At 42.0% G+C, this 144,179-nt stretch overlaps 4 protein-coding genes, 1 long non-coding RNA gene and 2 pseudogenes across 10 annotated transcripts in view; 4 read left to right on the forward strand and 3 right to left on the reverse strand.

The window, feature by feature from the left end:
- Nucleotides 1–36,182: 36,182 nt before the first annotated feature.
- On the forward strand, nt 36,183–45,821 carry LOC106579572 (ankyrin repeat and SAM domain-containing protein 6-like; annotated as a pseudogene).
- A 1,080-nt stretch (nt 45,822–46,901) lies between these two features.
- prkdc (protein kinase, DNA-activated, catalytic subunit) lies at nt 46,902–97,129 on the forward strand. The gene is made up of 86 exons (XM_014159583.2): nt 46,902–47,315; nt 48,272–48,348; nt 48,468–48,572; nt 48,693–48,767; nt 48,873–48,981; nt 49,246–49,358; nt 50,930–51,029; nt 51,201–51,256; nt 51,382–51,412; nt 51,548–51,705; nt 52,724–52,870; nt 53,072–53,236; nt 53,441–53,609; nt 54,003–54,052; nt 56,384–56,527; nt 57,077–57,226; nt 57,403–57,521; nt 57,770–57,929; nt 58,317–58,382; nt 58,487–58,606; nt 58,770–58,929; nt 59,097–59,203; nt 59,293–59,383; nt 59,826–59,989; nt 60,249–60,401; nt 63,957–64,064; nt 64,290–64,516; nt 64,650–64,744; nt 64,958–65,060; nt 65,186–65,319; nt 66,826–67,056; nt 67,231–67,457; nt 67,805–68,013; nt 68,237–68,369; nt 68,565–68,723; nt 69,045–69,248; nt 69,444–69,632; nt 69,782–69,886; nt 70,243–70,410; nt 71,004–71,131; nt 71,225–71,432; nt 71,814–71,995; nt 72,191–72,359; nt 72,997–73,062; nt 73,159–73,222; nt 73,350–73,498; nt 73,816–73,956; nt 74,261–74,380; nt 74,549–74,692; nt 77,386–77,537; nt 77,664–77,798; nt 78,365–78,476; nt 78,575–78,702; nt 80,424–80,573; nt 80,757–80,930; nt 81,122–81,220; nt 81,304–81,514; nt 81,834–82,017; nt 82,210–82,404; nt 84,072–84,187; nt 84,889–85,020; nt 85,219–85,401; nt 87,285–87,496; nt 87,680–87,818; nt 88,198–88,389; nt 88,722–88,946; nt 89,127–89,235; nt 89,422–89,524; nt 89,629–89,794; nt 89,909–90,083; nt 90,305–90,498; nt 90,593–90,773; nt 91,064–91,224; nt 91,324–91,535; nt 91,875–91,962; nt 92,092–92,235; nt 92,764–92,974; nt 93,100–93,167; nt 93,373–93,593; nt 93,819–93,911; nt 94,015–94,107; nt 94,381–94,452; nt 94,877–95,078; nt 95,447–95,635; nt 95,732–95,871; nt 96,349–97,129. The coding sequence occupies exons 1-86, from the start codon at nt 47,147–47,149 to the stop codon at nt 96,551–96,553; spliced, it is 12,387 nt and encodes a 4,128-aa protein (XP_014015058.2). The 5' UTR covers nt 46,902–47,146; the 3' UTR covers nt 96,554–97,129.
- A 970-nt stretch (nt 97,130–98,099) lies between these two features.
- On the reverse strand, nt 98,100–107,615 carry garem (GRB2 associated, regulator of MAPK1). Of its 4 annotated transcripts, XM_045702703.1 has the most exons (7): nt 107,239–107,615; nt 106,037–106,177; nt 105,039–105,169; nt 103,656–104,849; nt 103,198–103,358; nt 102,007–102,854; nt 98,100–98,154 (listed from the first exon to the last, which is right to left on the reverse strand). In XM_045702703.1, exons 1-7 carry the CDS (start codon nt 107,357–107,359, stop codon nt 98,141–98,143), a joined length of 2,610 nt encoding a protein of 869 aa, XP_045558659.1. In that variant the 5' UTR covers nt 107,360–107,615; the 3' UTR covers nt 98,100–98,140. The 4 variants fall into 4 exon arrangements, with proteins under 4 accessions (XP_045558659.1, XP_014015061.1, XP_014015059.1 ...); XM_014159586.2 differs by lacking the exon at nt 98,100–98,154 and having other exon boundaries at nt 101,218–102,851; XM_014159584.2 differs by lacking the exon at nt 98,100–98,154 and having other exon boundaries at nt 101,219–102,854.
- Nucleotides 107,616–107,723: 108 nt separating this feature from the next.
- On the forward strand, nt 107,724–110,605 carry LOC106579560 (uncharacterized). Its single transcript, XR_001322678.2, has 3 exons — nt 107,724–108,824; nt 109,330–109,452; nt 109,769–110,605. It is a non-coding gene; the product is annotated as an uncharacterized lncRNA (long non-coding RNA).
- Nucleotides 110,606–127,384: 16,779 nt separating this feature from the next.
- On the forward strand, nt 127,385–134,512 carry ncf2 (neutrophil cytosolic factor 2). 2 transcript variants are annotated; one of them, XM_014159589.2, is made up of 15 exons: nt 127,385–127,647; nt 127,886–127,968; nt 128,350–128,458; nt 128,701–128,835; nt 129,081–129,188; nt 129,427–129,486; nt 129,635–129,678; nt 130,159–130,300; nt 130,456–130,521; nt 130,713–130,785; nt 130,899–130,945; nt 131,091–131,242; nt 131,334–131,445; nt 131,604–131,721; nt 132,394–134,512. In XM_014159589.2, the coding sequence occupies exons 1-15, from the start codon at nt 127,474–127,476 to the stop codon at nt 132,483–132,485; spliced, it is 1,515 nt and encodes a 504-aa protein (XP_014015064.1). In that variant the 5' UTR covers nt 127,385–127,473; the 3' UTR covers nt 132,486–134,512. The 2 variants fall into 2 exon arrangements, with proteins under 2 accessions (XP_014015064.1, XP_014015065.1); XM_014159590.2 differs by having other exon boundaries at nt 130,902–130,945; nt 132,394–133,002.
- Nucleotides 134,513–135,993: 1,481 nt separating this feature from the next.
- On the reverse strand, nt 135,994–137,788 carry LOC106579573 (2-(3-amino-3-carboxypropyl)histidine synthase subunit 2-like; annotated as a pseudogene).
- A 3,805-nt stretch (nt 137,789–141,593) lies between these two features.
- Nucleotides 141,594–144,179, reverse strand: part of mcur1 (mitochondrial calcium uniporter regulator 1) — a 6,917-nt gene continuing 4,331 nt past the window's right edge. For both annotated transcript variants that reach the window (XM_014159592.1, XM_014159591.2), the window contains exons 5-9: nt 143,810–143,851; nt 143,344–143,415; nt 143,119–143,172; nt 142,818–142,932; nt 141,594–142,365 (exon numbers count right to left, since the gene is read on the reverse strand). In XM_014159592.1, coding sequence (XP_014015067.1) covers nt 142,310–142,365; nt 142,818–142,932; nt 143,119–143,172; nt 143,344–143,415; nt 143,810–143,851 — 339 coding nt within the window. In that variant the 3' untranslated portion in view covers nt 141,594–142,309. The remainder of the gene's footprint in view (nt 142,366–142,817; nt 142,933–143,118; nt 143,173–143,343; nt 143,416–143,809; nt 143,852–144,179) is intronic.

Raw genomic sequence — 144,179 nt, forward strand, 5'->3', positions numbered from 1 at the left:
CAAGTGCACAGAGAGAAGGGCTGTCAACAGTTTAATGAAAAATGTTGTGAAATATCGTTGTGAAAGTATGTTACTATCCATATTCCCCAACAGATTTAACTTGGTTTCCCAAATGAAGCACTGGGTAGCTGCAGGAACAGGGTTGGAGAGCCCATAGCATACAGAGTTTGGGCGGAATATCAGCTATCGCGCAGTGAGGCTGCATGCTCCTCAAACAGTGGTTGATTCCAGAAGAGCCTACCCAACATGAGTGAAACAAATCATTCGCTATTCAAGTGCATACGAAAGCCATTTAAAAAAACATATTATCTTGCCCATTTGATAGTGGGCCATTCTAAATTAAATTGAGAATGTAAGGTCTACACCTGTCGTATTTGGCGCATGTGACAAATGCAATTTGATTTGAATAGTCTGATGGGTGAAAATCTGATCACTTGATGAGAGAACAGTGTGTGCAGCCTGAGGCAAGGAACAGAGCACAAGCTTTTTCCCCCGACTTTCTCAAATCATCAACAGCCTATAGGCACATCACGCAGCCCATCTATCTTTTTCTAAGGAATTCTATGGGTTGTATCATTCACAACTCAAGTTGCCAAATAACTCTAAATCTAGCATATAGGACCTGTTCAAATGATAATGATTTATGCTCAACATAGCCACTTCATATGCGCACTCTCGCTCCAGAATGGGAAAAATATCCTTTCTATTATATTCAATATTATTCTTACTATAAAATCATATAATATAAAATAATGGCAGGGACTTATAAGCAAATATTGTCTGCTAAATGAACAAACCTACAGCCTATGGCATGGAGCATAGCCAGATAACATACAGTAGGCCAACTCATATTCTGTTCTTCTGAAATACATTTTCTTCATCATGTTTCTTTAGACCTGCCAAAAATAAATAATGGATTTATTGTGATGGTGTATATTCAATTGATTTATTAGACTTTTTTAAGTGTACATGTTCTTAAAGAGCGCATCAGAGGCTTGTATGTGTGGATGCCTGGAGATGCTAAATGTGTTTGTTAATTAACAGTTAATTACCATAAGACTGGCAATATTTTGCATGACAATAACCGGCTGACAGAATTTCATGACCGCCACAGCCTTAGGTTTGGCTTTGGCTTTTTCATTGGCTTTGATAGTCCGATTGATTTGAGATTATCCAATCGCTGATTAATTTGTTTTGGACAATGCCCCTCATTTTGACGTCAGTAAAAAAATACTTATAGGATGGCAGTTTCAGACAATGTTTAGCGCGATCGATAGAGCAGCGGAATTCAATTCAGGATCAGTCATCTAGCAAGCACACCTCCCCATAATAATAATTACATTTCATGTATGCATATTAACTACGGCAAATATTGAAGCTGACATTTGAGGTAAACAATTAGTAGCTAACTAAACTTTAAAATAAGTCTGACGCTGCATGTATGCACAAATATCCAACTTTGGATTGAAATCCTAATTATTGGTGGACAGCATACACATGAGTAGTGAGACTAATATTAGCAGGCTAAACCCTACTTAACCTTTTCTGCAACGCACATTCATATTGGTTGGCCTATTGACCAATTGTAATGACACATGGTATTTTATTTCTACATGGCATAAGACAAATACAGCAATAACGTATAGCCTAATACTTTTACTGCAGTGGGATAAATCCGGGTCACACGGAGGGTTTCTTGGTAGTCTTAAACTAATCTACTTTGAAACAAAAGTACAGTCGGGTCCCAAAAGTTTTGAGAATGACACAAATATTAATTTTCACAAAGTCTGCTGCCTCAGTTTGTATGATGGCAATTTGCATATACTCCAGAATGTTATGAAGAGTGATCAGATGAATTGCAATTAATTGCAGTCCCTCTTTGCCATAAAAATTAACTGAATCCCCAAAAACATTTCCACTGCATTTCAGCCCTGCCACAAAAGGACCAGCTGACATCATGTCAGTGATTTGCTCGTTAACACAGGTGTGAGTGTTGACGAGGACAAGGCTGGAGATCACTCTGTCATGCTGATTGAGTTCGAATAACAGACTGGAAGCTTCAAAAGGAGGGTGGTGCTTGGAATCATTGTTCTTCCTCCATCAACCATGGTTTCCTGCAAGTTAACACGTGCCGTCATCATTGCTTTGCACAAAAAGGGCTTCACAGGCAAGGATATTACTGCCAGTAAGATTGCACCTAAATCAACCATTTATTGGATCATCAAGAACTTCAAGGAGAGCGGTTCAATTGTTGTGAAGAAGGCTTCAGGGCGCCCAAGAAAGTCCAGCAAGCGCCAGGACCGTCTCCTAAAGTTGATTCAGCTGCGGAATCGGAGCACCACCAGTACAGAGCTTGCTCAGAAATGGCAGCAGGCAGGTGTGAGTGGATCTGCACGCACAGTGAGGCAAAGACTTTGAGGATGGCCTAGTGTCAAGAAAGGCAGCAAAGAAGCTACTTCTCTCCAGGAACAACATCAGGGACAGACTGATATTCTGCAAAATGTACAGGGATTGGACTGCTGAGGACTGGGGTAAAGTCATTTTCTCTGATGAATCCCCTTTCCGATTGTTTGGGCATCAAGAAAAAAGCATGTCCGGAGAAGACAAGGTGAGCGCTACCATCAGTCCTGTGTCATGCCAACAGTAAAGCATCCTGAGACCATTCATGTGTGGGGTTGCTTCTCAGCCAAGGGAGTGGGCTCTCTCACAATTTTGCCTAAGAACACAGCCATGAATAAAGAATGGTACCAACACATCCTCCGAGAGCAACTTCTCCCAACCATCCAGGAACAGTTTGGTGACAAACAATGCCTTTTCCAGCATGATGGAGCACCTTGCCATAAGGCAAAAGTGATAACTAAGTGGCTCGGGGAACAAAACATTGATATTTTGGGTCCATGGCTAGGAAACTCCCCAGACCTTAATCCCATTGAGAACTTGTGGTCAATCCTCAAGAGGCGGGTGGAAAAACAAAAACCCACACATTCTGACAAACTCCAAGCATTGATTATGCAAGAATGGGCTGCTGTCACGACTCCCGCCGAAGTCGGCCCCTCTCCTTGCTCGTTCGGCGGTCGACGTCACCGGCTTACTAGTTGCCACCGATCGATGTTTCACTGTTCGTTTGGTTTTGTCTTTATTGTGTACACCTGTTTTTGATTTCCCTAATTATGTTCATTATTTAACCCTCTGCATTACCTGTTTGTCTTGTCGGTGATTGTTTCCTGTTTCGTGTTGTTGGAGGGGTTGCTGGAGGGGTTGTTCCCCAATCCTGTATTTTTGGATTTTGGAAGAAGTTTTATTATGAATTTTAGTAAACACGTATTTGTTTACACTCATTCCATGTGTCCTGCGCCTGACTCCGACACTTCTTCTAACTAGTGCATTACAGCTGCCATCAGTCAGGATGTGGCCCAGAAGTTAATTGACAGCATGCCAGGGCGGATTGCAGAGGTCTTGAAGGGTCAACACTGCAAATATTGACTCTTTGCATCAACTTCATGTAATTGTCAACAAAAGCCTTTGACACTTATGAAATGCTTGTAATTATAGGTCAGTATTCCATAGTAACATCTGACAAAAATATCTAAAGACACTGAAGCAGCAGACTTTGTGAAAATTAATATTTGTGTCATTCTCAAAACTTTTGGCCATGACTGTATACACCTCACACACATGGTTATGGGCTTAAAAAGAAGAAGACACCTGTACTGTCAGATATATAGTTGAAATGTATTACATTTATAGTTTGCATTACACTTTATAGACACATCACAGAAGACTGAAATATAACAAAACAGTTTGACATAGAAACATCGGATTTAATGTGTTTAAAAAAATTATGGAATGGAATGTTTAACTTTCATAAATTTGCAACAAATTCTAAAAACCTGTTTTAGCTTTGTCATTATGGGGTATTGTGTGTAGATTGATGAGAAAACATTTTTTTTATTTAATTTTAGAATAAGGGTATCGTATCAACATGGAACGTATAAAACGCATCAAAATGTGAAAAAAGCCAAGCGGTCTGAATACTTTCCGAATGCACTGTAATGTTTTGTTTTATCAAAACATTTAATTTTGTGAGAAAAGTGGTGGAAAATATGACACAAAATTAGGTACGATGAAAACTACAGACTGCCCTTCACCGTCACACTCAGCTCTGAAGCATCCTGGGGTGTTGTTTCCATGTTTTGTAGAGTAAATGATCGTACATTTATATAGACAGGGAACATTCTTACCATGAACTTTAAAACCCCTAGTTTTTAATGCAATGGTGTGTCGTTATTACCCAGTCTATTTCTCATTTAATAATTTTGTTGAATTAGGTCTATGTATAAATATGTAATTAAAGAAATTGCTGCAAGCAAAGGGTGCACTTCAGATGCTGGTAAATTGGCTTCTAAAAATCAAGTTATTTATTTTATTTCCATGACATAACATCTGGCAGATTTTTTACAAGTCTGCCACCTCTCTGTGACACCCTAGTCCCTCCTGCTGAAGTTTCTGTGACAAGGAGCTCTGCAATTCTGTAACATCTGTCATGTAGACATAATTAAAGCTGCCAAGTTTCCCCAACAAGCTGCACAGCACACACGTCTGAACAGAATGACAGACACTGGAGACACTTGAAATATCAACATGTATTATTATCTGCTGGCCAGCCAGAGCAACAAGAGACAGAGGAGTTTTCAGTGTTGCTCTATTGACAGTAGACCTCTGACACAATCATTTAGCATACTTACTTCAACTCAATCACTGACAATTATGTAAGTCTTAGTAACATTTATATTTGTCTGTGGGGAAACTAAATCAAATGACTGAGAGACTGGAGAAAATGGTTCAGTTTTGTAATTAATGGCGCTTGTCCAGGGGAGTAGCCTAAATGTTTGCAACTGACAATGGAACAGATTGTGGCAGACTGAGCTTCATATTGTGTTTTGTGCTTCTTGTCACTTCCTTTCCAACTTTTGAATCTTGTCAGTTTCTTGAAAGCTGGCAATGTAAACACAATGAAGGCAGTTGGCAAAAAATCACAGATTCCCTCAAGAGCTAAGTACAAATCTCCTCCCTTTTGTTTTTGCCGTCTTCGTGAGGTGAAATTAGATGGAAAGCGTCATGGGACAGTAGTGAGAGAACAACTGAGAACATTGGTCAAAGGGTGAATTATGTTTGAATTACAGATTCAGACTGACTGTCTTGCCACCCAACAGTTTTCTGTTCCTGTGACTTGCTGAGCTGAACATGAAGGGAGATATTATTTTCTATTGACTTTAGAGATGAGGTTTAAAGGCTTCAAGGACCAGAAACACCTAGCCTACTAAAAATGTGCCTGATCGTTGTTTACTATTCCTGTTCCACTTCACGTATCAGTCTGGCGTTCCTATTCATTCAAACCACTTGAGCATACTTCTGTAATGAAGTGCATTATTCAATATTGATTTGTCAGCAATTGGATCACCTTCAACCAATCAGAGGATGGCCTAATTCAAAGCATCGTGTGTTTGGCTATAATATTTAGATATTATTATTGTTAGCTAGTTACTCACTATGACTGATGTAGCCAGCTATTAACCCAATGATTCAACTGTTTGACACCATGTTTGTCCATTGAAGCCAACTCTGGATGAGAGATGTTTGTATGAGTTCAACACAACTTCCAACTTCTATGTGATGCTGACCTAAAATGGACACTGTTCTCATACGGAGCCATGTCGATACTTTATGCCAGTGTTGGATGAAAAGTACAGCAGGACATAATTATGCTGCACCCAATGTCAGAATGAGCTGCAGGAGCCAACATATTGACAGTGTCGTGTCTTTGGGCACCATTAAACTGAAGACATGTTTATCAAAATAACTCCCTGCAATTATTATTACGCGATTAAACTGATTAATCATTTAACTGTAATTAACTAGGAGATCGGGGCACCAAGGAAAATATTCAGATTACAAAGTTATAATTTTCCTAATATAACTTTCCTATATTATAACATTATATATTATATTATATTATAGTATAGGCCGATTATCTTCTGGTTTAAATGGTGTATTTTACCTCGTGTCAGTCTCATTCCAAACGTCGTAAAAATTGTATCTGCACGAATCCAGTCTTTACTAAGTCATCCATACATCAACTGTCTTAAAATCATTTATTTACTAAACAAAGTAATTCACAGAAAATATACAAACAGTAATTATCGTCACAAAGAATTGGTAGAGTAATGTGCCCTAGTGGGCTAAACCGGCATGGCGGCTTGTTAAACAAACAAGGGGGGGGGGGGTCAGCTGAGAAGACCCTACAGAGTTGATAAATATTAACAATTGATATGCTAATCCTTTGCACATGAACGTTCACTCATTCGGGAACAATTGCAATCAATATATATTTACGCTCAGTGTGTCGTCGGGATCCTTGTTGGAGAGTTTTTGTCCTGTTGGAGAGTTTTTTTCCGCGTTCTCTCTCTCTCGGTTAGAATGGATCTTTCAAAGCGACATTCATTAATGTCGTTATAGAATGGATGTTTCGTCGGTCCTCGCGTTCGATGATATCACATTTCTAGCTGCAGACTATTAATTAATATCAAAGACTTGTTTTTATTCTCTCGGTATTGATAGTCTAAAGGTTTAACCACGTGGTATGGTCAAAGTTCAGTAGAGGAATGCATGGTCAAACCTTGGCTCTCTCTTCTGAGGTAAGCTGGTCTGCTCTCTCTTCTGAGGTAAGCTGGTCTGTAGAAAGTAACCCTGGGTGGGCTTATATACTGAACGTAGAAAAACTGTCACGTGACGCCTTGTCCTGTCTGTGTCCCTGGGGGCGTGCCGACGACTGAGTTAAGCTTTGAACAGAAATACAATTCTATCACATTAACATCAGTACATAGCCTCTCAACATATTCCAAATAGCTTTAATCTTATTAAATCATTGTATACAACCATTTAGATGCAAGTCCCATTGCTGAGGCTATTATATAAACCTTAGTATGGTAATATGGCACTATTGTCTCTAATGAGTATAACAAAATTGTACCAAGCGAACCAGTTCGTAGCTGGATTCTTCACCGATCTTTTATACCTTCTCCAGAACATAAATATTGTTCGGTTCCCCAATTCTGTGAGTTGGAAGAATTCCTTTGTCTCTCTATGAAACCCCTCTCTGTCTCAAAACTGGGCCATGCGGCAGGACATTCTCCTTTAGAATTTTACGACCCCTCTCACCACAGCAGTGTCAGAAGTATAGAGGTCGGGGGATGGTGCATAGAAAAGGCCTGGTGCAGAGGGAGGGGGTTCAACTGTGTTCTCTGTACCCAGAGAGAGGGCAACGTCATGACAACAGTAATCCTGCGTCCGTATCCTGGGCACGGTGTCTCCTGAATGTTGTGACGGGACATGGGGGAGGAATGGAAAGAGGGGGAGGAAATGACAGAACGTGTCATCGAAGTTGCAGATGCTGGAGGTTAATGACATATCAGTGATGATTGCTGTGTGTGATAATACTTTCCACTTTTTCTCATGAACCCCAATCAACTCAACACAAACCTTGGGAGAATCTCTGTCCCTCAGTGAAAAAGCCATGATCACAAAGGCAAGGGAATTTCCCCAATAATACATTTGAAAGCTCCTGCACCTGTTCCTGACTATCACATTGCGGGCAAAAAAACAGCGAGCCTCAGTGGGCTTTTAGGATCCAGACCCCGATTCCCCCAGGCTTCACGTCGCCGTTCTACTCTAAATCCTCAGCAAAGGTTCAATTTAGGACACAGAATTCTTGGCAGTGTTGAAGACTACTGTCAAAAACTATCTGCTGTGCACCATCTGTTAAAATACATTAGGTCCAATGACTACTTATAGAAAAACAAAAGTCCTTTTTATATTGTTTTTCCTCCTACTCAAACTCATTTATCTAAGACAACATGCTGATAATAAATGTTCTATTTAGCAAACAAAATGCATCAAATACATTCAATCTGTCACAATGCCAGTGAAAATAGAACAGTTAATTTGTCCAAAATTGCTTGCGCTGTGCATTGTTCATTTCAGTGAGTTTATTTTTGTTTTGATGAGCCAGAGTGCTAGAAGTTGAAACGCACATCGTAAAGTGCTGCTAGTGTGTTCTCTTGTTGATTTTGTCTATTCGCAGAATCTATCAGAGGAAGGAGACGCATTCAACATGTGCTTCTATTTCCACCTTCAGAGTCTCCTCTACCAAAGGAAAGGAATTAGCTTTGTGTGACAATCAAATAACTGCATATAAAAAAACACATGAACAAATGTATGTTGGATTCTCCCTCAAATGTAAGTTGGATTCTCCCTCAAATGTATGTTGGATTCTCCCTTAAACGTGAGTTGGATTCTCCCTTAAACGTGAGTTGGATTCTCCCTCAAAGGTGCGTTGGATTCGCCCTCAAAGGTGAGTTGGATTCGCACTCAAAGGTGCGTTGGATTCGCACTCAAAGGTGCGTTGGATTCGCCCTCAAAGGTGAGTTGGATTCGCCCTCAAAGGTGAGTTGGATTCGCCCTCAAAGGTGAGTTGGATTCACCCTCAAAGGTGAGTTGGATTCTCCCTCAAATGTAAGTTGGATTCTCACTCAAATGTGTGTTGGCTCATCCCCAAAATAATATTAAAGATTACCACCGCAAATCTGGAAATAATATGGTGCTCTTTTCCAATTATGGCATATAGCCGGAGCAACAGAATAGATGGCCCGGGATGTTGACTTTCGTTTGTGATGTCGCTTTAAGACATCAGAACTTCTGTCTGTGACATTCAGGACACCTTGCCTCAGAGTTCAGGAGAAAGTAGGGCACAGACTGGCAAAGAAGAAAGAAAAAAGATATCAAATCCTATTGGTCACATACACAGTCTAGCATATGTCATAGCGGGTGCAGCTTATTTTACTAGCTCCTAACAATGCAGTAAAATATCAAACAAGCACACAAATATTCACACAAAAAAGAACAAAACAAAAAAATTTCAGAACGAATCCAAATAACAACCCAAATAGCACTGTAACAGTAATCCAAATGCAAAAATATGTATATACACCAGATGAATAAATGAAAGAGACAGAGAGAAAGTGAGAGATGGACACAGCAGCAAATGGTTGAAAATGAAGCACTAAATTCTACTCATTGCGACAGTTTCATTACCAGAAACCTTTTTCCCAGGAACGAGTGATCACACCATTCCCAGCAACACCACCACCCACCCCGCCATGACTTTCAGATGCCTGAAAAGTTTGAGCAGAGATAGTGCGAGAGCACGGGAGCACCTCTATTAGCGTGAGGTATGTTTATTGTGCTAGGTATTGATTAAGGCCTAACTCTTTTTCCTTGAGCTTGTGAACTCGTTTGAATCAGTCTTTCTTTTGGCCTTTGTGCCTACCGAAAAGAAAATCGAACTGCTAGAGGTGAGATTGAGAAGACTACTGCACTGTTGTATCAAATCTGCCATTATGATATATAGCCCGCTGAGGCTGTGCTTCTGGTGTTCTGGAGGTTGCAATGTGACCCAAAGAACATAGAGCAGTAAGAGAACAGTACAGAAAACGAATTAACCAAGTGCAGAGAGTTGGCCAATTAGACATCTCGGACTTTAACATAAGAGAGATTGAAAGTAAGATATCTACATGCAATTTTAGCTGCCATTACTCAGCGTGAGCTCTCACTGTTTGAAAGCTTTATCGCAGCCTTTGTAAAGTCGGCGGCAGGTGGCCTAGTGGTTATAGCGTTGGGCCAGTAACCGAAAGGTTCCTAGATTGAATCCCTGAGCTGACAACGTAAAAATCTGTCATTCTGCCCCTGAACAAGGCAGTTAACCCACTGTTCCTAGGTCGTTATTGTAAATAAGAGTGGGTCCTTAACTGACTTGCCTAGTTAAACATTTTTAAAGTTGTGTCTCAGGAGGGGAAGTAATATTGTTCAGCCTGGGTTTTATGCATGCTAATGAAAGCGTACAGAGCACAGACATTATCAAAACATGAGACACAACTTCATTGTGCCTCTGGTTTGGCCTGTCATGTTGCAGGAGCATTTCATTTCATGCAGTCTTTTGTGTCATATAGAATAGTCCAATTCTGTAAGGTAACAAAGTGAATCATTACTGTGGGTCTAATAGCAAAGTTGCTTTGTTCTGCTATCACTCAAACTTGATCAACCTATAATTACCAAAAATAGATTTTGTCTGTTACATAAATGAATAGCAAACGAATAGTTTTTCTGTCAGCAAGGTTTTTTCCCACTGAAACATAATAAGTGAAAAATAGCATTTCCACTGACCATTGAGGGCCAGCATATTCAACCATATTTATCCCAAGATAAGATTCATATCACTGCAGATGAGAGGAGTGGACCAGGGACACTTTAGGATGTTGAGATGCACACTAATGCCATTTCTCCATTAGAAGAACCAAGAGGAGGAACTAGGATGAAAGAGAATTAAAAAGAACTAGAAACAATGGTTCCTCGACTTGTCTCCACTACCAATGGAATCAGAACAAAAGCTTAGGAGAACTTCGCTAGCTAGCTGCATAGAAATCAAAGGGATGCCGTATGGAAAGTACAAAAAGCATGAAGATTCTTCTTACCAGCATAGACGTCTTCTTCATTCCTGTCATACTGATTAGAGTGGGTGTCCCCAGAGAGGCAGTGGCTAGAGTGCAACATGATGACAGAATGCTGGGGGTCTAGGATTCTTGGCCTCAGAGACTGGTGATATTGCTGGGGTCTAGGATTCTTGGCCTCAGAGACTGGTGATATTGCTGGGGTCTAGGAGCCTTGGCCTCAGAGACCGGTGATATTGCTGGGGTCTAGGATTCTTGGCCTCAGATACTGGTGATATTGCTGGGGCCTAGGATTCTTGGCCTCAGATACTGGTGATACTGCTGGGGTCTAGGATTCTTGTCCTCAGAGACTGGTGATATTGCTGGGGTCTAGGAGCCTTGGCCTCAGATACTGGTGATACTGCTGGGGTCTAGGATTCTTGTCCTCAGAGACTGGTGATATTTCTGGGGTCTAGGAGCCTTGGCCTCAGAGACTGGTGATACTGCTGGGGTCTAGGAGCCTTGGCCTCAGAGACTGGTGATATTGCTGGGGTCTAGGAGCCTTGGCCTCAGAGACTGGTGATATTGTATAAACCGTATGAGGCAACTCCTTTCTAACTGCTCTTCCTGGAACTTTAATATGTTGTTCATTGTTGAACACCCTAAAGTGTCCTCAAATGTACACAGTACTTCAGAGCAGGTGGTCACTAAGGGGCCAGGGTTCTAGTCTAGAAGCACGTTTTCGACTACTCCTACTGTTTTGCGAAAATATTGCAGTGTAACTGACGCCCGGCCCAGAAAAACAATTTCCATAGATGGCCACAGAGAAGTCCTAAAATTCCTTTAGTCATCACCTTTGTGCACAAGACATGGATTTTCTTTCCCCCCATCACTCACAGCCGAAGATATTAACATTTTATATTGATCCAACGCCTGCCATGTGTTTGGATGATGTGATGACGTTGTTGCTACCCTGTGCGCACTGAATGCTAGTGTGCATGTGATGTTGGTCCGTATAAACCGGATGCAACCCGGATATAGACGTCAATGAATCAGCATATGCGAACGTGAGTAGATTACCTTGAAAACAATGGTTGGACATCTTGGACGCAGTCTCCAGTTCTTCTTATACCCCAGTGGTGCTTACTAGCCTCTCTGGTGGCCCTCATCTCCAAGGTGAAACCTCACCTTTTTTTTGGACAAAATGTTATGTTATTTGTTGGGGGTTACAGGTACATTATTAATTTCAAATTATACGTTTATAAAACATGTACCCGTAGGCTGCCACTCAAAAATAAATAAAGAAGAAATACAGAGTAAGTGATAATAAATGCAATATAAAGAGTGGGCCTCCACCCCCAACCTTCCATCCCATTCCCCCCAACCATCATGTCTCAATCTAACAATCTTAATGTCAAGTAATCCAACACTCTACTCTGTCTCTGTTTTGATCGCTATTCAATGAATTCTAATCACATTCAGGAGGTGTTACATCTTCTTGTCCATTGATCTTCTCTGTATGCTCTGCTAGAAAGTCACCTCAATATAGTCCCACAGTGTTATCTCCTAACTCATTTTCATTTTCATTTTAGTCATTTAGCAGACGCTCTTATCCAGAGCGACTTACAGTAGTGAATGCATACATTTCATACATTTTTTTTTCTGTGCTGGCCCCCCCGTGGGAATCGAACCCACAACCCTGGTGTTGCAAACACCATGCTCTACCAACTGAGCTACAGGGAAGGGCATCACATCTCTGATGGTAGAGTTGATAAAGACAGAGGCTTGGTTGGGCCTAAGTGTTTAAATCAGATGAAATGTAGGCCCGGCTGAATGCCCTGGCTACACAGACACTTTCCTGAGGGCTATAAACAAAACTCATACATTGGAAAACATATCCTGACACAGTATCCCAACAAAGGCAAGCTAACCAACGAGAAAGATTATGGTTATGGCGTGTATATTGAATATGTTATCCTTAATTGAAGATACAAGCAACAGCCATTATATCTCATGATTTAGCCCCTTGCATCCAATGACTACCATTTTCGATCCATTGTGATACCATTATAATTTAATTGAAGTGAAGTAGCACTTCGTATTCTCTTCTACAAGCTAAAGATTGCACTGCTCAGGATTTACTAGACATGACTGAGTAAAATGGAAAGCAATCATACTTACTCATGATCAAGCTGAACATCAGACAATGTATTGTTTAATGGGATAACCTGTCAAAACAACAAACATGTATATTAACATCTCCTTTAATTGAACTTAGAAGTAACATTTAGCATCAACTGTGTATTTTTCGCTTCATAATCAGTCACATAACAGAAACGGTGTTGTTGTGACTTTACAGTTCTGTAGGATGGTGAATGATTTCATTCCGAGGGTTCTTAAAATTCAGAGCTGATCTTGAAGAATGTCTCAGGACCGAAGTTAATTAAAGATGAATGAGCCTCCGAACTTCAAAGGGGCAATCTGCAGTTCGAACAATTACGCGGTCAACCCCGCCTCTGTTTTGGTAAAAAGCTGAGGGATGGGCCTGGAGAAATGTAACCATTCTCAAGTTCATAGAAAGAGCTATGGATGTAAGGACTGATTATCCATGAATTTAAAAAAAAATTAACCATGTTTTGAGGCTATAGAGTGTTTGTTTACATTTACTTTGTTTACAAACAATAGAGTAAAATAAGCCTTATATTTTGGTTTCTGATGGGGTACGACAGTTAAACAAATCTCCTGATATATTTACAAGTTATACTGTATATCTTTAAGAATCAATAGGTATATATAACTAATTTAAAAGTCCAAAAATGAATGTAGTAATCACAGATTGCCTCTAGTTGTGTACTAAAATAATATTTTAAACAAGCTCTGATTATAAAGGAGGTTTCTTGACAATCACTGTTAGACTGTATGGAGATTAGTAAGAAATAGCTTTACAATATGGTTTCCAATCATTTTAATGTGATAGTCATTAAATACCTTTGCCTCAAATTATACGGAAGGTGAAATTACAGAGTAGGTTAGTGCATGCATGCTTCCAAAGCCTGTGTGCCTTCACTGATAAAACATGCCTTCTTATAGTCAAAGATGAGGGGTAGTTTAGATTAAAATGGCACCGGAGAAGAAGGCAGACGTTTTACGTGTCAACCAACTGATTGGGGTTTTTTTCGTTTATTTGCGTTGTTTGTAACTTATTTTTTACTTATTTTGTACATAATGTTAGCGCCACCGTCTCAAATCAAATCAAAGTTTATTTGTCATGTGCGCTGAATACAACAGGTGTAAACCTTACAGTGAAATGCTTACTTACAGGCTCTAACCAATAGTGCAAAAAAGGTATTAGGTGAACAATAGGTAAGTAAAGAAAAAAAAAACAGTAAAAAGACAGGCTATATACAGTAGTGAGGCTATAAAAGTAGCGAGGCTACATAGAGACACCGGTTAGTCAGGCTGATTGAGGTAGTCTGTACATGTAGATATGGTTAAAGTGACTATGCATATATGATAAACAGTGAGTAGCAGTAGCGTAAAAGACGGGTTGGCGGGTGATGGGTGGCGGGACTCAATGCATATAGCCCGGTTAGCCAATATGCGGGAGCATTGGTTGGTCAGCCCAACTGTATAGTTAACATGACTATGCATATATGATAAACAGAGAGTAGCAGCATCGTAAAAGAGGGGTTTGGAGGGGGGGGGGGTCACACAATGCAAATAGTCCGGGTAGCCATTTGATAACCTGTTCAGGAGTCTTATGGCTTGGGGGGAAAAAATGTTGAGAAGCCTTTTTGTCCTAGACTTGGCACTCCGGTACCGCTTGCTATGCGGTAGTAGAGAGAACTACGGGAAGAACTAAAGCGAGAACAATTTGAGAAAAGGGTAAAAGATAAGTCACAAGGACTAGACAGGGAATTACCGGACACCAGGTCCGCAGGAATTAACACCCATAGCAAGGACGTTAAAGTTCAAATTTCTCCCGCTCTCATTCAATGCAAATAGTCCGGGTAGCCATTTGATAACCTGTTCAGGAGTCTTATGGCTTGGGGGGAAAAAATTTTGAGAAGCCTTTTTCTCCTAGACTTGGCACTCCGGTACCGCTTGCTATGCGGTAGTAGAGAGAACTACGGGAAGAACTAAAACGAGAACAATTTGAGAAAAGGGTAAAAGATAAGTCACAAGGACTAGACGGGGAATTACCGGACACCAGGTCTGCAGGAATTAACACCCATAGCAAGGACGTTAAAGTTCAAATTTCTCCGGCTCTCATTCAAGACCCTATCCAGGGCCCGCTTGATCAAGAAACAAGCCCACAGGCTTTGTCTATAGACTCTGATACAAAGGGTGCGAAGAAAAAGGTCAAACGCTTCATTAAAGCCAAGCCCACTCAAAATCAGAAAAGTCAATCTGCTTCCACCTTGAACAGAAATGGCACATCACGTCGTTGCGAACGATCACTCCACTTTGTAGGGAATATGTCCACTAACCACGAATCTAAACGGCCATACCTGGAAACAGTCCTGGAGGACTGCTTAACTTGTCATGCGCTAATGGATTTGGGTGCGACAATATCACTCATCTCTCAAACATTGTTTGATGATCTCAAAAGGGCTTTGAAGCCAACTAAACGTTGGTTAAAAGTGGAACGATGCGACACTACACTTCGAGGGGTCACACAGACTACCTCACCTCTCACATTGAGAGCCATGCTGAAACTACACTTCCAGGACATATCGCTCGTTCACCCCGTGTATGTTACCAGCATCGAAGCTGTACCCCTGCTACTTGGAGCAGACTTGATGGATCGATTACTCCCATTGATGGATTGGAAAACCAACCAGGTATGGTCACAGGCCACAGTGCCTTCTCCACTGACCACACTGTCTTCCCCTAACGCTAGCTGCAACGCAGTCAGTCACGAGGGGTATCTGTCGAAAGCACCCCTTGGAAAAAAGACGTTTAGAAACCTATTGGTACAGAATCCGATCCAAGGAGATATTACGTTATCTCGACACATCCCATCAGCCAACCTGATTGACCATTCTTTTCATGATTTCGAGCCAGCTGTCTCTGGGAATAAGCAAATTCCCTCCTCCTTGCAGTCATGCAATATGATAGTTGAGATGAACTTCTCTTGCCCTTCGGACACTTCCGCAAGCACTGCGGCCGTCTCAGCAAGAAAAACATCGATGCGCAGAGTATACTCTGTTTCCGATGATACACCTTCCGCTTTGTTGGGGACTGTCACCCCTTACAATGACACTAATGGCGTCAGTCCAGCAACTGACCCGATGACTCCCACTGGTGAAACACTTTGCGATATCACAGACCGATATCCTCGTCTCAGTTCGCAGGTACTGAAGAGGTTGCCACATGCGGACTCGGTGGTGACTGACATACCTCGACAGCCACTGAGCGTTTTGAAGCGCAAACACCAGGAGATTTGGCTGAAAGGTTACAGCCATTCTCATAAAAACACGGCCGCTGACAACTCGTACATAGGGTCCGACCTTTTCGTTTGCGCATCGGACACCAACACCACCCGCTGGTGGGGGGGTCCCGAGACACAAAGGGGGAATAGTAGCCCAGACCCATGATGGTGGGGGTGTCGAGACTACGGACAACACCGTACGAGGCCGCCAGAGCATAAATCAAATCTAGTTGTAAACTCCCCTATGAGAACAGTGAGGAGCAGACAGGCCCCTAGATGGGGTTTATCTTAGAACACATCTAAGATAGTACTGAGGTGTACCACACTGGTCGTATTGGAAGTCCAGTGGACTTGTCCACCTCCAAAACAAATGGCAACAATAATCATTCCTTGCCATATGTGTAGGTTCAACTACAATACAACTAGTAAAATGCTCCAATCATGTGTTCCGGTAGATAATATTTCAGAATAAATCGGTAGGATAACTGGTCCCCTTGAGTACCAGTACCAATACTAGCAACAGTCAGTCCAGCTACAATCAGTAAGAAGGTTAGAGACCTAACCAATCAAATTACCATTGACAACAGTGACATAGGAGTCACTCAGAGTGCAACACGTGGAGGGGAATCTCCAGTGCACTCTTCCAATGGTTAACACACATGTCACTAATAAATAGGACCCTCCATTCAGGAGGAAAATTATTAGAAGTCATGAACCATGATCACACCACATACGACTGGTCCAATACTTAAAGAGTACTTCCGTCGTGAGGTTAGCTCCTCCGTGGATAACATAGCTATGAAATAGACTTCATACCTATCGCCACTACAATAGTGGAAGACACAGTGACTTGTAGAAAAACTACTACAGACTCCCTTGACACCAATTCTGACTGACCTCCAGGCATTGACCTGAAAATTACCTGACTACATCAGACTCATTCTGAACAAGTTGTAATCTGCCAGGATACTTGGTTTTCTTCCCTTGACATGCGCGATTGTGTAAGCATAAACGCACATGCACAACGGAACATCCAATTAGGATTTATGCTAGGACCACTTAAGGGCCCAAGCAATATACCAGCCTTAGTAAAGTTGAACATTTACTTCTAGGCCTTTGACTCTACAGCACTCACCAGTTTTCTTCCCAGAAGTCCATAGGTCATCCCTGTAGACTGCCCAAAACTAGTGCATTACGGCTGTAGACTTATCATATCGTTTTCAACTTAGGATAGTGCCTAAGCAACAGACCAAGTAGGAAAACCCTAGATATGGCATTAGAGACAATGCCATGATAATCATTTTGTCAGAACATTGGACATATATAGAATACATCCAATTAGATGATTTTTGGGTGAGAACTATATTTTGTATATCTTTTGTTTATGCTTTCATTCCTTTTCGGTTCAGTTCCTTTGACACTTAGGAAGTGATAGAGCCATAAACAAAGTCCCCATACAACCATCACTTAGTGCCACAACGCCGCTCATTGGGGAATGAATGTAATTATATATATTTCATGAGTGTGTGTGCGTTGTTAACATCTGCCTAAGTTACTGCCCAGATCTTCCAGTCTGGACGATGGGTGGCGGCATGCCCGCTGTCAGAGAGCCTACCAAGGTAAATCGCAACGGCGATCACCGACCAGGACATTCCCTGGCCCTTCCTGGGGTACTTTGCAGCTTCCAGGGAACCTACCAAGGTACACCACTAGAGGGGACCGCAACAGCAACCACCAACCGGACATCACTGCCCATCCTTGTGGTGGACTGCTCCGCTTTCAGAGAGCATACCAAGTTCAACCACCAGAGGGGACTGCAACGATGATCTACAAATGGGACATCACGTGGTCATGATTTTATGTTGATTTGTAACTTGCAGGATAAACAAGATCCAAACCACCGGGGGGGTATGTCATGACGTTGCCCTCTGGGTTTTCTATGCACCATCCCCCGACCTCTATACTTCTGACACAAGGCTGTGTGAAGGCGGTCGTAAATTCCAAAGGGAATGTCCTGCCTAACAGGCCACAGTTTTGAGACAGAGTGGGTTTTGTATAGAGAACAAAGGATTCTTCCACCTCACAGAATTGGAGAACTGAACGACATGTATGTTCTGGAGAAGGTATAAAAGATCGGTAAAGAATCCAGCTACGAACTGGTCCGCTTGGTACAATTTCATGGAACTCATGAGAGACAATATGGCCATATTACCGTACTAAGGTTTATATACTAGCCTCAGCGATGAGACTTACATCTAATGGTTGTATAAAATGATTTAACCTGTTAGGGCTAGGGGGCAGCATTGACACGGCTGGATAAAAAACATACCCGATTTAATCTGGTTACCACTCCTACCCAGTAACTAGAATATGCATATACTTATTACATATGGATAGAAAACACCCTAAATTTTCTAAAACTGTTTGAATGGTGTCTGTGAGTATAACAGAACTCAAATGGCAGGTCAAAACCTGAGAGATTCCTTTACAGGAAGTGGCCTGTCTGACCATTTCTTGAACTTCTTTTCCATCTCTATCATTTACTAAGGATCTCTGCTCTAACGTGACACTTCCCACATCGTCCATAGGCGCTCAGAGCCCGGGAAAAAACTGAATGTCGTCATTCCAGCCCCAGGCTGAAACACATTATCGCCTTTCTCAAGTGGCCGATCAAGAGACACTAGCTTATGCGCGTGACCCCGACCGCCCCCGCCTTTGGGATTTTTTCCTCTGTTTGCCGAAAAGGAGATTCCCTGTCGGAATATTATCGCTTTTCTACGAGAAAAATTTCGTAAAAATTGATTTTAAACAGCGGTTGACATGCTTCGAAGTACGGTAATGGAATACTTAGAATTTTATTGTCACGAATTGCGCCATGCGCGTGACACTTCTTTACTATTTCGGATAGTGTCTGGACGCATTCGAACAAAACGCCGCTATTCGGATATAACGATGGATTATTTTGGACCAAACCAACATTTGTTATTGAAGTAGCAGTCCTGGGTGTGTATTCTGACGAAGACAACAAAAGGTAATGAAACTTTTATAATAGTAAATATGATTATGGTGAGTGCTAAACTTGCCGGGTGTCTAAATAGCGAGCCCGTGATGCCTGGGCTATGTACTTAGAATATTGCAAAATGTGCTTTCACCAAAAAGCTATTTTAAAATCGGACATATCGAGTGCATAGAGGAGGTCTGTATCTATAATTCTTAAAATAATTGTTATGCTTTTTGTGAACGTTTATCGTGAGTAATTTAGTAAAATGTTAGCGAATTCCCCGGAAGTTTGCGGGGGTATGCTAGTTCTGAACGTCACATGCTAATGTAAAAAGCTGGTTTTTGATATAAATATGAACTTGATTGAATGTATGTTGATGCATGTATTGTATAACATAATGTCCTAGGGTTGTCATCTGATGAAGATCATCAAAGGTGAGTGCTGCATTTAGCTGTCTTCTGGGTTTTGGTGACATTATATGCTGGCTTGAAAAATGGGTGTCTGATTATTTCTGGCTTGGTACTCTGCTGACATAATCTAATGTTTTGCTTTCGTTGTAAAGCCTTTTTGAAATCGGACAGTGTGGTTAGATTAACGAGAGTCTTGTCTTTAAATGGCTGTAAAATAGTCATATGTTTGAGAAATTGAAGTAATAGGATTTTTAAGGTTTTGAAAATCGCGCCACAGGATAGCAGTGGCTGTTACGTAGGTGGGACGAATTCGTCCCGCCTAGCCTAGAGAGGTTAATAAGATTAAAGCTATTTGGAATATGTTGAGATGCTATGTACTGATGTTAATGTGAGAGAATTGTATTTCTGTACAAAGCTTAACTCAGTCATCGGCACTCCCCCAGGGACACAGACAGGACAAGGCGTCATGTGACAGCCTTTTCTACGTTCAGTATATAAGCCCCCACCCAGAATTACTTCCTTTAGACCAGCTTACCTCAAAAGAGAGAGCAAAGGTTTGACCATGCATTCCTCTACTGAACTTTAACCATACCACGTGGTTAAACTTTTAGACTATCTATACCGACAGAATAATAACAAGTCTTTGATATTAATTACTAGTCTGCAGCTAGAAATTCGGTGTCATTGAACGTGAAGACCGACGAAACATCCATTCTATAACGACATTAATAAATGTCGCTTTGAAAGATCCATTCTAACCGAGAGAGAGAGAGAGAGAGAGGGAGAGAGAGAGAGGGAACTCTCCAACAGGACAAACCTTTCCAACAAAGATCACGACGACACACTGAGCATAAATATATATATTGATTGCTATTGTTTCCGAATGAGTGAGCGTTCATGTGCAAAGGATTAGCATATCAATTGTTAATATTTATCAACTCTGTAGGGTCTTCTCAGCTGACCCCCTACTACTCTTTTGTTTAACAAGCCGCCATGCCGGTTTAGCCCACTAGGGCACATTCCGCTACCATTGCTTTGTAACGATACCTACTGTTTTGTACGCTTTCTGTGAATTACTTAGTTTAGTAAATAAATGATTTTAAGACAATTGATGTATGGATGACTTCGTGAAGACTGGGTTCGTGCAGATAACAACAATTTACGACGTTTGGAATGAGACTGGACGCGAGGTAATAATACGTCATTATTCAGAAGATAATCGGTCAGATATTATAATATAATATACACTGCTCAAAAAAATAAACACTAAAATAACACATCCTAGATCTGAATGAATGAAATAATCTTATTAAATACTTTTTTCTTTACATAGTTGAATGTGCTGACAACAAAATCACACAAAAATAATCAATGGAAATCCAATTTATCAACCCATGGAGGTCTGGATTTGGAGTCACACTCAAAATGAAAGTGGAAAACCACACTACAGGCTGAACCAACTTTGATGTAATGTCCTTAAAACAAGTCAAAATGAGGCTCAGTAGTGTGTGTGGCCTCCACGTGCCTGTATGACCTCCCTACAATGCCTGGGCATGCTCCTGATGAGGTGGCGGATGGTCTCCTGAGGGATCTCCTCCCAGACCTAGATTAAAACATCCGCCAACTCCTGGACAGTCTGTGGTGCAACGTGGCGTTGGTGGATGGAGCGAGACATGATGTCCCAGATGTGCTCAATTGGATTCAGGTCTGGGGAATGTCTCAATGCTAGACATGAGGTCTAGCATTGTCTTGCATTAGGAGGAACCCAGGGCCAACCGCACCAGCATATGGTCTCACAAGGGGTCTGAGGATCTCATCTCGGTACCTAATGGCAGTCAGGCTACCTCTGGCGAGCACATGGAGGGCTGTGCGGCCCCTCAAAGAAATGCCACCCCACACCATGACTGACCCACCGCCAAACCGGTCATGCTGGAGGATGTTGCAGGCAGCAGAACGTTCTCCACGGCGTCTCCAGACTCTGTCACGTCTGTCACATGTGCTCAGTGTGAACCTGCTTTCATCTGTGAAGAGCACAGTGCGCCAGTGGCGAATTTGCCAATCTTGGTGTTCTCTGGCAAATGCCAAACGTCCTGCACGGTGTTGGGCTGTAAGCACAACCCCCACCTGTGAACGTCGGGCCCTCATACCACCCTCATGGAGTCTGTTTCTGACCGATTGAGCAGACACATGCACATTTGTGGCCTGCTGGAGGTCATTTTGCAGGGCTCTGGCAGTGCTCCTCCTGCTCCTCCTTGCACAAAGGCGGAGGTAGCGGTCCTGCTGCTGGGTTGTTGCCCTCCTACGGCCTTCTCCACGTCTCCTGATGTACTGGCCTGTCTCCTGGTAGCGCCTCCATGCTCTGGACACTACGCTGACAGACACAGCAAACCTTCTTGCCACAACTCGCATTGATGTGCCATCCTGGATGAGCTGCACTACCTGAGCCACTTGTGTGGGTTGTAGACTCCGTCTCATGCTACCACTAGAGTGAAAGCACCGCCAGCATTCAAAAGTGACCAAAACATCAGCCAGGAAGCATAGGAACTGAGAAGTGGTCTGTGGTCACCACCTGCAGAACCACTCCTTTATTGGGGTGTCTTGCTAATTGCCTATAATTTCCACCTGTTGTCTATTCCATTTGCACAACAGCATGTGAAATTTATTGTCAATCAGTGTTGCTTCCTAAGTGGACAGTTTGATTTCACAGAAGTGTGATTGACTTGGAGTTACATTGTGTTGTTTAAGTGTTCCCTTTATTTTTTTGAGCAGTGTATAATGTTATAATATCTGACAGTTATATTAGGAAAGTTATAACTGTGTAATCTGAATATTTTCCTTGGTGCCCCGACCTCCTAGTTAATTACAGTTACACGATTAATCAGTTAATCGCGTAATAATAATTACAGAGAGTTATTTGATCAAATTAAGTCTTCGGTTTTAATGATGCCCAAAGACACGACAAGAGGGTAGTGCGAACGGCCCAGTACATCACTGGGGCCAAGCTTCCTGCCATCCAGGACCTCTATACCAGGCGGTGTCAGAGGAAGGCCCTAAAAATTGTCAAAGACCCCAGCCAGCCTAGTCATAGACTGTTCTCTCTGCTACCGCACAGCAAGCGGTACCGGAGCGCCAAGTCTAGGTCCAAGAGGCTTCTAAACAGCTTCTACCCCCAAGCCATAAGCCTCCTGAACACCTAATCAAATGGCTACCCAGACTATTTGCATTGTCCCCCCCTCTTTTACACAGCTGCTACTCTCTGTTGTTATCATCTATGCATAGTCACTTTAATAACTCTACCTACATGTACATATTACCTCAACTAACCGGTGCCCCAGCACATTGACTCTGTACCGGTACCCGCCTGTATATAGTCTCGCTATTGTTATTTTACTGCTGCTCTTTAATTACTTGTTACTTTTATTTCTTATTCTTATCCATATTTTTTTAAACTGCATTGTTGGTAAGGGGCTCGTATGTAAGCATTTCACTGTAAGGTCTACACCTGTTGTATTCGGTGCACATGACTAATAAAATTTGATTGGATTTGGATTTGATAATCTGTCATTCCTGAGTCTTGGACATCAGTGACTACCCATGGATTTACAGAGCCTACGCTGCTGTGAAAATGTCAGTACTATACTGCCCTCTGCTGTTCTTTGTGTGAATTTACCATTTGCCTTTTTGTAGCGAGAGGCTACATTCACACAAAACAGTGGAAATCTCGTTGTAACATTTAAAAGCAAATTGTTTTGTATTTGGAGAGATCAGAAGTTTTGAAAAGCATTGCTGGAGAAGCCTCACTTGTGTTATAGTGTATAACTTTAAAAGCAACAATTTCATAGCATTCTTCATATTAAATAAAGGTAAAATAAATGTCAGCAATGTCTAGAAACTTCCTGTTGTCCACATCTAGCTAAATGTTATCCTGATGGTAAGTGAGTGAAATACCCAGAGATATAACTTCCTGTGTCAATGACAATATCTGTAATGATAAGAAAATCTGACACTAAGCAAAAGATGTTCACTAATGTTCTCACAGCCGTAGCCAAATCCCTTACTTACTGAAGCGAGCCATTTATCCCTAAATGTATATGGAAATGCATACCGACTAAGATGAAACTGTGATCAGGGATGAGGAACATTCTCTAGTGCCACGGAGTATGAAATTACCTAGATCTTGTAGATAAAGCTTTATTTTGTTTTTCCTACTGTGCAAAACCAAGTCTTTACAATCCCATAAATAATCTTGGGGCTTTGCCTGCAGCAGTGACAGATGTGGCGGGGCTGCTACAGCAAGGTGGCAGCACAGAAGCCGGCGCACCAGTGATTGATACGCCCTTTTAGCTTAGCATTGAGGAAAATGGTAATATATGCACAGTTGACATATATTGTCTAACTCAGAATGTGACTGAGGCTTAGAGACATTTCAACACCAGTTCTATATCTCCCACAAACAAATACTAGTTTAGAGGAGCGATGGTAAACAACATATTAAATTGTGAAGCATGGATGGAAAGCACCTCTTTCCTTTCTCTTAAAACCAATACTTTAGATAAGGGATTCTCAAGGACACTTGTCCATGATTGATTTGTCATCACCGCCTGTTGCCAGATCCAAGTCTTTTGATTTACAGTCAACAAAAGGCTGAATCAACTTCAGGGCTAAAGCCACTCTCTGTAAGATGGCCACACTATCAAATATTGTTGTCAAAGTCGTATTCCCATGACTGTCAAATTAAGAGTTTTGATTTGTTTTTGTTTTTGTTTTTGTTTTTCAAATTAGTTTAATTTAGTTTGCAAATAATACTCATTATAACCTTATAATAACATTATAACCAACATGCATGGCTGTGCTTTGCCATACTCCCAGGAAGAAAATAATCAACATGTTGTGAAATTAATCTAATGAGGGAACGCTAATTTCACCCTCTCCAAAATGAACTGCGCAGTGATATGCCACTCTGCACTTTATCATATTCAGTCATTTAAATCAGAGCCAGCTAAAGTGTGAAGTGGGAAACAGACTTTGATAACAGCCTTCCCTGTTTTCAGAGAGGGAGAGAGCGAGGTAGAGGTAGAGAGAGAGAGAGAGAGAGAGAGAGAGAGAGAGAGAGAGAGAAAGGTTCTCTCTCTCTGTCTCTCTCTCTGTGTCTCTCTCTCTCTCTCTTTCTCACAGTGTATGAACTGATCCCCCTCACAGAGCTTTAGATGGGCTTTGAATACTCAAGAGAATGACAGGGCAGTGAGAACAAAAGTACATTGATTTTGAGAGTGTCTTTTTAGTGACATTTCTTAAAGGGAAATTATGTTCAACCTTTGCAACTGAATATTTCAGTTCTAGTGAATAATTTGGGGACATCTGTATGTTTTTGCCCTAAGGTCCCTGCACAGTAAAAGCTTACGCAGATTTTTCATGTTTGGGACTATTTCAGTGTATGAGGTAGTGGCCTCACAACGTTGTTTCCTTCAGTTCCCAGATTCCATTAAAACAGCTTATGACTCAGACAGTCTAATATCCCATGCGGTTAAAGGTATGGGAATAGGGGTGAAATTAATAGACTGACCTTTCAGTTTTGGAACATATCCTCTGGATACATTCCAATTATGCATCTCTTCTGGACATGTGCATTAGCAGTCTACAGGAAGTTTAATTTCCGTTATAATTAATATGAACCAGAGGAATTAAACCAGTTTTACTGAAATAGCCCTTCATGATTTATTCGAAGTGACTGTGGTGTGTTTAGATTTACATAATGAGCTATAACAGCTCTAGTCAGCAATTTAGCTACATATACTATTTATATACCTGCCTTCTGGCACAAACAAACACTTAAAGGAAAACTCCACCCAAAAACAATATTTTAGTATTTGTTTCATTAGTCCATGGTTGACATAGTCCCAAAATGTTTTGCTTGTCAGCAATCAAGTTAAGATAAGTAATTTTCAAAATACAGAAATTCATCCCCGTATGATGGATTTTGCATCATATGATGCTGCGTTTGCGTCATACAGTTACATATCTTGAAAACTTGATTGCTGACAAGCAAAACACTTTGAGACTATATCAACAATGGACTAATGGACTAATCAAATACCAAAATATCGTTTTTGGTTGGAATTTTCCTTTAACTCTTGCATATAGCAATAAGGCAATACTTTACGAAGAATGTTGATAACGCCTTCTTTAAAGCCTGCTGTATAATGCATTATGACTTGTCATGAGCATGTATGACCCCCTTATAGAGTCTTATTCTCTTCATCTCAAATCTTGGCAAAATGGCAGCCATTTTCGATCATCTGAAATGTTGATACATAGAGAGACATAACACATAATACGCCTTACTACAAGACATTAAAAAGCCTCATACATGCATGCTTTAAGTGTTGCCCAATTGTTCATCTAAATGTATTTGAAGTGCATGAATTACACTGTTGAATATTTTCCAAACGGCGTCAACACCACAACACCACAGCCACTGCTAGCTAGACAACTTTACCAACTAGCAGCACTGTAGAAACTAAATACATTACAACGGAACGATTTGATTAGTGTTATGTTAGCCAGCTACATAGTTGTCCTTGTATCAAAGATAAAGGTAAACGCATCCACTGCTAGCTAGCCAACTCTACCAGCTAGCAGTACTGTATCATTTTTAGTCAATAAGATTTTTGCAACGTAAGCTTAACTCTCTGAACATTCGAGTTGTGTAGTCCACTTGTGTAGCTAGCAGGACAGACTTTGTGTTAGCTAGCCAATGTTTAATTACTTCTGCGTTATGAAAGGAACTAGACACGGACAAGAATGATCCATTGGTAGTTTGTTGTAACCAAGTATTGGTGCTAACCATGTGCTATTGGATGCTAGTTAGCTACGGCGTCATAGGATACGGTGCACTGGGTGGGTTTCACGGAAGAATACTGTACCAAGTTATCTAGCTGAATAAACTAAGTTTGAGCCTATTCCTGGAAAAATTTAACCACTGTAGTTTACATCAATTATAATTTGTAAAGTGGAAGTTGGAAAAGTTATATTTGAGTGTTTCAGTGAATGGTTAGTGAGGGAGGCCCTGCTCTCTCGCTTCCCCAGTTGTTTAGTTAATTTTCATTCCAATCTCCTTTGCATTAGCGTAGCCTCTCCTGTAGCCTGTCAACTATGTGTCTGTCTATCCCTGTTCTCTCCTCTCTGCACAGGCCACACAAACGCTTCACACCGCATGGCCGCTGCCACTCTAACCTGGTGGTCCCAGCGCGCACGACCCATGTGGAGTTCCAGGTCTCCGGCAGCCTCTGGAACTGCCGGTCTGCAGCCAACAAGGCAGAGTTCATTTCAGCCTATGCTACCCTCCAGTTCCTCGACTTCTTGGCGCTGACGGAAACATTGATTACCACAGAAAACACTGCTACTCCTACTGCTCTCTCCTCGTCTGACCACGTGTTCTCGCATACCCCGAGAGCATCTGGTCAGCGGGGTGGTGGCACTGGAATCCTCATCTCTCCCAAGTGGACATTCTCTCTTTCTCCCCTGACCCATCTGTCTATCTCCTCCTTTGAATTCCATGCTGTCACAGTCACTAGCCCATTCAAGCTTAACATCCTTATCATTTATCGCCCTCCAGGTTCCCTTGGAGAGTTCATCAATGAGCTTGACGCCTTGATAAGTTCCTTTCCTGAGGATGGCTCACCCCTCACAATTCTGGGTGACTTTAACCTCCCTACATCTACCTTTGACTCATTTCTCTCTGCCTCCTTCTTTCCACTCCTCTCCTCTTTTGTCCTCCCCCTCTCACCCCCCCCCCACTCACAAGGCAGGCAATACGCTTGACCTCATCTTTACTAGATGCTGTTCTTCTACTAATCTCACTGCAACTCCCCTCCAAGTCTCCGACCACTACCTTGTATCCTTCTCCCTCTCGCTCTCCTCCAACACTACTCACTCTGCCCCTACTCAGATGGTATTGCGCCATCGCAACCTTCGCTCTCTCTCTCCTGCTACGCTCTCCTCTTCCATCCTATCATCTCTTCCCTCTGCTCAAACCTTCTCCAACCAATCTCCTGATTCTGCCTCCTCAACCCTCCTCTCCTCCCTTTCTGCATCCTTTGACTCTCTATGTCCCCTATCATCCCGGCCGGCTCGGTCCTCCCCTCCTGCTCCGTGGCTTGACGACTGATTGCGAACTCACAGAACAGGGCTCCAGGCAGCCGAGCGGAAATGGAGGAAAACTAGCCTCCCTGCGGACCTGGCATCTTTTCACTCCCTCCTTTCTACATTTTCTTCCTCTGTTTCTGCTGCTAAAGCCACTTTCTACCATTCTAAATTCCAAGCATCTGCCTCTAACCCTAGGAAGCTCTTTGCCACCTTCTCCTCCCTCCTGAATCCTCCTCCCTCCCCTCCTCCCTGTCTGCGGATGACTTCGTCAACCATTTTGAAAAGAAGGTTGACGACATCCGATCCTCGTTTGTTAAGTCAAACAACACCGCTGGTCCTGCTCACATTGCCCTACCCTATGCTTTGACCTCTTTCTCCCCTCTCTCTCCAGATGAAATCTTGCGACTTTTGACGGCCGGCCGCCCAACAACCTGCCCGCTTGACCCTATCCCCTCCTCTCTTCTCCAGACCATATCCGGAGACCTTCTCCCTTACCTCACCTCGCTCATCAACTCATCCTTGACCGCTGGCTACGTCCCTTCCGTCTTCATAAGAGCGAGAGTTGTACCCCTTCTCAAAAAACCTACACTCGATCCCTCCGATGTCAACAACTACAGACCAGTATCCCTTCTTTCTTTTCTCTCCAAAACTCTTAAGCGTGCCGTCCTTGGCCAGCTCTCTTGCTATCTCTCTCAGAATGACCTTCTTGATCCAAATCAGTCAGGTTTCAAGACTGGTCATTCAACTGAGACTGCTCTTCTCTGTGTCACGGAGGCTCTCCGCACTGCTAAAGCTAACTCTCTCTCCTCTGCTCTCATCCTTCTAGACCTATCTGCTGCCTTTGATACTGTGAACCATCAGATCCTCCTCTCAACCCTCTCCGAGTTGGGCATCTCCGGCACGGCTCACTCTTGGATTGCGTCCTACCTGACAGGTCGCTCCTACTAGGTGGCGTGGCGAGAATCTGTCTCCGCACCACGTGCTCTCACCACTGGTGTCCCCCAGGGCTCTGTTCTAGGCCCTCTCCTATTCTCGCTATACACCAAGTCACTTAGCTCTGTCATATCCTCACATGGTCTCTCCTATCATTGCTACGCAGACGACACACAATTAATCTTCTCCTTTCCCCCTTCTGATAACGAGGTGGCGAATCGCATCTCTGCATGTCTGGCAGACATATCAGTGTGGATGACGGATCACCACCTCAAGCTGAACCTCGCAAGACGGAGCTGCTCTTCCTCCCGGGGAAGGACTGCCCATTCCATGATCTCGCCATCACGGTTGACAACTCCATTGTGTCCTCCTCCCAGAGTGCTAAGAGCCTTGGCGTGCCGCTTTTGATACCATTGATCACCACATTCTTTTGGAGAGATTGGAAACCCAAATTGGTCTACATGGACAAGTTCTGGCCTGGTTTAGATCTTATCTGTCGGAAAGATATCAGTTTGTCTCTGTGAATGGTTTGTCCTCTGACAAATCAATTGTAAATTTCGGTGTTCCTCAAGGTTCCGTTTTAGGACCACTATTGTTTTCACTATATATTTTACCTCTTGGGGATGTCATTCGAAAACATAATGTTAAATTTCACTGCTATGCGGACGACACACAGCTGTACATTTCAATGAAACATGGTGAAGCCCCAAAATTGCCCTCGCTAGAAACCTGTGTTTCAGACATAAAGAAGTGGATGGCTGCAAACTTTCTACTTTTAAACTCGGACAAAACAGAGATGCTTGTTCTAGGTCCCAAGAAACAAAGAGATCTTCTGTTGAATCTGACAATTAATCTGGATGGTTGTACAGTCGTCTCAAATAAAACTGTGAAGGACCTCGGCGTTACTCTGGACCCTGATCTCTCTTTTGAAGAACATATCAAGACTGTTTCAAGGACAGCTTTTTTCCATCTACGTAACATTGCAAAAATCAGAAACGTTCTGTCCAAAAATGATGCAGAAAAATTTATCCATGCTTTTGTTACTTCTAGGCTGGACTACTGCAATGCTCTACTTTCCGGCTACCCGGATAAAGCACTAAACAAACTTCAGTTAGTGCTAAATACGGCTGCTAGAATCCTGACTAGAACCAAAAAATTTGATCATATTACTCCAGTGCTAGCCTCCCTACACTGGCTTCCTGTTAAGGCAAGGGCTGATTTCAAGGTTTTACTGCTAACCTACAAAGCATTACATGGGCTTGCTCCTACCTATCTTTCCGATTTGGTCCTGCCGTACATACCTACACGTACGCTACGGTCACAAGACGCAGGCCTCCTAATTGTCCCTAGAATTTCTAAGCAAACGGCTGGAGGTAGGGCTTTCTCCTATAGAGCTCCATTTTTATGGAATGGTCTGCCTACCAATGTGAGAGACGCAGACTCAGTCTCAATCTTTAAGTCTTTACTGAAGACTTATCTCTTCAGTAGGTCCTATGATTAAGTATAGTCTGGCCCAGGAGTGTGAAGGTGAACGGAAAGGCTGGAGCAACGAACCGCCCTTGCTGTCTCTGCCTTGCCGGTTCCCCTCTTTCCACTGGGATTCTCTGCCTCTAACCCTTTTACAGGGGCTGAGTCACTGGCTTACTGGTGTTCTTCCATGCCGTCCATGGGAGGGGTGCGTCACTTGAGTGGGTTGAGTCACTGACGTGGTCTTCCTGTCTGGGTTGGCGCCCCCCCTTGGGTTGTGCCATGGCGGAGATCGTTGTGGGCTATACTCGGCCTTGTCTTAGGACGGTAAGTTGGTGGTTGGAGACATCCCTCTAGTGGTGTCGAGGCTGTGCTTTGGCAAAGTGGGTGGGGTTATATCCTGCCTGTTTGGCCCTGTTCGGGGGTATCATCGGATGGGGCCACAGTGTCTTCTGATCCCTCCTGTCTCAGCCTCCAGTATTTATGCTGCAGTAGTTGATGTGTCGGGGGGCTAGGGTCAGTCTGTTACATCTGGAGTATTTCTCTTGTCTTATCCGGTGTCCTGTGTGAATTTAAATATGCTCTCTCTAATTCTCTCTTTCTGTCTTTCTCTCGGAGGACCTGAGCCCTAGGACCATGCCTCAGGACTACCTGGTATGATGACTCCTTGCTGTCCCCAGTCCACCTGGCCGTGCTGCTGCTCCAGCTTCAACTGTTCTGCCTGCGGCTATGGAACCCTGACCTGTTCACCGGACGTGCTTGTTGCACCCTCGACAACTACTATGATTATTATTATTTGACCATGCTGGTCATTTATGAACATTTTAACATCTTGACCATGTTCTGTTATAATATCCACCCTGCACAGCCAGAAGAGGACTGGCCACCCCTCATAGCCTGGTTCCTCTCTAGGTTTCTTCCTAGGTTTTTGGCCTTTCTAGGGAGTTTTTCCTAGGGAGTTTTTCCTAGCCACCGTGCTTCTTTCACATGCTTTGCTTGTTGTTTGGGGTTTTAGGCTGGGTTTCTGTACAGCACTTTGAGATATCAGCTGATGTACGAAGGGCTATATAAATAAATTTGATTTGATTTGACCCTGGACAACACCCTGTCGTTCTCCGCTAACATCAAGGCGGTGACCCGATCATGTAGGTTCATGCTATACAACATTCGCAGAGTACAACCCTGCCTTACACAGGAAGCGGCGCAGGTCCTAATCCAGGCACTTGTCATCTCCCGTCTGGATTACTGCAACTCGCTGTTGGCGGGGCTCCCTGCCTGTGCCATTAAACTCCTACAACTCATCCAGAACGCCGCAGCCCGTCTGGTGTTCAACCTTCCCAAGTTCTCTCACGTCACCCCGCTCCTCCGCACACTCCACTGGCTTCCAGTTGAAGCTCGCATCTGCTACAAGACCATGGTGCTTGCCTACGGAGCTGTGAGGAGAACGGCACCTCCGTACCTTCAGGCTCTGATCAGTCCCTACACCCAAAGAAGGTCACTGCGTTCATCCACCTCTGACCTGCTCACCTTCCTACCTCTGCGGAAGCACAGTTCCCGCTCAGCTCAGTCAAAACTGTTCGCTGCTCTGGCACCCCAATGGTGGAACAAGCTCCCTCACGACGCCAGGACAGCGGAGTCAATCACCACCTTCCGGAGACACCTGAAACCCCACCTCTTTAAGGAATAACTGGGATAGGATAAAGTAATCCTTCTAACCCCCCCCCAAAAAAAAAAAAATATATAGATGTACTATTGTAAAGTGGTTGTTCCACTGGATATCATAAGGTGAAGGCACCAATTTGTAAGTCGCTCTGGATAAGAGCGTCTGCTAAATGACGTAAATGTAAATATCCAAACCATAATATCCAAAAGCATTGTGGAACCTGGCTGCAACCATGTTGAAGGGCCAATATGACGGCACTGAGTTGATGATTGACGATCCCATTTCCCAGAAGAGTGCTGATGCCTAGGGATCAGTGAGCTGTGATATTATTTTACAGTAACAAACAGGAACTAAGGAGAAAAAAGGGAAAAAGCTTAGTGTTTTACACGTCCTACTGGCCAATGTAGACCTATTAGCAGTAAGGACAGACAAAGTGACTCCTACTTTAAGACTTGTCAAATCCTTTTATTTATAGCCGTGTTTCTATAAAAAAAAGTGTCCCTGTATTTTTGGGGGGAGCGCACCTCCAGCTCTTTAGTTCGTTGCTGATGACATTGTGCTCTATATCAATGTTTGACAGGGTGATTGGAAATGGTTGATGTACAGGCCATAGTTGTTGTGCTTGGCCGGTTGCCACAGGTTGAAAAGAACATTACTCATTCAGGATCCTTACATTTAGGCTCATAAACTGTGTGTGGAGTGGAGTTATGAGAGGAGAATGTGACCCTCAAATGAATTGGTAGTCGACTACACACAATGCAGTTGACAGGAGAATGACTCCATCTGCTGTTGGTGGGTAGTGCTACAGTGCATTCAGAAAGTATTCAGACCCTTGACTTATTCCAAATTTTGTTACGTTACAGCCTTATTCTAAAATGTATTCAATTGTTACTTTTCCTCATCAATCTACACACAATACCCCATAATGACATGGAAATATGACATTTGCATAAGTATTCAGACCCTTTACTCAGTACTTTGTTGAAGCACTTTTGGCAGCAATTACAGCCTCGTCTTCTTGGGTATTACGCTACGTCACCTCCCTGACCAAGGCCCTTCTCCCCCGATTTGGCTCAGCCGGGCGGCCAGCTCTAGGAAGAGTGTTGGTGGTTGGAAACTTCTTCCATTTAAGAATGATGGAGGCCATTGTGTTCTTGGGGACCTTCAATGCTGCAGAAATGTTTTGGTACCCTTCCCCAGATCTGTGCCTCAACACGATCCTGTCTTGGAGCTCTACAGACAATTCCTTCGACCTTATGGCTTGGTTTTTTCTCTGACATGCACTGTCAACTGTGGGACCTTATATAGACAGGTGTGTGCTTTTCCAAATCATGTCAAATCAATTGAATTTACCACAGGTGGACTCCAATCAAGTTGTCGAAACATCTCAAGGATATTCAATGGAAACAGGAGCTCAATTTAAATTCATAGCAAGGGGTTTGAATACTTCCATAAATAAGGGATTTTGAGGGATTTTCTCTAAAATGTCTAAAAACTTGTTTTCACTTTGTCATTATTGGGTATTGTGTGTAGATTGATGAGGAAATTGTTTTATTTAATCAATTTTAGAATAAGGCTGTAACGTAACAAAATGTGGAAAAAGTGAAGGGGTCTGAATAGTTTCCGAATACACTGCTATACAGAGGTTGCAGCACAACAGAATCAATGAAGTATGGAATCCTGATCAAAGTATTAGGGTCCTAAATTCATCTCCCCAAAGTGTAACTATTTCATTCCACTCCATACCCCCCATAGATTTAAAAGGAATGGATTGGTGTTAGATAAATATGGTGGAGACTACCTGTAACCCATGCTTGGGGTGTCTAACCCATACAGTGGTTTTAATTGAACGAGTACACACTAGGGGAGAAGGGTAGAGAATCTGACTGCAGCCAGTATGTGTGCATTTCACAGGAGGTTGGTGGCACCTTAATTGGGGAGAACGGGCTCGTGGTAATGACTGGAGGGCTATAGGTGGGATTGTATCAAATACAGTGGGGGGGAAAAGTATTTGATCCCCTGCTGATTTTGTATGTTTGCCCACTGATAAAGAAAGGATCAGTCTATAATTTTAATGGTAGGTTTATTTGAACAGTGAGAGACAGAATAACAACAAAAATATCCAGAAAAACACATGTCAAAAATGTTATAAATTGATTTGCATTTTAATGAGGGAAATAAGTATTTGACCCCCTCTCAATCAGAAAGATTTCTGGCTCCCTGGTGTCTTTTATACAGGTAACGAGCTGAGATTAGGAGCACACTCTTAAAGGTGCGATTGGTGCGATTATTCGCAAATGGAAGAAACACAAAAGAACTGTTAATATCCCTCGGCCTGGGGCTCCATGCAAGATCTCACCTCGTGGGGTTGCAATGATCATGAGAACGGTGAGGAATCAGCCCAGAACTACACGGGAGGATCTTGTCAATGATCTCAAGGCAGCTGGGACCATAGTCACCAAGAAAACAATTGGTAACACACTACGCCGTGAAGGACTGAAATCCTGCAGCGCCCGCAAGGTCCCCCTGCTCAAGAATACATATACATGCCCGTCTGAAGTTTGCCAATGAACATCTGAATGATTCAGAGGACAACTGGTGAAAGTGTTGTGGTCAGATGAGACCAAAATGGAGCTCTTAGGCATCAACTCAACTCGCCGTGTTTGGAGGAGGAGGAATGCTGCCTATGACCCCAAGAACACCATCTCCACCGTCAAACATGGAGGTGGAAACATTATGCGTTGGGGGTGTTTTTCTGCTAAGGGGACAGGACAACTTCACCGCATCATTTGACGGGGCCAATGTACTGTCAAATCTTGGGTGAGAACCTCCTTCCCTCAGCCAGGGCATTGAAAATGGGTCGTGGATGGGTATTCCAGCATGACAATGACCCAAAACACACGGCCAACGCAACAAAGGAGTGGCTCAAGAAGAAGCACATTAAGGTCCTGGAGTGGCCTAGCCAGTCTCCAGACCTTAATCCCATAGACAATCTGTGGAGGGAGCTGAAGGTTCGAGTTGCCAAACGTCAGCCTCAAAACCTTAATGACTTGGAGAAGATCTGCAAAGAGGAGTGGGACAAAATCCCTCCTGAGATGTGTGCAAACCTGGTGGCCAACTACAAGAAACGTCTCACCTCTGTGATTGCCAACAAGGGTTTTGCCACCAAGTACTAAGTCATGTTTTGCAGAGGGGCCAAATACTTTTTTCCCATTTTATAACATTTTTGACATGCGTTTTTCTGGATTTTTTTGTTGCTATTCTGTCTCTCACTGTTTATATTAAAATACCATTAAAATTATAGACTGATCATTTCTTTGTAAGTGGGCAAATGTACAAAACCAGCAGGGGATCAAATACTTTTTTCCCCCACTGTACTTCACAGTTGAATCCTCCGGTTGGAATATGTAACCCATATGTCCATCATTCATATCCAGCACGCCTTTAAAACGTTCAGGGGCCTCACACAGAATGTCCTCGATGTTTTTGTCATTGTGTTCTTGACACGAGGCACAAAGTACACCTGCAATTGGCCTAGGAGACATGTTTAATTTGTTGTTTAGTGTTCTGGGTTTATTTTAATTTCTTGTTTAGTGTTCTGGGGTTTATTTATAATACGTCTGCCCCCCAAGAACCCCGGACATTCCTGTTTCATAGACAACAGCCCTAAGGTCACTACAACAGGGTGGGGGCCATACTCTTTGAAATGTTCAAACACATCCCCCAGTTCAACGAGGTCCCTACACATCAATCATCATGACAGCTTCAAAGGAACAGATGCACTATCTGGTTAAATAAACACCCTCCCCCTATCGTGAGAACGGAAAGCAGGATGTCCTGCAGGATGCCCATATATGGGCATACACACATGACCCATCAAGTAGGGTCATAAATCCCACGTTTGACGTGTGCCGTCTACTGTATTCTCTCTGCCGTCCTCCCCTTAGCAGCCTCCACTGGACTGCATTTATAAAAGACAATTGTCAATTCCATTAACAACTACAAGTCCAATTCATAAAAAGCAATATAAAAGAATAGTGGCGTAAAGAAGCGTTAATATGTTTCACATTTCCTACAACAACAAAATTGTCCAGTGATCTCTAATTTAGAAGCTTAGAGAACAGTAGGCCTATATCCAAAATCCAATGTCATGCCTAATGAATATTAAAGTTGACCATTAAAATATGAATATTAAGTTGCTATACTACAAATGAATGTGATGAATGATTTTAATTACTGCACTGTTGGTTAGAGCTTGTGAGTTAAGCATTTCATTGTACTTGTGCTGGGCTGTGTGGTCCGAAAAGACCGCTAGTATGTTTTATTCATTTTGCGCAGGCGCAGAATGTCAACAGGGAGCAATGATTTCCAGAGGTTGAGACGGGATGGTAACACCGGTTGCTATATGATTTACAGTAGAAAATAAAAAAGCGTTTTATTTTTATGATAGTACAAACCAAACCTGCGTATTACTCGAGGAGTGAACTTTACACTTGTTAGTGTGTCATGCTTTTCAAAGATGGGCCACCGATAGACATTGGAGAAAAGTTTTAGAACATCACAACTGGAACTCAAACTAACATTAGAAATGAATGTAGGTGTTCTGGGAAACGCACGGTTGTCGTTTTGTGCTTGTGATTAAGGCGACTATGAAACTGCTCGAGGGATTCTTGAGATAGTGGACATGAGAATCTGGTCTGATTTCTACTGCGAAAGGGGGCTTCGATGGACAGCCGTAACAACTATGGCTGGACGCCTCTCATGTGGTCGCTACCAATTTATGTGCTCATTGGTCAATAATTTATACAGATGTTAAATGGGTGTCACCGATTAAAACGTTATAATTATAATATTATAATATGCACAACAAAATAAAACAATCCTTACTAGCAGGGGTGCGTTTCACAAAAACATAAAGGTAATCTTTAACGGTAAGAACCATTATGCTCTCCTGGAAAAAGCTATATGGACACTACTGACCTGCAAACCGATATTTAATTTCATTATTGGTTAAAATAAGGTATCCTTATAGCTTCTCTGCTCTCACATGTGCTAACACTTCCAGGTCACCTGTGTACTATGTGACCAATGACACAATGTGAGAGTTCCCCTGCTCTACAAAACATGAAGCATTAAGATCATTGTTCGTCCATTCCCTACATCTTAGTACAGTATGTTTTTGGAAATCTCTTGACAGTTCCATTCTAATATATGCCATTTAGCAGACACTTTTATCCAAAGTGACTTAGTCATGCATGCTGTCGTGTCTTTGGGCATCATTAAAACCAAAGACTTATTTTTATCAAATAACTCTCTGTAATTATTATTAGATTACAAAGTTATAATTTTCCTAATATAACTTTCCAGATATCATAATATCTGACCTATGAGTCTTCTGACTTATTTTTACCTCGCGTCAGTCTCATTCCAAACGTCGTAAATTGTTGTTATCTGCACGAACCCAGTCTTCACTAAGTCATCCATACATCAATTGTCGTAAAATCATTTATTTACTAAACTAAGTAATTCACAGAAAGCATACAAAACAGTAGGTATCGTTACAAAGCAATGGTAGAGGAATGTGCCCTAGTGGGCTAAACCGGCATGGCGGCTTGTTAAACAAACAAGGGGGGTGGGGGCAGCGGAGAAGACACTATAGAGTTGATAAATATTAACAATTGATATGCTAATCCTTTGCACATGAACGCTCACTCATTCGGAAACAATTGCAATCAATATATATATTTACGCTCAGTGTGTCGTCGTGATCTTTGTTGGAGAGTTTCGTCCTCTCTCTCTCTTGGTTTGAATGAATCTTTCAAAGTGACATTCATTACTGTCGCTATACGATGGATGTTTCGTCGGTCTTCGCGTTCAATGATACCAAATTTCTAGCTGCAGACTAGTAATTAATATCAAAGACTTGTTATTATTCTGTCGGTATCGATAGTCTGAAAGTTTATTATATAAACATTATTATGGTAATATGGCAATATTGTCTCTCATGAGTTTCATAAAATTGTACCAAACGGACCAGTTCGTAGCTGGATTCTTCACCGATCTTTTATACCTTCTCCAGAACATAAATGTCGTTCGGTTCCCCCGTCCTGTGAGGTGGAAGAATTCCTTTGTCTCTCTATGAAACCTCACTCTGTCTCAAAATTGGGGCCATGAGGCAGGACATTCCCTTTGGAATTTACAACCGCCTTCTGACCACAGCAGCCTGGGTGTAGGAGACAGAGGGAGATGGTGCAGAAGAAGGGGGATGGTAGAAAGGGAGGGGGTCAAATGTGCTCGCCGTACTCAAAGAGGGCAATGTCATGACAATGCATACATTTTTACATATGGGTGGCCGCTGGGAATCGGACCCACAACCCTGGTGGTGCAAGCGCCATACTCTACCAACTGAGCTACAGAGGATCATGACATTGTCTTGTCACCCAACAGGTTTGGCCATCTAAATGTGGCCCACATCCTGCTGGAGAACGGGGCAGAGGTGAACGGTGGGAACCGGATGGGGGCCAACGTTTTGACCATGGCAGCCAGGGGCGGCCACACCCACGTGGCCAAGCTCCTCCTGGAGAGTGGCGCCTTTGTCGACGACTACGACCACCTGGCGCTTGCCAAGGGCATCGCCAACGGCAACAACAACAATAGCATTGGCAGCTTTGGCAGGGACAAAAGAGAGTTCATGGACATCAAGGTGCTCGCCACAAGGTGGCCATTCGCTTGCACCTGGAGTGGGGGGCAGAGGTGAACGTTTTCCAGAAGACAACTGACTGGGGCGCCCTCATGCTGGCCATGCTGAGCGGGAAGGTGGGTGTGGCCCAGAAGCTGGTAGAGCAGGGGGCAGACCCGGACCAGGTCAAGGTACTGGCCAAGACGGCCTTTGAGCTGTCACAGCAGCTCAAGCAGAGGGATGTCAAGGCCATCCTGGACTCCATCATCACCCTGCGCCCACAGCCAGGTATGGACCAGCCACGAGTTCACTTCTCTGTCCAGGTCTAACACAGGTGATTCGGTGAAGCACGCTCATGTAATGACTAACCCTGCCTGAGACCTGAACACTTTTGTTAGCTTCCCAAGCTAACGTCTAGACGGCGGGCTAAAAGTCTTCTAACACATTGTGGACCCGGACTCGAACCCTGGTCAGTCACACACTGTCTGAAATGAGTTCTCCAATATTTGTTCTATCATTAAGCTTACTTGGAATAGAACGGACCAGACGCCCTGTATAAAACCTTTAGGCTAGGTATCAATTTGTTTAGGAAATGTTATTGTTGGCAGGGCTTGATGCTGATTCAGGGTTCTGTGTCCTGCTGAAGAAACATTCAGGAGAAAAAACTGTAATAATCTTGAAATGTAGTCAGTGATCACACCTTGTGTGTCTAAAAGAAACAGTCATCGTTACAGAATTCCCCCTTTAGACATCTGTTCTCTTTGATGTGCCTCTTGTGTTTGGACAAGAAGTAGTACACAAGAAGTACGCTTCCTAGAATTTGTTCAGTCAGTTACCTATTCTAATGATCACGACGACTCAGTCATGATACTATGGGTTAGGCTTTATCTGCAATTCCTGTATAGCTGGAAAGACAACTTATGTCTTTGGTGTGGTGCAGATTGTGTACAATGAATCTTGCCTTCTTCGAGTGCATAAGGGCTGAACCAATGATGTGTATAAAGTAAACCCTGGTTTGCTGATTCTATGTAATGGCCAATGAGAGGCTTTGGAGCCACCGGCGCCATATTGGCACTCCCCGGAAGGAGCAGTCCTTTATAGGAAAGAATGGAATTCTACAGTATTTCAATAAAATGTTTCAAGGTCAAAATTACATGCATTTATTTGTTGTAGTGGGAACATTAACATTAGTACTCTACAGAAATGAAGGTCCAATGCAGCTGAAAATGAGCTGTTATTGGCAGAGAGGTTTGGAACTCTATTTCTTATTGGTGTAACTAATGGTGATGTCACCAGGCAGGCCAAAATTCCACCCCACCAAAACAGGCTGAAATATCACAGTATTATTCTAACATCATAGTGTGGAATTATATACTGCTCAAAAAAATAAAGGGAACACTTAAACAACACAATGTAACTCCAAGTCAATCACACTTCTGTGAAATCAAGCTGTCTACTTAGGAAGCAACACTGATTGACAATAAATTTCACATGCTGTTGTGCAAATGGAATAGACAACAGGTGGAAATTATAGGCAATAAGCAAGACACCCCCAATAAAGGAGTGGTTCAGCAGGTGGTGACCACAGACCACTTCTCAGTTCCTATGCTTCCTGGCTGATGTTTTGGTCACTTTTGAATGCTGGCGGTGCTTTCACTCTAGTGGTAGCATGAAACGGAGTCTACAACCCACACAAGTGGCTCAGGTAGTGCAGCTCATCCAGGATGGCACATCAATGCGAGCTGTGGCAAGAAGGTTTGCTGTGTCTGTCAGCGTAGTGTCCAGAGCATGGAGGCGCTACCAGGAGACAGGCCAGTACATCAGGAGACATGGAGGAGGCCGTAGGAGGGCAACAACCCAGCAGCAGGACCGCTACCTCCGCCTTTGTGCAAGGAGGAGCAGCAGGAGCACTGCCAGAGCCCTGCAAAATGACCTCCAGCAGGCCACAAATGTGCATGTGTCTGCTAAAACGGTCAGAAACAGACTCCATGAGGGTGGTATGAGGGCCCGACGTCCACAGGTGGGGGTTGTGCTTACAGCCCAACACCGTGCAGGACGTTTTGCATTTGCCAGAGAACACCAAGATTGGCAAATTCAACACTGGCGCCCGGTGCTCTTCACAGATGAAAGCAGGTTCACACTGAGCACGTGACAGACATGACAGAGTCTGGAGACGCCGTGGAGTACGTTCAGCTGCCTGCAACATCCTCCAGCATGACCGGTTTGGTGGTGGGTCAGTCATGGTGTAGGGTGACATTTCTTTGGGGGGCCGCACAGCCCTCCATGTCCTCGCCAGAGGTAGCCTGACTGCCATTAGGTACCGAGATGAGATCCTCAGACCCCTTGTGAGACCATATGCTGGTGCGGTTGGCCCTGGGTTCCTCCTAATGCAAGACAATGCTAGACCTCATGTGGCTGGAGTGTGTCAGCAGTTCCTGCAAGAGGAAGGCATTGATGCTATGGACTGTCCCGCCCGTTTCCCAGACCTGAATCCAATTGAGCACATCTGGGACATCATGTCTCACTCCATCCACCAACGCCACGTTGCACCACAGACTGTCCAGGAGTTGGTGGATGCTTTAGTCCAGGTCTGGGAGGAGATCCCTCAGGAGACTATCCGCCACCTCATCAGGAGCATGCCCAGGCGTTGTAGGGCGGTCATACAGGCACGTGGAGGCCACACACACTACTGAGCCTCATTTTGACTTGTTTTAAGGACATTACATCAAAGTTGGATCAGCCTGTAGTGTGGTTTTCCACTTTAATTTTGAGTGTGACTCCAAATCCAGACCTCCATGGGTTGATAAATTGGATTTCCATTGATTATTTTTGTGTGATTTTGTTGTCAGCACATTCAACTATGTAAAGAAAAAAGTATTTAATAAGATTATTTCTTTCATTCAGATCTAGGATGTGTTGTTTAAGTGTTCCCTTTATTTTTTTGAGCAGTGTATATAAAGCACTGCATGCAATCCTTTAAGAAATGTGTTTTTATATATATTTTTTAATTGAAATGTTAATGTTCAGTTCACTTAATATGTAAAAGTATGCATTAAAGTAGTCTGTAATAGAATATACTTGTTAAAAACAAACGTAGACATTAATAAATGTATTTCTATATCTTCCAAACTCTTTTTTTACACAGGAGGAGGAGTACCAAAATGGCTGTGCGGTGGCTTCAAAACAACGACCCCGGTCAGTCATTTAGGGTTAATACATATCATTGGTCCTAACCTAAACAATTGTAAAAAATATTTTCTGCATACATTTTCACAATTGTTGTGCAGTTCAATTGATGCATCAGAAATCTCAAAAGTCACTGCTCACGTAGTGTCCATATCACTCCTGCATTCTTAATGCATACATTATTGGTGTGGTATAATGTACATCTAAGCACAATAACCTTAACTACAATTCAGGACAAAATTAGGACCAGTCACTTGTGTTTTGAGTTCCCTCATCCCTCTCCCTGGCTAGCAGTCATGTGATTGTGGTACACTCTCCTGATGGTTTTGGACTTGTTAAAGACATGTTCCGGTACTTTGGCGACTAAGAAAGTATTTTTTGGGAGGGCTGGATGTTTCAATGTGTAGTTCATACATGCATAATCTATGAGCAGAATGACTATCTTACCTCAATTAGCCATAGAATCCCTAGTTTGAAGCTGTGCAACGACCATTTTCCCTACATTTACCCCCACGTGGGCCATCCCCCTAGCAATTCAAGTTCAAGCCCCTCATATTTGAGTGACAGCTAGCAAGAGGCCAGGCCAGCTCAATGGACACAGCAGAGAAAGCGAGAGAGATCGATGACGTGGTGCACATATCTGCACATATGTGACATAGTACGCAATTTTTGGGGACCATTTTTGGCTTGTAAGTGCTACTTTCAGAACTACGGACTAAAAAGTATACAAAAGTACCAGAGAATCTCTTTAACTTTAGCCTGTACATCTCTCCAGTATTTCTCCACTGAGGGTTCCCTGCCTTATCGTGTTACCCAATGTGACTGGGTTCAGCAGTGGGGTAGTGTGTGGTGGGTAGCATAGTTAATGACCATGTCTGATTGTTGCTTCACCCCACCGAAAGGTCCTTTGTACATTTATCTTCTGTTCTTTTAACCCCCTCATAGATGACAAGAAGAGGAGACAAGATGTCTTCAGTGCCTTGAAGTTAGGTGGGTTTAGAAGACGCAGACATATGTTAAACAGAGGTTTGCCTTGTGAGAGGACGTATTGCATTGTAAGGGAAAAGCTGTCATATTGAGCTATGTCTGCAAGAGTTGGCATAATACTACCATGTGTGTTCAATATGTAAACCAACCATGAATGTAGGTAAGCCAAGAAATAATTCTCAAACATCCCCAAAATGGGGTCTCTGTGATTTTATGAGAATCTTACATGGCATGTGCACTGGGCAGTCTTACATGGTTGCTCAATGCAGTCTGGCGTAAGTGCTAAACCCTGGGAGGGAAGATTGTGTGGGGTCTGAAAACATCACATTCACAATTGTGTGGGGTCTGCAAGGGCTGAAAACATTTGAAACTTTTGGTGGAGACCAGAGACCTTTGTTTCAGTAAGATTGTCTGTAGCTGAAATTGGGTGGTCTGTGGTAACCCTGTGTGTGTGTGTGTGTGTGTGTGTGTGTGTGTGTGTGTGTGTGTGTGTGTGTGTGTGTGTGTGTGTGTGTACTGTGTATCCCAGGCAACTCCGAACTGGTGAAGGAGATCTTGGAGGAGGACCCGTCCCAGGTGAACATGGCCAACCCGGACTGGGTGTCACCCTGATGATCGCAGCTGTCAGCAGGCAGCTGGATGTGGTGCAGCTCCTGGTTGAGTCATTTTTATTTTGATATTTGGAACAACACAAATAAATTATCATAACATTTAAAACTATATGAATATAAAAATATACACAAAAATAAGACTTATAAATATCAAAAAGAAGTAACAAAGACAAATAGAAACAAATTGTAGTATATAAATACAAATAAAAAGAGAATGGAATTATTACACTATTACCCTATTGCTAACAAAAAACACACAAATAAAACTAAATTGCACAAATCCTATATCACACAAATACAATAACACACTTATTTGGAAGAGAACCTGATTATTACATTATTGCAAACAAGAAACACACAAACTAAATTGCACAACTAATTGCATTAGTACTGTATGAAGTTAGAGGTGCGCTATTTGAGAGATTCCCCCGCACACCCTACCTCAGGCTTCCTGTGGCGAGACCTGAGGTCAACCTACCACCACCCCCCTCCCCATCCCATACTTCTGAGTGGGAGACCTTCCCAGGCAGTAGCCTGCCTAGCTCACAAACTACAATCAGGGTGCCCACTCCGACAAGGTTAATTGATCCACAGTCTCACACGGTGACATGATATCATTGATGTGACGTGCCACCCCCGGCAAGATGCCGCCAAGGGCGGCTGCCCATGTCGCCTATACCTAAATCCGCCACTGGTACTAGACTAGCTATTTATTTATTTGAAAGTGAATATTTATCTGTTTCATAGGTCTTGGCAGAATGGGCACGGAGAAGGACTTTTTAATAACCACAATGGTAGGATTATTTATATTTGAAGTGGTTTTGAGTTTAAATTCCTTGACCTTAAGCCCAGTGGCTACATTTCATTGAAACTTCAGTTTCACACTTTGGCATACATTAAAAGGTTTCAAGCTGGCTGAATAACATTGTAGAGTCCTGTGGCAAACTGTTACACATTGTGGATATTATTGAGAGAAAACTGAACACTGATATGCCCCCGTCCGGACTGGGGACCATAGCCTATCCACTGTGCATGCTACTGCATATATACTGCAACGCTGGTGTGATTTAATTGATTAAAACTTATACAAAAATTCCAGCTGAGAAACGGAGCATCCCTGACCATCTGCCAACGACAAGCTGAAGGCAGTGATTCCACCCTTCCTGCCTCCGTCGAACTTTGAACCGTGGAACTCAGACTGCTTGCGAGTCATCAAAGAGGGCAAGAGTGAAACCCCGCGGCTGCCCATGCCACAGAGGCCCGGCAAAGCCAACCTCAACAGCAATGGCAACTCTGAGTCACATGTTGTCGAAGATTTTCGGAAAAAACTATTTTCACTGTATGAAATTGAAAACCACTGATAGATCGATCATGATTTTGGAGGATCGGGGTGCCAAGCCCCACCCCTGTGCCTGCTCCTGCCTCCACTGTGCCTGACATCAGCCTCCCAGACATCCACAGCAGCCCCAGCCTGGTGGCCAGAGATGTCCACTCCAGACAGGTCAGACATAAAATATTCCAGCCTTATTATAAGACATTATAAAGGCTCATGCATGCTTACAAAATGTCAGTATTACTAGCAAAAGATGAAGTGATATACACACACACACATCTATTTTCTGTGCAGAAGACAGACCTGAAGAAGAGACCTCAGTCTGGGAACTCCTCCACCTCCAAGAGCACCTCTCCCACCCTGACCCCATCGCCATCCTCAAGCCTGCCCTGGGGGACTCCCTGTCCTCCGCCTCCTCCCACCCACACTCCAAGAGCAGTGGCGGCTCCAGTAGTGGCACCATCACCGACGAGGGTGAGCCTGGGCATCTGTGGTTGGTATGAATACTTTAAAAACACACCCTTCCTCTGCTGATCTCTTACTACAAACAGATTATCTATCCAGTATCCTGATGAACAGATGGACTATCCAGCCCATATTCGAAGAGCAAGAGCTATGTGTCATTCACACTATATCATAAGCCAAGTTGTATTTGCTACTTATTATAAAATGTTCATAGCTATGGCTTACATGTAATTTCATTCAGGGTTGGGGTCAAATCCATTTAAATTCCAGCCAATTTAGGAAGTATACTGAAAATCCTATTTACCTTAATGAGGAAAATGTGGAATTGGAATTTGGTTTACTTTCTTTACTCTGACAGATGGAGATTTAAAGGAATTGGGGATTAAGACAGATGGGCTGAGGTATCAAATACTGGCAGCAATTTCTGAACTCAATGCTGGTCGTTTTCAATCTTTACTAAACCCCCTTTCTGTGTTCCCTGCCTATCTATTTGTTTTATTTCTATCGTGTTTAGTTACCAAAGAGGGTTCACACCTTGATACATCCAATGAAAATAGATAAATTATTATTATTCACCTGAATTGTTGCTGCAGGGGAGAGAGAGGCAGATTTTGCAGTAGACCATCCACAACTTTCAGTCCTCCTTTGACAGCAGTGCCAGTAACCCCAGACCACCAGGACATCCATGCTGTGAGTGTTATGACGTCACAAACCCCTAACCAGGATGCAGGACACATGGTTTCTGAATCCAATATTACACATGTTAAAATCCCATCTATAAACCTATGTCTCCATCACTTCCTTAAGTTGCATTCACAGCCTGACTGTAATTAGTAGGCATATATGATAATCATTCTGTTCTGTAGTTCCTACAGGCTGGGTCCGACACCAGGTGTGCACCTCTAACAAGAGGTAACAGGCATGACACTCCGATTGAAGACCAACTGTATAGGATCCAGGGTTGGGGTCACGACTGGGAGGCGACCTGCTGCTTACCGACATAGCACAAAGTAATGTGCAGCCATCCTTTATTGCCATGGCAACAGGGCTGTCATAGGGGAGATACAGTAGAGTGAGTGAGCGGGTACTAGGAAAGAAAATGCCTAGTCTTGCCTTAATGGCTAGTCTTGCATTAATAAGTGCTTCTACACCTGCATTGCTTGCTGTTTGGGGTTTTAGGCTGGGTTTCTGTACAGCACTTTGAGATATCAGCTGATGTAAGAAGGGCTATATAAATACATTTGATTTGATTTGAATGGATGTGGGAGATGAAAGCCTTTAGGCTGAGATTGAGACAGTTGCGACAAGCGCTGATGATGTACGAGAGAGTGAGTACTAAGTGAGAACGGACCTTCAGGCCCAGTTTCCTAGACACAGATTACGTCTAGTCATGGACTAAAAAGTACATCCAATTGAGAATCTCTATTAAATATGCTTCTGAATCCAGGACTAGTCTTAATCTGTGTCTGGGAAACTGGCCTGTAATGTCTTAATGAATGTGGGAGATAAAGGTTTAAAAGGCTGGAATTAAGATTGTCGCACACTGATGATGTAAGTGATTCATCATTCTGGCAAACCAGAATTCCTCCAGAGGGAAGATTGTCCTCATTTTTGGTTTTATGTCTGATTTTCTCTTTTTCTACATTCACTACTGTAAGTGTTGTTACTTGTACTAAGTCTAGTGATTTGTGTGTGTAAACAAAGTAGGTTTTATTCTGATGATGAACTGCCATTATTAAACCTCATGAAAAGATGGACAGTGTTCTTATTTTGTTAGTATTCAGATTACTGGCAATCTACACATTGCCACCAACTCAACTTTCTGTATCATGGTTTTTGGCTTCCAAAATAAAAAAAATTAACAATATTTCCCCATAGGAATAGAATCGACACTCCATGCCAGTAGATTACGCTGTTTACAGTTGAACGCGTTTAGAGTTGACGACTACAGGGGTATATTCAGGATCTTTTCAGCGTTGATTGAGCATTTGAAAACGACGATACATTTAAGGTTACTTACTAGACTTGTGACACAATCGCTGCCTGTTGAAAGGCTAATCCATGCTATAATTAAATTAAATTGCAATATAAATTAGAGTTTGATTGAGATTGCTACATTTTAAACAGTTGACATCTGATTTCCGGGTTGGTAACGTTTTTGAACATCATGCTTGGTCGTGAATATACCTTTGATGGGAGTGTTTAAACTTTTAGATGTATTTCTAGTCGCGCGCGTATGAATGTTGTTGATGTGTTCCAAGGATAGCTAGCAGTAGCTAGATTAGTTTAAAATGTCCTCCGACGACAAAGTTAAGGTTGTTGGAGGGATTCAAGGGCATCTTCTGAAACTTCATGCAGCTCTCTCAGATGGCGACACAAGAGATGCAGCGCTAAGATGTCATGACATTATCGGGGACTTGGGGCAAGAATGCATGCTAACGAACAGCGAGAACGAGCTGGGTAAGGTTCACTGTAGGTCTATATAAAGTGTGCAATATATTAACTTCAATTGTAAACAGACCAAACAGCATAACTAGCTGTGTAGATAGCATAGCAACTTAGCTAGCAAGTCTAGATTTGCGCCTTACTCTTTGGCTTGCTAATGCTGGGGGGGTATTCATTTAGCCTATTCTGTTGCAAAACGTTTCTTAAACGGGAAGGGACCTATCTGAATTTGTCTAATATAAACTCTCGTTTTCGTTTGGAGGAAACGATTTCTGTTGCAAAACGTTTTGCTACAGAATTGGGCTAATGATTACATACCTTCCTAATGAACGAATACTGGCTCGGATCAAGAGGCACAGACTGGGCACCTGTTTGAGGCAATGGCCAGAGCCATTTTTTGAGATGCTAATAATCACAGTTACGCATGCGCATTGCATCTTGAATAATACCAAACGTCCCCATTCATATGGCATTTGAGATTAACTATGTAGGTAATAGTGATTAAGACCTTAAATTAGCGTGTTTCGCAATGTTATTTCATTCTAAGGACTAAAGGGGTCCTTACTTTTTTTGTAGCTCTTGACTATCAGGCCTGCTACATCTGAGGCTCTGGTCAGCAGCTTTGCAGGCTTGTCCACACTATGGGAAGATCTGTTGCATTCTCACGTCCTCTCCTAGTCTCCTTCTCAAAACCCATTGGATGAGGGTCAGAAGTCTCTCATTTCTGATCTCCCCCTCCAATGGGTTTTGAGAAGGAGGCAAAAGGAGAGTAGTATGCAATTGAGATCTTCCCTAGCTTTCAACAATCCGTTGGGGTCAGGAGGGCAAGTCCACGCTGATCTAGGATGCTATTCTAATTCTGTAGGGACTATACGACATAGTGTTTTTGTAAAATATAGAATTACCTGTTTTTTTTTTAAAGTGGTGAGTGAGTGACATCAAGTAATTGATTGATTTGTTTTCTCTTGAAGCTTTACATGCATCCTTGTTGTTCTCAAAGGAAGATGGGTTGCTCAATTTTCTTCGAAAATCACTGGCATGTGAAGAGGTTAGTGCAAATGAATGAGGTCAATGAAAATCTGTTCCCCAATTGAAATGTAGAAGGACAGTCCAGTTCTATTTTGTTGTTGTTGCCATGATGACTGACTGGTTCATATTTAAATGTAGCTCCGAGATACAAGAGTTGAGACCATCAGTCTACTGGACAAGTTCTTGCAGAGGATATCTACAAGCGTCAAGGGTTGGGAGAAGACTTATGCCATTGATATCAAGGTATGTTATTAACTGTTACATTTGATGTATTTTTTTAAATTTTATTTATACATTTTGAAGTGATTTTTATTTGACAACTTGGACTCCTCAGTATTAACTCCATCCTTCCTCTGGTCGTAGGACATATGCTTGGTTGTGTATACAAAGGACAAAGCTGCAAAATGCAAGGCACCAACATTAGATCTCCTGATCAAGGTTAATGATTAACATGCATTCATGTGATAATGTTTTTATTGAAAACTGGTTAAATGACAACATCTTTTTACTAAATGTCAGTTTTCCATTTCCTAACTTTTATAGGTTCTCTATTTAACTAAGGACTCCAGCATTGCTCAGGACTTAAAAGTTGGTAAAATATTCGACAAATTCTATTTTGAGCTCTCCTACAAGAACAAAATCGCAGATACAGGTGAGTGTTAATTTCCTTCTTGATGGGGGTCATATTGACAGTGTGAAAAAGCAGGCACCTTCAAGTAGGTGTCGCAGAATAGCATTCAATAGGGCCCCACATATTCAACCATGTTTACTGACTACCTTGTAATTCCGATGTTTCCAGTGGCATAGGAATCACTCTGTCTGCTCTCTCTATAATGCAGTATACTATAACATTAGTTTACCTGCAAGTCCTATTGACACTGATTTGTGTTTCTGATTTGTCTTGTTTTTTCAATAGTTCTCAGTAAAATCTATGAGCTCTTAGGAGTTTTGGGTGAAGTCCATCCCAGCGAAATGGTCAACCACTCAGATAAACTCTACAGAGCCTATTTAGGAGAGCTGAAACTTCAGGTACATCCCAAAACCGTCCCCTCAAAACAACTGTAAATTCACCAGGAATTCAGCTAAAAATGAGTTTTATTTAGTAAATCTGTTCCCAAGTATTTCCATGAATAAAAAAAGAGAAAGTCGTGGCCAAATATAAAGACACCCTTTTCTTAAATATTTCACTATTTCTTCTCAAATAAATATATAAGGCACAGCGGTCAAAGGCGTCACTACAGACCCGGGATCAATCCCAGGGTGTGTCACAACCGGCCGTGACCAGGAGTCCCATAGGGCGGCGCACAATTGGCCCAGCGTCGTCCGGGTTAGGGGAGGGTTTGGCCGTTGGGGCTTTACTTGGTTCATCGCGCTCTAGCGACTCCTGGTGGCAGGCCGGATGCCCGCAGGCTGACCTCGGTCATCAGTTGAATGGTGTTTCCTCCGACACATTGTTGCAGCTAGCTTCCGGGTTAAGCGTGCGGGAGTTAAGAAGCCCTGTTTGGCGGGTCATGTTTCGGAGGACGCATGACTCAATCATCGCCTGTCCCGAGCCCTTTAGGGAGTTGCAGCGATAAGACGATTAAAATTGGAGAAAAAAGGTGGGGGAAAAGTAATATATATTTTTGAATTTTGTCCATGTCAAATGTGTCTTTATTTTCTAAATTACAATTTTAAACTTAAGTTTACAAAAATAAAATTGGTTCTGCATTGTTGAAAATCCATAACAGGTTGTGGAGACAGTTTTTTTCAATTTCAACTTTTTTTTTTAAATACATTTTAATTTCACCTTTATTTAACCAGGTAGACTAGTTGAGAACAAGTTCTCATTTGAAACTGCGACCTGGCCAAGATAAAGCATAGCAATTCGACACATACAACAACACAGAGTTACACATGGAATAAACAAAACATACAGTCAATAATACAGTAGAACAAAAGAAAACAAAAAGTCTATATACAGTGAGTGCAAATTAGGTAAGTTAAGGTAATAAATAAGCCATGGTGGCAAAGTAATTACAATATAGCAATTAAACACAAGAATGGTAGATGTGCAGAAGATGAATGTGCAAGTAGAGATACTGGGGTGCAAAAGAGCAAGATAAATAAATACAGTATGCGGATGAGGTAGGTAGATAGATGGGCTGTTTACAGATGGGCTATGTACAGGTGCAGTGATCTGTGAGCTGCTCTGACAGCTGGTGCTTAAAGCTAGTGAGGGAGATATGAGTCTCCAGCTTCAGAGATTTAAATTGGGAATTATTTAAGAAATGTGCAAGGGTGTCTATCTATTTGGCCACAACTGTATGTGATCGTGTCTCAATGTAATCAAGATATTAAATGATTGTTATTTTCAAGTAACAAGTTGGTCAATTTGCAGTGTACAAATTATTATAATTCTGTTCCGTCCCGCCGTAAACATCCGGTCCGACAAAAATCGTCCCTCGGCTAAATCTAGTTGCCTATCCCTGCAGTAGACTGTGTGGTATTTGAGCTGTGTTCATTGCGCAATATTTAGGCCTACAGTTGAATTACAATAGATTTTGTTGTGTGCATTGAATTTCATTTTCTTTTGGTTGCAATGTTGAAACCCTTTTTAGATTACTTCATCGACAAAGGAGCCAAAGCTTACTGTTGTGGCTGGATGTTTGAGAGGGATCACGGCACTAATGGTTAATTTCACCAAGTCAGTGGAAGACGGTGTGTGTGTTTTGTGTTTATTGCCTTTATTTAACTGAATGTGTTGCTCCTGTATGGAAAGCTTTTTTTCAGTCGTAAATCTTCTGATTGACTTTCTCAGCACCAATAAGGTGACTTTGTCTTCAGGTCGTCCTGTATTTTCCATATTCATTTTTAATATTTTTTCTGCAGACCCAGGAACCTCAAAGGAAATATTTGAGTATGCCTTGAAGACAATTAGTCCTCAGGTTGGTAAAATGTTATACAATTAGTGCTTTCAATATCCTATGTGGTAGCGTACAGGTTGTCTAATGTGAGCAATTGGACTGTTCATTCATCCTTCTGTTCATTTCACGTCCTTTCTTTTGAACAGGTGGAGATGTGCCGTTATGCTGTCACATTTGGTAAGATTTACTGCATTGAGTGCTAAATCATTTGCACTTTCATGACTACTATTTTGTTTCCATTGCACCAGTAAATCTCAATCAAAGGCAGCATTGTTTGAGCTTAACATTAAGCAATGTTTCTACGCTTTGTAGCTGGACTGAGATTGTTAGCAAAGCATGCAGCTCAATTCAGCCACTTGCTGATGGACCACTACAGAGCCTTGTTTGATGTCATGTCCAAGCTGTGTGGACACATCAACCAGGAGATGAAGAAGACCAGTTACTATGCCTTGGAGTCCTTCCTCAAACAGGTGGGCTTACCACGTCCCTGAAAGCCAGTATGTAGTTAGGGGCAATTCCATGGTAACAGAATGGTGCTGATACTCCAATTTTTCACTTTAAAATGTATTTAAAACAAACAAATGATTGCAGAGTTTAAAAAACCATAGCACACTATGCACAATGACTGCTTTTAACAATGTCTACTGAACATTTAACAAAAACACATTTACTTGAAGAACAGTGCAGATGCAACGTTTGGTAACAGAATGACAGAACAAACCGTAATTCTGTTACCAAACTTTGCATCTCAAATCAAATTTTATTTGTTGCATGTACCGAATACAACAGGTGTAGACCTTGCTGTGAAATGCTTACTTACAAGCCCTTAACCAACAATGCAGTTCAAGAAATAAAGTTAAGAAAATATTTACTAAATAAACTGAAGTAAAAAATTAAATAAAAAGTAACACAATAAAATAACAATAACGAGGCTATATACAGGGGTTAGTGGTATTGAGTCAATGTCCGGGGGTACAGGTTAGTCGAGGTCATTTGTACATGTAGGTAGAGGTAAAGTTTTTAGTCCTAGATTTGGCGCTCCGGTATTGCTTGCCATGCGGTAGCAGAGTGCACAGTCTATGACTAGGGCTGCTGTAGTCTTTGACAATTTTTTGGGCTGTAGCTGAGAAGGTTTTTCAAGTAAATGTGTTTTTGTATAGTTTTCTATGGAAATTATTAAAAGTATTCCTTGTACATAGAGTTGTATGGTTGGTTTAACTTTGAAATCCTTGGTTTTTGTTTGACCTACATTTGAAAGTGAGCATCATTCTGTTACTGTGGAACTGCCGTCAGACAAATTAATGGTGCCGTTTTTTTTTGCAGTCACGCTGCACAGAGGGGCGTCAGTTCATTTCTCCCCTATACTTATTGTTTCATAAGATATACAGTATTTTTGTGAATAACCGTATTTCTATTCCTTTGTTTTGCAAGGAGTGTGTTTCCTTTTTGCCCTGAGAAATATAACTGTTTGGTGGATTGTCACTTTAGGTTGCTCTCCAGGTGGCAGAGAATGTTGAGGAGCACAAAGGCAAGCTCAAGTTCTTCATGCAGAAGTTCTGTGCCATAATCAAGACCATGGACTCCACTCACAAGGAGCTCTCCATTGCTATCCGTGGCTATGGATTCTTTGCAGCGGTACGTTTCTATTTTCTCCCCTCATCCCTTTGGGCTTCTCCTGCTGGAAAAGCCACTGACTGGTTTGTTGTTATGTTGTAGTATACTACAGTTAGTCACTGATATGTACATGCATTTGGAATTGTGGTATATTCAATTTATCCTGTGCACTGTTTATTTTGCATTACTGAACCGTTTCTTGTGTAATTGTTGCTGTTGCAGCCATGTAAAGTGGTTTGCCCTCAAGACGTGGACCTGATGTACACAGAGCTGATCCAACGCTGCAAACAGATGTACCTCACGGAGTCCGACGGAGAGGAGGATAAAGTTTACCAGCTCCCCAGCTTCTTGGACTCCATCGCCAGTGTCATCATCCACCTAGATAAGGTAACCCCAGAACCCAGTCCAAATTAACCCCTTCGGAAATTTGAAAAATGCCTACCCCCGCGAAATCGTGATTTGTCCAAATAATCAGTGATGCTAAATCTAGCGCCCTGCAATAATTGTTCCTATGTTCCGACCGATGTAACTTTAGTTACGGATGGTGTAGAGACTAGCATTACCATATCACTGTTTGTCGTGCACCCACAGGTCCCTGAGGTCTACACACCTGTGCTAGAGCGCCTCCTGGTGGTACAGATCGACAGCTTCCCTCAGTACAGCATGAGAATGCAGCCCACCTGTACTCGTGCCATCGTCAAGGTGCTTGTCGCCATGGCATCCAAGGGTCCAGTATTCTGGAGCTTCATAAGTTCTGTGGGTGAGTTGAAGAAACCGAGTCAAACAATGTGTTCGCGTTCAGCGTTTTTACACCACAGACTCTAGCCTATAATATATGCCATTTCTGAAGGCCTTCAAAAACCCTTTATAAAGCCATCATAGTTGCTTCACAAACCATTTAAGCTACAATCATTTAGGCTGTTAATAACAAATGCCATGCTAGGTAGAGGCTGCAAAGGGTTTTGACAGAATCGTCAAAGTGCCAGATGTAAGGACATTTTTCTAAAGCCTTTGTTGTACGTGTATAGTATTAATAAAATCTAGATCGACCTTATAAAGGGTTTATGAAGGCCTCATTAAGCCGTCAAAGTTGCTGTTACAGTAACTTCTGATGCATCACTATGCCAGAATTGTTTTATTTATCTCCATTCAGTGCACCAGGGCTTGATTCGTGTCTGTTCGAAGCCTGTTGTCCTTCCTGAGGTAAGGTCATTTTGGCCCTACATTATTGCCACTGTTTTAATGCTCTAATATGAGAATATCATACATTCCTTACATGGACTGTGATCTATGCGTTGTTGACCTTGTTTTCATCAACTCTTCTTAGTTGCATAGTTTTGTTATTTAAAGCTATACTTTAAAGGTATATTTTCTTTAACCATGATTGAAAGTTGGCAGGATAGTGTATTGTCAGTCAGTTGGGAGGATGGGATATTGTCAGTTGGCGGGATCGGGGATTGTCAGTTGTCAGTAGAGGTCGACCAATTATGATTTTTCAACGCCGATACCGATTATTGGCGGACCAAAAAACCCCGATGCCGATTAATTGGCCAATTTTTGTATTTTTTTTATTTATTTGTAATAATGATAATTACAACAATACTGAATGAACACATATTTTAACTTAATATAATACATCAATAAAATCAATTTAGCCTCAAATAAATAATGAAACATGTTCAATTTGGTTTAAATAATGCAAAAACAAAGTGTTGGAGAAGAAAGTAAAAGTGCAATATGTGCCATGTAAGAAAGCTAACGTTTAAGTGCCTTGCTCAGAACATGAGAACATATGAAAGCTGGTGGTTCCTTTTAACATGAGTCTTCAATATTCCCAGGTAAGAAGTTTTAGGTTGTAGTTTATTATAGGAATTATAGGACTATTTCTCTATACGATTTGTATTTCATATACCTTTGACTATTGGATGTTCTTATAGGCACTTTAGTACTGCCAGTGTACAGTATAGCTTCCGTCCCTCTCCTCGCTCCTACCTGGGCTCGAACCAGGAACACATCGACAATAGCCACCCTCGAAGCAGCGTTACCCATGTAGAGGAAGGGGAAAAACTACTCCAAGTCTCAGAGCGAGTGACGTTTGAAACGCTATTAGCGTGCACCCGGCTAACTAGCTAGCCATTTCACATCGGTTACACCAGCCTAATCTTGGGAGTTGATAGGCTTGAAGTCATAAACAGCGCAATGCATTGCGAATGGCTGCTGGCAAACGCACGAAAGTGCTGTTTCAATCAATGCTTACGAGCCTGCTGGTGCCTACCATCGCTCAGTCAGACTGCTCTATCAAATCATAGACTTAATTATAACATAATAACACACAGAAATACGAGCCTTAGGTCATTAATATGGTCGAATCCAGAAACTATCATCTCGAAAACAAAACGTTTTTCCTGTCAGTGAAATACGGAACCGTTCCGTATTTTATCTAACGGGTGGCATCCCTAAGTCTAAATATTCCTGTTACATTGCACAACCTTCAATGTTATGACATAATTACGTAAAATTCTGGCAAATTAGTTCGCAACGAGCCAGGCGGCCCAAACTGTGGCATATACCCTGACTCTGCGTGCAATGAACGCAAAATGACACAATTTCACCTGGTTAATATTGCCTGCTAACCTGGATTTCTTTTAGCTAAATATGCAGGTTTAAAAATATATACTTCTGTGTATTGATTTTAATAAAGACATTGATGTTTATGGTTACAGTTGTGCAACGATTGTGCTTTTTTCGCAAATGCGCTTTTGTTAAATCATCCCCCTTTTGGCGAAGAAATAGTCTTCACAGTTCGCAACGAGCCAGGCGGCCCAAACTGCTGCATATACCCTGACTCTGTTTGCAAGAGAAGTGACACATTTTCCCTAGTTAAAAGAAATTCATGTTAGCAGGCAATATTAACTAAATATGCAGGTTTAAAAATATTTACTTGTGTATTGATTTTAAGAAAGGCATTGATGTTTATGGTTGGAGCAATGTGTACCTAAGCAATTATATGCAACGCAGGACAGGCTAGATAAACTAGTAATATCATCAACCATGTGTAGTTAACTAGTGATTATGATTAATTGATTGTTTTTTATAAGATAAGTTTAATGCTAGCTAGCAACTTACCTTGGCTTCTTACTGCATTCGCGTAACAGGCAGGCTCCTCGTGGAGTGCAATGTAAAGCAGGTGGTTAGAGCGTTGGACTAGTTAACCGTAAGGTTGCAAGATTGAATCCCCGAGCTGACAAGGTAAAAATCTGTCATTCTGCCCCTGAACAAGGCAGTTAACCCACCGTTCCTAGGCCGTCATTGAAAATAAGAATGTGTTCTTAACTGACTTGCCTAGTTAAATAAAGGTCTTATTTTTTATTTTTTTTATCGGCCAAATCGGCGTCCAAAAATACCGATTCCGATTGTTATGAAAACTTGAAATCGGTCCTACTTAATTGGCCATTCCTTAATCGGTCGACCTCTAGTTGTCAGGATCAGTTGTTGTCAGTGGGAACTTGTTAATGGTGGTAACTGTTCTGTTAGGAGGGGGAGAACGCTCAGAGTGGCACCGGGACTGGTGGGGAGTCTGCAGAGGCCTCTCAAATGCAGACTGGGAAATGGAGGGTTCCCTCTTGTCGCGACTACCTGGATCTATTCAGGGGTCTCTTGGACTGTGATCATCTAAAGGTGTGTGTGTGTGTGTGTGTGTGTGTGTGTGTGTGTGTGTGTGTGTGTGTGTGTGTGTGTGTGTGTGTGTGTGTGTGTGTGTGTGTGTGTGTGTGTGTGTGTGTGTGTGTGTGTGTGTGTGTGTGTGTGTGTGGTAACCAGTTAGGACGCTGTTCTAAGCAGATCCTGGTTAAAATAGTATTATTCTCTTTCAGATACTTTAACTGCACTTTATTAAGCTTGGCCTGGCCCAGTAGAATGGTCCTAAAAGTGTACGCCGCCCATTTAGCTCTGCAGGCAGGCTCTATCAAAGATAACAAATACTATTTGAACCCAGGTCTGGTTCTAAGGGGAAAGATGTTTTTAATCTTCCTTGCTCAGTTTGGTTCTCTTAGCCTAGTTAGTCCTCCACTAATCTCGGTCAACCCAGAACTTAAGTTGTGCATCATTTGGTTAGATGCTACCATTTATGCTTACGTAGTCTGTCCATGAGAGATTAGTCCTCCACATACAGTGTTGGTTGATGAAGTGTTCCTTGCTATCAATGACTCAAAATTTCCTCTGCTGTAGGACACTGGGTTTCTCGACAGTGGGTTTGAAACCCAGAATGCTACCCTGAGGTCTTTGAGCCGCCTGCTTTATGATGAACTGGTGAAATCCATCCTGAGGATCGTAGAGAAGCTGGACCTCTCAGTTCAGAAAGTCAACACAGAGAAGGAGGTGAGACCTCTTCTGATAATAACTTTTGATTTGTGGTGAATCATTTTTTAAACGGTCACCACTGATGTGTCCCGGCTTTAGCCGATTTAATAAAGGTGTGCCATGTGTGAAAATAATTGATATTGTAAACATATGAGGATCTCTCATTGATCAATACATGGTTTGTCTGGTCTTAGGGTCAGGATGACCAGATCAGCAGCAGTATGGTTCTGCCGTCCTCTGACCCAACAGCCCACCTCCTGCCCAACAAACCCAAGGACTTCACTGCCTTCATCAACCTGGTTGATTTCTGCAGGTACAATACCAGTCCCCATCCACTAGCCTGGTCCCAGATCTCTGTGTGCTGTCTGGCGTAACAACAACCATAGAAAGCGGCTATACAGCACAGATCTGTGACTTCGTTTTTTATTCAGTGAAGGGGGGGAATCCTCAATGCAGCCTAAATCATCCAGTGCTTTCAAGCCGAGTATTTGTATGCCCGTTTGGCACCTGAGTCTGTACCTCTAGTTACATTATGAGGCCTCTATCTGTTTGTCCTTGTAGTGAGTTGCTCCTGAAGAAGCGTCTGGAGTATTTTGGGCAGTGGGTGTACCCTTTGAGCCACGAGCTGATCCTTCAGTCCATAAGAGCCCCGCTTGTCAGTGGCTTCTACAAGCTACTCTCTGTCTCCATGGAAGTAGCCAAGAGAATCAAGTACTTCCAGGTAAACCGTGTTCTTCAATTCCATCCCATTATTATGCTTTGAAAATATGTTTGATATAATTTGCGCTGTATGCACTAGCAAATCCAGCGTCGTGGGTTTGATTCCCTCTTGGGTCATATGCACTATCTATTCAGTCACTGCACTGGATAAAAGTTTAGAACTAAAGGTTATATATGCCACGTAGATACAGCTGTATGTTCTACAACTTGATGGCTGATGTACATGTGATGTACATATGTGATGTACATGATGGCTGATGTACATGATGGCTGATGTACATGTGATGTGATGTACATGATGGCTGATGTGATGTGATGTACATCATGGCTGATGTACATGTGATGTGATGTACATGATGGCTGATGTACACTATACTTTTTTTAACAGGGTGTCGGACCCAAAAGCGCTCAAAGCAGCGCCTGCTTTGCACTCTTCTCAAAGTTTGGAAAAGAGGTACAGCACGACTACTTTTTAAATCCACTCTAAACGAGAAGAGCGGTGTTAAAGGCCATGTTGTTTGGTCAGAGTGATGTACTGGATGGTCGCTGTCTCCTTAGGTGGCTGTGAGAATGAAGCAGTATAAAGATGAGCTCCTGGCCTCCTGCTTGACCTTTGTTCTCTCCCTTCATCATGACATAGTTGCTCTGGACATCAAGGCATACATCCCCCCACTTCAGGTGGGTAGCTCCCTCTCATGAGGGTTTATTACTGGTTTACCTAAAACATTTCAACTCAACATATACCTACCTACCTGGTACTAAGTCATGTACATGTATAGGTGCTGTTTTCAATTCATCCCAATTGATGACTTAACCGCTCTCTGTGATTGGTGTACCCCAGGTGGCTCTGAAGCTGGGCCTGAGCCACGCCCCACTGGCCAATGCAGCGCTGGATGCTCTGGAGGTGTGGTCGTCACGTATTCCCCGAGACACCATGCAGCCATACTATAGGGAGATCCTGCCCCACCTCGACGGATACCTGAAAACAGCCGCCGCTGACGGTGATTTCACCTCGCTCTCCATCCATCCATTCTTGCTTTATCTCAGTCTAGAAAGGAAATTACAAAGAATATCTTCGTTCTATTTGGCTGTACTTCCCTCAGGGAATCTAACATACTTGTTTGTACGGTATGCTATAATTCTGTTCCCCTTTTTGTCTTGATTGCAGACAAAGATGAGAGCCCCTGGGAGGTGACATCTCTATCCACGGGAAAAGAAAAAGGATACAGCAAAGTGATGGCTAAGCTCCTGAAGAGATCCAAGAAGGTTGCCATGGTAATAAGTAGTAGGAGTCATTTTCCAGGCTATAAGTAACCGAAGCATAAGTTTCTCAGATATTAATTACAGGATGTTTTGTTTGTCAGGAGGAAGCTTCTCCCATTGCCATGGTGAGGAAGAGGGTGGTGCGGTTGCTAGGACACCTGGGAGGGCAGCTGAACAGGAATCTTGTGACCGGTGAGGATCTAGATGTATTTTGCAACTACCACTTTGATTAAACACGATGTGTGTGTGTGTGTGTGTGTGTGTGTGTGTGTGTGTGTGTGTGTGTGTGTGTGTGTGTGTGTGTGTGTGTGTGTGTGTGTGTGTGTGTGTGTGTGTGTGTACTGTATGTATACCTAATATGTGTTTCACAAGAGGCTGCTGAGGGGAGAATGAGTCATAATAATGGCTAGAACAGAGTGAATGGTATCAACCACATGTGTTTGATCTATTTGATACCATTCCGCTCCAGCCGTTACCACGAGCCCACCCTCCCCAATTAAGGTGTCACCAACCCCCTGTGATATGTTTGAACGTCTGCATATCAGCTAATTGTATGTCGGCTATACCCTCATATCTTTATATATCACCTTTGGTATGTTTCTGTAGTTTATATAGGATCTTATTCTCTCACCAGCGACCTCAGCCGAGGAGATGATGAAGAAGTTTGTGGCCTGGGACTCTGAGAAAAGACTGAGCTTCGCTGTGCCTTTCGCTGACATGAAGCCCGTCATCTACCTCGACCCCTTTCTACCTCGCATCACAGAGCTGGCGCTGTCCACAAGTGACAGGCAAACCAAAGTATGGCCCCTCAAACCTTGTAAACAAACATATATTTTACAAGGAATCTAGATAGCAAAAATGATCTGATTTAAGTATATATCTGATAGACCTAATAGTTTGGGACTGTTGTGAATGTGTGCAGATCCCTGAAATAAGTCAAAACAATATAGCTCTATACATGGCATTGAGTTGAATAGATCCAACACTTATCCAATGTGCACTTCTCAAGAGTTGTTATTAAACTTGTTACTGTGTGTTGTGTATGTACTGTGTTCAGGTGGCAGCCTGTGAGTTGCTCCATAGCTTGGTGGTGTACATGGTGGGTAAGGGTTCTCAGATGGTGGAAGGGAAGGAGGGCAGCCTTCCTATGTACAACCTGCACAAACGCCTGTTCCCTGTGCTGCTCCGGCTCGCCTGTGACGTGGACCAGGTTAGTCCATAAGTCTAACTCAATCAATTACATTTATTTTAATAAAGCCCTTGTTACATTAGCAGTTGTCACAAAGTGCTATACAGAAACCCAGCCTAAAACCCCCAAAAGTGTCTAGGAAAAACTCCCTAGAAAGGCAGAAACCTAGAAAGAAAACAGGCTCTAGCTGTGCCTGATGAACTTCAGACAAAACATCAGCTTAAGGCTTAATGTAGCCTTGATTTTTATATTTCAGTCATTTAGCAGACGCTCTTATCCAGAGCAACTTACAGGAGCAATCAGAGTGAAGTGCCTTGCTCAAGGATTTTTCACCTATCAGCTCAGGGATTCGAACCAACAACCTTTCGGTTACTGGCCTAATGCTCTTAACCGCTAGGCTTGATGTAGCGTTCATGACCACTTTGTAAGGCCTATATATACAGCGCATTTGGAAGGTATTCAGAGTCCTTCTCTTTTTCCACATTTTGTTACGTTTCAGCCTTATTCTAAAATGGATTAAATAAATAAATCCTCAGCAATCTACACACAATACCCCATAATGAGAAAGCGCAAAAAAAATTTTTTTTAAATGTTTGGAAATTTATACAAAATAAAAAACAGATACTTTATTTACCTAAGTATTCAGACTGCGATGAGACTCGAAATTGAGCCCAGGTGCATCCTGTTTCCATTGATCATTCTTGAGATGTTTCTACAACTTGATTGGATTCTACCTGTGTTAAATTCAATTGATTGGACATGATTTGGAAAGGCACACACCTGTCTACATACAGTTGAAGTCAGAAGTTTACATACACCTTAGCCAAATACATTTAAACTCAGTTTTTCACAATTCCTGACATTTAATCCTAGTAACAATTCCCTTAGGTCAGTTAGGATCACCACTTTATTTTAAGAATGTGAAATGTCAGAATAATAGTAGAGAATTATTTCTTTCAGCTTTTATTTCTTTCATCACATTCCCAGTGGGTCAGAAGTTTTCATACACTCAATTAGTATTTGGTAGCATTGCCTTTAAATTGTTTAACTTGGGCCAAACGTTTCGGGTAACCTTCCACAAGCTTCCCACAATAAGTTGGGTGAACTTTGGCCCATTCCTCCTGACAGAGCAGGTGTAACTGAGTCAGGTTTGTAGGCCTCCTTGCTCGCACACACTTTTTCAGTTCTGCCCAAATTTTGTTTATAGGATTGAGGTCAGGGCTTTGTGATGGCCACTCCAATACCTTGATTTTGTTGTCCTTAAGCCAGTATGCTTGGGGTCATTGTCCATTTCGAAGACCCACTTGCGACCAAGCTTTAACTTCCTGACTGATGTCTTGAGATGTTGCTTCACTATATCCACATAATTTTCCATCCTCATCATGCCATCTATTTTGTGAAGTGTCCCTCCTGCAGCAAAGCACCCCCACAACATGATGCTGCCACCCCCGTGCTTCACGGTTGGGATGGTGTTCTTCGGCTTGCAAGCCTCCCCCTTTTTCCTCCAAACACAACGATGGTCATTATGGCCAAACAGTTCTATTTTTGTTTCATCAGACCAGAGTACATTTCTCCAAAGAGTACGATCTTTGTCCGCATGTGCAGTTGCAAACCGTATTCTGGCTTTTTTTATGGCGGTTTTGGAGCAGTGGCTTCTTCCTTGCTGAGTGGCCTTTCAGGTTATGTTGATATAGGACTCCTTTTACTGTGGATATATATACTTTTGTACCCATTTCCTCCATCTTCACCAGGTCGTTTGCTGTTGTTCTGGGATTGATTTGCACTTTTCGCACCAAAGTACGTTCATCTCTAGGAGACAGAACGTGTCTCTTTCCTGAGCGGTGTGACGGCTGTGTGGTCCCATGGTGTTTATACTTGTGTACTATTGTTTGTACAAATGAACGTGGTACCTTCCGGCGTTTGGAAATTGCTCCCAAGGATGAACCAGACTTGTGGAGGTCTACAATTTTTTTTCTGAGGTCTTGGCTGATTTCCTTTGATTTTCCCAGGATGTCAAGCATAGAGGCAGAGTTTGAAGGCAGGCCTTGAAATTCATCCACAGGTACACCTCCAATTGACTCAAATTATGTCAATTAGCCTATCAGAAGCTTCTAAAGCCATGACATATTTTTCTGGAATTTTCCAAGCTGTGTAAAGGCACAGTCAACGTAGTGTATGTAAATCTCTGACCCACTGGAATTGTGATACAGTGAAATAATCTGTCTGTAAACAATTGTTGGGAAAATTACTTGTCATGCACAAAGTAGATGTCCTAACCGACTTGCCAAAACTATAGTTTGTTAACAAGAAATATGTGGAGTGGTTGAAAAACGAGTTTTAATGACTCCAACCTAAGTGTATATAAACTTCCGACTTCAACTGTAAGGGCCCACAGTTGACAGTGCATGTCAGAGAAAAAAACCATGCCATGAGGTTGAAGGAGTTGTCCGTAGCGCTCCGAGACAGAATTGTGTTGAGGCACACAACATTTCTGCAGCATTCAAGGTCCCCAAGAACACAGTGGCCTCCATCATTCTTAAATGGAAAAAGTTTGGAACCACCAAGACTCTTCCTAGGGCTGGCCTGCCTGGCCAAACTAAGCAATCAGGGGAGAAGGACTTTGGTCAGGGAGGTGACCAAGAACCCGATGGTCACTCTGACAGATGTCCAGCAAACCTTCCAGAAGGACGACAATCAGCCAGTCCTCAGTAAAAGGCACATGGCAGCCCACTCGGAGTTTGCCAAAAGGCACATTAAGGACTCTCAGACCATGAGAAACAAGATTCTCTGGTCAATTGAAACCATCATGGAACACTTTGGCCTGAATGCCAAGCGTCACGTCTGGAGGAAACCTGGCACCATCCCTACAGTGAAGCATGTTGATGGCAGCATCATGCTTTGGGGATGTTTTTCAGCAGCAGGAACTGGGAGACTATTCAGGATTGAGGGAAGATGAATGGAGCAAAGTACCGAGAGATCCTTGATGAAAACCTGCTCCAAAGCCCTCAGGACCTCAGCCTGGGGCAAAGGTTCTCCTTCCAATAGGACAACGACCCTAAGCACACAGCCAAGACAACGCAGGAGTGGCTTCGGGACAAGTCTCTGAATGTCCTTGAGTGGATTAGCCAGAGCCCAGACTTGAACCCGATCAAACATCTCTGGAGAGACCTGAAAATAGCTGTGCAGCGACCCTCCCCATCCAACCTGACAGAGCTTGAGAGGATCTGCGAAGAAGAATGGTAGAAACTCTCCAAATACATGACGCTTGTAGCGTCATAGCCAAAAAGACTCAAGGCTGTAATCGCCACCAAAGGTGCTTTAACAAAGTACTGAGTAAAGGGTCTAAATACTTATATAAATGTTATATTTCAGTATTTTTTTATTTGCTAAAGAATTAAACTGAATTTTGCTTTGTCATTATGGGTATTGTGGTTAGATTGCGTATCTTTTCTTTTTAATCCATTTTAGAATAAGTCTGTAATGTAACAAAATGTGGAAAAAGTCAAAGGTCTGAATACTTTCCGAATGCACTGTAGATGCTACAGAAATCATGTATTTGAACCTTTTTCTTTTCAGGTAACAAGGCAGCTCTTCGAACCACTGGTGATGCAGCTCATCCACTGGTTCACCAACAACAAGAAATTTGAAAGTCAGGACACAGTTGCTGTTTTGGAGGCTATTATGGTAATTCTCCCCCTACTGAATTTCAAATACTCTTTATTTTTAATAGAATATGTGAAACTGATAGCAAAAGTAGTTGCAACTGCAATGTTCTTCAAGGCTTTTGGTCCCATGTTGCCACAATTTGTCACAAATGTATTTCAACCAGGAGTGAATGTGTAAAACTGAAATGTACTTATTCTACAACAGTTGTTATGAAAGGTTGCTGACGATATAGTTTTTCTTCAGGATGGCGTGATAGACCCTGTGGATAGCACACTCCGAGACTTCTGTGGCTGCTGCATTCACGAGTTCATCAAGTGGTCCATTAAACAGACCACCCCCAAGCAACAAGAGAAGAGCCCAGCCAACATCAAGTCTCTGTTCAAGCGCATCTACAGCCTGGCCCTGCATCCTAATGGTTTTAAGAGGCTGGGTGCTGCGCTGGCTTTCAACAGTATCTACCGACTATTCAGGTAAGGTCTTATTTGATTCTGTGAAGCGTGTTAGTGCAGTAAATGGGACAGTCATACTAGGAAATAAAGGAAATGTGGCTAGATTGCCTACACTACAGACTGCAATTTGTTTTTGTTTGCTTTGTCTGTGCAGAGAAGAGAATTCCCTGGTGGAGCAGTTTGTCTTTGAAGCACTGGTGGTATTCGTTGAAAGCCTGGCACTGGCCCATTCAGACGAGAGATCCTTGGGTAAGGATTGTCACTAAATTCCTGTTGGTGCTGTCATTCAGTTAATGATGATGTTCAATATGAACAAAAGTCCACAAAATAATTAGGTTTTACCTGTGTCCAGAGAGGTCATAGTATACAGTTAAGGTCTTGAGGTGCTGAAATTCAACAATATGCATCATCACGCAAATCCATATCGCCATAAAGATGAATACAATCCTTCTACTTCCTTAGGAACCTTGCATCAGTGTGGAAGTGCTATTGACCACCTGAAGAGGATCATCAAATACAAGGCTTCCAACCTCAACCAGCAGAACACCAAGAGGCGGATTCCAAGGTTAGCAATGTACTAGGCTGGCTCTCTTTTGGGATGGTTGCATTTTCGACTTCAAGTACACGCAACTCCGTTTTAAAGCATTTTTGAATTGTATCATTTACTAAATCTTCTCTCTTTTCCACTAGGGGCTTTCCCCCTGATGAAAATGTGTGTTTGTCCGATGTTGTTATGTGGCTTCTGGAGCAGTGTGGGCGACCTCAAACTGAGTGCCGTCACAAGTGCATGGAGCTCTTCTACGAGCTTGTGGCCCTGCTACCAGGTGAACTGTCCTTTGTATCTGTTCTTCTGTAAAAAGACAAATGTGACAATAACACATTCTAACTATAGTATGTTTAAACATTTTATTTTAAACTTCTATTTATTAAGACACATTTAAATAAAAAAGGTAAAATATTTAAATGTGCAATTCAATGGCTTCGAGACAAAGGGCAAACACAATTGACCTGAAAAGTTGTTTATTTACGGCAATATTATTCAATCAGTCAATCAATCAAATTGACTTATAAAGCCCTGGCACCACACCACATTGCACATTTAAATATTTTACCTTTCAATTTAAATGTGTCTTAATAAATAGAAGTTTAAAATAAAACAGCAAGCAATATAGATGTAGAAGCATGGTGGCTAGGAAAAACTCCCTAGAAAGGCAGGAACCTAGGAAGAAACCTAGAGATGAACTAGGCTCTGAGGGGTGGCCAGTCCTCTTCTGGCTGTGCCGGGTGGAGATTATAACAGAACATGGCCATTAAAGCCAGATTGTTCTTCAAGATGTTCAAATGTTCATAGATGACCAGCAGGGTCTGGGGACAGCCAGGAGTCATCAGGTCAAGTAGTCCTGAGGCATGGTACTAGGGCTAGGGGGGGGGGGCATACTTACATTCACACAGGACACCAGTTAAGACAGGAGAGTTACACCAGATATAACAGACTGAGCCTAGCCCCCCAGGACATAGACTCTTGCAGCATAGATACTGGAGGCTGAGACGGGGGGTTGGGTGACACTGTGACCAGTGGTGTAAAGTACTTAAGTAAAAACACTTTAAAGTACTACTTAAGTAGTTTTTGGGGGTATCTGTACTTTACTATTTATAGTTTTGGCTACTTTTACTTCATTATTTTCTTTAGGAATGTAGTGTACTTTCTACTCCATACATTTTCCCTGACACCCAAAAGTACTCATTACATTTTAACAGGAAATGGTTCAATTCACACACTTCTAAAGAGAACATCCCAGGTCATCCCTACTGCCTCTGATCTGGCGGACTCACTAAACACGAATGCTTTGTTTGTAAATTAGTGTTGAACCGTGCCCCTGGCTATCCGTAAATAAAATAAAAACAAGAAAATGTTGCTGTTTGGTTTGCTTAATATAAGGAAGTGGAAATGATTTTTACTTTTGATACAAGTACTTTTAGCAATTCCATTTACTTTTGATACTTAAGTATATTTAAAACCAAATACTTTTAGACTTTTGCTCAGATAGTATTTTACTGGGTGACTTTCACTTTTACTTAAGTCATTTTCTATTAAGGTATCTTTACTTTTACTCAAGTATGACAACTGGGTACTTTTTCCACCACTGACTGTGACCCCGTCTGACGATACCCCCGGACAGGGCCAACCAGGCAGGATATAACCCCACCCACTTTGCCAAAGCACAGCCCCCACACGACTAGAGGGATATCAACAGACCACCAACTTACAACCCTGAGACAAGGCTTAGTATAGCCCACAAAGATCTTAATGAGTCTCTTCTTGTCTGTAGGAGAGAGGTCTCCATCCCAATGGCTGCAGGAGCTGTTGCAGCAGCATGGTGTGGGCTTCCTCATCTCCAGGCTGGAGGGTGGAGGGCTGCTCTCCCAGCCCACCCTCAGGTACCTGGCCGGCCCCTTCACCGTCAGGGCCGCGCTGCAGTGGATGGACCTGCTGCTGGCCGCCCTCGACTGCTACAACACATTCATTGGCCTACATATCATCAAGCCCCAGCAGATACTAGGTGAGTAAACTCACTGGTGAGCCACACTCGTATGATGAGGGACCTTGCCTGAGACATGAGTACTCGCTTTTAGCTCAGAGGGCTAACAAAGTAGCGTGACACACAGGAGACCTGGGTTTGAATCCAGTATGGTCACACTTGCATTTCGGTCACAAGTTTTTTCTTTATTCTTAGGCTCTGATGAGAAATCCAGCTTTTTGAATGCCTTGGGGTTCTTCCTTGCTGAACTGGCCACCAAGGAGCTGGAGGCAGCAGAGGGCTGTTTCAGAGCAGGCCAGAGAATCTCCCTTTTCAGTCCCAGAGAGAGAGACCAGTACAACTACAGCAAGTGCACCATCATCGTACGACTCATGGAGTTTGCCACGGTGGTACTGGTCAAATGCCAACAGGACTTTTGGAAGGTGAAGGCTTACTTTATGTATATTTTTGGATTTGTAGACATTTATGGGCACCTTGTTTCTGTGCTAGTGTCCAACAAGACAAAACTCTTCCTGGAAAATGTATGTACATAACCTCTAAATTGCTGACAATTCCCCCATGCAATCACAAGCTACATGTATTCTTGGGGGAGGATAAAGTGTCAGAAAAGTGTCAAATGTATCCCTTTATCATTTTAATGCCCACTGTCTCGCTGTATTGTTGATTACGTATTGTATCATGGGTCTTCGTTTGCTGCCTTCTAGAAACTTGCAAGATAATTTACTTGTAGAAATAAACTGATAAATACCTGTTTTAACCCTGTCCCTAGCTACTGGAGAAGGATCTGTTTGACTCTGCCTTTTTGGAGCTGGTGGCTCTGACTGTCTGTGAGCCCTCGTCTATCGGCTTCAACATGGCTGACCTGGAGGTGATGAAGCGCCTGCCAGAGGTGTGTGTTCCCCTGCTGAAGGCCCTGCTGGTCTCACCCTACAGAGAGGATCTGGAGGACAGCCTCAGGAAGAGGATATCCCAGCAAAGGTCTGTATGGTGTTGCTTAGTCCTCTGTTTAGGTTAAGATCAGTTCAGTCCCAAACCAACCCCTAGACCATTGTCGTTTCTAAGTAGCCCTTTAAACATGTTAGGTAGACAACTATGGGCTTTATAGGCGTTCTATCATTAATTTTCTTCAGGAAATCATCAGACCAAAGAGCAAATCATAGTGTAGGAATGATGATTAATAATGGGTTTGTGTTGTCTTCAGAGTGGAGGACTTGTGTCGCGTGGACCTTTACCATCCAGACACTCGTACCAGCCATGCCAATATGGAGATGCTTCTCTCTGCCTGCAAACAGATTCACAAAGCAGGCTTCCTCAGCTCCCTTCTGCACAGCCAGGTACTCTTTCTTTCTCTTTCTCTCCTTACCCCTGTCTTACTGATCTACCTGATGCTGCTGAAACATTTAGGCCCAGCTTTACTAAGGCCAGAGTTCAATTGTTGTCTTGTAGTGCACAAATAGTAAATTTGACACACCTTCCCTCTTGTTGAAATCTCTTCAATATGTGACTGTTCTCTCTGCTGTATGTTAAAGGATCTCAGTTACTCACAGTCCCTGGGATCCAAACTCCTCCTCGCGGTATACAAAGGCATTGCCCCCGGAGAGGAGAGGAAGGCCCTCCCTTCCATGGACGTGAGCAGCAGGAGGCTAGCCGACGGACTGGTGCAGCTGGCCTTCTCCCTGGGTGGACAGGTTGGAACCACCTAGCCTAATCCAGTCTTTCCCCTAGATTGTTTTGCAGGCTTGGTACTAAGGCCAACAGAGCAACATCCATGCCCTCTGGCAGTTTGCTGCTTACATGGCAGGCTTGTTTCTTTTTCATCTTTTTGTAAACAAACAATGTATAGCTTCCAAATATGTTTAAAACTTTAATCTCGTAGATAGTCAATGATTGTATTCATAGCTCCAGCTATGAATTTGAGAGTGGTCACAGATTGCGGTTTGACTCAAGTACTTCATCAAACTCTGTCTCTGCTGCGCTTACCTGTTTGTGTTCTGTCGTCATTCTGGCAGAGTGAGCAGCTGGTAGAGCTGCTTTTGAACACAATCATGCTGTCTGTGCCTCTGGCGGGCAGCCGCAAGCAGAACTTCCTCAGCTTCTCTCATGGAGAGTACTTCTACAGCCTCTTCCAGATGACGCTCAATGCAGAGCTGCTCAGTAACCTGGATACCACCGTAACGCTGCTCATGAAAGCCGCCACCCAAAACCCTAGCATGGTGAGTAGTAGTGGTCTCCTCTAATAAATTATTTAGAATCAAACCTTCGTTCAAATGTCAGGGGTTGGGTTGAAAGCAAAAGACACATTTCCATGACCTACCAAGAAAATGGACAAAGTATATCTCTCTCTAAGCAAGATGACCAAAAAGTGTTGTGGAATACATTTGTACATTTCTTTGGTGTCCTTGCTACAGGTTAGCGTGCTGCTGAACGGCATGCTGGACCACAGTTTCCGGGAGCGCTCGATGAGGAAGAGCCAGGGCAGTCGGCTGGTGGAGCGGGTACTGCAGAGATGGGAGCTGCTGAGGCCGTGGTGGGGCAGCAACGCCTCCACGTCAGAAAGTAAAACCGCCACCCTCACATTGCTCTCCAAGGTTCTACAGGTGCAGCATAGCCAGAGATATAGGCTTATTTTCATCTTTTTAAACATGTTTTCATTGTATTTTTGGACCCAGGTTTTAGCTCGTGTTTAACCTATATGAGTTTGTCTAAACTGTTCATTCTAACTATATGTATATCTAATTCTGTGCAGATTGATTCGTCTGTGTGCTCCAATGCCGGCCACCGAGGATTCCAAATGGTGTTCTCCACGTTCACTACTCTCATCGTTGACATGGCCCTGCCGTTGAATCTCAAGGTAAAGCATTAAGGTCGTTTTATCAATTGAATCTTCCTAATTTTGTTTCTTGGTATCTAAAATTATTTATATTTTTTTAAAGCCCTGTTTTACAAGGTATGTTCACTGAAAACCGAGTTGCTGGGGATGGGAGAAGGGTCATTTGGTAGCTGTGGATAATTAACTGGCTGTGGTAACATGGATGGCCAGGTTGGGAACATAAGCCACACTACAATACTAAGTCCTTAATCTTGTCAACAAGTGCTATGGGATTGACTCATAGTCATGGAAAACTGGCTTACCTTTAGTCAAGGGAAGAGGAAAAATGTTAATCACTGTTTTGAGTGAACTATCCCTTTAACCCCACCACTCTTCAGAGCCAGGCACTGATCATGCTGCCATTCTTCACCACCCTGCCGGAGGAGCCCCTGACCCAGCTGCAGACGTCCCTGGAGGCCCTGGTGGCATCCCATTTCCCGATGCAGTCAGACGAGTTCACCTGCGGCTCCCTACACCGCAACAACTACATGGACTGTCTTCGAAAGGTAAGGTCAACCAGACCTGGGTTCAAAAATAGTATTTAGGGTATTTCAATTACTTTCAAAGACATTTGGAAGTAAGTATTTCAATATTATTTATTTGAAAATACAAGTAGTTGAATATTGGAATGTATTTGTAATACACTTGGAAAGTATTTGAAAATACTCAAATACACTGACTGAAATACATTCCCATGCATTTAACCTAGGTATTTATAGATAGTATTTAACATACTAACATACTACAAAAATACTTTCAAATATTTCCAATAGAAGTAGTTGATTCGGGACACATTATTTGAACATACTCACTACACAAAAAATATATAATTTAAAAAACAAATACTCAAATACACCTATATTTGAACTCTGGTCTGCCATCAACTTTAATGGTTAAGTCCAATTCTCTCCAACATTGTTCTTACACCAGTCCACTTTAAATCCATAAGGGGGTGGAGAAGTGGACACTTCGGTATACCAGTAGTGTTTTAATGGCTCAGTTGGTGGGCTCATAGTTCTGGGTTTGATTCCCGCCACATATATTTAATGATATCTTGAATTATTCTTGTACATTTATCATGAATGTCACTCCTTTTCAGTTTTTGGATGCCCTAGAACTCTCTCAAAGTTCTCTTCTGCTGAAATTAATGGCCGGAGTTCTGTGCCGTGATACAAAGCACATTATGGAGGAATTGTTCCAAACGTGTTTCCAAAGAATTGCTAGACGGTGAGTGAGGCACTTATTTCCCCCACCGTGTTTAGATCAGTGTTGGTTTCTCCAAGTGTAAGGTGGATTGAAAACTGTTTTGTGTGTGAGCAGGTCCAGCGATGAGCGGCTGGTGCAGCTGCTATGCGCCGTGTACAAGACCATCCAGCAGGGTGACGTGCCTGTCCCCTCCATGCTCCAAGCCATGCTGGAGAGAGTGCTGCTACCGTTAGCCTCTTACTGCAGCCCTAAAGCCCTGGCTGAATTCTTCAGCGCTAACGTCTCTGACATCTTGGCGGCGCTGCTCGCTCGCTTCACCAAGGTCTGTTGGTTGCTTTCTTGTTATCTGTATTTAATATTCTGCAGTGTTTTACCGTGGTGGAACTTTAATGTTAAGTGTAGAGAGCTTTGGCTTTTGTGGAATCTACAAGGCTCATTGCTTTAATCTGCTATATGGCCGGACATGTGTGCTTTACTGAAAAAGTCTGGAAACATTTTTAAATAACATAGAGAACTTAGTGTTTTGGTGTAGATCTGTTGTCACGTGTAAGGCTTGAAATGTTATTTGAGTTAGCCTAATTAGAAAATGTATTTTCTTTTTGCAGATAAACTTAATCCTAACGGAGCTTTTTCTGATGTTCTCGTAGAGTTGAAAAACATTTTAACCGTTTAAAAAAAAAAAAACGGACATTTTTTTTTTCAGTCCAACGAAGCGGCTTATGAGGCCCAGTTGATTAAGAAGAATGGCTGCTACAAACTGATGGAGTTGCTCTACTCTCGTCTGCCTAAAGAGGAGGTTTACTCCAAAGACTCTCAGATCAACCAGGCCTACTGTGGAACCACAGTCAGAACAGAGGGCAACGAGCTGTCAAAGACTCTCATCAAGTAAGTCCACCGACAAGTTGTATCTTTTTAAAGGTGCTATCCATAAAATGTTCCAATATAGCCATCCATTAAATATATATTCACCCCTAACTTGTCAAGGGGTACAAAATAAATAAAAATGGTACTCAATGAATTTCTCCAGTCGTCTAGTTTAATCTGTTTGTGTTGCTAAATCCAGTTGTAATTTCCCTTTAGGTCATGCTTCGAAGCCTTCACGGAGAACATGACAGGAGAAACTCAGCTCTTGGAGATCAGGAGGCAGTACCATTGTGCTGCGTATAACTGTGCCATCGCAGTCATCAGCTGTAGCTTCAACGAGACCAAGTTCTACCAAGGCTTCCTCTTCACAGAGAAACCTGAGAAGGTGATACAAAGTAGCCTGGTCCCAGATCTGTTTGTGCTGTATAGCCAATTCCTATAGTCATTGTCATGCCATACTAAAGGGTTAATTCAACCAAACTGCGTTGCAGATTTTATCCAGTTGTATATTTAAGCAGTAATTCCCGAGGGGGTGTGGTTTATGGCCAATAAACCACGGCTAAGGGCTGTTTGTCAGCACGACGCAACGTGGAGTGCCTGGACACAGCCCTTAGCCGTGGTATATTGGCCATAAATCACAAACCCACGAGGTGCCTTATTGCTATTATAAACTGGTTACCAATGTAATTAGAGCAGTAAAAATAAATGTTTTGTCATACCAGTGGTATACGGTCTGATATACCACAGATATAATCAGCATTCAGGGCTCGAACCACCCAGTTTATAATACAAGTTATACCATGGCATTGTTGAATACTTGTTTCTGATTGGCTTGAAGGGTATTCTAGAGTGTGCATTATAATATATACACTCAGTTTATAAAAACCTATAAACGATGTACTTTTGTCCTGTGATGAAATAACATTTCTAAATGGTATGGGTATAGAAGTACCAGGCTCATCTCACATTATCAATTCTACAATACAAATCAATAATGTATGTTCTTCTGTTCTTTCCCCCAGAATCAATTCATATTCGAGAATCTCATTGATACCCAAAGGACGTACAGATTCCCTATTGAAATCGAGGTATATTGTTTTCTTTTTCCCACTGATGAGATGACATCAGTGAGTAATCGGAGTGGTGTCAGTAATCTGAGCATAGCCTTCTCATTCTCCCTATAGGTTCCTATGGAGAGGAAGAAGAAATACGTCATGATTCGGAAAGAAGTGAGCGCGGAGAACGGAGGTAGGATGAATCTGCATCTCCACCTGATATTCAGTTGAGGTTCCTTAGTATACTTCACGTTACATTGTTGGAAGTAACAGTTGTCTCTATATTTAACCTTTCTATCCGTGTTGTCTCTGCCCATCAGAGGAGCCAGTATACCTCTCCTCTCAGTCCTACATGGCTGACAGCAGTCTGAGTGAGGAGATGAGTCAGTTTGACTTCTCAACCGGAGTCCAGAGCTTCTCCTACAATTCCCAGAATCCTGCGGGGCAAAGTTGCACAGTCAGGAAGAGGGTCAGTCCGACCGCTGTCTCTCTCCATGCACCAGGGTTGCTTTTACATGGGTTAGGGTTTGAGTGTATCCATGGGATAGACTCTTGTCCCATCCCCAAACAGACCCCTTACCTTTATTATACACATTTTATAAGTACATATACAATATTTAAGATATCCTAAAGATATACTGAGTTAATACTTAGTGGAAGCACCTTTAGCAGAAGGAACAGCTGTGTGTCTCTTTGGATATAAATATACACAAAGAGCGTACAAACTCATTTGCACTGTTGTATCTTTTTATTTGGTATGTTTGACTGTTTTTGGAATTACCTTAGGAGCGAGCAGAGACCATTTCGGCTCAGGAGGAGACGGCGGACCTGGAGATGGATGAACTGAACCAACACGAGTGCATGGCGGCCATGACGTCTCTGGTGGGCCACATGCAGAGGAACAACATCACTCCCAGAGTTGAACAGGTCTGCTCCATTCCACTGCTTCATTCCACACTGACCACTTAGCCCCTAAACCCCAGGCACTCTTGTAGATCTGAGAAGATTTGATAGATATAAGCATTATTATGGCTTAATCTTGCCCTCTGGTCGACTTTTTGCAATATCGATTCCACATATCCAGTCCTCATCAGATCTACAGGGAGTAGGGGCTGGGGGTGGATTTGGAATTCTGCACAAATCTGTCTACTGCAGTTGGAGAAAGGTTGATAGTATATTTTTAGGATTTGGACCCATTCCAACATGTTGTCTTGTCTTCTGTGTGGTCTAGGGAAGCGTACCCAGTGAACTCCCACCCTGGATGAAGTTCCTGCAAGGAAAGTTGGCAAATCCAGCCACACCGCTAAATATCCGACTTTTCATCGCAAAGCTGATAATCAACACAGAGGAGGTGAGGCCACCCATCCATCCATCCTCTAACAATATCTGCCAACAATTTATTTTCCCCCTGAGTTTACCCTTCCTCATTCCTGTTTTTCCCATTTGTATTTCAAATCAAGATTGGCAGGTATGGTTCCAACATACTGTTTCTGATGGTCTTGACGCTGTTGTTCTGCAGGTTTTCCGTCCATACGCCAGGCTGTGGCTGGGGCCGCTCCTACAGCTGGTGGTCTCTGGGAACAACGGGGGTGAAGGGATCCACTTCATGGTGGTGGACATAGTGGTCACAGTGCTCTCCTGGATTGGCCTGGCCACCCCCAAGGTTCTTACCCATGTCTTCTTTTCACCCCTTTTCTCATTGAGCTACATTATATATACAAACGTATGTGGACACCCCTTCAAATGAGTGGATTCTGCTACAGTGGCAAGAAAAAGTATGTTAACGCTTTGGGATACCTGGATTTCTGCATAAATTGGTCATCAAATTTGATCTGATCTTCATCTAAGTAACAACAATAGACAAACACAGTTTGCTTAAACTATTAACACACAAACAATTATACATTTTCATATCTTTATTGAACACACCGTGTAAACATTCACAGTGCAGGGTGGGAAAAGTATGTGAACCCTTGGATTTAATAACTGGTTCACCCTCCTTTGGCAGCAATAACCTCAACCAAATGTTTTCTGTAATTTTGGACCATTCCTCTTTACAAAACTGTTTCAGTTTAGCAATATTTCTTCTGTTGAAGCCATTCTGTTGTTGATTTACTTCTGTGTTTTGGGTCGTTGTCCTGTTGCATCACCCAACTTCTGTTGAGCTTCAATTGGTGGACAGATAGCCTAACATTCTCCTGCAAAATGTCAACAAACTTGGGAATTCATTTTCCCGTCGATGATAGCCAGCTGTCCAGGCCCTGAGGCAGCAAAGCAACCCCAAACCATGACGCTCCCTCCACCATACTTTACAGTTGGGATGAGGTTTTGATGTTGGTGTGCTGTGCCTTTTTTTTCTCCACACACAGTGTTGTGTGTTCCTTCCAAACAACTCAACTGTAGTTTCATCTGTCCAGAGGATATTTTGCCAGTAGCGCTGTGGAACATCCAGGTGCACTTTTACAAACATCAGACGTGCAGCAATGTTTTTTTTTTGGACAGCAGTGGCTTCTTCCGTGGTGTCCTATGAACACCATTCTTGTTTAGTGTTTTACGTATCGAAGACTCGTCAACAGAGATGTTAGCATGTTCCAGAGGTTTCTGTACGTTTTTAGCTGAAATTCTAGCATTCTTCTTAACCTCATTGAGCATTCTGCGCTGTGCTCTTGCAGTCATCTTTGCAGGACGGTCACTCCTAGGGAGAGTAGCAACAGCGCTGAACTTTCTCCATTTATAGACAATTTGTGTTACCGTGGCCTTTTAGAGATACTTTTGTAACCCTTTCCAGCTTTACACAAGTCAAGAATTCCTAATCTTAGGTCTTCTGAGATCTCTTTTGGTCGAGGAATGGTTCACATCAGGCAATGCTTCTTGTGAATAGCAAACTCACACTTTGTGAGTGTTTTTTATAAGGCCAGGCAGCTCTAACCAACATCTCCAATCTCATCTCAGCACGCATTTACTGTGAACACTGAGGCTGTACCAGCTTTAAGTTACAGTTTTAACAGTGGCCAAGTAGGCATTTTTTCTGTTTTGATCATAATGTAGGCCCACCAGAGTGGCCTACAATTTAAAAAAAAAACAATGGAGAAAATGCATCCCATAACATTTTAACATGGAAATAGCTGTTCTATCATTCAGCCGACAGTAGCAGCCAATGTGTGCTGTTCAATGTAGGCCTACATTCCATGAGACTTTTGAAAAAAAACATACAGTACAGGGCTTAACCTGTTTATCCACTCGTCCTTCAGACAAGGAGGTGACTGAAAATGTTGTTGTGTTTGATGCTAGAAACCACTTTACAAAATAAAATGCATTATTATGCCCATACCATTATTACAGAGAATCAGATAAATTATGCTACCTTCTGCCTGTTGGCTATTTAGCTTATTCAAGCCTGTCTCAAAATACAACACTGCCCCTTTAAGACAAAAAAAAACTTTTTGCCTGACACCCTTTTCAAAGAGAAATGTACATGTTTTGTGCTCTTGTAGGAAGCAATCACTCTCCTATTGCTGTCTACAAATGATCTATAACTAGGCTATTAACTCACTGGCTACATGCAGCTCTTGCTTTGATCTCAAAACAAGCACATCTACTCACGACTACAGCTGTAAACACAGTCCAGCTCAAATTAAATGACACAGATCCATATGGCAATGGTCTATTTGCATATAGGCATTCTGCAGCTCTGAATGGTTATGCTGCACCTTACTTTGACGCGTTCTACCTAAGACAAAATCTCTTGCATAGTTTGTTTTGTTTCAGTATGTTGCATAGTAAATGGCTAATATGGTGTTGATTCGATCACAATTGCCATAGTAAAGGGAAACGTTGATGGTGTTAACTAACAGGGAAAACTCTAGAAAGTTGAATGAACTTCAATCTTGTGCTTCTCTACGTGGGCTGATATTTCTTCTGAGCTCTGTGCGGTGTTCCCAGCGCGGCAGTCTTGGGCTACTGCACGCCCGCGCTCAGCTAAGAGGGAACATTGACCTCAACCCCATCGAACACCTTTGGGATGAATTGGAATGCGAGCCAGGCTTAATCGCCTAACATCAGTGCCCCGACCTCAGTAATGCTCTTGTGGCTGAATGGAAGCAAGTCCCCGCAGCAATGTTCCAACATCTAGTGGAAAGCCTTCCCAGAAGAGTGGAGGCTGTTATAGCAGCCAAAGAATTACCAACTCCATATTAATGCCCATGACATTGGAATGAGATGTCCGATGAGCAGTCGTCCACATACTTTTGGTCATGTCGTGTACTTCCAATACAGCATTGTTTCCCCTACTATGATTTTGCCCCCCCCCCCCCATAGGGGAAATATTGCAATACAGTCTTTTTTTTGTTATCCCAGGGCAACACCAGAGATGAAGTCCTGGCCAATCGTCTGCTGGAGTTCCTGATGAGGAACAGCTTCCACCCCAAGAGGCCCGTCTTCAGACACAACCTGGAGATCATTCGCACTGTGGTGGAGTGCTGGAAGGACTGTCTGGACGTGCCCTACAAGTGAGAATGACCCTAGTACAAGCATTTAATTTCCTTTCCCACTGATTTCCCCAAGCTTTTGAAAACCTTCTCAAAAAAAAGTTAACTATCCTTTTAATATCAACATGCGTCCTCTTTGTTGCTCAGTCTGATCTACGAGCGTTTCTGCGGCACAGACCCAAACAGTAAAGATAACTCAGTAGGACTCCAGCTGCTGGGCATCGTTCTGGCCAACAGCCTCCCTGCCTACGATGCCAGGAAGTGTGATATCGAGTACGACAGGTAAATGGGCAACCTGTGTGCCTGTCGAGAAAGTAAACGAATGCATCAGCTGATTAGATGGAAGATGATGAGATTGATGAGCATGATTGTGGTTATGATGATGATGAAGAAGATTATTATGATGATGGTGGTGATGATGATGATTGTGGTTATGATGATGAGCATGATTGTGGCTATGATGATGATGATGATGAGCATGATTGTGGTTATGATGATGGGGATTGTGGTGGTGATGAAGATTATTATGGTGGTGGTGATGATGATGATGATGATTGTGGTTATGATGAAGATTATTATGATGGTGGTGATGATGATTGTGGTTATGATGAAGAAGATTATTATGATGGTGGTGGTGATGATGATGATTGTCGTGATGATGATGATGATGATGATGACTATTAGTATTATTAGTAGTAGTATTATGGCATGATTTACCTTACTATTGTTGACCTTATTTTACCTGGTAAACGTGATTGAGAACCCATTCCTCCATTGTGAGTGTTGCATTGAATGAGGGTACTGAGTGTTTCAGTGAATAAGGCCTGACTATGTGAAATGTGTTGCAGGTATATCCAATCCCTGACCAACAACCTGGCCTTCACCAGATATAAGGAGGTCTACTCTGCAGCTGCTGAGATCATCGGTCTTATCTTGAAGAACATGACTGAAAAGGACAGTGTATGTAAACTTGTCGTCTTGATAGTCCTAAACCCAAATGATGGACTTCATTTACTTTTTATTTGAACATGATTCAACGTGTTCTTTGTTTCTTTCAGCAACCTGATGCATCGCTGCTCAGTCTCACTGTAAATAAATTAACAGATCTGAAGAAAAAAGACCTGGATGACAAATTCATTATCTGCTTGAGCAAAGTTTCCAAGCACTTTCCTCCCTTTATGGACCGGTAAGAGTAGTGTTTTTATCTTGTAACTTCCTGAAACACCATGATCTAGTAAGCTAGTTCAGCCCAAGTCCATCAGTGCCTTAGGCGCCAAAACTGAAGTAAATAATTTAGCCAATTCACTAGTTACAAAATTAACTGAGTTAAAAGTGAAGCTGCACTCCTTCACTGTCATACATTTCCAACTTACTTTGATAATGCTCCTTTTGTTAGGAAATGGCAAAGATTACAAATATTTGTAGATAAACATCGGGTCACCTCAATTAGAATGGATTCTGGAGGAAGACTTCCTGGCTGGTTTGCTCTAATCAAATCTGGGCAATTTACCCAGTTATTTTAATACACAAAGCTACTTTCTAAATACACAAAGCAGCTTTACAGTGAGGGAAAAAAGTATTTCATCCCCTGCTGATTTTGTACGTTTGCCCACTGACAAAGAAATGATCAGTCTATCATTTTAATGGTAGGTTTATTTGAACAGTGAGAGACAGAATAACAACAAAAAAATCCAGAAAAAAACGCATGTCAAAAATTTTATAAATTGATTTGCATTTTAATGAGGGAAATAAGTATTTGACCCCCTTTCAATCAGAAAGATTTCTGGCTCCCAGGTGTCTTTTATACGGGTAACGAGCTGAGATTAGGAGCACACTCTTAAAGGGAGTGCTCCTAATCTCAGTTTGTTACCTGTATAAAAGTCACCTGTCACAGAAGCAATCAATCAATCAGATTCCAAACTCTCCACCATGGCCAAGACCAAAGAGCTCTCCAAGGATGACAGGGACAAGATTGTAGACCTACACAAGGCTGGAATGGGCTACAAGACCATCGCCAAGCAGCTTGGTGAGAAGGTGACAACAGTTGCTTTGGGGGTGTTTTTCTGCTAAGGGGACAGGACAACTTCACCGCATCAAAGGGACGATGGACGGGGCCATGTACCTACCGTCAAATCTTGGGTGAGAATCTCCTTCCCTCAGCCAGGGCATTGAAAATGGGTCGTGGATGGGTATTCCAGCATGACAATGACCCAAAACACACAGCCAAGGCAACAAAGGAGTGGCTCAAGAAGAAGCACATTAAGGTCCTGGAGTGGCCTAGCCAGTCTCCAGACCTTAATCCCATAGAAAATCTGTGGAGGGAGCTGAAGGTTCGAGTTGCCAAACGTCAGCCTCGAAACCTTAATGACTTGGAGAAAATCTGCAAAGAGGAGTGGGACAAAATCCCTCCTGAGATGTGTGCAAACCTGGTGGCCAACTACAAGAAACGTCTCACCTCTGTGATTGCCAACAAGGGTTTTGCCACCAAGTACTAAGTCATGTTTTGCAGAGGGGTCAAATACTTATTTCCCTCATTAAAATGCAAATAATTGTAACATTTTTGACATGCGTTTTTTCTGGATATTTTTGTTGTTATTCCGTCTCTCACTGTTCAAATAAACCTACCATTAAAATTATAGACTTATCATTTCTTTGTCAGTGGGCAAACATACAAAATCAGCAGGGGATCAAATACTTTTTTCCCTCACTGTATGAGAGTTTGTAAACATTTCGCTGTACTGTTTACACCTGTTGTATCCTGTTCACGTGACAAATAAAGTTGATTTTGATTTGACTTACAATAATGTGTGTTTGTGTGTGTGTGTGTGTGTGTGTGTGTGTGTGTGTGTGTGTGTGTGTGTGTGTGTGTGTGTGTGTGTGTGTGTCACACTTGTGTGTCTATATTAGGTTTGTCAACGTAGTGTCCTACCTGCTGCCGAAGCTGCACGGCATGTTGAAGACCCACTGTCTGGAGTGTGTTTTCAGCCGGGCCGACGTCATCCCAGACATCTACCTGCTGCTGAAGACCAAGGGATTCACCCAGATCATGGCCCACAGGTTTTCCCCCTACACACACACACACACACACACACACACACACACACACACGAGGCCTGGACTAAAAAGCATGGTTAATTGGAGAATCTCCAGTGTAATTGCTTTTTAGTCCAGGACCAGCCTTAATCAGTGACACACATAAACTCTGGTAGAAACCACATGACGTTGTTGCCGTTCTCCTAGGGATGAGGCGAGACAGAGAGTGTGTCTGGACATCATCCACAAGATCCTGGCCAAGCTGAAGCCAGCGGAGCTCCAGGAGGTCCTGGGAGCCGTCACAGCATTCATCTCCCACCCCTCCCCGGCCTGCAGAGAGAGGATGTACCACATCCTCATGTGGATTCAGGATAACTACAGGTTGGTACAGTGCTCATTTTAGGACAGCCTCACCGCATTGATTCAATCGCCATGCCTCACATTCACACATAACAACGTTTTAGTTCCTATTTGGGCCCCACCCCTATGCCCCTATAATTGCTCTAATGTTGATGCTCGGGAAATTACGGATGAAATGATTGTGAAAGGATAACGAAGTCATTTGTTTTCAGTGATGTAGAGAGTCAGTCTGACAGTGTTTCGGTGGAAGTGTTCAACGAGGCAAAGGAAACCCTGCTTCAGGGACTTACCGATGGAAACCAAGGGCTGCAGTAAGTACTTATCTTACATGTGGCATAAAAGTCATTGATCAATAAGTAGTGTCTGTAGCATTCTGCCTCCCCTCAATCTGCAGGCTGTACGTGCGTAACTTCTGGAGCCACGAGAAGCGCCTGCCCAAAGCCACGCTAGAGCGCATGCTGGCGTTGCTGCACTCTCTATACTCTAGTCGCATCGAGGAACACTTCCTCAGTCTGGCCACTAACCTGCTCCTGGAGATGACTAGCCAGAGTCCAGACTACACACGCAACATGTTTGAGTACCCGCTGTCCGAGTGCAAGTTCCAGGTCAGGAGACTGTGACCACCGTTGAAATCAAAGAACTTATTTCTAGATCATTCTTTCTGGATTGTTATTTTGAGAACATTCTATTTCTATGAAGTGACTAATATAGGCTTCAGCCTGCAAAGAATGCACATTTTGATAGATGTACTTTAACAAAACAATGTGACAGAAAAGTACATTCAAATGTATATTTTCAGGTTTATTAGATTTAAATGTGAATTCCACACATGATCACAAAAGACACAAACATCTACTACTGTGGGGAAATCTGCAATAAGATTGTAGAGCAAAGTGTTTTGATGACGTTTTCTCTCTCTTAAAGGACTACGTGATTGATTCGAACTGGCGTCTCAGGAGCACCATCCTAACCCCGATGTTTGTGGAAACTCAAGCCACACAGGGAGCCACGCAGGGCCCGGAGAGCTCCACGTCTCAACCAGGGACCGTGAGGAACCAGCTCCGAGCAACACAAGGCTCATTGGAGTTCAGCCAGACTCAAGCTCCAGGTATGTACGTCCCCTTTCCTTCAAAAAGCCTTTGAAACTGAGGTATTCAGTTGGTTGGGGTATGGGTGTGAGTTAGCTATGACTAACCAGCTGTAACTAACTAATTGTTAGCTATACATTTGAGTTAACTAGTGTTTAGCATTTTTGTGTGGTTACGTGCGTTTTATATTGTTTTGTTTCCCTGTATTTCAGGCCGGCGCTCCGCCTATAACTGGTTGACCGGCAGCAGCGTGGACACCCTGGCTGAGTACTCGCTGTCCTCTGAGTCCCTTTCCGCCCTACTCGTGTTCGACAAGAAGAAGCCGGCTGCTTGGAGGCCCACCGGGGAAGGCTTTGGCACCAGGCGCCTCGCCTCGCCTTCTGACGAGGGTGACAGCCGCAGCAAAGGCTAGTCTCTCAAGTTTCATACTACCATTTGATGTTATTCCTTTTCTTTAACCTCTATGGGCTAGGTGGGACGCTTGCGTCCCACCTACTCAACAGCCAGTTGAATCCTGTGGCGCGTTATTCAAATACCTTAGATATGCTATTACTTCAATTTTTCAAAAATATGACTATTTTACACCATTTTAAAGATAAGACTCTCGTTAATCTAACCACACTGTCCGATTTCAAAAAGGCTTTACAACGAAAGCAAAACATTAGATTATGTCAGCAGAGTACCCAGCCAGAAATAATCAGACACCCATTTTTCAAGCTAGCATATGTCACATAAACCCAAACCACAGCTAAATGTAGCACTAACCTTTGATGATCTTCATCAGATGACAACCCTAGGACATTATGTTATACAATACATGCATGTTTTATTCAATCAAGTTCATATTTATATCAAAAACCAGCTTTTTACATTAGCATGTGACTAGCATGTGACTAGCATTCCCACCGAACACTGCCGGTGAATTTACTAAATTACTCACGATAAACGTTCACAAAAAGCATAACAATTATTTTAAGAATTATAGATACAGAACTCCTCTATGCACTCGATATGTCCGATTTTAAAATAGCTTTTCGGTGAAAGCACATTTTGCAATATTCTCAGTAGATAGCCCGGCATCACAGGGCTAGCTATTTAGACACCCAGCAAGTTTAGCACTCATCAAAGTCAGATTTACTATAAGAAAAATGTTATTACCTTTGTTGTCTTCGTCAGAATGCACTCCCAGGACTTCTACTTCAATAACAAATGTTGGTTTGGTCCAAAATAATCCATCGTTATATCCAAACAGCGGCGTTTTGTTCGTGCGTTCTAGACACTATCCTAAAGGGTAAATAAGGGTGGCGAGCAAGGCGCAATTCGTGACAAAAAAATTATAAATATTCCATTACCGTACTTCGAAGCATGTCAACCGCTGTTTAAAATCAATTTTTATGCCGTTTTTGTCATAAAAATGCGATAATATTCCGACCGGGAATCTGCTTTTAGCTAAACAGACAAAGGAAAAGAAAGCATTCGGTCGAAGCGGGCACGCGCCTAAGCCCATAGTACTCTGAGTGGCCACTTGCCAAAAGCGATAAAGTGTTTCGGCCAGAGCCTGCCTCGATATCGTTCAGCTTTTTCCCGGGCTCTGAGACCCTATGGAAGCCGTAGGAAGTGTCACGTTATTGCACAGATCCTGAGTCTTCAATAAAAAGAGCCAAGATGAAACACTACTTCTCAGACAGGCCACTTCCTGCTTGAAATCTTCTCAGGTTTTGGCCTGCCATATGAGTTCTGTTATACTCACAGACACCATTCAAACAGTTTTAGAAACTTTAGGGTGTTTTCTATCCAAAGCCAATAATTATATGCATATTCTAGTTACTGGGCAGGAGTAGTAACCAGATTAAATCGGGTACGTTTTTTATCCAGCCGTGTCAATACTGCCCCCTAGCCCTAACAGGTTAACAAGGACAACACAATAGTCTCAGAATGAACATGGACCAGGACATAATTTTTTGTTTCATTGCAAAGAAAACCTTTTTCTCCAAATGTTTTCCATTGTGTGCACTTATGGATACTGTATGTCTATCAGCTGTCAATGTCCTGTTTGTCTGCTTCTCTTCAACAGCTCAGAGTGAGCAACGCGCCGACATCCTGAGGCTGAGGAGACGCTTCCTCAAGGACCAAGAAAAAGTCAGCTTGGGCTTCGCCAAGAAGGAAATACGCCACCAGAGACAGGAGAAGGCAAGCGTCAAGAAAGACCCTTTTTAAGTGAAGGGGTTATACAAAGAGTGTACAAAACACTAGGAACACCTTCCTAATATTGAGTTGCGCCCCCCCTTTACCCTCAGAACAGCCTCAATTCGTCAGGGAATGGACTCTACAAGGTGTCAAAAACATTCCACAGGGATGCTGGCCCATGTTGACTCGAATGCTTCCCACAGTTGTGTCAAGTTGGCTGGATGTGTTTTGGGTGATGGACCATTCTTGATACACACGGGGAAACTGTTGAGCGTGAGAAACTCCGTAGCGTTGCAGTTTTTGATACACTCAAACCAGTGCGCCTGGCACCTACTACCATACCCTGTTCAAAGGCACTTAAATATTTTGTCTTGCCATTCACCCTCTGAATGGCACACAATCCGTATCTCGAGGGTAAAAATCCTTCTTTAACCTATCTTAACTGTCTTTAACTTCTCTTCATCTACACTGATTTTGAAGTGGATTTAACAGGTGACCTCAATAAGTGATCATAGCTATTACCTGGTTTCATCTGGTCAGCCTGAAAGAGCAGGTGTTCCTAATGTTTAGTACACAGTGTATATCAAATCCATATTTGTTCTGTATTTGTAGTTATCTGCATTTCGATCTTTTTTTGCTTGAGTTTTATGCTGCCATTTTGTCTTCCACGCACCTGAAACTGGCCGGGTTATGTGTTAATTTAGGACAAGATGGCCGACCAGAGGCTAAGAAAGGAGGCCCAGGTCACTCTGTACCGCAGCTACAGATCAGGAGACTTGCCTGATATCCAGATCCAGCACAGTAGCCTCATCGCTCCCCTGCAGGCTCTGGCACAGGTCTGTCCCACCTCTGGATGGCCAACCCACTGTTACGTCACTTTCATTTACTGTACTCACTTTACTTTTGGTTAACATTTCACTTTGGGTAAAAAGTAGTGCTCTGTGTTGTGGGAGAGCAGAACACACATTTCCATCTCATCAGAACTGGACTCAAGTTCTCATCTACTTCATTTTATTCTAAATGTCTTTCCCCAGAGAGATCCCACTCTGGCCAAGCAGCTGTTCAGCTCTCTGTTTGCTGGTGTCCTGCAAGAAATGGACGGCTTGGAGAAGTCTAATGAGGAGAAGAAGAGGATCAAGGAGGAGCTACTGAGGGATATGAACGGGTTCCTAAGCAAGAGTACCCTTTACTTTCCTCCTTTTGTTGCATGTGTGCAGGTTCGAGACTTCTCACGTTTTTTTCACTGTGTGTAGAGGATGGTTCAGTTATTTTAGTATTATTGTGGAATGTTTCTCATATGTTGGCATCTGCATTTGTAACACTTGAATCTTTGCCATCTCTGCTACAGTTGAAGTAGGAAGTTTACATACACTTAGGTTGGAGTCATTAAAACTCGTTTTTCAACCACAACATACATTTCTTGTTAACAAACTATAGTTTTGGCAAGTCGGTTAGGACATCTACTTTGTGCATGACACAAGTCATTTTTCCAACAATTGTTTACAGACAGATTATTTCACTTATAATTCACAATCACAATTCTAGTGGGTCAGAAGTTAACATACACAAAGTTGACTGTGCCTTTAACCAACTTAGAAAATTACAGAAAATGATGTCATGGCTTTAGAAGCTTCTGATAGGCTAATTGACATTATTTCAGTCAATTGGAGGTGTACCTGTGGATGTATTTCAAGGCCTACCTTCAAACTCAGTACCTCTTTGCTTGACATCATGGGAAAATCAAAAGAAATCAGCCAAAACCACAGAAAAACAATTGCAGACCTCCACAACTCTGGTTCATCTTTGGGAGCAATTTCCAAACTCCTGAAGGTACCACATTCATCTGTACAAACAATAGCACGCAAGTATAACACCATGGGACCACGTAGCTGTCATACCGCTCAGGAAGGAGACGCATTCTGTCTCCTAGAGATGAACGTACTTTGGTGTGAAAAGTGCAAATCAATCCCAGAACAACAGCAAACGACCTTGTGAAGATGCTGGAGGAAACCGGTACAAAATATCTGTATCCACAGTAAAACGAGTCTAATATCAACACAACCTGAAAGGCCGCTCAGCAAGGAAGAAGCCACTGCTCCAAACTCGCCATAAAAAAGCCAGACTACGGTTTGCAACTGCACATGGGGACAAAGATCGTACTCTTTGGAGAAATGTCCTCTGGTCTGATGAAATAAAAATAGAACTGTTTGGCCATAATGACCATCGTTATGTTTGGAGGAAAAAGGGGGAGGCTTGCAAGCTGAGGGAACACCATCCCAACCGTGAAGCACGGGGGTGGCAGCATCATGTTGTGGTGGTGCTTTGCTGCAGGAGGGACTGGTGCACTTCACAATATGGATAGCACCATGAGGAAGGAAAATGATGTGGATATATTGAAGCAACATCACAAGACATCAGTCAGGAAGTTAAAGCTTGGTCGCAAATGGGTCTTTTAAATGAACAATGACCCCAAGCACACCTCCAAAGATGTGGCAAAATGGCTTAAGGACAACAAAGTCAAGGTATTGGAGTGGCCACCACAAAGCCCTGACCTTAATCCTATAGAAAATGTGAGGGCAGAACTGAAAAGGCGTGTGCGAGCAAGGAGGCCTACAAACCTGACTCAGTTACACCAGCTGTCAGGAGGAATGGGCCAAAGTTCACCCAACTTATTGAGGAAAGCATGTGGAAGGCTACCCGAAACGTTTGACCCAAGTTAAACAATTTAAAGGCAATGCTACCAAATACTAATTGAGTGTATGTAAACATATGACCCACTGGGAATGTGATGAAAGAAATAAAAGCTGAAATAAATCATTCTCTCTACTATTATTCTGACATTTCACATTCTTAAAATAAAGTGGTGATCCTAACTGACCTAAGACAGGGAATTTATACTAGGATTAAATGTCTGGAATCGTGAAAATCTGAGTTTAAATGTATTTGGCTAAGGTGTATGTAAACTTCCGACTTCAACTGTATGTTGTGGGCGTGCATGTATTATTCATTGCATACAGTAAGAAGAAATGTGATGCATTCACAGAAATACCCAGTGAACAAGATTATTTGCAAGATGACTGGTGTGTTTGTGTGTTTGCAGGACATGAGCTACCAGCACAAGGATCTGCTCCAGATGCAGCCTGCAGCAGTGAGCTCCAGCTGCCTTGCCAGCCTCCAGCAGCCCACTGGCATCCTGTTGCTGGAGGAGGGCTTGGTCCAGGACTGCAGCCCCGAAGAGCCCCCTGCCAAACGGGCCCGCGGCGGACGCAAAGAGGTCCCTCCAGACACAGAGAAATGGATTCATCTGGCAAAGTATGTAACGGTAGTTTGAGCATCTAATAAAAGGGAATCATAATTATAGGTTGGATTTATTTCTGCAGAGCCCTTTTTGAAGTGCTAAAAATGCTTTAGCTGTACACACACACACCTCATCTAATACAGTACTATACATTTGAATTTGATGTGGTATTGTTTTTCCTTTTTTTTCTCCTCCAGACTCTACAGATCTCTAGGAGACTACGATGTCGTTCGGGGGATCTTTGGCGGCAAGATTGGGACCAAGTCCATCACATGCACTGCTCTGCAAGCGGAAGCCAGCAGCAACTATGCTGAGGCAGTGAGGCTCTACAACGAGGTAATGCATTGAGAAGAATGTTGATCAAGTCCAGCTGATTTTAATTAAATTGCCTCATTGAGATGTGATTATTTGTGCAAGTACATGTGTATAAAAGGAATACAGATCCAACATCCAACAAATCAATGTTTTTAAGTTTGCTGGTCCTGGAGTAGATGGTACTCCTGTTACTCTATGACCCCATAGTGTATTATAAGACTTATAAGCATTCATAACAGCGTCCATAACATCTCACCGCTCCTTACAACAGTAATCGTAACTGCATTAAAGGCTATACATGCAGTCATATTGCATTACACACAGGTGGTATATAAAAAGTGTTACCAAATGTAACTCCTTTTAACATTGATGCTCACATTGATGTTCCTCAACGTGGCAGGCGCTCAACACGGAGTGGAGTGACGGCGAGCCCACGGACACAGAGAAGGACTTCTGGGAAATGGCGGCCCTGGAGGCATACAGCCATCTGACAGAGTGGAAGTCTCTGCAGTACTGCTCTATCGTCAACATCGACCAGGAACAGGAACAGCCAGTCAACCTGGACAAGATGTGGGCAGAACCCTTCTATCAGGTAATCCCATCCCACAGAGTTGGATAGAGGGCTTGCCAAAAAGCCTGTTTTAGCATGAGTTGTGCCATTGAAGCCTTTCTCCATTTTTAAAGTAGTCAACTGGGTGGGACTTCCTATGGGGTAAGGAGGGATCACAGAATAAATGACAAGCAACAATATTATGTATTTGCTTTTATTTAGTCTATTTATAGTCTGTATGTACTATATCAAAGCTACCAACAGTAGCAGTTGGCTTTTGTTTTGCACGATGGATTGTAGTCATTAATGTGCGTGTTGGCTTTTGTTTTGCACGATGGATTGTATTCATGAATGTGTGTGTTGGCTTTTGACAGGAAACATACCTGCAGTATATGATGCGCAGTATGTTGAAGCAGCTGCAGCTGGGGGAGAGGGACCAGGCTCTGCTCAGCTTCGTGGACAGCGCCATGAAGGTGGAAGAGCGCAAGGCCCTGCTGGAGAACCACTACAGCCAGGAACTCAGCCTACTCTACATCCTGCAGGAGGACTACGACCGCGCCAAGTATTACGCCAACAACTGCTTGCAGGTCTTCATGCAGGTCAGTGGCACCACACGTTACTGCTAGTTACTGCTAGTGTGTGAGGGGGGAAGGATTGTAGGAAACATGGTTAATGTTGATGGAGTAGTGCAGACAAAGTCAGTTCTCATTTAAATATGAAGGAGCCTGCTCACACTCAATCACTCACTTGTACATTTCCTCTCTCATGTCTCTGTGAAGAATTACTCTAGTGTGGACACTCTGCTGAACCGCAGCCGGCTGACCATTCTGCAGTCAGTGCAGGCGTTGACAGAGATCCAGGACTTCCTCCAGTTCATCACTGGAGAGGGTGAGTTTCCTCCAATCGCGCTAATTTTGATCTTAGGCACCATATCATCTTGCTATTTCGTGAGCAACTGTGGTTCGAACAAGGGTCACCGGTGTTAGTCCACTGAGCTATCTCGCTATTTTGATTCACCATAATATCCTGCATAGGTGACAAAATATATGTTCTATTTATCTCTTTTTGTCGTAGTTTCCATTAACTCCCTACAAAACCTCATTAGACGATGGATTGACCGCTACCCTGACGCCAAAATGGATCCAATGAATGTATGGGATGATATCATTACGTCTCGGTAAGAGTTTTTTTGTTTTGTTGAAGAAAATGTGTCTATAATTCAGGGTGTGTGTGGTTTCTTTGTACTGTCAAAATATCCCCTTCTATCTGCCCGTGGTCCAGATGTTTCTTCCTGGACAAGATATGCGAGAAGCTCAGCAACCAGGCCCCTAGTGACACCATGGAGGTGGACGGGGCAGAGCAGGACCAAGCCCAGGACCTCGACACTATCGTCAAGGACTGCAAGTTTAGCATGAAGCTATGCATGGCTGACAGCGCTTGGAATCAGGTAAGATCTTAGTCTGTCTGTGTTTTTGTTTGATCATTGTCCGTTGTGGATGTCCTCCCGTGGCCACACAGGAAGTGACACATTGCACCTTTTTAAAATGCTTTGTCATTCCAGAGCAACTTCGATGTAGCCACCAAGCTGCTGAAGGAGCTCCACCGAGAGGCCAAGACTCAGAGAGGCTGGCTGCTACGCTGGGTCCACAGCTTCAGCCGCTTCAGCCACAAACGCAGCCTGGCTCAGGGGCCCGTGGAGCAGATCACCACCATGCTGAAAGCTATCCCACTGCTGGGTAAGATCATGGACACTTGGAGGTCCGTTATGGCCGGTTATGGACTGACCTGGGATCAATATTGTCCAAATCATTTGCCTGAGTTTGATTGAGCTCCTCAAGTGTTGTAAAAAGGGCTACATAAATCTTCATTTTATTCATTGAGCAAGTTAAGAAAAATGGGTGCATGTTGCCTCAACGTGATGTGGTGCAGCCCTTACGTTCAGTCTTGTCCTTTATAGATGACCTTCAGGCCGAGTGCCAGAGTGCCAGCGGCCATGTTTTCAGAGACCAGAGGATCCTGTTGGGAACGTCCTACCACATCATGGCCTCGGCTGTGAGCAGGAGCCCCTCGGTTCTGGAGAGCATCGGGAGAGAGAAGGCAGACCGAGTTCTGCAGCTAGCTGGGTCTTCCTCAACAGCTAGTCAGCAGAAGGTATACAATTATGGGGCATCGTTTGTAACCTGCTGTATGTTTTCAAAAAGATGAATTCCGTGCCACATCAGAACATTTCTAACCCTTTGTGCAGGCAGTGGTAGGGCTGCAGATGCGAGCTCTGGAGTTGTTCAGTGGTGCCGTGAGGAGGGCGGATGAGGAAGTCCAGTCCTACACTCAGGAGTGTTTAGACACCAGCGGCATCGTCGAGGCCTACATGGCTCTGGCAAACTTCTGTGACCAAAGATTGCGTGAAGAGGAGCAAAGCAGTAACAGTGAGTCCCTCCAGCACCTCTGACTTTAGCCCTAGTTTCCTGGAAAGATGAGTGTATCACTATGTACGATTTGGTTCCTGGGTAGATGTAATTGTTACGCTGAGTTTTGTTAAGCACCAGACAGTACCAGTTGTCATTGTATAATGTCTTAGTAGATTCCAGCTGAAATGGGACTGACATTTAGTTAGGGAAACCAACTATTAGACACAGTAATGTACCCTTATTGCTGTTTAGGCAGTGACTAATCGTCTAATCACTACTAACGTGTCTATCTGGATGTTGTCTTGTAGTTAGTGAGTTCCCTGAGCTGGCCACCCTGCCTGTTCACGTGGTAGAGAGCATGCTCAAAGCCCTGAAGCTGAACTCAGAAGAGGCCCGGCTCAAGTTCCCCCGTCTCCTGCAGATCATCGAGCTCTACCCTGCAGAGACTCTGGACCTCATGGCCAAAGAGGTAGGGAGCCAACCAGGATCCGATTTCCATAAGAAAGCTTTTCCTCAAAATACTATAGCTTTGTTTAGCAGCTCAAGGTTCCCATGTTGTGGTTGACAGATGGTGACGGTGCCCTGCTGGCTGTTGATTGGCTGGATCAGTCAGATGATGGCCTTGTTGGACAAGCCCGAGGCGGTAGCGGTGCAGCATATGATTGGTCAGATTGCAGAGTGCTACCCCCAGGCGCTGGTCTACCCCTACATGATCAGCAGTGAGAGCTACCACTTTGAGGACTCGGCCAGTGGACACAAACACCAGGAGTTTGTCGACAGGTACTGTACTGCTTCCACCCTGGCAAACAGTCTACTCAGCTCGCCAAAAGACCATGGACACTGAATGTTGAATCATAGCATCACATAGTAACAAATTGTGTTACTAGAGATGGATCCAGTATCAAGCAATGCGGAACAGTTCAGTGTTCACTACAGTGTATTTTATTACGCTTTATGTTACAGTCCGCTATTTGCCTACATGGAGTTTATTCAAAAATGACATCTGCTCATAACCTAGCCTATACCTTTGGGATTCATTGTAACAAGCACCACTAGGAATAATTGGTATTTCATACTAACTGTATAATAACTGCTACGGGTGATGTGTGTGTTGGACAGGCTCAAGTCCCTATTGGATAAAGGGGGTGCTGTGCGGGACTTTGTTGATGCCCTCCAGCAGCTAACAAACCCTGAGATGCTTTTCAAGGTGGTTGATGATTACAACATTGAAACAACAAGTGAACCATTTTCTTACTGCGGTCATCAGTGGTTGTTGATTCTTCTCAGTTCATTTTGAGGTGTAGATTCTGTTAACATTGTCATGTGACTGTCACAGGATTGGTGGGACGATGTAAAAACTGAATGTGAGAAAACGAGTTTCGATAAGAAGAGGATGAGAAACATGTATGAAGAAATGTATTCTTCCCTCTGCGATCAGAAGTCACAAGGTCTTGGCGCATTCCGCCAGAAGTTTATACAGGTTGGCATCTTCACATATCATAAAAAAAAAAAACACAGCTACAGGTATACTTGTCATATACAGTGCATTCAGATAGAATTCAGACCCCTTTACTGTTTCCACATTTTGTTATGTTACAGCCTTATTCTAATTATTCACAGTTTTTATTCTCATCAACCTACACACAATACCCCATAGAAATGTTTCAAAATGTATTAAAAATAAAAAAACAGATGCCTTATTTACATCAGTATTCAGACCCTTTGCTATGAGACTCAAAATTGAGCTCAGGTGCATCCTGTTTCCATTGATCATCCTTGAGATGCTTCACAACTGTGGGAAGCATTGGAGTCAACATGGGCCAGCATCCCTGTCGAACACTTTCGACACCTTGTATAGTCCATGCCCTGATGAATTTTTGGCTGTTCTGAGCACAAAAGGGGGTGCAACTCAATATTAGGAAGGTGTTCCTAATGTTTTGTATACTCAGCGTATATGATATATGTTATTGTATTCCACTGAAATCACTCTCATTTCGGTGCACTCTAGAAATTTGCCAAGGAAGTGGAGAAGTGGTTGGGTCGTGGTGGTGCCAAGCTTTTTGAGAAGCGGAGAGACAAGGCCTTCCTGAGGCAGGTGGAGACAGACCTGATCAGCTCCATGTGCAAGTTCCGGAAAGAGCCAGGGAACCTGAAGGAATACTCCCCCTGGCTGAGCGGCTTCAAAGCCGACTCACTCCGGAACGAGCTGGAAGTCCCAGGTCAGTAGGGATGCAACATTTCTCAAGTCAAGTTCTACGCATGTGATGCCATTTTGCTTTTCAGCTGTCACTTTATGTAAAATATATGATCCTCAATACTATGTGATTTATCTCTTGTCTTTTAGGGCAGTATGACAGCAGATCCAAACCTTTGCCTGAGTATCATGCAAAAATTACAGGATTTGATGAAAGGGTATGTATGATCCACAGCTGTTATTTCCACTTCCTGTTGTTCTCTTGACCCTCACTTTAGCCTCTATTTCAATTGAATGTGTTGCTGTTTGCAACCCTGAATGTTACTTCGGGGGCCTTTTTATATCTAGGCATGGATATAATATAGGGGAAATAGTAGTAGCACTTCATTTAACTTGTGTGTGTCTGCATTCATCCGTCCCCAGGTAAAGGTGATGAACTCCATCCGGCGGCCCAAGCGTCTGATCGTGCGCGGGGATGACGAGCGGGAGTACCCATTTTTGGTGAAGGGCGGAGAGGACCTCCGTCAGGACCAGCGCATCGAACAGCTCTTCACCGTCATGAACATCCTCCTGGCCCAGAACACCACCTGCGCCCACAGCAGAATGCAGCTCCGAACATACCAGGTGGTGCCCATAACCACCAGGTAGCTTTTCATTTTATTTAAAGTGTTTTTCGACCCAGTCCTCAGGGGCAACATACTTTATCCATCACTACGACACGTGATTCAACTACTAATCATCATTGTGTAAATGTGGCAGTTTAAAATTAACAACTGGTATTGCAGTGGCAGGAGGTCATGAAGTTATTTTCTGTTTACCAAGCAGACAGCGCCTGTACTTTTCAGTATGTTTTTGATGTATCCCTACAGAATTGGACTGATTGAGTGGATGGAGAATACCTGTACACTAAAAGACCTGCTGCTCCGCACCAGGACTGAGGAGGAGCAGCAGACTGTAACGAGGTACAGTAGTACCAGATATGCCAAAAACATAGAAGAATCTACAACTGATCTCACTGGCGATCTAGACCCAAAAAATGTATCCTTTTGTCTTTGTTCACTGTAGACCGAATGAAGTCTATGATAACTGGCTCACCAAAGTCACCAAGTCAGACGCTCGTCAAATACAAGGTATCGGACGCTATGCTGAGTCTTACAAGTAAGTCAAATCAAAGTTTGTCACGTGCGCCGAATACAACACCTTTCAGTGAAATGCTTACTTACAGGCTCTAACCAATAGTGTGAAGTCAACTGAACTGTGTGTTGTACTTAAACATAGTTAACTCACTGACCCTGTTATTATGCATTTATCTAGTAAATATGTATCCTGGGTTTTGTGTTGTAATAAATCCCATTTTTGCCTTTTTTTTTAATTTTTTATAACCGTTCCAGATAATTTTCCATTTAAATGTATTTATGCCATCTATCACAGGATGGCAAAGCGCAATGAAACAGTCAATAACTTCATGAAGATGGAACAGCTTGTACCGGGCGATCTGCTGAGGTTGGTTTCTAATTTATATAATGACCCACACCATTGTGTATAGATGCAGCTATCAAGCTGTAACATTTAGTAAACAAACCTAAAGTCCTTCCTTCCTCATTTTCTTGAAGAAATCCCTGATCTGACATGGCCGGATTGGTGAAAGTTACTGTTTGTAATAGAACGGTTTACACCTATCAATTTGTTTTTGATCAGTGCTTACTGCAAGAAAGGGAGGGATGAAGGATGTTTATTAACAGGGCCCAAGGGTTTGATCCTATCGATTATCATTAGAGCACACTGAAGTGGAGCAGTCTTCAGTCCAATACCAAGGGACAATCAATGTCATGAAAAGTTAGTGAACATGTAATAGATTAATCCAGTGTGTGCCGGCCATAGATTCTTCCGCAAATTCAAAAAGGGTCGTTGTCAATCTTTTTTCCAGGAGAGCGTTTGTCCGGATGAGCACCACCCCCGAAGCCTTCCTGTCTCTGCGCTCCCACTTCACCAGCTCCCATGCTTTGCTTTGTATCAGCCAATGGCTCCTGGGCATCGGCGACCGTCATCTCTCCAACTTCATGATCAACATGGAGACCGGTGGTATGATTGGAATCGACTTTGGCCACGCCTTTGGTTCTGCCACACAGGTGGGCCCCCCTTACGTTTTGTCTGGTTTTGAGGGCAGGGATAGTGTAGAGCAGTGTTTATTAATTATGGCACATTTGTGTCTTTGTACTACACACATGATTTAAACCATCAAAGCAATTTATGAGTTGATCATTTGAATCAACTGTACAGTGGTAGGGCAAAATATATATTTTCACCCCTTTGGGCTTCCAGGACCAGGATTAAGACTAACTGGTGTAGTGGATAGTGCGGCCTCGTGAGTTGAATGTGCAAGCAGCTGTTTATTACATTGAGTATGTAGTTAAGCGTAGTTTCTTTTTGAATGATATTTGTACAAGTTTACATCTTTACCCCTAAGAAAATCTGGACAAATGTTTTTCTTGCACAGTTCCTCCCCGTACCAGAGCTGATGCCATTCCGCTTGACGAGGCAGTTTGTGAATCTGATGCAGCCTATGAAACAGTCAGGCCTGATCCAGAGTGTGATGGTGCATTCGTTGAGAGCCTACAGGGCCAACCCAGAGCTGCTGCTCAACACCATGGACGTGTTTGTCAAGGAGCCGTCTCTGGACTGGAAGGTAATGCACGAGGTCTAGGGCCCAGCATCTAAGAATACTTTAATACGATGTACATTATGATGACAATGTTACTAACTGGTTTTCACTAACCCTCAGAACTTTGAGCTGAAACAGCTGAAGAAGGGAGGCACCTGGACCGAGAGCGTCAACACCAAAGAAATTAACTGGTACCCTCTACAGAAAGTCAACTTTGCCAGAAGAAAACTAGAAGGAGCAAACCCTGCCACCATAACCAGGTAGGCAAAATTTCCTCAAGGAAAACAGTGGATAACTTTCATTGATTTTTGTGTCCAGGGAGTTTTGAATTGGGTTTTCACAAAGTCAGGGGGTTTACTTGTGTACATGCCTTAAGAGCTCGATTCAATCAAACCCGCATTGCAGTATCTCTGTTTTGACCATGGTGACGAGATCAGCATAATAAGAAGAGTGCATAGGCAGTAGTAGTGCAAAATAAATGAGAACTTTGCCCGGGATTCAGTCTAACGCAGATTAACGACCTGTGCACAATTATTTTCTTTTAAAAGGCAATTTCCCCGACATTTGCGGAGATCAATTTGCTGTAAACTCCACTGATGTTGGCTAAAGCAGAAATCACTGATCAGTTAATCGCAGTGCACTAGTAATTTATTAGCGCTTGTTTGAATCCAGGCCTTACTAAACATTTCTATGGTAGGATGGCTGAATCTGACCCTTAATCTCTCGTTTGTTTTTAGTGAGGAGCTGAAGCTGGGTTTTGAGAAGGACTCTGCCTTCAAGGGCATGCAGTCTGTGGCATTGGGAAGTGAGGAGCATAATGTGCGTGCCCGGCTGGGCCCCGACGGCCTGTCGGTAGAGAGCCAGGTGGACTGTCTTTTGGACCAGGCCATGGACCCCAACATTCTGGGGAGGGTCTGGGTGGGCTGGGAGCCCTGGATCTGAAATGCACACACTTCTCCCAATGAGGCCCCTCCGAGACAACTTAACTATATTTGAATACTTTAAAAACACACCCTCCCTTGAAGTAATCACTGATTCAACAAAAATGTTTTGCATGTCAGCTATCAAGTTTAATATCACTTTCTAAATACATCCGGTATGACGCCTTTTGTGTCATACGAAGCAAAGTACTGCTGTATCTTGAAAACGTGATTGCTGACATACATTTTGGGACTACATCAACAATGGACTAATGAAACAAATACCAAATTATAGTTTTAGGGTGGAATTTTCCTTTAAGGATCAGAGATTTTTTTTCAAGGGAGCAAGGAAGCATGCATTCCTATAGTATTCAAACAGGGCCAATGGACTGTTGCCCACGATATTGTGCTGATGTTGTTCCTTATAGATTATGAAGTTAGTACATGAAGCCTTGTCTTCAGTCTTTTTATGATTGTTTAATAAAGTAAATGAATTCTAACACACTCAAATTAGACACTTCATTGTTTAACTGGCTTTTGTTTGTTTGGAAGGCACTGCATGGCGAATCATTGAATAAAACGGCATTCCTTCGATGTGCATTTGTGCAAGGTTGTCGTCATTGTAGCTCAGCCAAAAGATGTGTCCATTTTTATTGATCATACACAACCATAGAAAGAGTTAGGTCAAAATATAATGGGGGTTCATAAGTTAGTACATTTTCCCATGACAGTTTTTAGATGCATTTTCCAGTTCATGGTCCTGTGCTATTGATCATTTACAGTAATTTGACAAACACCAGAAAAATTACACAAGCTGTATTCAGTAAGGTGAAATGTTCAGAATGGTGCAGATAGCTATAGTATTAACATGATTTCACGTTTCTATACATGAATCATAACTGTGCTATACAAAGCATATCTATCTGAACGTTTTATGCTTCACCACCTTGAACCCCAGCTAAATGTAGTGTAGTTAATGGTCTATGGTGGGTTAAATTAAGGCAGATTAGTCTGGTCAGTATTTGTGAATGTGCACAATAAGGGAAGATATTGTTATCCCAGTTTATATCAAATGAATCAAGGGCTAGTAGTTATTAAATACTCTTAAAGCCATGTAACATATCCATAGTTTAAATAGCAAGTTCTCCGTTTAATTTGTCAAACCATTGTCCTTTAGCAATGGTAAATCCCGGTAGTTGTTTCATGAACCCCAATGCTTCTTTAACCATTACATAAAATCAACGTTGGTTAAAAAAAATGAAATATAGATTTTCAAATAGTTGTGGCCAAAAGTTTTGAGAATGACAATTTTCACAAAGTCTGCTGCAATTTGCATACTCCATAATGTTATGAAGAGTGATCAGATGAATGGCAATTAATTGCAAAGTCCCTCTTTGCCATGCAAATGAACTGAATCCCCAAAAAACATTGACACTGCATTTCAGCCCTACCACAAAAGGACCAGCTGACATGTCAGTGATTCTCTCATTAACACAGGTGTGAGTGTTGACGAGGACAAGGCTGGAGATCACTGTCATGCTGATAGAGTTCGAATAACAGACGAAGTTTCAAAAGGAGGGTGGTGCTTGGAATCATTGTTCTTCCTCTGTCAGCCATGGTTACCTGCAAGGAAACACGTGCCGTCATCATTGCTTTGCACAAAAAGGGCTTCACAGGAAAGGATATTGCTGCCAGTACGATTGCACCTAAATCAACCATTTATCGGATCATCAAGAACTTCAAGGAGAGCGGTTCAATTGTTGGGAAGGCTTCAGGGCGCCCAAGAAAGTCCAGCAAGCGCCAGGACCATCTCCTAAAGTTGATTCAGCTGCGGGATCGGGGCACCACCAGTACAGAGCTTGCTCAGAAATGGCAGCAGACAGGTGTGAGTGCATCTGCACACACAGTGAGGCAAAGACTTTTGGAGGATGGCCTGGTGTCAAGAAGGGCAGCAAAGAACCCACTTCTCTCCAGGAAAAACATCAGGGATAGACTGATATTCTGCAAAATGCACAGGGATTGGACTGCTGAGGACTGGGGTAAAGTCATTTTCTCTGATGAATCCCCTTTCCGATTGTTTGGGGCATCCGGAAAAAAGCTTGTCCGGAGAAGACAAGGTGAGCGCTACCATCAGTCCTGTGTCATGCCAACAGTAAAGCATCCTGAGACCATTCATGTGTGGGGTTGCTTCTCAGCCAAGGGAGTGGGCTCTCTCACAATTTTGCCTAAGAACACAGCCATGAATAAAGAATGGTACCAACACATCCTCCGAGGGCAACTTCTCCCAACCATCCAGGAACAGTTTGGTGACAAACAATGCCTTTTTCAGCATGATGGAGCACCTTGCCATAAGGCAAAAGTTATAACTAAGTGGCACGGGGAACAAAACATCAATATTTTGGGTCCATGGCCAAGAAAATCCCTAGACCTTAATCTCATTGAGAACTTGTGGTCAATCCTCAAGAGGCGGGTGGAAAAACAAAAACCCACAAATTCTGACAAACTCCAAGCATTGATTATGCAAGAATGGGCTGCCATCAGTCAGCATGTGGCCTAGAAGTTAATTGACAGCATGCCAGACGGATTGCAGAGGTCTTGAAAAAGAAGGGTCAACACTGCAAATATTGACTCTTTGCATAAACTTCATGTAATTGTCAATAAAAGCCTTTGACACTTATGAAATGCTTGTAATTATACTTCAGTATTCCATAGTAACTAGAGGTCGACCGGTTAATGAGGGCCGATTTCAAGTTTTCATAACAATCACAAATCGGTATTTTTGGACACCGATTTGGCCGATTTTTTTTACCTTTATTTAACTAGGCAAGTCAGTTAAGAACACATTCTTATTTTCAATGACGGCCTAGGAACGGTGGGTTAACTGCCTTGTTCAGGGGCAGAACGACAGATTTTTACCTTGTCAGCTCGGGGATTCAATCTTGCAACCTTATGGTTAACTATTCCAACGCTTTAACCACCTGCTTTACATTGCACTCCACGAGGAGCCTGCCTGTTACGCGAATGCAGTAAGAAGCCAAGATAAGTTGCTAGCTAGCATTAAACTTATCTTATAAAAAAACAATCAATCAATCATAATCACTAGTTAACTACACATGGTTGATGATATTACTAGTTTATCTAGCCTGTCCTGCGTTGCATATAATCGCTTAGGTACACATTGCTCCAACCATAAACATCAATGCCTTAAAATCAATACACAAGTATATATTTTTAAACCTGCATATTTAGTTAATATTGCCTGCTAACATGAATTTCTTTTAACTAGGGAAAATGTGTCACTTCTCTTGCAAACAGAGTCAGGGTATATGCAGCAGTTTGGGCCGCCTGGCTCGTTGCGAACTGTGAAGACTATTTCTTCCTAGACAGCCGACTTCGCCAAACGGGGATGATTTAACAAAAGCGCATTTGCGAAAAAAGCACAATCGTTGCACGACTGTACCTAACCATAAACATCAATGCCTTTAATAAAATCAATACACAGAAGTATATATTTTTAAACCTGCATATTTAGCTAAAAGAAATCCAGGTTAGCAGGCAATATTAACCAGGTGAAATTGTGTCATTTTGTGTTCATTGCACGCAGAGTCAGGGTATATGCCACAGTTTGGGCCGCCTGGCTCGTTGCAAACTAATTTGCCAGAATTTTACGTAATTATGACATAACATTGAAGGTTGTGCAATGTAACAGGAATATTTAGACTTAGGGATGCCACCCGTTAGATAAAATGCGGAACAGTTCCGTATTTCACTGACAGGAAAAACGTTTTGTTTTCGAGATGATAGTTTCCGGATTCGACCATATTAATGACCTAAGGCTCGTATTTCTGTGTGTTATTATGTTATAATTAAGTCTATGATTTGATAGAGCAGTCTGACTGAGCGATGGTAGGCACCAGCAGGCTCGTAAGCATTGATTGAAACAGCACTTTCGTGCGTTTGCCAGCAGCCCTTCGCAATGCATTGCGCTGTTTATGACTTCAAGCCTATCAACTCCCAAGATTAGGCTGGTGTAACCGATGTGAAATGGCTAGCTAGTTAGCCGGGTGCACGCTAATAGCGTTTCAAACGTCACTCGCTCTGAGACTTGGAGTAGTTGTTTCCCTTGCTCTACATGGGTAACACTGCTTCGAGGGTGGCTATTGTCGATGTGTTCCTGGTTCGAGCCAGGTAGGAGCGAGGAGAGGGACGGAAGCTATACTGTTACACTGGCAATACTAAAGTGCCTATAAGACCATCCAATAGGCAAAGGTATATGAAATACAAATCGTATAGAGAGAAATAGTCCTATAATTCCTATAATAACTACAACCTAAAACTTCTTACCTGGGAATATTGAAGACTCATGTTAAAAGGAACCACCAGCTTTCATATGTTCTCATGTTCTGAGCAAGGCACTTAAACGTTATCTTTCTTACATGGCACATATTGCACTTTTACTTTCTTCTCCAACACTTTGTTTTTGCATTATTTAAACCAAATTGAACGTTTCATTATTTATTTGAGGCTAAATTGATTTTATTGATGTATTATGTTAAGTTAAAATAAGTGTTCATTCAGTATTGTTGTAATTGTCATTATTACAAATAAAAAAAGAATTAAATAGTTTTTTTTGTAATTTTTTTATAATTTATTTATTTTTATTTATTTTTTAAATCGGCATCGGCCTTTTTTTTGGGTCCTCCAATAATCAGTATTGAAAAATCATAAATCGGTCGACCTCTAATAGTAACATCTGACAAAAATATCTAAAGACACTGAGGCAGCAGACTTTGAAAATGTATGTGTCATTCTCAAAACTTTTGGCCACGACTGTACAGTGTTGTCATGAGTTGATTGTCACAGTCTATTTGTACTGGCAAAGGCGGTTTTACTCAAGTGCATTTCATTATGCGGAATATGAAGTTACATTGTATTGGTGGTTATTACTTGCATATTAATTCAGCATTACAAGAAGCATACGCGTATAAATTAGTTAAATGCCATCGCTTGGATCGCAAACGTTCGTGGAAAGGCTTCGGGTTAAAGCAAATAGTAACGGAGTTGTGAGAGAATGTCCCTAAAGAGGACAAACAGAAAATCTAAACAGATATAATGACGAGTTAACAAAAACATCCCTGTTACATAGACAACTGTAATGATTACCAGGGTTGGACTTCGGAGAGCTGGATTGACAAGTTAGGCAGCCACCTTCGAGACTGCCTTGGTTTTCTGGTTTAACAAGAAAGCTTAACGTTGAGTGTGGGTTATTGAGAGAGGGCATCTAGTAATTTATATACTATGCCCAATTCATGTGTTATCTTTCTCAAAGAACTAGAATGTGCAGAGTTGTTTCAGAAAATCATCTGGCCAACTCCTACTATATGAAATAACCCCAGAATAATTTCTGGATGTGCATAGCGTTTGAGTACAAAACTGTTTTTGGTACAGGGTTAGGCTATATTTTAGGCCTCCAACCTTTTATAAACTGCATGAGTTTCTTCACTTGGAGTTTGCTTAACTTGAAGTCCTCTGTCAGAATCTCCTCCGTAAGCTGCAGAAGTAGATTCCCGTCGATTTTCTCTGTCATGAACGAAGACACAATGTCACCGGAAATGCCGATGAATTGTAACGATTTGGACACCTCTTCGATGGAAAGTCCAGAGAGGTTGGTGGGTGGTTGCCATTGTCCTCCGGGGGCTGGTAGGAAAGGGGAGGACAGTGGCGGTAGGGGGGGATAGGAGATGGAGAATATTTCTGTCGTCGTGACCTGATTGTGTTGTTGGCTGACCAGGCACTTTAGAGTGTCCTGCGCCGTATCTTCGACAGAATCTTTACATGTCTCGTTTGATTTGGGCGTCCTCGGTGGCAAGATGGGGCACGACAGGCTTTGTTTAGTGTTACATTCGTCTATCATATTGTCTCTGTACATTTCCAGGGTGTAGCTCGACGACTTGGGGCAAAACCGATTAGTGTATGAGGCTTTGTGGGATTTCAAGGGGATGGCGCTACCGCCCTTCTGCTCTTTTCTATCAAAGTCAAAAAGGCTGGAAGTACATGGTGACTTGGGCGTGCCAGAGGGTCTTTTTCTGGGATAGCTGTAGTAACTTCGACAGGGGATGGGCAGGAACTCCTCCATGCTTTGAGAATCCCCTCCACAGAAGTAGTTGGGCCACGATAGTCTAGAAGGGCAGGAGAGTACGCCGTCGTGAGGTGGGCTCAAATGGGATGCTGTCAGGCACTCCTCGTTGCCCTTGACCCAGTTACAGGGGTAACACACGTGGTTCTGCTCATCTGCCTCAGTCACTTCATTCTCTCCTCCACTGCTGCGAGCAAAACACAAATACCAAAGTTAGTGAAAGAACTAGGTACAAATTGAGTCTAAACACTGCTAAACTATTCTGAAATAATGTCACATAGGGATAAATGTAGCCCAACACTCCAGACCATTGGGAGGGAAACAAGGGCTATTGACTAGTCAGCAATGTGTAAGGAAGTGTGTACATAAGTTTTTTTTTTTTTTTTATGGTCATTTCAATGTATCATCTAGGATCAGAATAAAATCTATAGACCGTGCAGGACCAAATCCTAACTTGAGTGGCGTGTGTGAAACATGCATTGAAGTCAAAAGTTATGCACAAATGATGAGGCTACACATTGGGATTTTACATGCTGTGTAGGCCTGAGGAATAATAGGAGAGAGTAGGGCTTGGAGAGCGCGTTTCCGTCTGCCGAGCCTTAGCTACAGCCGGCGTTGGGGTGGACATCATCTGCTTGGAACTTCGGGGGGGAATGGGAGGGGCGTTCAAATGACGGCATTCTACCTTCACCTGGAGAGGAAGGTGAAGGTAAATCAGAAAGCCTCAAACCATCCCAAAACAGCCAGTGAAAACAAGCAATGAACAACTGCTTGCTAATTTGAGAAATGGTTTGTTTTTAGCTGTGAGGATGTTTACACCAGTAAAGAATATTAAATTGTTACAATGTAATGTCTCAAACACTGGGCCTACATCTGATCATATGCCAATTATATCAGTAACATCAATATTTTCTCAATTTGCTTGGTAGTAATACTGGAATATTAGTTGTTTAATGTAGCCATGGTGATAGAATTCATGTGTACTCACAGCTTCAGACTTTGGTGGGACTGGGGGCGGAGCTAGACAGATTTCAGAGCTGACCATTGGACCCACATGACAGGAGGAGACGGGGTATGATATGACAGCCATGGAGGTGGCGATGGTGTTGCTGGTGCCTCTTGGATCCTCGCCGCCTACACTGTGCCCTCCTCCTCCCCGACTTGATCTCAAGTTGTCCAGCCACAGCTCCTCATAGGGAACAGCCGACTGGCTCATGTCCTCCAGCAGCTCAGGGAAGAGGTACTCTGTGTCAACCGAATCAGCCAGCAAGCCCTCGGATGGCAGGAGCACCCAGTCTCCGCACAGCGTCATGCAGCCCTGCAGGTTGACCTCGCTGTTGCCGTGCAGGTTGTTGCCATAGACACACACCGAGAGCCGGTGGAATGACTGGGTAAGCTCGTCGCGGGCGTACGTGAGAGAGCTGGGCATGTGCATGTGGGAGGGGCAGCCATTGCTGCTGCTGTTGCTGCTACCACCACTACCACTACTCTTCTTGGGGCTCCTCCCATCAACGTCGTTCCAATCGGTCCTGACATCACGCACAGCACGGGAATAGTCGTCAATGTCAAACTGCTCTTGGCAGTAGGTGAACCAGCGGTGCACCATGGTGTCCAGCCACAGCTCGTTCTGAAGCAACCCTTCAGGGATGATGAACTTGGGCATGGAGGCCAAGTGGAGTGGGAAGTGGATGGGGGTGATCTTGTTACTGCGCAGCACGCAGCCCACCACCACCGTCTTGGTCTGGATGTTGACCAACTTGTAGCGGTGACTCTCGCGGATCAGGTGGACGTCATGCTGGTTGCGCGGCGGGCTGCCAGGCACGCTGACGTTGACCGGCAGCCGGGTCTTCTCCACGATGTTGCGGATGGTGTGCTCCCCCTCCTGCATCTGAAGCTCTAGGGGGCTGCAGGTGCTGAAGCGACCCTTACACTGGAAGGGCAGGCTGACACTCTCGTTGGTCCGGTGGTTCATGCAGATGAGGCAGGGCATCTTGCCACGGCTTGCGATCTTGCTGATGGAGTTCAGCTTGCCAATTTTCTTGAAGATGGTGTTGAAGCGCGACTTCTCCTTGGACGCCTTGGCGTACAGGATCTCTGCCTGGCCCATGAGGGTGAGCTCATCACCGGTGCTTAGTGTGATGTTGTACACCTCCGTGTCCTCGTTGCATTCGCCCGAAGCCATCTGTGAGACAAGGACGTGTTGGATTGTAGTCTCATAGCCTAAAGATCACATAACTATAAGGCCTAAAAACACTCCAATTGACCTCCTATGACAATGTCACCTCTGAAGATTTTGGAAATGTACATAACTTACAAGTCACTTTAAGGCCAAAATCAACTTTTGATTAACTATCAACCAATAGCAACTGACCTTCACATTGAACGTAATTTCCTCCATGACATACACCTGTTCGGGAAATGCTTTGGCCACCTCCTCCACACTGTTGAAGTACTGCACCGGCTCCTTGACATCTCTGTCCTGCTCCAGCAGCTTAAACTGACCTACAGGAAGGGGTGGAGAGAATCAGACAGGATAGCCTGGCTACATGTTACCTTTGTTTATGTTACTGGATAGGATAGGCCCTTTTAGTTTAGTCTGTGCTTCAAAAGGAAACATCTCTGAAATATTTCAGTGAACACACAACAAAGACCCTCTGGGAACATTGCTATCTGAATAACCCTGGTTCCCAGCAGTAGCCTCAGCCTGCACCAGGCCAAGCTTTCATTGCAACCTCAATGTTCCAGTGTTATGTACAGTGTTTCCGTGAATCAGTTTTACAGTCTGACTAAGTACACTTCCCATATGCTGTGAGGCGAGAGCATTGATCATATGTCAGTCTGAGGTCCCATCAGCCAGATCAGTTGGATTGGCACAGGCGCAGCAGAGAGTCAGTAATGTAAAAAGGGTATCGTCTGTGTAATCATTGATTCAAGCCTGAGAGGCTTTTAAGATTAGTGAAACGGCACTGTGCCTGTTCTAAACCCTGAGTAAACAGTACAATGTGCGTGTTTGCATGTTGCGTATTTGATTCTAGTACAGGAATTAAAATGTACTGGTTGTACAAATCAATGTATTTTTCCTTCATTAACTTCAATGGCTTTAGAAAGGCATTGAAAAGCTTGTTAACAATAAAATAAGCTTTTAGCAAAGATCTGTCTAATCAGTCCACGTGAAGTGTGATGTAAAATAGGTTGCTGAAATTATATGCTAGACTGTGGCAAGGGAGAGTCATAGTCAATGTTGTAAAAGTTGAGTGGGTTTAGTTTACTGATTAATATTACTCTAAGGCATTCAAATACATCTGAATAAACATTGCCATGTGAACCACTGACAAAGTAGTTTTAGAAATGGAACAGTGATTGACTAACCTTCATAATGTACCGGGATCTCTATTTTGGGCCCAATGACATAATGGCCTTCTTCCAGACTGTGTGCAGTGATTGTAGTCCATTGACGACAGGAATGAATCAAGAGGTAGTCATTGTCTCGTAAGCCGTCCACCAACTCACCTGGAGAAGAGAGACACTTTCATTCAAATTACACAAGTAGAAAACATCACTGTCATAAAAAAATGAGGCACAATTTTTCACAGATGGATTTGAATACAGTAATATCAATCATTTAAATGTATAACTAGTTATCAGTCCCTTGTGAATAGTATATTTTACATGATTAACGTATCACCTCATGTTTTAATGTAGACTTTAAGCATTAATCTAGACTTTTATAACTGTGGGCTAAAATGTAAAAATTATGTTTTTAAATGGCTATGTAGCTAAAGCTTTAAATAGAACTGTGTAGATATGGCTATCATCATGGCCTAAACCAAATTACATTTGCATGTGAAAAATCTCTGCATTTGCTCTATTGTTTAGCTACGTTTTTGTTGGTAGCCCACTCTTGGACTGCATTTTACAGTGAGGATATTTGTTCTGTATGCATGCCCGCTACAGAAAAGACTCTTGCAATGCATTTCAATTACAAATGTAACGTTATGTTTATTTATTTAACCAGGCAAGTCAGTTAAGAACAAATTATTATGTACAATGACGGCCTATCCCGGCTAAACCCTAACGACACTGGGCCAATTGTGCTCTGCCCTATGGGACTCCCAATCCCGGCCGGTTGTGATACAGCCTGGAATCGAACCAGGGTCAGTATGACTGAGATGCCTTAGAGATGCCTTAGACCGCTGCGCCACTCGGGAACTTGATAACAATCAAGCAATGAATCTAGTTAGCTACCATCTTTTATGCATTTCTTCTATTTTGTCAAATTTTATTAACAGGCTAGGTAAGCTTTTGCAACTTTGTTGACTAACGTTAGCTACGTTGTCAAGAATGACAGAGTAGCTAACTGTTTTTTTTTTGTTTTTTTCAGTAGCTAACTGTTAGCTAGTTAATGGTTGCTAGCAAATTTAACTAACATTAGATGGCTAGGCAACTTAGCTAGCTAACCTATATAGTTAGGTTGGAGGCTTGCTAACTTTAATTGGCTTATTGCCATTTTAAGCAGCGTATTAACTCGTTAACCCTTACTAAAAACAATAAATTGCTCAAAGTTTACCTACCACTGTCCAACTTCACAATTTGCGGCAATCTATAAACACTGACAAGTCGGTCTAGGGGTAAAGACGTCGTGCTCCATGATACATCTTTCAAATTGTTGTACAGCATTGATCCAAGGTCCATGTTAGCTTGTAAACACACGACATGCGTAGCATGAACGCACCACTTCCCGGCGTTGCTGCTAGCTTTGCATTGTTTTCAGGCATGTAACCTACACCTTCCTTTTGGTTCGGTTTTGTTTATTTTGAGGTTAGCTAGCTATTTGTTTCCTAAATTGTCGCACAGCCATGTTAGCTCCGTACTAGCTAGTATGCTAGTTGCACCTAAATTGACAGGAAATGCTGTGTATTGAAACCACAGATATCTGCACATGCCAGACGCCTACTTCTCAAACTATTCCCTTGTCTGAGTCGTCACTAGTTACCACAGCCACAAACCCCGCCTATTTCTAAAATGTTACACTGCTAACCTTATGCCTAACCCTAAACTTAAAGACAAAAAAGCATATCTTTGTTTTCATTAATTTGTACGATATAGCCGGTTTTTACTGTGGCCTGCCAGTCAGCTGTTGAATTCACCGCAAGGCCAAGCTTGAGACTCAACACAAACAAGGGAATCCATGGGAGAATATCATGAGTTAATTCAAGTCTTTATTTTACTTTGTGTCCTACTCGAACAACTATCAGGCTAACAAATATATGTTATGCATATAACATATATAAACGCATATATTGTGCTTTTAATGTTATGCATATTATTTATCCACACGAGAAAGAAACTAGTTAAATTACTTAGTGGGAACTAAATAAGATCGGTGCCTGCAGGGTGGGGGATCAAAACACCCAATTTTCTTCTTGAAAGTCCACTTTCAACCTTATATGCCTAGGCTACTCCAGCACCATTCATGCATACATTTGTAATGCTATACTTGTAGGATAATGTGACCTGTTGGTCAATGTTATTCAACCATGCTTGTTTTCTTAGAGCAGGTCACACAGACCCTGTCGTTTTCCACACTGCCCTTCTGTATCTAGAGATACAGTACTTTATTTCTATCAAGCTATGAGCATATAGGTGGCGTACTTGATCTTGTGGATAGCCTTTCTCTTGGTCCAAGTCAGAGATAAGTCTTAGCAAAGCCATATGTTGCCTCTTTGAAAGGAACATGAACAGCTTTTTCTCAGATCAATACTCTGACACGTAAAATAGATCAAGAAGACTATGGAACGCCGTTTGGGTCTTAAAGCACGTGGTCAAAACGCGATCTTTTTTATGCTACGTGTGTAAAGTAAACCGGTGCAGGCGCTAAATTAACGCGTGCACATGTTAAATTAATGTCTTCACGCGCTAAATTGATGCCTACACGCGTCAAATAAGCGCGTGCAAATGTGCTTGCAGGCGGTTCAACATGCACTAAATAAACGGCTGCAAGCGGTTCTGCACACTTCAAGTTAACACCTACACTAATTTAACGCGTTCCTTAATGTGCTAATTTTACTAGCCAATTTCCCTAGCTCCTCCTTTCTACCAGATTTCAGTTTGAAGGAACTTCCTTTTCCACTGCAAGCAGAGTTTGAACCTTTACAAGGTAACGGTTTTGTCTTTGAAATTTGTTGTTACTTAATCGTAAAGTTTATCAACTAGTTTAAAGTGGAAGGATCTGTTTATCATCACTGGCTATAAAATTCAGCTAACATTAATCTAGCACCAGGATCAGCAGTGTACTTAGCATAAGCTAAATCAGATATTTTGCTAGCTAAATTAGCTAACGTCAGTAGCCTCGAACCCCGGCCATATTATATCATATAGTTAGCCTCAAACTTTGCCCGGTCATACTGCTAGACGTAATGAACGGCACCGTCTTGTGTTTTATTAAAAGCCCTGCTGAAAAATCATATAAACTGTAACAGCCACAGAAACGCATTGGACTGTGTTAATTAATATTATCAAGGTAAATTAACTTACATACTAGCGAGATTGTTGCTTGCATGCAGGGCCAGGCATGCATAGATTAGACAACGGAGATGCTCAAAATCCTGGTAGTTCTCAATTTTTGGACTATTGTCTTTATTTAGCTTTATCATTGACTTAAGGAAGACAAGCTACCTAAATGTGACTTATCGGCTAGTACTGATAAAGCAGCAGAGAAGACCTGATTCACCAAGTATCAATTCATTTTGGTGATTCTCACCTGGTTGGCATGCTGCATGCACAAGGTATCTTCTACACTTGCATTGCTTGCTGTTTGGGGTTTTAGGCGGGGATTCTGTACAACACTTTGAGATATCAGCAGATGTAAGGGCTTTATAAATAAATTTGATTTGTATGCAACATTAAGCCCAATCAAATATCCAATGTTATTAAAACATGTATCCCAATTTACAGTCAAGCAACATTTGTCAGTTGTGTTAATGTTATGAACTACAAACAATCTATGGTTCTTGGAGTCAATGAATCGATTAGACATTTTAAAACTGCCAGTAAAGATGACAAAGTAAATTGCTCTTATGGTTCTGTTTACATTTTTTCCAGACACTTCAATCTGACTCTTGTTTGACATCAGGCAAAACGTCTTCAGCCACCGTAGGACGGAGACCCGCTGGTTGGCATTTGACTGCAGTGTCTGTGGGTGTACCAGGAAAGGACGTTAGAAGTTAGGGCCCCATGATATTGAAGCTTCTTACCGTCTCCACTGCAGCCCAGTCGATATAGATTTTAAAAAAATTAAAAAACTGGAACAATAGATTGTGCTACACTATGTACAACTCCAGTTTGCCTATTGTCCCAACAAATGTAAATTATACATCAGTGCATTTTCTTTCATAGCTCTGCTTTCACCGCCATCCTTACCCACAAACTGGTTAGCAGGCTCTGGTTGTAAATCCTGTAATAACTAATTTGATTTTTTTACATTATAAGAATGTGTATCCCAGAATGGACCCAACACTACCATGGCACACATGAGTACATGAAGGAGCTGTGGGACCTGACAAGTCTCAGCATAAGAAAAACAAAGTAGATGGTGATACTTGACCATTCTCCCATCTACTGTACATTGACATGGAGATGATCAGCAGCTTCAAGTTCCTGGGCACCCTGATATCCTTTTCTGCCCTCAGTTACTCCACTCAAAGTCTCACTTGTGCTTCCACTACCCTCAAACTTACTGCACCATGACCTATGTACCAACTACGGTGTCTTATTGCCATAACACATGTAAATGAAATGTCCATATTTACTGTAAGATTTATGGTAACATTGCACATATTGTAACATAGTCCCTTGACATACATGACTTAACTACTTTGCATAATGCTCAGTTTACCCACTAAGAAATCATACATTTAAATATTAAAGCTGCATTATGTATTACTGTGTCCAATTGATTCTGGTTGGTTGTAATGTTTTTGCTGATGGACAATCCTGTCGGAAACTTTCAAAATATCAATTATTTTGGGACACATCAATTAACATTGGCTGCAGTATTCTGAACTCACTAGGTGGTCATGCAATAAACGTTTTGGATAATTCTCCTTAAATGAATTATTGAAATCAAATTGTATTTGTCACATGCTCCAAATACAACAGGTGTAGACTTTACAGTGAAATGCTTACTTACAAGCCCTTAACCAACAATGCCGTTACAAAAAAGAAAAGTAAATAAAGAGCATCTGTAAAATAACAATAGCTGGCCTATTTACAGGGAATGTGCGGGGGCACTGGTTAGTGGAGTTAATACATACATGTAGGTAGAGATATTAAAGTGACTATGCATAGAGTAGCAGCAAATAGTCTGGGTAGCCATTTGATTAGATGTTCAGTAGTCTTATGGCTTGGGGGTAGAATCTGTTTAGAAGCCTCTTGGACCTAGACTTGGCGCTCCGGTACCGCTTGCCATGCGGTGGCTCCACTGGCAATCCCAGCCTAGGAATGCTGAAGCCCCCAAAGTGAAAAAGAAAACCTCCATGGTTAAAGGGTATGTGTTCCCCCCTGAAAAAAGGAAAGGGGGGACATTAAAGTCCATAAGTAACACTTGTTGAACACAATACTCTTAAGTGAAAGTAGTTTGGGATTTAATTGATCTATTACATTCTTAGGGGCCCATGGAAGAATAAGGCTACAAAATGCTGTCCCACAGTTGTTCAAATATTTTTTATTGAACACATACACAAGAGTGGTGTATAGGTATAAAAGACAAGTTTACAGTTCTTATCTAAACATAAGAGAACAGACATTAACCAAAAGACCCAGAGTTCTGGGCACAAAACAAATATTACAAAAAAAGACATACAAAACAAGGACAGGTATAAAGAAAAAGGGTCGATGTAACCCCCCCAATTATACCCCCCTTTATCCCCCCTTATTCCCCTCCCAACTGCTCGGGTGGCGGGGCCAGCACATGCTGCCCAAAGGTAGATTACCATATGACAATTGAGAGTGCGTTAAAAAGTGCAAATTCACAGCGCCGCCTGGTCCAAGTAAGAGAGGAAAGGCTGCCAGATTTGATCAAATGTTGATAATTTATTGTTCAGAATATATCTAATTCTTTCTAAATGTACAGTGTTTGCCAATTCGCTGAGCCATAATTTGGTAGAGGGCGCATCCCTCTTTTTCCAAAACAACAAGATGATTTTTTTTGCCGAAATGAGACTAAGAGATTAGTTGTTTTTGGGAGTTGGTTAATCCGTTTAGGGAATCGGACACTCCCAGGATTATCAGAAGCGGGTCTGGGTCTATTGAAGTCTCCAGAACTTCAGAGAGGACCCCAAAAATTCCACACCAATACCCATAAAAGTTAGAGCATAGGGCAAAGCAGTGGAGTAGTGTACCCTGCTCAGCCTGACATTTATCACACATAGGGGATGTACCAGGAAATATCCTATGCAGTTTGGTTTTGGAGTAGTGTAATCTGTGTAATACCTTGAATTGTATGAGACGATGTCTGGAGTTAATGGAGCAGGTGTGGATATACTCCAAGCTGTCCTCCCAGTCTGCCACCGAAATATCAGTCCCTAGTTCTTCCTCCCATTTTGCCTTAATGGCATCAGTAGACGGTGCGCTAACAGATTGAAAAGCGTCATATATACGAGATATCAGTTTGTCTGAGGTGGGGCATATTTTTATGCATCCGTCAAACATGGAAGGCTTAGCATTCCCAAATGATGGGAGGTGTTTTCTAACATAGTCTCTAATCTGTAGGTATCCGAAAAAGTTACTTCTGGGAAGATTATAGGTTTATAGGTTTCCCTCAGCGATTCAAAGGAAGCAAAGGTCCCCCTATATATAATTCCCCTATGGTACTTATCCCCAACTCTCCCCATCGCTCAAAGGTGTTATCAAGGTTAGAGGGGACAAAGGAGGGATTCCTGGCAACAGGAAGCATGAATGATATTGGTCTAAGCTCAAAGTGGACTTTAATTTGCTTCCAGATTCGGACTGTGCTTTGTATAATAGGATTGTTGCGGTAAAGTGACAAAATCACAGCACCAATAGAGAAGGGGTGGCACTCCTCTCGCTCCATACTAAGCCAGCTGGGTGTGCATCATCCAGCAAAAACGTAACAGCGTGGAGGTTGGCGGCCCAGTAGTAAAATATAAAGTTTGGGAGAGACAATCCTCCTTCCATCTTGGATTTACAGAGGTGTTTTTTTACCTATCCTGTGTGTTTTATAATCCCAGATGAAAGGATTGGTAAGAGTCCAGTTGTTTATAAAATGATTTAGGTATGAATATTGGGATGTTCTTGTATAGGTAGAGCAGTTGTGTGAGGAAGACCATTTTAATGGCATTAATTCTTCCGAGCAGAGAAATTGGGAGAGTTCTCCAAAATTGTATGTTTGCCTTAAGTTTTTGCATCAGAGAGGGGAAATTCTCTTTAAATAGTAAGGAGTATTGTTTGGTAACTACAATTCCAAGGTAGGTAAATTAACTGGAAGATGTTCTAGCCAGGTGTTTTGCAACCGTATGGGCATTAATTCACTCTTGTTCCAATTTATTCTGTATCCCGAGAAGGTACCAAACAAATTAATCACCTCCAGAATAGCTGGAATACTATCTTGGGGTTCTGTTACATAGAGGAGAATGTCATCTGCGTATAGGGAAATCTTATTTAGAGTATCTTTAGTATTATAGCCGTGTATTGCTGCATGAGATCTGATCGCTTGAGCGAGAGGTTCAATAATTAGGGCGAAGAGCATAGGCGACAGCGCACAACCCTGCCTTGTCCCTCTGTAAAGGTTAAATCGGGGCGACAATGATTGGTTAGTGAGTATTCTATCACAGGGGTTCCTATATAAAAGCTGGATCCACTTTATGAACCCATCTCCAATATTACATTTCTGTAGGACCTTGAATAGATAGGGCCACTCAACTTGGTCAAAGGCCTTTTCGGCGTCAAGAGATATAACGGCAAGGTCCACGTTAGGTAACCTCTGAGAATACATAATGTTGAATAGGCGCCTGAGATTGAAGAATGAGTTTCTGTTAGGGATAAAGCCGGTCTGGTCCGAATGGACCAATTTGCCAATTAAAGTGCTGAGCCTGTTAGCCAAAGTTTTTGCTAAAATCTTTTGGTCTGTATTAAGGAGGGATATTGGTCTGTATGACCCTACCTCTTCCGGATCCTTACCCTTCTTATGTATAACTGTAATAAACGCCTCATCCAAAGTGGATGGGAGCGCTCCATCCTCGTTGGCCAGAACCAACATTTTGTGTAGGTAGGGAGAGAGCATGTTGCTGACTGTTTTGTAGAATTCACCAGGGTATCCATCTGGGCCCGGGGTCTTGCCACTCTTTAGAGATTTTATTGTTTCTCTTATTTCTTCAAGAGATATTTCCTTATTCAGGAAGTTAGAGTCTTCCTGGTTCAGGGCAGGAAGATTACAGTCGTCCAAAAAGTTTTGCATAATTAAGGGGTTAGGATGCTGTCCCACAGTTGTGAGAGTGATTAGGTGATGTTTTACTGATGTGGGCTGTGTTACTTCAATGATCATGGTTTTGCATCTAACCTTCCACCTCCAGAAGTCAGTCCCTCCAGAAACATATAACTCCTCTCTCTATTGCTCTTTGATTAGTACCAGGTGGGGAGCGCTCTGCTTTGGAGAGAAGCTATGTCTTTGGCCAAAAGAGGTTTCTCAGCATAGATGAAAACCTCTCTGAAGAGGCTTGAGTGTCTATTCATGTAAGGCAGGAGACCTAGACACTCCAGACCCTCTGTGAATCTATAAAGTAAAAAAAAAGTCTATGAATTTGCCCTGAAGAATTTAACTAAACTTGAGATTCCTTAAATATATGGAAACTCACTACTCAAGAGCATCCCGTATCCTGCTTTCTAAGTAGAACTTTGTGGCTGACTCCACAAAGGCATCCCTCCAATGTACGAATGTATCGCACTGGACCCAACATGACCACTTCCTGTGCCTTATCAACAGTTTGTGCTAACTGGTCTTATATTGTTTATTGAACTGTGTTTTGGGACAAATTAGCAAAACAATAAACTGATTATCACTACCCTTAAAGATTGACTGCCAACAAAAATAAACCAAATCCATGTGGAAAAGTTCTCATGAACTACAACCCAACATTTTTTCAAACTTTGTGCAAATTAACAGTAACATAACATCCATCACAGTATAAAGTACTTACCTTCTCCAACTTCTCTCTCAAGTCATATTCCGCAATTTCTTTCAGTTCTGGCACAGGAGGTTGAAGGCCACACACTTGCCTGTATAGCCTCTCTGAAGAAATGTGGCTCTACACCCCCATGTACCAGACAGACAGCAATCATGCGGCCCACGTGCTTGTATACGCCATCATAGAGTGCTGTCACACAGAAGACAAACAGTAAATAAAGGACACATTACATACAACAATCAAATGTCTTATATAGTCATATATATTGCCATAAACAAATGTGTCTGTTGGTGTAAAAGTGTAACTCACCTTGAGAGTTGCAAGAAAGGCATTTTTGTCAATCAGGTCCCTCAAATATTGCAGAGGAATGGATGGCATTCATAAGCAGCCGGAGAAAATCTCTTGAGGGACCACCCTCATCAGCTGCCCCTTTTCCGTCAGCATCTCTAAAAACCATGTCTATTTTTGCCTCCGGATTAAAGCGGGCTCTCTTAAAAACTCTCATTGCACAATCATAAACGTCCCTCATCACGTTAATTTGGTTGGCATCTCATTAACTTCAGCAGTGTTGGAGGTCAACACTAAAAGAGACATTCAGAATAACAAAGCTCAGATACTTCCCACAATTCATCTGTAATAAGACATTTCATTATTTACAGGGATGACTTTCTCATTGTCATCACCAACATCAACAGAAGAGTGTGGTGAAGGTGGACGATTAGCCTCAGGGAATGGTGGAGGGGAGGCCACAGGAAGGGAGGCCACAGGAAGTGGTATAGGTGGAGGGGGGCCACAAGAAGTGGTGCAGAAGATGGGGTGCCACAGGAATAGGTGCTGCCACAAGTGTAGCCTCGTTTGTAGTAGTCTGTAAAAGGTCATTTGAAGGCTTATACATTTCAAAAACATGGAGAAAGCAATAAAGCTGTCAGACATAATGTGATTGCGTTCTGAATATGATTTACAGAAAAAAAATGTAGCCGCATGCATCACTCACTATAGAATGTAATCAATGTGTAGGTCAAGAAGACCTTTAAGGATGCATGTCGCTCTATTTTTTTAAATAATATTTTCAATATGTATTACATTCAACAAGCAGACAGTGTTGTTTTCTCCTCCATGGTCTGTCCTATCTCTGGAGGGAACGCCATATCTGGAGACAGCATTCATGAAGCAATCCATTACAGTACTGCTGCGATTGTTGCTGGAAGCACGGAGAAACACAATGAGGCGGCTGGCTGCACCCATCAATGCCACCATGTATGACTATCCTCCACCTAAATCAGAAAACACAGCACTGGTTGACACAAAAGCTGAACACATGAAATATACAAACATCACCATCCTCCTTTACCACTTAGATGCTGCATCAGGTTCCTGCAGTACATAAAGCAGCGGACCAGATATTAAATGAACATCCAAAATGTGGAACAATGTTAATGAAGCAAGTTAATGAGTCAAGAGGACAGACTCTCCTGTTGTTCACACTTAGGCCAAATACTTTGTTCCAACTGTTTTTGCCTCAGTATGTCCTCAATATAATCATGTTTGTTAATTTCATGATGCAGATATTCTATCGATCACAGAAGTAGCAGAAACACAAAACAATTATTATCCACATGATTGACATATTGGGCCATTGCTTGCTAAACTGAACTGTTAGTTGTTGATGAACAAGTTGATGAACAATTTGAGGTGTTGCAATGTACAACATCTCACCAGTGATATAGATAATTGTGTCCATCACAAAGATACATCTACCTTATCAGTTTGTGGTTTCCATCAAGGTGCCATAGCGAGTTTGGTCCAGCAACACGGTATGACCTTCTATGTAGCCTCTGCGACATGGTTCTGAGGGCAGCCGCCCTCGGGTTAACACGAATCAGGCTGTCCCTCACTCTGCGTCTCTGCACCCGGATTCCCAATGCCCTTAATTGTGTTCGAACAGCCTCCGTTCCAAGGTCGTCGTTCCCAGCCACCAAGTCCTTCATCTTTTCATCCAGAGCCAAGTCTGACATGTCAGAATATAACGGTGCATGTGACAGATTGAAGTGTCTGGGAAAAAAATGTGTAACAATGGACAGGGATGAGGTAATGTATATCATCAGTCATTTTAAAGTCCTGTCTTGATTGTAGTCATTCTAAAATTGTTTGATTGGTAAGAAACTGGAAACCATGCATCTAAAGTCTGTAGTTTATAGCATTACGCCCAAGAACAACTGACCTTAGACGACATTTGAGTGTTGATCGGGACACATGTAGAATATCTGCCATCTGAGACACACTGAAAGCACAGGACATCAGAAACCTCAGTTGCTCTTGAGTGATGGCATAACAAGGTGCACCTCTAGCTCCTCTCCAAGTCCGAGGAGCCCGGTAACTGGAACTGGCTGTAACAATAACACACTGCGTTTAGGATACTTAATGTATTGCCACACCGCCGCCCCCCTCATTCCAAAAACACTTTTAAATTATAGTAACTGTCACAAATTGTGGCCAAGTAATGTTTTTATAATATTGGATTTTAAAGCCAAGACATAAATAGGAATGTTGACCAAGAACGAATACAATGGGCAGCAGAAGGAAGAGTGAAAAAAGCAACAGTAAACCCAACCAAACCCACTACAATGCTGCTTACCTTGTTGTGCATGCCAGCCAGAGGAACGAATCTCCTGAATGAACTGAGATACTTGATCAATTAGATCATCTGCTGAAGCAACATTTATCAGCCTCCTCCTAGCCCAGGCAAGGCTCCTCTGCATGGTTTCCATTCTGCAAGACGACAGTTTTGTGAAAATAGAGACCATAGGACTGCGATTCCTGTTAAAACAGTGCCATAGTACTAACGTTAACGTTCCTGGTTCTGAAGTTGTTAATTTCTGCATCATAGGTTTAGATTAAATATAAACATTTCAAAGGGTATTCAAAAGTAATATCTGTGCTGTTTGAAAGCTGGTATGTTGTAAATATTAGCAAAGTTTTTACAGGGTTGTCTTAGGTCAAATGAGCTTTATGTGAGTTTTGTAAATGTTTTCATACTAATCGCGAGCTAGCGCGGCTAAGGGTAGGTGGCATTGCAATTATAGTTAGCAAGCCTAAAAATACCAGAAAATACAAAAACATGTTTCACGTCAGTATTCCTCGACAATAAATCACCTTTATGTAGCTAGCAGGGCTGTAAAAATGTTACAAGACTGTGCCGTTCACTGCGGCGATGGCCGGGGTATGTGGATCAACTTTATGATTAATAAAAGTATTTAAAAATAATCAACCTTGTTAACGTGGACTCAAGGGCATCAAGTCCAGGATTATCGAGTGCAGTCATTTAGGGTCTGTTTGCAGCAGATAAGGAAGTTTCTTCTCGCCATCTTCAATTGTGGTGTTGTTGCATCAAACTGACTGTACACTGATTATTGAAACCTGGTAGAAAGGAGGAGCTAGGGAAATTGGCTAGTAAAATTAGCATATTAAGGAACGGTTAAGTTAGCGTGTGTAGGTGTATATTTAGCAGCTGTAGGCTTAACTTGAAGTGTGCAGGACCTCTTGCAGCCGTTTATTTAGCACTTGTTGAACCGCCTGCAATAACACTTGCACGCGCTTATTTGACGCGGGTAGGCGTTAATTTAGCACGTTAATTTAGCGCCGGCACCTGTTTACTTTACACGCGTTGCATTAAAAAGATCGCGTTTTGACCACGTGCTTTAAGACCCAAACGGCGTTCCATATGTGTACCATACGGTTAAAGACGGACCTACAACAGCACCGACTGTCTTGTTAAGAGTGTGCGTGAGATATTTCTCTGTGTATGATGAAGTGTAGTGCAAGTTACTTGACTTTTATGAAGACAGTGATGAAACTGCAAATGGCATACATCAAGCTCTGATGAACTGGATATTAGACACGTCACAGCCTATGCAGCAGATAATGCCAATGTCAACTTTTATTCAAACATTCTAATTTCAATAGCTCCTTGGTCATGTGACCTACTGACTTCAAACAAGGTTCAGAATGTCCACTCAGTGGGCCTACACATTGCACACCTTTTAGTTTGTCCATTTTCATCTCACTCGATTTTACATGTATTTTTCCAAATGTGAAATTTCAATAGCTCTTCAAACAAGGTGCAGAATGTACACTGGCTTCCCTTCTATATTGCACACTCTTGTTTGTGTACTGGAAAAATCATGTGGTGTAATGTACATTTTTCATAGTTTTAAATTTCAATAGGTCCTTTGTCATGTCAATTACACACCTAAGAAGCGTGCAGTGGATATACACCCATATTGCATAACCTCAAGTCCTGTATCTTCTATATTGTTGTACATTAATATTAGTTTCACAATTATGGGTTTCAGTCCAGCGTTTACCCTTTTTCTTTCATATTTATCTATAATAATTGGTAGTTCTAAGTACTTATTTTCCCTGTTTTTTATTTTTATTTTACCACAGTATTTAACAGCGGTACACAATAGGAGACAGATATCTCCTTTCATCGTTAATATCAACAATAAAGAGTAAAGTACAAGAGTCAAGTTATTAATTGTCCAAAGCAGGGATGGCGAGTGAGCTAGTAAGGTAGGCTGCAGTGGGTTTGCTGGTCAATACATATACTGAACATGTAACCACAGTAATGGTGGCCAGTAAATCAATGAATAAAAATGTAATATTGACAAATTAAACAAATTTTAGACCTTTAATCTTTTCCAACATGTCAACAGAACTTTACTTCAAATAAGTACGAAACATTTCAGTGTTAACTTTCTCTTTATCCCTGGTTGATGTACATTTCAGAGCCTCTTCAGTGTGGATGGGGTATAGCAGACATTTTCAACAATAGGCAGCAGTTTCTGTTCTTTACCCTGTTGAACTCTTGACTTCATTCCTAGGCACAGCACATGGAACCACCGTTGGCATGAAAAACATTCAATCTAAAACAAAACATAAGACGTTATAAATAATATCAATGCAGTATGACACATTAGCCATCCATTGTGTTATATCATAAATTGTCTTATATGCCGTCACTGTTGTCAGAAGATTATAAACATGTTAAATAAAGTTACTAACCCAGTCAGTCTTTGGGACACATTCAGGTTATTTCTCAGTGGCACACATGAAGCAGTTTTTGGCTTTGTTGAACTCTGAAATCATAGGCATGAACTGAACATATGGCTGTCCCACACAACTACATAAAAATAAAGAATTACATTTACTTTGAATTAAATGTCATTACATACCAGCCATTTGTTTTCGCAGTTGCTCCGTGTATTTTTGTGAAGGTTCTATATCAATTTGGGACGGGATGTTGGAAGTTCTGTGCAACTTCCTTGGCCATCTACACCAAAAAATAAAATAGAGTTTTTGACCTAATTGTCACATAACAGCTAACCATTCATTATTGAAAATATAACTATCAAACCTGCATTACAAAGACCCCGAAGGTGTCCTGCTGCATGGTGTTATTTCCCCTCCTTTCCACTTTATGTCCACCCAGAGGTCTTTTCCATGGCAGGATCTTCTCATTGTGAAGTATTGTCTCTTTTTTATGTAAACCTAATGGAATTCTGATTAGTTATAGGCAAATTAATACACAGGCCAAATTTGTTTGCTGTTTTCCTTATCACTATAATCTAGTAGAGGTAATTTCCTTTATGCCCCATTCTACATACACACAGCCTAAATTATAGGCACTGAACCATTTACAGGACAATAATAAAAGTAGCATATAGGATCCAACCCTATCAGAGTGAATAAATGTAGTGTTTATTTAAATATTGGCAGTTTCATCAGTACGTGCTTAAAGAAAGTCATATGACAGATGACAGTGCCCACCAAATCTATGACAATAGAGAATGAATTGTAAGCACCAAAGTGTGTTTGTCAAAATAATATCTGAAAATGTCAGTTGTTGAACATAATACTACTATTAGCAATTTATGATATATGCAGTTGAGGAATATGTCCATCCTACATGTAGTGTTGGTACATGGAATAAGACATTCCCACATACAGTATACACATACATAGCTGAAAAATGCCTCTATGATTTTACCACTCAGAATCCAGAATGGATATGACAATGTGGCCAGCACAGGACGTAATACACCCTTACAACAATCTACTTTTTGATCTTCTTGACTTCTTATCTGGTAAACTGCTACTGTGTGTCAAGAAAAGAGCCCCAATTAGGGGTTAGTGTACTCCAGTAAAAAAGGGCTGGTTTAGATTCAAAACGATTTCCCTGTGTCCCCGTTCATAGGGGCATGAGAGACTAGTCAGTGGTAGAATTGAGTTGCCACTTTATTGGCCCAAACACCCACAGACCCACAAGGCTGAGGTTACTCATGGACAGTAATTTGTACGTTTTTTTTATTTTTTTTGCATTGATGCATTGTCTTCTAACTGTCCAAGAATAGGATCCAAATTGTTAAATATTTGTTCCCATAAATACAAAGGAGGATGTCACTCCTTATACCTCTGGCACTTTAGTCAGACTGCCAGACTGTGTAAAAACTTTATGATGGGGCCGGCAACGGAGTTCCCATTGACTAAGCACCACAGAGCCAATCAGGAGAGAATACACACGTCAAGGCTACCAATTGAAAGTCAAGGGGTGTGTATGTGCCTTTTGGATTACTCTCTCGTTACAGAGAACCTCTGTGGTTCTCTGCACATGTCTGAAAGTGACAGAGCCAGCAGCCAGGAGTTTTTCACAGTATGTCATAAACAATTATTACACTTATGAATGTATGTAAAATGCTAATATGTATTAGATCCAGTACAACTAAGACCTGAATTTGAATGCAGCGTGTTCCCGATTCCTCTTTCTGTCCAGCAGGGTCAACCAAAAACACTTGGCCTGATGGTTCATGCAAATACTGGGGATGCAATACAGAAATGTATTGATCCCTTAAATGATTTTACTATTAAGTGACCCATATCACAACCCTCATACCTCTTCGCAAAAATGTACCTCAATCAATTTTGGAAAAAGGATTTTACAATGTTGTCGTTGCAAAAGGGCTGTGAAAAGCAGACTGGACTCTTGTGGCAAAGAGCTGGGGGACAAATGCAAATATTAAACAAACTTGTAAAAGTATGCTTTAGACTAAGAACAACCAGCTTAGTGGACAACATGACAACTAATGTCACAGTACCATGCAGCTGTATGACAAAGGACAGTTACACGTATTTCCCAAAAAATGTGGACAAAAACATGACAATAACTACTACAAACAATGGCAAGTATTGCATGGAGTGCATAAGGATGACCAGTGTACAAGCAAACATAACTTTATTTACTATTTTAGAGGCCACCCTCAGGCAAATGAGTCCGGTACATCTGGACCAGAACCAGGTTATTCTCAAGTGCTGTGACCCTCATCAAAAGAAAAGTCCTGAAAATAGTGATGACTCTACTGTCAGTACAACAGCATCCCCCTCTACTGTCCATATCCCACAGCTGATGTAACATTTACCATGGCACTGAGCTGTAGTATTTCTTTATTAACATACAGCTGTGGAAGTGTTTTTACAGCTCCCAACAAGATTTTTATGCTGCAAAGTCAAAATAAACAGAACTAGTTAGTAGTATGGGTTTATGTACCAGGGAAAACAAGGCTTTGACTTGAAATGACTTACCAGAGTCACACAAAAAGCTTAGTCTTTGATTTTTCAACATAGTAAGGACAATAATGCTTTTAGACCTACAAGCTAAGAAGGCTATAGATATGGTAATCTCAGTTGTCATGGATTTGGGGGCGTCTACAGCTAGAGGGCTCTCATGGTTCTTGGAGTGTAGACAAATGGTAGAAAGTGAGAGGGTGTTACGAAATGGGAGTGGGGTGGCGTGGTGCTTATAACATAATGACACCTGACTGGAGCTAGACTGAAAGGCATCAATACTGTTCACTCAGCAGGACCTGAGAAAGCAAGAAACTGGAGACATTTTATGCCCGACCATAAGACTTTCTAAAATGATAACATTGACTCTGAATTTCAACAGTGACACAGTCTTTGACTATCCTATTGAAGCTTGAGGACTGTTAGAAAGGAGTCTAGGGACCATCGAATATCCTGCGTTGTGAGATTGTAATGTCCTGGAAGGGTTTGAGGGTACAAGGGGGTCAGACAGATAATAGTAATCACTGTTAACTACTCTATCAGTCAGATACTCTCTTTTTCTCCAAATGACTTCTGTGTGTGGGTGTCCACTGTACAGCAATGTCCACACCTACTGGGTCTCAGGCTTACACATTTGAAGTCTAATAGCATGAGATTAAAGTAGACATACATCAGAGTGTGTGATAGGCATAGTCAGTGGACATTCTGAACCTTGTTTGAGGTCAGTAGGTCACATGACCAAGGAGCTATTGACATTTTTAATTTCTGAAAAATTAATGTAAAAATGTGTGAGATGAAAATTGACAAACTAAAGGGTGTGCAATGCGTAGGCCCACTGAGTGGACATTCTGAACCTGGTTTGAAGTCAGTAGGTCACATGACCAAGGAGCTATTGAAATTCAAAAATGTGAATTAATTTAAAATAGTGCGAGATGTAAATCGACAAAAACAAAGTGTGCAATGTGTGTCTATGCCATCGGCTTAGCTACAACCAGTTTTGAAAGTTTTAGGAGTAATGGTTAAAGAGCTATTGAAATTTGAAAAATTTGATTTGTCACTATGTTGACGGTCCCTAACTGCTGTTAGTGGATGTAAGGAAAACTACAGGCGAATATCCGTCAAATATCCAACCTGAAACTGTCTTTATCTCGGTGCTCATAATGCCTGCAAGCACGCCTGCGATCAGCTGTCATTGGCTATTGAGACAATTGTTTTAAAGATCTACAGCCACGTCTCAGTATCTGCTTCCCGAAGAGAGCAACTGTGAGTATTTTTTGCCTTGTGGTGTGAAATTCTGCGACATGTTTGCACACGATGGCTCTCCCTTCATCCAGCTGTCGATCGTCTCCTGCAAAGCTGGCCAGCTCTTACTTCATACTTCAGGTCCCTTGGGTAGACCTGTCCTGTGGCATTGAAGAGTATTTTTGAGTATGAAGAAAAACGGAAGGTGCTGAGATTTGTCTTTTTTTCCACAATGTGGGGTGTGTTTTTGACAAACTCGTAAAAAAGCTGGAGGAAACAATGCTCCGCATCACGATGTTTACGAGGAAGTCCAAAAATGTACAATGAACATGCTTCAGCAGAAACAGGACAGCTTTTTTTGGATACCAGACCAAGCAACTGATGGACAAACAATTGTCAGCACAAAGGTCCAAGCAGCAACAGGTCTTTGAAGTTCTATGACACTGTCCTTACATACATTGACAAGTGGTTTGATTTCTCACCAGAAAATGTAATGGTGAAACTGAAACGGACCGGCTTCTATGAGGAGCTCTCCTTCACTGACCTGGAGCAGGTGGTGGTTGCCCTCAAAATTAAGAGTTTTGTACTAGCCGGGAGGAAATACACAAAAGCCAGACAGGATACCACAAAATCCACCAGTGAGAAGTGGGTGGCAGTTTTCCAAAACCTAGGGAAAGCCAACTTGATCAACATGTTCAGGATTGTCTCATTTGTCCTCAGTGTTCCAGGCTCAAATGCCTTTGTAGAGAGGATTTTCTCTGACGACCACTAAATGGTCAGACTCAAGAAACAGATGCAGCACAGAGGCTCTGTGACAGAGCTGATCAAAAATGAACTCTTGATATCTGTGAACTTTGACTTGTCATGTAAGGACTTCTCTCTGGCTATGCAAAAGGACAAAGGACTGCTTGAATCATTCAAGAGCAGCAAAAAAATAAAAAAAAAAGAAGCTGAAATAGTTGCTAATAAAGAAATTAGCTAAACCCAGGATAGATTTGTTTAGGGCCCAAAGGAGTTTTACATGGACATCAAACTTAAGAGCTGCCAACTCTCACGCATTGGCCGTGAGACACGTATGGTCCAAGCACACCAACACAGTTGTGAAGAGGGCATGACAAAACCTATTCCCCCTCAGGAGACTGAAACGATTTGGCATGGGTCCTCAGATCCTCAAGGTTTTACAGTTGCGTCATCAAGAGCATCCTGATCGGTTGCATCACTGCCTGGTATGGCAACTGCTCGGCCTCCGACCGCAAGGCACTACAAAGGGTAGTGCGTACTGTCCAGTACATCACCGGGGTCAAGCTTCCTGCCATCCAGAACCTCTATACCAGGCGGTGTCAGAGGAAGGCCCTAAAAATTGTCAAGACTCCAGCCACTCTAGTCATAGACTGGTACCGCTTGCCATGCGCCAAGTCTAGGTCAAAGAGGCTTCAAACCAGCTTCTACCCCCAAGCAATAAGACTCTTGAACAGCTAATCAAATGGCTACCCAGAGTATTTGCACCCCCATACTGGTACCCCTTTTATATAGCCCCGCTATTGTTATTTACTGCTGCTTTTTAATTATTCGTTTTTCTTATCTATTAGTTTTTTGGGGGGTATTTTTTTACTGCATTTTTGGTTAAGGGCTTGTAAGTAAGCATTTCACTGTAAGGTTGTATTCCGAGCATGTGACAAATACAATTTGATTTGACCCTCTTCTCACGCTCACACTCCTTACGTCTTATATCTCACGCATTGAAAAGTACTGCTTTTATTTTTCTAAATCCATTGTATAGTGCGTTAACTTTTCAACCTTGCTTCAAATAGTTTTGAAATCGGAAACTGCAATTTAACATCACGCGCGGAACGTCTTGCCACAGGACTGTGAACCGCTGCACATTGAAGGATATGATTGGTGTAGTTATGTAAGGACTGAAGGGGATTGGATGTGCGTTTTAAAGAAACGCCCCTCAGGATTAGAATGGAGGTGAATGGAGAGAGAGAACGTTCTCCACAGAGTTTATACAGCTGTTAAAACAGCGCTACCATCCTACTCTTATATGTACAATGTTGTCAACAAAATGAGGTTGCTCCTACTCCCGCGCCTATTGCAGAATGCAGCCGTTTAACAGCTGGTACTAAAGTCGATTTATTCCCCTCGTTTGGTGATTGGCATTTAGTCTGTGACATCGAAAAGACAGCAGATAGACAGACATACAGTCTGTTATAGCAGGGACGTTTGGTAGGGTGATCTGATTTGTAACTATAAAAATAATTTGGTCAAACAGATTGTGAACCCAAAAGTTTAACTTTGATTCTAGAGGGGGGACAATAAATATAAAAATTATTTGGTTAGGGTAGTCTTCAGGAAATGTTATTACCAATGTACTTTTTATTTAGTCTGATCAGTTGAGCAATTGTCATTCTTAACAAAGGGCTAAAATAAAAGTGAATTAGTGTGCTTGCCAGCAACAACACCACTGTTATTCCACACACTTACAGTAATTTATTATTCCACTTCGCAATATTGCCAGTGTCATATGCCTACTTGTGTCTTTGAAAATTAATTATTTGAGGCTATATCTTTTTGCAAGCCATTCATGGACAGTTTTGAAAAGTCCTACAAATACGTATTGGATGGAAATGAAATACTTCAGGCCATTTTAGTATAGTGCACAATAAAGGCAGAGATAGTAGAGGGGGACTCACAACTCCTAAACACACATCATATATCTTGTCTATGTGGAGTAAGATGATGGCAAGGATCTTCAAGTAGTAGGCATAAACTCCCTGAATATTGGTATTTTTTTGAAGGTTTGGTGGTTGAGAAATGTATTGTTAAAACAAGAGCATTTTCAAACACCTAGCACTTGGGAAACATAGATAATGGGTGGCCAACCCTCCTGGAGAGCAAGCAGGATTTTCTTCCAGCCCTATTTTAAAGAGTTCACCAAAATTATAAAATACAAAATGTTTTTGTCCTTACCTTGAAAGCAGTCTACGGACAAGGAGACTGCAATCTATGATTTGGTTACCCACTGCCATCAACCATTAATATGAGTATTCCTGTGCAGAGCATTCCCACTGACCTTCCCACTGTTCCTCACATTTGCCTGTCTCCCCATCTAATTTCATTACTGTCTGAATAAAGTGTCAAACCATCTAAAAAATATGTTTAAAAAAATATGAGCATACTTTAAATGTCATCCCGCACAAGTCTCAAAGTAACAAAGTCTTAGAATTTTGAGTGTTCATTTAATGTTCAAAGCATTCTAAATACACCTGACCTGTATTTTCCGCCCACCCTGGTCATAGGCCTAAGCCATGTAAAAATACATAGAATTGCTGGAAATTAGCTTTAAAACAGATGCAGACCACCATTTAGGCAAAATTTCACTCTAAGCTTTCTTCAAAACTTGTCAACCCTGCAAATGCATGTTTATTTCAAGCACTATGTTTCGCCTCTTTATCTGCACTGTTGCAGCCAACACATTTCACATTTTATATTTTAACAGACAGTCTTATCCAGATCAATTTTTTTGTAATTTTTCATACTGGTCCATCGTGGGAATCGAACCCTCAACCCTGGCGTACTGTTACAACACTAAATGGACTGGAGAAAAAAAAGGAACTGCGATTCTGTGTAATCATTACACTTCCTTCCTACCTCTGTGGGGGAAATGTGTCAGTTTAAGAAGAGTGGTTTCACTTTTCTCTCGTCATATCACTGTAGCTCAGCGCATCGACTCTATTTGGAACCATGACATTTGTGAACACTCTCAAACAGTGGGATGAGGCAGTGGCCTGTTTCGAACGCGGGGATTCCGCAGCTGCCCTTGGAACATTTCTGGACATCCAGGAAAAGAACTCCAAAATCTTTTTCAACATTGGCTGCCTACATTTGATCAATAAGAACCTAGATGCAGCTGAAAAGGTATGGCAGTTTTTACCAAATTTCATCATTAATTAAAAGACAATTATCTTTTTCCCTGTTTTACCAAAGAAATCAATACATCTAAGGGTTAAAGTTGCTATCACATTGTAATTAAATGTTATTTTACATTTCAAAAATGCAAGTCACAGAAAAAGGGGAAGTTTTAGTTTGAGTACACAATGCTTGTGGTACCATTTGATTGGAAGGAAGTCACTGAGTTTTTTTGAATATCACACAGGCTTTGGACAGTTGTATCGGAAAGGATGAACACTTGGCTGTTGCATTCTTTCAAAGGGGGTTGACATTCTACAAAAAAGAAAGGCAAGACAAATCTATCATATTAGGGATAGGTGATTAGATGCATTATAATTGCTTTAAAAAAGAATCCCATACTTTTGAATGGTGTGTTAAAGGGACATTTCACAATTGTTCAAATTCATCATCAGGACCACCCCAACATCAACATGTGAAAATAGTGAGTTTCTATGATTTTATAGAGGATAAGTGTTTCCGATGACTTCATCTGGAAACATTTATGACATCATCTGGTGTGAAGTTTAAATTGTGAAATGTCTCTTAAAATGGATAATCATTTTGTACAATTAAACGTAGCATATTATTTATTCTACATTATTCAGCTGTATATGTTTTACCTATAGCAGGATAGTGAATTACTTGGATACCTCCTTACTTTGCCTGCAGGTTTGAGGAGTCTTTTGCTGATTTCCAACATGCCTTCAAGGAGTTGAGGGGGAACCAGCTGATTGACTACAAACCTCTTGGTCTGAGATACAAATTATATGCTTGTGAGGTGAGTCCAGGTATAGATATGATGGAAGTCTTGCCTTTGTAACAATGATTGGATGTTGAATATGTTACGTGGATTTTAGTGTCTGCACAGCAACCTATCCCAACAAACATCACAGTATGTATACACATAGCAAAAAAGTGGATGCTACTACGTAAAGCACTTTGAGACCTGGGCGGGAAGTGCTGTATAGCTGTAATTTTACAACAACAACAACAAATGTCTGAGTGGTATCATTCCCACAGGTACTGCACAACATGGCGCTGGCCCATGCTCAGCTGGGTCAGTGGGAGAAAGCCAAGGAGAACCTCCTGACTGCTCTGAATCTCAGGACCGAGGCCAAACTCAGCCACATCGACAGAGGTCTGGAGTGCATCCTGGTCAGTGGCCCTTCTCTCTTAAGCCTTTTTCACACTATCATGTTGACCCCAACTATACTGTGCTGGCTTAGATATGTACTTTTTTTTACATTGTTTGTTCCAGCAGCTATAGTGAATGAGTAACCAGGCCAGGCGGCTCATCTCAGTAGTGTGAAAAGTGTTTTAATATGTATTTATTATGCATTTTCACAGCGTCTGACTGTTCAACAAAGTTGGAGATGTAAATCCTCTGTTAATCCTTATAGAAGCAGAAGCTGTTTGAGCCAGTTAAGGTCCCGGCGAAAGTGCTGTTCAAGCCAAACAAGAACTACGTGGCTGAACTGGAGAAGAAGGACTACCTGGGCAAGGCTAAGGTATCCCTATCATCTCTCTAAAAATATAACATATATATTAACCAGCCAAAATGTTGCGACTTTGTAAATGTGTATACAACATGCATGTCAAGTACTTACTTTGTTTGAGATGTGCAATTTAAATTAGTTGTGAATAGCCTTGGGTCTTTCTTTAGGATAGCTATTTGGCACGTTATTAGTAGTAGGCATGTCATAAAGTATTGTTTCATGTTGAACCAATTTTATTCTCTATCGTCAGGTTGTTTCTTCCATCGTCTTCCAGGATGAGTTCTCTGGCTTTGCTCCGTTACAGCCACAGGTGAAGTGTCATGATTTGATGTTTTAATAGTGCCTTTAAAAACAGTCAACAATTAAAATAAAAACGATGAACAATTAAAATAAGAAATTGATTGAGGAGGAATATTCAGTGTAATGTGATGTGCCATTTTTTTTGACGGTAAGAATAGGTTGAAGATGTTCCTACCAGACCAAAAGCGCCTGAAGTTCTGAGGTAAAGTTAATGTGATCTCGATGTTAATTGTAGGGGACACTGGGGGTGGTTTGACACTTAAAGTAACTGTCCAGTGTTTCCAGATTTCTATGAAATATGACCTATATTTAATTACAATATAAGTTATATATTTTTTTAGATATTTTGGAAGGAAAATTATAAGCTTTTCTCTTTTTGAGTGGTTTGGGTGTACCCCCAAAACAGAATGGTGTGGGCTTATACCAGTCATTACAAATATTAATTCACACAAGTAGACCACTGATTGGCCAGCTCAGCCAGTGTGCCAACATGACATCATGTTCTATGAGGAAATAGCAAGCATTTTTTAAACTGTCTATTTGAGATATAAGTTTGAGGTGGGTTTTTTTTAAGTGTTTTTTTTCCTACAATATATGCTTTGGCCACATACTAGCATAGAACGAGTCAACAGCATTATTTGGGTATGAGTTAAAGTAGGATATCTCTGTCGCCCCCCCGCAGGGCTCTGGAGGGAGAGCCTCACACTGTCCTCTTTGAGTTTGTCCCTGAGACAAGTGATGAGTTAGCTGTGGTGCCTGGCAACATTGTCTTTGTGCTGAACAAAGGATCTGACAACTGGGCCTCTGTCATCTTCAATGAGCGAGTATGAGTACAAACATTACACTGAAAAATGCTTTATGCATGAAAAATGTGGATCTATTGTACTCATTATGCTCAAACATACTTGGTTGATTATGAGCGTCATTATTAAAAAAATGATTTGTGTGCAGTGAATTAATTTAAACTTTAAATTTTTAGAGGGGACTTGTTCCTTATAATTTCCTGGAGCGTTTGGAAATAACCTTATCATCTAAGCAAGATCAGGTACATTTCTACTGTCAATATAGTGTTTATTCCTCATGACAAGATGGCATTGACTCTAACGTGTCAATGCTGAGCTATAACAAATTGGACACCTTTAAAGGTTGAATCCCCAAAATACTGGTAAATATAGCTTACCCCTCAATTGTTATGTTAATTGATCCCCCTACGTGGGTTGATTTGCTTTCTTGTAGGATGGGACAGACAAGGATGACATCCCAGCGCCACCTAGACGAGAACCACCGAACAGACCTCAGAGAAATTCTGGTAAAGATATTTTATGTAAAAATGGAATGGAAGTTGTATAGTTAACATTTTAATTATTGGCAATGCAACATCACCTATTACAAATTATGTAACTTTTGGGGGTATTATTGCAGCAGCTTCTGCTACTGAAAATCAGAGCAGCGGGGACACAAAAACAGAGGTATGAGAATAATAATAATAAATCGAGTTCAAGACATGTTTCACAGCATGCAATATCCAAAGCAAATATCAATTGTTTATCAGTACTCTACGCTTACACATTTTAAATATCATTTTACGTTTATTTCATTCTCCTGTCTTGCCAGAGTGAAGAGTTTAGTGACCATTCACTCTGTGTAGTGAAAGTGCACTTCACATACACCATAGCAATCTGCATGGTGCCTGGACTTCCCTACACAACAACTCTGGAGAAAATCAGTAACAAACTGGGCCTCCCTGCCACAGCAATCACCTTGAGGTATGGCACTGGTTAAACATTAGTGTCAATTTATTTCAACAATCATTACTATTACAAAACTAAGCTCAGGATTTTTGTGATTTTTCTCAAGCTATGCCCAAATAGATTCTGGTAAAAAAGTGATTGATGAGAACACAAGGATGGAAGATGTTTGGAGCTGTGTCCACAATGGTCGTTTAACACTGTGGTGTGATCTCAAAGAGGTAATGTGGTCATGTACTTTATACAGTATTTGATGTCATAATAGCTTTTTGCTATGTGGACTTTTAATTTACAAATGTAATAGTCAACAAAACTTTGTTCTGGCAGATGTCATCATGTGGGTACTAATGTCCCTTATTTCATGTAATCTACACTACAGGGCATGAGTGAGCAGCTGCAAAGCCAGACTCACCTGATGGCGCTTCATTCCTATGAGTCTTCAACTCCAGAGGATCTTGAGTTCCATCAAGGAGATACCATCTTACTTCTCTCCAAAGGTGAGCTACCCATTTCTCTCATGCGGGGCACCATTTCCACAATGCAGAAATCAGTTGTGTCAGTGTTTTTTATTATCCTGTTGTTATATGATATCCTAGAAGAGCTGGAAACCTGCTGTTGTCTTACAGAACACAGAATTAGGGTTACAGAATACAGAAGCAATAGTACATTCCCATTTTCATTACTTTCTCATGTGGGGCCCCATTTCGACATTGGGAAAATAATTTGTGTCAAGAGACTTATTGTATTTTCTCTAATAGCTGTAGAGGCGTACATTGACTTATTGCTATTTGAAAAAGCCTAGAACTAATGTTTTCTTAAAATCCCCTAAAAAAAACAACTATATTTTGGTATTTATTTAATTTGTTCTCTGTTGATATAGTCCCAAAATGTTTTGCATGTCAGCAGTCAAGTTTTGAAGATTATAGTATTTTCAAGAAGCAAAGTGTCACTTGTCACATCACAATGATGCGCTTTTAATCCCATGATGCATTTGGCATCATCATCATGATGATGTGGCAAATGATATCTTGAAAACTTGACTGCTGACATGCAAAATATTGTTGGGACTGTAAAACAGTGAGAAAAAAAACAACAGTTTTGGAGTGGATTTTTTCCTGTTAAAATACAGAAGCAAAAGTAATTTCCCATTTTCATTACTTTCTTTTCAGTCAATGAAGACTGGTTTGAGGGACAGTGCAACGGAAAGATTGGCATATTCCCGGCATCCTTTGTGGAAGAAGTTCCTATGAAAGATAAATAATGTAAAAGGAATGTCAGGATAAGGAACAATGACTTCATAGAGATTGTGGGATTTGATATTTCTACTTTGAGCATGAGGTCCAGGATTCTATCCGATAACGCTTTGGCAGCTATGCACCAGGCAATGTTCCCACCTTCGTGGAAACCACATTTACGGTCCACACCGCATATGTCGGCTGACTGGCTTTTGTCTTCTAATCTGGAAACCACCAACCAAACATCATCAAAGAAAAACACAGTCAGATTTCAATATTTATGTTGACGGAAGGCATTTAGGTCTGAAACGTCATTACCTAAGCAAGGACCTTTCTTCATTGGGCTGATATTTACCAATTTATGTCATGTTATTGTTTAAGTATGTTATAAGTTTTAATAACCTTTTTGGCCCGGCACAAATATAGCATGCCCAGGTTTTCTACATATTTGAATAGAAATGCATTTTTTTGTTTTACATTCTTTTTACAGTTTAATTCGGAAGTTTACATACACTTAGGTTGGAGTCATTAAAACTAGTTTTTCAACCATTCCACAAATTTCTTGTTAACAAACTATAGATTTGGCAAGTCGGTTAGGACATTTACTTTGTGCATGTACAAGTAATTTTCCCAACAATTGTTTACAGACAGATTATTTCACTTATAATTCACTGTATCACAATTCCAGTTGGTCAGAAGTTTACATAAACTAAATTGACTGTGCCTTTAAACAGCTTGGAAAATTCCAGAAAATGATGTCATGGCTTTAGAAGCTTCTGATAGGCTAATTGACATCATTTGAGTCAATTGGAGGTGTACCTCTGGATGTATTTCAAGGCCTACCTTCAAACTCAGTGCCTCTTTGCTTGACATTATGGGAAGATCTAAAGAAATCAGCCAAGACCTCAGAAAAAAAAATTGTAGACCTCCACAAGTTTGGTTCATCATTGGGAGCAATTTCCAAACGCCTGAAGGTACCAAGTTTATCTGTACAAACTGATGTCCTAGTCTGGTCTGATGAAACAAAAATAGAACTGTTTAGCCATAATGACCATTGTTATGTTTGGAGCAAAAAGGGGGGAGTCTTGCAAGCCGAAGAACACCATCCCAACCGTGAAGCACGGGGGTGGCAGCATCATGTTATGTGTGTGCTTTGCTGCAGGATGGACTGGTGCACTTCACAAAATAGATGGCATCATGAGGTACGAAAATGATATTGAAGAAACATCAAGACATCAGTCAGGAAGTTAAAGCTTGGTCGCAAATGGGTCTTCCAAATGGACAATGACCCCAAGGATATTTACAAAGTTGTGGCAAAATGGCTTAAGGACAACAAAGTCAAGGTATTGGAGTGGCCATCACAAAGACCTGACTTCAATCCTATAGAAAATTTGTGGGCAGAACTGAAAAAGCGTGTGCGAGCAAGGAGGCCTACAAACCTGACTCAGTTACGCCAGCTCTGTCAGGAGGAATGGGCCAAAATTCAACCAACTTATTGGAAGGCTACCCGAAACGTTTGACCCAAGTTAAACAATTTAAAGGCAATGCTACCAAATACTAATTGAGTGTATGTAAACTTCTGACCCACTGGGAATGTGATGAAAGAAATAAAAGCTGAAATAAATCCTTCTCTCTACTATTATTCTGACATTTCACATTCTTAAAATAAAGTGCTGATCCTAACTGACCTAAAACAGGGAATTTGTACTAGGATTAATGTCAGGAATTGTGAAAAACTAAGTTTAAATGTATTTGGCTAAGGTGTATGTAAACTTCCGACTTCAACTGTATGTGCTTGTATGTATCTGACACCACAAATGGTTCCCTCAGGAACAATCTGCTATACCTAAGTTATTTTTATGTCATTGTTAAACAAATTAAACATTGGGTATAGCATGGACACAGACTATTCTGAATTGCAGTTTCAGGACCTTTGGTATGTGTGTATATGAAAATAGCTTTCATAGCACATTTGACGTCTGCAACTATGACTGATCCAACAGCCTATATTAAAGATTTTGAATGACAAAATAAAACCGACAAAATCATACAACTCTTTTTCATATCTCAATTGTGATTTACAGTACATGGAGCAAACTGTTGATGATTAAATAATAACAACAGTGATGAGTGCATTTAAAGGAAAACTCCACCCACAAAATAATTATTTGTTATATGTTTCATTAATCCATTGTTGATATGGTCCCAAAATGTCAGCAATCAAGTTTTAAAGATTTTTAACTTTTAATATACAGAAATACAGCCGGTATGATGCATATTTCTGTATTTTGAAAGGTATGAGACCGTGAAAACTTTTGGGTGGAATTTTCCTTTAAGTTCAAGTATGTGGTTTCATCTGTTACATTTTAACAGTTTTGGTTTTGTTCTTTTTTAAGACTCATATACAGTGCATTTGGAAAGTATTCAGACCCCTTTTGTAACATAACAAAATGTGTAAAAAACGGTATAAATCTTTATATATGTACGCTTCTTACAAAGAGATGTGCATTTAAAGCCTAAATATTACATAAAAAGGCTTGCACTTTTCCGTTTTGCCTCCACGAAACGCTTCAGTGTAGCAAAAACAAATTAACATAAGCATCACGCAAATATAAACCAGTTGATATACAGGTAACTGCCAGAATAAAGGAAACACTTGAGTAAATGTGTGATACAAAGTATATTGAAAGCAGGTGCTTCCACACAGGTGTGGTTCCTGAGTTAAAGACATTCTCTGGTACTTTTGTTTACTTTTTAGCCAGTAGTTCTGAAAGTAGCGCTCACGAGCCAAAAGTGTTCCCCAAAAATGTCATCCTACGTCACATATGTGCACCGCGTCATTCTCGTTCACGTCTCTCTCTCTCGCACTCTGCTGTGTGTGCATGTTGCTAGCTGTCACTAAAATGGCGATGGGCTGTAAACAGTCGCTTTTAAAACTTGGGATTTCATGGCTAATTGAGGTAAAACCGTTATTCTGCTCATAGATTATGTATGTATGAACTACACATTGTCACATCAAGCCCAAATCGGGAGGTTTAAAAAATACTTACTGGTCGCCAAAGCTCCGGAGCATGTCTTTAATTAAGCAATTAACATCCCATCATGCTTAGAGTAATGTATAAAAATGCCCAGTTGACCATTATTTTGGCTACCATGGCAAGAAGAGTTTTCAATGACTTTGAGGGGTCCCAAAAGAGCATCAGTCACCAGATCTCAACCCAATTGAACACGCATGAGACAGCATTTTCCACCAACAAAACACCAAATTATGGAATTTCTCATGGAAAAATGGTGTTGCATCCATCCAATAGCGTTCCAGACACTTGTAGAATCTATGCCAAGGCACATTGAAGCTGTTATGGCAGCTTATGTTAGTGTTTCCTTTATTTTGTCAGTTAGCTTAGTTATTCAATAATACTGGCCTTAAATGTGTCAGAAGATTGATTGCTTGAATTGGAATCTGTTGAGCTATGACGCAACATAATACAGTGTATATTGTGAATAATTAGATATTTTTCATAAAAATGTTGCAATGCACTGATTATCTGGATGTGATGAGTTCCTTCATGATAAATGGTTCCGGTCAGTCGTCAGCTCCTCTTCGTAGGCAATGCCTTTCCTTCCCTCTAATGCTTTCATCACCAGTGTTTCACCAAGTTTCTGCTCCAGTCCCTGCCAGCTACGGCCCACCAGGAACGTGGTTGAAACAAACAGAAGAGAGACTTATTAAAATTGTAACTGAAGAAGAGACCACTCAACAACATCTTTATTGTAAGAAGCGGGTCGTTCGTAGAACTCCGGTGATGAGGGAGACATCAGTCTCATCACCATCCTCGAGGTCGTCAGGATTCGCCAAGGCCACATGCTTGCATCCACCTACAACAGGTTTTTACTATCAGTCATATTACCTATATAGCCTGGTCTCAGATCTGTTTGTGCTGTCTTGCCAACTCGTCAAACAGATCTGGGACCAGGCTATGATATGCACAGTAAAGCACTAGCTAGGCCTATTCTTGTTCACAATATTATTGGCCAAAAGTTTAATTCAGCAGAAAATCAATGTCAATCCGATCCTACCTGGAAGGAGATCCCTGAAGTCTGTGACGTACTCTCCCAACCATTCCCTGTTCTTATTGCAGGCCACCACCATTTCAAAGGGGGTCACGACCAGTTTGTAGAACTGACTGGAGTCCAACAGAGTTCTCAGGACATGCGATCAGTACATAAATGTCAATCTCATGAAAGTTAGCCAGTTTGGCCAGATTCAGTTTCCTCATGGCAAACATGTTGCTCTTTTTCCCTGCTCTGTGATTGGTTTAGTTCAGCTGCTTGATGATGGTAAGGTAGTTTGCCACACCTAGTGTGCCCACCACACTGGCATCCTTTGTCCGCTCTATTGCGTTATATTGCTTCATCAAAGCTTTGTTGATACTGATCGACCCTGTCATTGTCACTGGGTCAAAATAGCAGAAAGAGCAGCGGTTCCAAGTCATCATGAAGTTTGTCGTGGTTGCACCTTCGTGACCGATATAGAACACACTGTAGTCCTCAATGGTCTGTCCACATTTCAAATCAAACTGCCTACCAAACCGATAAACGGCTTGATCACCGTTTTGACAAGGAGAACTGCTGTCATTGTGTTTGTCTGTGTGTCTGTCTGTGACCAGGAAAGTTCTCCGTCCACATGAAGGGTTGAGGCGGCAATGTTCGGATACTCAGAGGAAATAAGTCTGTGTGAAACATTACCAATAATGTGAGCATAGTTGACATTGTACAGGAGGATGATGTGACTCTGTCTGTCGGTACAGCTTTCTGAAGGAGGAGGCACACGTCTCCTCTCAAACACGTACATCAGAGGGAGTCTTCTGGACGGGCTGAGGCAAGCCCTCCCGTAGTGCATGATGCAGTCCGCTCCTACATGCTCCGCTGCAACTTCATCTACACAACAACTGGAAATATCATGAATATTGACAATAAGGTTATAGTGATAAATCTCTTCAAATTATTACAGGCCCAGTGCAGTCAAACTAGATTTTCCTGTATTTTATATATATTTTCACACTGAGGTTGGAATAATTCTGTTAATAATAATTGTGAAAATTATTATAATGCCCTTTTAGTGTAAGAGCTGTTTGACATTTCAGCCTGTGTTGGTAGGATGGAGTTTTGGTCTGCCCGGTGACACAGTTAATAGACCAATTACAAAGAGTCAAGACCACTCCCAGACAGTTGTAGCGAAATTCATGCTAAAAAAGGTTTTTGGGTTTGTTGTCAATTTAAAATGGTCCAAAAAAGAATCACAGTAGGGTACATTTTACATTTTAGTCATTTAGCAGACGCTCTTATCCAGAGCGACTTACATTAGTGAATGCATACATTTCATAGAATTATTTTCCTGTGCTGGCCCCCCGTGGGAATCGAACCCACAACCCCTGGCATTGCAAACACCATGCTCTACCAACTGAGCTACAGGGAAGGCTAGGGTACTTCATTGTTACTCAGAAATGATTTGATATCGAGATGAAAAGGGCTTTGGACCTTTAAAATGGTAAACTAATGCTTATAAATTCACTAGTCTCATTCAATAACAAATACTGAAATTATAATTAGCCTACACTCACACAAACTGTTATTCAAGTGACAATTTGTGTAGCTAGCTTGTTAGCAAGTGCTTTAAGGGATAACAATCCTTATACATTTTTGAACTGATGATCATTGATGAAGTGGGTGCACCTCAGCCACGCTCAAGGTACTAAACGATATCATAACCGCCATCGATAAAAGACAGTACTGTGCAGCCGTCTTCATCGACCTGGCCAAGGCATTCAACTCTGTCAATCATCGTATTCTTATCGGCAGACTCAACAGCTTTGGTTTCTCAAATGACTGCCTCGCCTGGTTCACCAACTACTTCTCAGACAGAGTTCAGTGTGTCAAATCGGAGGGCCTGTTGTCCGGACCTCTGGCAGTCTCTATGGGGGTACCACAGGGTTCAATTCTCGGGCCGACTCTTTTCTCTGTATATATCAACGATGTTGCTCTTGCTGCGGGTGATTCCCTGATCCACCTCTACGCATATGACACCATTCTGTATACATCTGGCCCTTCTTTGGGCACCTCTTGAGGATACCCTAGGATAGGGGGCGTCACAGCGCATTTTGAAAAAAAATCGTTCCCATTTTCAACGGCCTACTAATCAAACTCAGAAGCTAGGGCATGCATATACTTATTATATATGGATAGAAAACACTCTAAAGTTTCTAAAACTGTTTGAATGGTGTCTGTGAGTATAACAGAACTCAAATGGCAGTCAAAACCCCGAGACCGATTGAAACAGGAAGTGGAATTCTGAATTGTGGACTCGACTTCTCATCTTTCCCTATAAATAACACCGTTAACCATGGTTCAGTGAGCACTTCCTATTGCTTCCACTAGATGTCGCCAGTCTTTTCACAGTGGTTTGAGCCTTATAGAGTCGAAACTCAGTGAATGAGACGAGTTGGAAATTGGTCACAGGGGATGGGCCATCACCATTATGACGCCGGCGGCCATGTCTACCCCCACCTTTGGAAACGGTTTTAAAGGCCATGAAATCATCCCCCTCGAATCTTATTGGCTCTCTTGGTGTTACAGGCCCTGAAGATTAATGTTTTACAACGTTTGACATGTTTGAACGAACCTACAGGCGGGAGAATCTCATTTTATCCGGAACTTCAGCCCTGCGCTTGGAGAGAGCCATAGGACGCGCTACCAACAGCAGGCTAATGGAACGTGAAGTATGGACTTTTTGACCGAAAATACATCTGTTGTGGACCTGGGATGCTTTCTGATGAAGACAACTAAAGGTAGGCGATTATTGACAATATTATACAAGATGAGATGTGACATGCGATTGTTTCCAAGATGGCGCCGAGCTCTGTATATTAGCTCATTTTCTGAGTATCGCATCTCCTTTTATCGCAAAGTGTGATTACCCAGTAAAGTTAATTTAAAATCTGGTATGACAGGTGTTCTCAAGAGATATTCATCTATAAATGTTAGATTGACAATATAAATTTAAAAAATCGTTATAGGATAGTAATGTAGGGAAATGTAGCATTGTTTACCGGGACGCATTTGAGGGGAAATTATTTAGTCAACGTCAGACAGAGATGTAAAATGCTGTTTTTATATATAAATATGACCTTTATTGAACAAAAGAATGCATGCATTGTATAACATGATGTCCTAGGGGTGCCATCTGATGAAGTTTGTAAAAGGTTAGTGCTGCATTTAGCTGTTTTTTGATTATATGTGATGCAAGTGGTTGGTCGGAAAATGGCTATGAAGCTGCTTTTTACGATGGACTCATCTAACATAATCTAATGATTTGCTTTTCCTGTAAAACCTTTTTGAAATCGGACGACGTGGGTCGATTCAGGAGAGGTGTATCTATAAAAAAAAATAAAAAAAAAATATATATTTTTTTTAAATTATGATTTTTTTTTTTATGCTAATCGGCGATATGATTTTTCGCTGGATTTTGATCCCGCTGACGGGATGAGACGCTGAAGAGGTTCCAAACGAGCTTCAATGCCGTACAACACTCCTTCTGTGGCCTCCAACTGCTCTTAAACGCTTGTAAAACCAAATGCATGCTTTTCAACCGCTCGCTGCCCGCACCCGCCCACCCGACTAGCATCACTACTCTGGACGGTTCTGACTTAGAATATGTGGACAACTGCAAATACCTAGGTGTCTGGCTAGACTGTAAACTCTTCTTCCAGACTCATATTAAACATCTCCAATCCAAAATTAAATCTAGAATTGGCTTCCTATTTCGCAACAAAGCCTCCTTCACTCATGCCGCCAAACATACCCTTGTAAAAATGACTATCCTACCGAACCTCGACTTCGGCGACATCATTTACAAAATAGCTTACAATACTCTACTCAGCAAACTGGATGCGGTCTATCACAGTGCCATCCGTTTCGGCACCAAAGCTCCTTATACCACCCACCACTGCGACCTGTATGCTCTAGTCGGCTGGCCCTCGCTACATATTCGTCGCCAGACCCACTGGCTCCAGGTTATCTATAAGTCTATGCTAGGTAAAGCTCCACCTTATCTCAGTTCACTGGTCATGATAACAACACTCACCCGTAGCATACGCTCCAGCAGGTATATTTCACTGGTCACCCCCGAAGCCAACACCTACTTTGGCCGCCTTTCCTTACAGTTCTCTGCTGCCAATGACTGGAACGAATTGCAAAAACATCAGCTATCTGAGCAGCTAACCGATCGCTGCAGCTGTACATAGCCCATCTGTAAATATCCCACACAATCTACCTACCTCATCCCCGTATTGTTTTTTATTTACTTTTCTGCTCTTTTGCATACCAGTATTTCTACTTGCACATCATCATCATCTGCTCATCTATCACTCGTGTTGATTTGCTAAACTGTAATTACTTCGCTATTATGGCCTATTTATTGCCTACCTCCTCATGCCATTTGCACACACTGTTTATAGACTCTTTCCCCCCCCTATTGTGTTATTGACTGTATGCTTGTTTATTCCATGTGTAACTCTGTGTTGTTTGTGTCGCTTTGCTTTATCTTGGCCAGGTCGCAGTTGTAAATGAGAACTTGTTCTCAACTAGCTTACCTGGTTAAATAAATAAAAGTAAGTGGCATGTCTCAATGATCTGATAGAGCTCCTCGAGATTCCCAGAGTGAACATTCTGTTGCTGCTGAATGCAATTCCTCGCCTATGATAAATTCTGCTCCTACAGAACATGGAGTTTCTGCTGGGTATCTGCAATTTATCATGTCAATATAGGCTACTGTACAGCTAGATAGCTAGCTCGTAAATGACGACCCAACTTGATGTCAAATCAAATAATTTAGAGGTGACCCAGGCATAGATAGTATCAAACGCAAGTTTCTCATCAAAACACGACCACCAGTATAAATAATTCAAACATTTAGAAAGCAAAATATGATAAATTGCATTATTTCTAACAGGCAAAATTTACAAATGTAAACACGTGTAGGACGACCATGGGAAATAACTTCTGAGTTGTTTCCTTCACAATAAAGGTATCCTATGCAAATGTTATTAGGGTCTGGTAAATAATATAAAACACGTATGTTATGGCCCAAAAATTATCCTTTATTATTGATTTGTGTTTAGTCATACATAAGTGCTGCTTTCCTTTTATACAGTTTTACAATATCTACTATGGTCATACAAAATTGTCCATTGGACTGATGGAATGTGTGTTCCAATGACTCACGGATCCCCTAGTGTCTACAACACTTTAAAAAATATACGGAGCTGCATCCTACTGGCTACATAGCCGGAAATGCACTTTGGACCGCATGGCAATTACAGTATATAATCGATGCATTTTTACAACATACTTCTCAAACAACATATGCAGGTTTCTTGCTTAACAGTGCATGTACCAAAAAAATGGATTCATATACATTGCAATACATATTTGTTGTCAGGATTCTATCTTAAATAACATTTCATTTATTTTGTAGGGTACTGTAATATGAAAACACAACCAATTAATAATACTATCAAAAATGTTGGATAGTGCTTTACAAGTGCAGCCTTTCGCATTTCATGGTTTGCTGGGTTCATCCTGGATTCATCTTCTAAATCTTAAGTCATTGGTCCTCAGAAATATCAATGTCAATCAACATCAAAGCATTTTATCTGTCTTCATGCCATCAACCAGTGGTTGTTTGTTCCTATAGCGATTGACTATTTATCAAACACAAAATGGTGGCAGTTCAAATGGGTTCTTTTTGAGCTACAGTGGTCCAGATGACCAGCTCTTCCTGTACTCCCCGGAGTCACATCCAGATGCGATAGAATCCGAGAACCACAGTGAGACAAGTGAAGACTGAACCTGAAAGACATAGGAGTCCGTCAGTCAGAACTTGTTTATGGCTTATGGACAAAAGTGACGTTTAGTTGACCAAAACCAGAGATACACAATTAGTATCTATTTCATTCGAGGGACATAATGTTATTCATCATTTATAGTGTATTTTTATTGAGCAAATAATCTTTACGTATTGGCCTCAAGGCATTCGTCAGAGATTTCCTCAGTCAGAAAAAGCTCTGACGAAGGCCTTGAGGCCAATACAAAGCTTAATAAAGAGCAGTGATACTATCAAGAGCAGTGATACTATCAAGAGCAGTGATACTATCAAGAGCAGTGTGTGGGTTTCTTCTTTTTTTCTCATCTTATTCATCTTACCATTCACCTGCAACAAAGATAGCTCAGATGTGCGAGTGCCTTTTAAATATTAAACAAATAAGACTATAATGCATGGATACATGAATGACACTTCTTACCTGCAAGGTATTTGATAGTATCAAGTTTGTGAGCTTCCAACATGGTTTTCAATCCTGCCACTTCAGTGTCGATTTTCATATTGGACCGAGTCAAATGACGATTTTGCTCAGCATTCTACAACAGACAGATTTGGCTATTATTCACATAAACCACAGATAATATTATCATCATAACAACTAAATAACAAATACATGGTGAAAAGACATAATTGAGATGGGTGTTACACATGCATGGTGAATGAAGTAACCCGTTAAGAGCTCTAAAGTAGAATTGTTTAATCATAATGTACAGTATACAGACCATTTCCATTATCTCGGTCCGACTTTCCATGAGTCTCTTCTCATGCTCTGATTTCTGAAAGTCAAATAGTCTATCAGAGTCGAAACTGTGCTGTCAAATTTGCATTAAATATTGATAAGAGCAAGATATACTTACTGTATGTAGTAAGCAAAGCTTCACACCTTCCTCCTAGGAATACTAATGTAAAAACCATCAGCATATACATTGTAATACTAAGACATTTACCATTTCTTTCATGCTGCTCTTTTCCGAATTCATATCCAAGATATTGTCAAAGCGCACTTTATTCATCACATCCTGCGACAGAGAAAAAGGAGGTATTCAGTCATTCAAACTCTCTCAATGGCTCTGAAGTGCTGTTAAAGGCTGCAATCCAAACTGATCATGGCTCTGTTTCACAAAGAGTCATACTTTATAGATATAGAAAACTTCACACGGTTTACACGCAAAATCATCACAAACAGGTGAACAGCAACATGTGGGTGATGTGGAGACATATTTTCACAGAAATTAAACCATAAGCTATAAAAATAAAGAGTTGCACACTATATATAAATTCCCAGTAATTTATTTGGTAAATCATTTCGGCATCACTGTGCCTTCTTCAGGGTTATAGTTCATTTGCCGTTAGTCAGCCCCAGCTCATGATTTTTATTCAACACAGAAATTAAACCACCTTAAAACAACTTACAGCCAGTTGCACCTTCAGTTGCAGCAGCTCTACCTTGACTTTCTGTAAGAAAAGATGAATTAATTCATTGATATACTTCAAATGCCTGACTAAGGAAATGACATGGCCCCCAAAAAAATTCCATCCACTGTATCAGTCATGTGACCACAGAGGGAGCAATCCTATGTTTTCAGTTCAGAGTAAGTGAAAGAGAAGATGCAAGGTGAAGAGACAACTTTAAACTATTGACATGCAACCAGTATGACTTGGGACACCACATGTGTGGACTCGCCATAGGATGTACTTGATGTCAGTGATTGGCCAGAGTCCACACACCGTCACTGTTCAAATGACAAGGAAGAACACTGACTACCACTGGAAAATAAGTAAC

Source organism: Salmo salar, chromosome ssa19 (genome assembly GCF_905237065.1).
Source record: "Salmo salar chromosome ssa19, Ssal_v3.1, whole genome shotgun sequence".
NCBI lineage: Eukaryota > Metazoa > Chordata > Actinopteri > Salmoniformes > Salmonidae > Salmo > Salmo salar.

Coding starts and splice junctions, on each gene's coding strand:
- prkdc (XM_014159583.2), top strand. CDS start 47,147: ATGTCCTCCGACGACAAAGTTAAGGTTGTTGGAGGGATTCAAGGGCAT. Junction 64,745..64,957: donor TTCAGACGAGAGATCCTTGG/GTAAGGATTGTC, acceptor CTACTTCCTTAG/GAACCTTGCATCAGTGTGGA. Junction 68,370..68,564: donor GCTCCCTTCTGCACAGCCAG/GTACTCTTTCTT, acceptor TGTATGTTAAAG/GATCTCAGTTACTCACAGTC.
- garem (XM_014159584.2), bottom strand. CDS start 107,359: ATGGACCTTGGATCAATGCTGTACAACAATTTGAAAGATGTATCATGG. Junction 105,170..106,036: donor GATCCCGGTACATTATGAAG/GTTAGTCAATCA, acceptor CCCTTCCTGTAG/GTCAGTTTAAGCTGCTGGAG. Junction 104,850..105,038: donor AAATTACGTTCAATGTGAAG/GTCAGTTGCTAT, acceptor CTTGTCTCACAG/ATGGCTTCGGGCGAATGCAA.
- ncf2 (XM_014159589.2), top strand. CDS start 127,474: ATGACATTTGTGAACACTCTCAAACAGTGGGATGAGGCAGTGGCCTGT. Junction 130,786..130,898: donor CAGACCTCAGAGAAATTCTG/GTAAAGATATTT, acceptor GTATTATTGCAG/CAGCTTCTGCTACTGAAAAT. Junction 131,722..132,393: donor CATCTTACTTCTCTCCAAAG/GTGAGCTACCCA, acceptor CTTTCTTTTCAG/TCAATGAAGACTGGTTTGAG.